Raw genomic sequence first — 135,030 nt, 5'->3', positions numbered from 1 at the left:
TTCTCAAACTTTTTTTCATTCTTCCATAGCTGTATGAGGGCTTGTTTTTTTTTTTTTTGGGGGGGGGGGGGATTTTTGGAGACGAGTTTTTTTCCTGTGTTTTTATTGTAGCGAGATGATGTTTTTATCGATAAATCGTTTTGTTCGCTTTTAATTGTATTTTTAGGGCGTTGAAGTCAACGAAAGACGGAAATTCTGGCGTTTTGATTTTTTTTTTTTTCGATGTAGGACATTTGCTGTCATTAATGTTTATATTTTGATCGAACTACTACGGATGTGGTGATACGAAATACGTTTAATTTATTTTCTTATTTTTTAATGGGGCGTGTGGGTGAGGAATACTAACTTTTGTTTTTCTATACACAGTCATGGGCGAACGTGTTGGCACCCCAGAAATTGTTCCAGAAAATGAAAATGATTGCAATTACACGTGTTTTGTTAGCCATGTTGATTTCTATTGGGAGTTGCCAGTGATAGCGCTGATTCCTGGTTAGGGGTTGGAGGAGAATTCTGTGACTGGAGTAGGAATGTGTTGAGTTGCTCTGGAGGTTGGTTTACATGTCTATCCTCATCCTCTCCTATTTGGTTTCTCCTGCCTATCCCTCCGCTCTAGTTTTCTGAGTATATTTGTCTGATTGTAGTTTCATCACTGTCTGTCAGTCTGGTTAGTGTTATTCTATACATTTCAGCCTCACACTTCCCTGGATGGGGGAGGGATCGAATAAGGTTAAAGATAGGAACTAAGCAAGTTACGTGACCCCAGGGTAATTTGGGGGTCAGGGATAGACTAGGGCGCCCCATAGTTTGACGGATCAGGTAGGTGTCCACAGTCCCTAGTCACTACGTGACCAGCTCTTTATTTCATTTCTTTGGCCCGTTGCCTCTCTGAGTTATATACTCTGGGTCCTACTGCTTGGAGTCCTGTCCCAGGACCTGCCTATGCCTTTCAGTCATTTCTTTGCTTGTCTCCACTAGGATCTCGCTATCCTCTGTCTTGGACACCTCTCACGTTAGGGACACCCGAGTCACGTGGCCAGACCTCAGGTCTGCTTTATATGCCCACTGGACCCTTTCTGAAGTCCTTATAGAAAACTGTCTCTGTCCCTTCACCTTAGCCCCTTCCACTCTGGGCAAGTCCCAAACTTTAAGGCCGGCGTCACACTAGTGAGTTTTACGGACGTATGAGCGCATAAAATACATCCGTAAAATACGCATTACACACGGCCCAATGATTCTCAATGGGGCAGGTCCTATCAGCCGTATTTTACTGATCAGTATTATACGGTCTTCTGCGGCCGTAGAAAATCGCAGCATGCTGCGTTTGTCACCATATTGTGCAAAAAAATCGCCAATGAAAGTCTATGGGAGCGACAAAAATACGGATTACACACGGACCAACAGTGTGACTTGCGAGAAATACGCAGCGGTGTTAGAGAGAAAAGCCGGCAATTCAGCGCCGTACAGTAAAATCACACTGACAGCTTACAGTAGAATAGGTAGAATAAATGTGTACACATAGAATAGGGGTATATATATATGTCAGTGAGACATATATATGTATATATATATTAATATTTAATACATCGCTAGATAGCAGAAAAGCGATAATTCAATTACCGGCTTTTCATTTCTCCTTCCTAAACCCGACATGATATGAGACCTGGTTTACATACAGTAAACCATCTCATATCCCCCTTTTTTTTGCATATTCCACACTACTAATGTTAGTAGTGTGTATATGCAAAATTTGGGCTGTCTAGCTATTAAATTAAAGGGTTAAATGGCGGAAAAAATTGGCGTTGGCTCCCGCGCAATTTTCTCCGCCAGAGTGGTAAAGCCAGTGACTGAGGGCAGATATTAATAGCCTGGAGAGCGTCCACGCTTATTGCCCTCCCCCCCCCCCCCCGGCTAAAAACATCTGCCCCCAGCCACCCCAGAAAAGGCACATCTGGAAGATGCGCCTATTCTGGCACTTGGCCACTCTCTTCCCATTCCCGTGTAGCGGTGGGATATGGGGTAATGAAGGGTTAATGTCACCTTGCTATTGTAAGGTGACACTAAGCCAGATTAATAATGGAGAGACGTCAATTATGACATCTATCCATTATTAATCCAATAGTAAGAAATGGTTAAAAAAAACACAATATTGCAAAGTATTTTAATGAAATAAACACACAGGTTGTTGTAATATTTTATTCCACTCTCAATCCACCTGAAGACCCTCGACCTGTAACAAAGTAAAAAAAATAAACCAACAATATCTCATACCTTCCGTCGATCTGTCCCACGTTGTAAATCCATCTGAAGGGGTTAAAACATTTTACAGCCAGGAGCTCTGCTATAATGCAGCTGTGCTCCTGCCTGTAAAACCCCAGCGAATGAATGGAATGTAGGTCAATGACCTGTAGTTACCTTGAGTTGCGGTGGTGCGCCCTCTGCTGGATGTCCTCATATGACCTCGAGTGTGGGAACTTTTCTGAATATTTTCCCAGGCTCGAGTTCATATGAGGACATCCAGCAGGGGATCTTCTAATAACTAAACTTTATTTTATTCAAGTTTGCAAATTATGACACTTTGCAAATCACTTTATTAGAGGATTTTTTCTTTATTCCGTAAATAAAATAAATGTAAGTGGCGTCCAGACCCCGGCTTTTCCCCAGTCTATTTGCCTGATTTCAGCTGCACTGATATCAGAACACACTAATTTGGAGCACAGATGATGGCAGTGACAGGGTCCCTTTAAGCATATTGTGCATTTCTTCGTGAACTGTATCCAACAAGTGTACTGTGCTCCAACTGTGGAAGAAAGTTATCATTTCTTATACCAGCACCATGTAATGTTATCCCTCCAGTGATCATGTATGGCACATGCATGATACCAGTTTGGCCAGTTAACCAGTCTGCACACAGTAGGTCCAGATAGCCGGCCATTCAGAGTAGAGACTTGTGCCAGTTATTAGTCCAGGCTTCCTTGGTCCGCGCTGAGGACATTGTGTTATTTGCCCATGACCAGACTTGTTATCTAACCCCGGTACTGGAGATCTCACGTGTTTACCAGCGCTGACCACTAGATTGTTTTGCCTGCCCTTCTGGGATCTGTAGTACTGTTAGACATTGACCTTTCCTCCTTCATTACTTGAAGGTTTTTCCACCAACATAGAAGAGGATTCTTTACTGTTAGGGCAGTGAGAATCTGGAATTAATACGATGAAACAAGAAAAGAAAACAGTGCGGCACTCACCCTATTTATGAAGCTATGAAATCGTGCTCTTTATTGGAGAAAAAAATCCATTAGGACATCAGGTCAGCGAGAGGGTGCGGAGGTGGAGTGTGGACGACGGCCGTTTCGCACGGTATGTGCTTCAACGGGTCCAGTTCACTGATTACTAAACGTCATTTCCTTATAAAGGGTTCCCGACGTGTGAATACAATAACAACAGTGCATATTCACCTACACATGAACTAAGTGAAATTGTGCAAATAATATACATTAATAAACAGTAATCAAATTGCAATATTGCAACACTAAAAGTTGTTTCAGACTTGCTTAATTATTATATAGTAATAACATTTCCATATGTAATTAAATATTATTAAATATTTTTTAAACGTTTTACTTTTTTCATTCAGAAGCATAAAAACCTCTTATACTAAAGAAATACCGACATGTCTAATTTGTCATTTAAGCCTATTGGCCCTTGCGCGTTAGTGTTCAGAATCCACCGGGCTTCTTTCTGCAATAGTAGTCTATTTTGATCTCCTCCCTGCGAAGGATATTTCACTATCTCTATACCAGCAAAAAGCAATAAATTAGGATTAGCGTTGTGCTTTTCTCTCATGTGTTGAATCAATCTCTGACAGCCTTTTCCTGAAGCAATTGAGTTATAGTGTTCAGTGAACCTTTTTATCAGCGGTCTTATAGTTTTCCCGATGTAGAAATACCGGCACGGGCAGAAGAGAACATACACGACAAATTTGCTCTTACAGGATATAAAATCCTGAATTTTATGTGTAATAGAGCCAATTTTAATGGGATTGTGTGTAACATGGAGATGACAAAACCTGCAGTTTCCGCATTTATGATTACCTATTGGCGCATTATTAGTTAACCAATTTTGTTTAGTGGCTAAGATTTTATTGTGTACTAATAAATCAGATAAATTATGTGCTCGTTTGTATACGAATTTTGGAGCATGACTAATAATAGACATCAGATCTTTATCTGTTTGTAAAACATGCCAATTTTTACGTATAGAGGCATGAATAGCTTGGTCCAAATTGGTATGTTTAAAACAAAAAGAAAAAGGAAAAGATGGGGGGAATTTTTCAGCACCAATTATTCCTTTTGATAAAGAATGTTTTACTCCACTCCTTTTACTCAGAAAATCTTTTTGGGAGAATTCTTTAATGCGTTTTTCTGCTTCTATTAATGTTTGTTTTGGATAACCTCTATCAATGAAACGAGATTTTAATTCATCAATCTGCTCCTCAAATATTTTGTTATTACTATTAATTTTACGCAATCTAACCATTTGGCTGTATGGCAATCCTCTTTTTGTATGGGCTGGATGATCACTATCAAAATGGAGCATATTATTTGTTGCGGTTTCTTTTCTGAACACTTTAGTTACTATTTCGCTGTCCACAATCTCTATTTTTACATCCAAGTATTCTAAACTGTCTGCTCCAAAACAAGAGGTAAACATCATATTTTCTGAATTAGAAACGTTAAGGTATTTTACAAAATCATTAAATACTGTTTTATCCCCGTCCCAAATTATCATAATATCATCCACAAATCTTACATAGAAGCGGATATATTTCAAAAAAGGGTTATTGATATTATTGATATAAGTATCTTCGAAGGCAGCCAAAAATAGATTTGCATAAGTGCATGAAGTGGGCGTACCCATGGCAGTCCCCATCAATTGTTTATACCATTTATCCATGAACTTAAACGAATTATGGGACAAAATGAAATCCAGGCTTTCCATAATAAAAGAAATTATATTAGAGTCTAAATTTCTATTTTGTAAGATTTTTTGAATCGCCTGTATACCTTTTTCTTTTGGGATACGGGTATAGAGATTTACTACATCAATAGATGTCAATGAAAAAGTAGGTTGCCAATCTATTTCCCTTAGGGCCAGCACTAGATCTCCTGAGTCTTTTATATATGAAGGAATGGATTGAAGTAATGGTTTTAACAACCAGTCAATATATTGTGATAGGGGTTCTGTAACAGAATTTATCCCTGAAATTATAGGGCGGCCTGGAGGTTCCTTCATGCACTTATGAACCTTCGGTATACTATACCAATAGGGAAATTGCGGATATTCAAGAGATTCAGAGATTGATTCAACACATGAGAGAAAAGCACAACGCTAATCCTAATTTATTGCTTTTTGCTGGTATAGAGATAGTGAAATATCCTTCGCAGGGAGGAGATCAAAATAGACTACTATTGCAGAAAGAAGCCCGGTGGATTCTGAACACTAACGCGCAAGGGCCAATAGGCTTAAATGACAAATTAGACATGTCGGTATTTCTTTAGTATAAGAGGTTTTTATGCTTCTGAATGAAAAAAGTAAAACGTTTAAAAAATATTTAATAATATTTAATTACATATGGAAATGTTATTACTATATAATAATTAAGCAAGTCTGAAACAACTTTTAGTGTTGCAATATTGCAATTTGATTACTGTTTATTAATGTATATTATTTGCACAATTTCACTTAGTTCATGTGTAGGTGAATATGCACTGTTGTTATTGTATTCACACGTCGGGAACCCTTTATAAGGAAATGACGTTTAGTAATCAGTGAACTGGACCCGTTGAAGCACATACCGTGCGAAACGGCCGTCGTCCACACTCCACCTCCGCACCCTCTCGCTGACCTGATGTCCTAATGGATTTTTTTCTCCAATAAAGAGCACGATTTCATAGCTTCATAAATAGGGTGAGTGCCGCACTGTTTTCTTTTCTTGTTTCATCGTATTTACTCTGGATTGCCTATCAGTGCTGAGCACCATATACCCAGAACATACGTGCCACCTGCATATTTCTCGGATGTTCTCTAAAGAGTATATTTCCATATTGATTTGTGCTTCTCTAGTGCCGTCCTTTGCTCATTCTGTGTGTTAGAATCTGGAATTGCTTGCCTGAGGAGGTGGTGATGGCGAACTCAGTCGAGGGGTTCAAGAGAGGCCTGGATGTCTTCCTGGAGCAGAACAATATTGTATCATACAATTATTAGGTTCTGTAGAAGGACGTAGATCTGGGGATTTATTATGATGGAATATAGGCTGAACTGGATGGACAAATGTCTTTTTTCGGCCTTACTAACTATGTTACTATGTTACTATGTTACTTGCTTTCTACCCGACTTCTGCATCTGATCGAGGGATGATGCCGTTTTATCTGTTTATACGGCAGGTCAGGCCAATAATTGGCTTCCACACCCACAGGGGAAGTCACAAAACGATTGAGAACCTTGTTGCCACTATCTAGACCTACTTCCATCACTTGATTTCCAAATACTGAGGACAGTGCCCTAAGCATATTTGGGGTCAATTTTTCTTTTTTTATACTTAAATGTATGTAATTGGGGATAAAATCATTTTTGCAATTTGGATTTCACTAAGAATTCTGCACAATTTGCCTTCTATAGCCTCATTGTTGCACTGTCTGTCAGTTGGCCCAACATGACTGTCCGAGGGTCAGTGCAGGAGGATATTAGAGAGAGGGGCAGTATGGGGAGGACATTACAGAGAGGGGCAGTGTGGGGAGGACATTACAGAGAGGGGCAGTGTGGGGAAGACATTACGGAGAGGGGCAGTGTGGGGAGGACATTACGGTGAGAGGCAGTGTGGGGAAGACATTACGGAGAGGGGCAGTGTGGGGAGGACATTACGGAGAGGGGCAGTGTGGGGAAGACATTACGGAGAGGGGCAGTGTGGGGAGGACATTACGGAGAGGGGCAGTGTGGGGAGGACATTACAGAGAGGGGCAGTGTGGGGAAGACATTACGGAGAGGGGCAGTGTGGGGAGGATATTAGAGAGAGGGGCAGTGTGGGGAGGATATTAGAGAGAGGGGTAGTGTGGGGAGGACATTACGGAGAGGGGCAGTGTGGGGAGGACATTACGGAGAGGGGCAGTGTGGGGAGGATATTAGAGAGAGGGGCAGTGTGGGGAGGACATTACGGAGAGGAGCAGTGTGGGGAGGATATTAGAAAGAGGGGCAGTGTGGGTAGGACATTACGGAGAGGGGCAGTGTGGGGAGGACATTACGGAGAGGGGCAGTGTGGGGAAGACATTACGGAGAGGGGTAGTGTGGGGAGGATATTAGAGAGAGGGGCAGTGTGGGGAGGATATTACGGAGAGGGGCAGTGTGGGGAGGATATTAGAGAGAGGGGTAGTGTGGGGAGGACATTACGGAGAGGGGCAGTGTGGGGAGGACATTACGGAGAGGGGAAGTGTGGGGAGGACATTACGGAGAGGGGCAGTGTGGGGAGGACATTACGGAGAGGGGAAGTGTGGGGAAGACATTACGGAGAGGGGCAGTGTGGGGAGGATATTAGAGAGAGGGGTAGTGTGGGGAGGACATTATGGAGAGGGGCAGTGTGGGGAGGACATTACGGAGAGGGGCAGTGTGGGGAAGACATTACGGAGAGGGGAAGTGTGGGGAAGACATTACGGAGAGGGGCAGTGTGGGGAGGACATTACGGAGAGGGGCAGTGTGGGGGGATATTTTATGCAGGATGTACAGTGATGGTCAATTATTTATTCAGGGGTGCAGCATGGAAGATAGTTGTATTTATGGGGCAGTATGATGATACTTTTATTTTTAAGGGCACCATGTCAGGATGTGCTACTGAAGACAGAGAAGAGGGTAGTCTGTAGAGATTAGATGTGGTCATAAAATCTTATTATGCTGTCTGTGCTACATGGAGACTAAAGGGATGGGAATGACTCCAAACAAAGAAGATGTCACCTATAAAATGTAAATGCTAATTTGTGAAACTAATATATGGAATGAAGTGGTAGTTCCAGCTCCTTAAAATTCAAAGTCTTTATTTTCCAAGTTAAAACTTCATAATCAACAAAGAATCCTCGTACATCATGGATGCATAGGCAGCGAAAAAGAAAGGTATAAGCAACGCGTTTCGATCAACTGTGTCCTGCACGCTACAAGTAGCCACCCCAAACACACCATGAAGTCGATACCAGTGGGGGAGTACACTAGACTAAAAAGAAATTGTAGCAGAGCAGATAATATGAATAAAGAATTTAAAGAACTGGAAATTAAATTAGGTGCAAGAAAAGATCCCAGATGGTCTTTAAAAAGAGCAGAAAATATAGTGGGTAAAAAACATAGAGAAAGCATGTTAGCACCTAGGAGACAGGATAGGAAAATAAAAGATAACAGAAAAAAGAAACCATTCATCTGTTTACAATATAGCTCACAATTCAATCAATTAAAACATATCATTAATAAACGCTTGCCAATTCTCTATGAGGACACTACACTATCCAATATATCGGGGGGGGGGCATTAATGTGGCAGCCAGGAGGGCACCTACAATAGGAAACTTAATCTCCCCAGACTATTTCTGACCAGAACCAAATCGAGAACATGGCTGGAAGTCAATGGCTTCTACAAGTGCGGATCCACATCGTGCAGCACATGTGAACACGTACTTACAAGTAAAACCTTCACTGACAAGAAAAAATCATCAATGTATAATATAAAGCAATTCATAAATTGTCTTACGACTAATGTGGTCTATAAAATAGATTGTGAGATCTGTAATCTAACATATGTTGGTTGCACCATAAGAAAATTAAAGACGCGCATATCCGAACATTTGAGCGACACACTAAAAGGAAATAATAATAATCGCAATATTTCCATGTTGGCAAAACACTTTATAACCCACCACGCCGTAAATATATCAGCAATGAAAGTCCAAGGTATAGAACAAATAAAAAAATCACCGCGCGGTGAGATCTAAAAAGACGCCTCCTAACCAGAGAGGCATTCTGGATTTATAATCTAGAAACAAGATATCCAAATGGCCTGAATAGGAGAAATGAATTCATGTTCCATTATTTGTAAATAGTTGTTGTATGTATTATGTCATTTATATGTATTATGACGTTCGTTTTAACGATTTGTAATTTTTCTGTGAAATTTTGATAGGCGCAGACTCTGCAATTAATACCAGGTGATCAAATCAGCTGTGTAAGAGTATATGGAACACCTTATAAGAACTAGAAGGTAGATGTAGGATTAAGCTGTGATAAAGATCTTAGTTGATCGAAACGCGTCGCTTATATCTTTCTTTTTCGCTGCCTATGCATCCATGATGTACGAGGATTCTTTGTTGATTATGAAGTTTTAACTTGGAAAATAAAGACTTTGAATTTTAAGGAGCCTCAAACTACCACTTCATTCCATATATTGTATCCCCTGCACGACGAGTTCCGCGCACCTGTGGTATCCGTGAGCTGGCAGAGGCTTAGACTCTTTTTCTTTTGTTTTAATTTGTGAAACTGCCTGCATCTCATCAATACATATATGCTAGCCACCTTAGGGAGAGACCCAAGTTGGGCTAAATGTAGCGGAACGAAAGAGACCGAAAAGCCCTCTACTTAAAGGAAATACATAGTGGATGCTTTCCTGAAACGGAAAGTACTTGCAAGCAGCATAATACAAAGAATAGCAGGTTTACCCAGAATCCTTTGCAGTAGGCGGAGCTATGCAAATCATCTCTTTCCACCCCTGTCTAATCCACAGCGCTTGGAACCGCCAAGCGTGCAATGCTGCGGATTAGTTTCTAAATTTACACAGCCAACCAATTCCTACCTGTGGACACGTGTTTCGGGCTTTAGGCCTTCATCAGCACAGGGCTGGAATTGGTTGGCTGTATGGAGTGGGGCTCGGTGAGCAAGCGATACATATATGCTAGCCACCTTAGGGAGAGACCCAAGTTGGGCTAAATGTAGCGGGACGAAATGATGCTTTCCGTTTCAGGAAAGCATCCACTATGTATTTCCTTTAAGTAGAGGGCTTTTCGGTCTCTTTCGTCCCGCTACATTTAGCCCAACTTGGGTCTCTCCCTAAGGTGGCTAGCATATATGTATCGCTTGCTCACCGAGCCCCACTCCATACAGCCAACCAATTCCAGCCCTGTGCTGATGAGGGCCTAAAGCCCGAAACACGTGTCCACAGGTAGGAATTGGTTGGCTGTGTAAATTTAGAAACTAATCCGCAGCATTGCACGCTTGGCGGTTCCAAGCGCTGTGGATTAGACAGGGGTGGAAAGAGATGATTTGCATAGCTCCGCCTACTGCAAAGGATTCTGGGTAAACCTGCTATTCTTTGTATTATGCTGCTTGCAAGTACTTTCCGTTTCAGGAAAGCATCCACTATGCATCTCATCAATACTGTTATTTCTGTATGATCCGCAGTCTGATGATGGCTGGTAGCAACAACTAACAGTATCTCCTTACCAGTGTTAGAAATTTACTGGGAATTGTAGATACATACAATACAATTACATGAGGGGCTGACCTGAGATTACATTTCATAGCTATACTAAGCTTAGTGCTGTATACATGTACTGATTTTGGTTCTGGCACTACATTCATGTACTGACAGTGTTTTTGGTTCTGCATTAATGTACTGATAGTGGTTCTGACACTGCATTAATATACATGATGGTGATTCTGGTGATGCAGTCAGGTACTGAGGGTGGTTCTGGTGCTGCTTTAGGTAATTTCACAGCTCTCCTCCTCCTCCTGTACAATAGCTGATAACACCTCTATATACAGTAGATATCACAGAATCCACCATTCACAATAGGTGATGTCACAGCTCACCTCCTCCTGTACAATGATTGATAACATCTCTATATACAGTAGATAATACAGGATCCACCATTCACAATAGGTGATGTCACAGCTCACCTCCTCCTCCTGTACAATGACTGATAACACCTCTATATACAGTAGATAACACAGGATCCACCATCCACAATAGGTGATGTCACAGCTCACCTCCTCCTCCTGTACAATGACTGATAACACCTCTATATACAGTAGATAACACAGGATCCACCATTCACAATAGATGATGTCACAGCTCACCTCCTCCTCCTGTACAATGACTGATAACACCTCTATATACAGCAGATAACACAGGATCCACCATTCACAATAGGTGATGTTACAGCTCACCTCCTCCTCCTGTACAATGACTGATAACACCTATATATACAGTAGATAACACAGGATCCACCATTCACAATAGGTGATGTTACAGCTCACCTCCTCCTCCTCTTGTACAATGACTGATAACACCTCTATATACAGCAGATAACACAGGATCAACCATTCACAATAGGTGATGTTACAGCTCACCTCCTCCTCCTGTACAATGACTGATAATACCTCTATATACAGTAGATAACACAGGATCCACCATTCACAATAGATGATGTCACAGCTCACCTCCTCCTCCTGTACAATGACTGATAACACCTCTATATACAGCAGATAACACAGGATCCACTATTCACAATAGGTGATGTTACAGCTCACCTCCTCCTCCTGTACAATGACTGATAACACCTCTATATACAGTAGATAACACAGGATCCACCATTCACAATAGGTGATGTTACAGCTCACCTCCTCCTCCCCCTGTACAATGACTGAATACACCTCTATATACAGTAGATAACACAGGATCCACCATTCACAATAGATGATGTCACAGCTCACCTACTCCCCCCTCCCTTTACAACAAAATTTACCCCAATCAGACCATGCTCATTACTCTAGTAATTATGACTCTAGATTTCGGTCTAGTGGACAGTGTGAAAATTGAATTTTTTTTCTTTTAACACAGAGATCTTCATTTGAAAAAAAAAAAACAATCCAAAACAGATGGATTGAGAAAACCAGTTCATAATGGTGTTATAGATTGCAGGAATGCAGGTTAACACTTCCAAGCAATACATACGTTGGATCTATAGGTTGGAGGCGCGAGGCGCTGGTGCTCACCTCCAAGTGCCGCTGTGTGGAGCTCTTTTCTATCATACACTGCTGGCACAAGCATTTTTACATGTCTCCAATAACACGATGCAAATAACAAATGTGCGGTAAACTCCAGCCACCAATGGCAGCCACAATGCTCCGTCCCCAGCCTCGCGCCTCACACATTTGCTTTTTTGCAATTGAGGACTTTTTCATGAAAACTTTCCATCTTCTGAATATGTCATCACTCCGGCTTTAATCATCGCCTTCCAGAAAGTCAGTGCTTAAAAATAAGTGTCCTGTGCGCCCAGAACTGGGCTTAATGGAAGACAATTAGGAAGAAGTGATTAGAATCCGAGACCACTAATGAGGCAGCGGCGGAAGTTGAAGAAATCCTGGAATTGCTACATAAAGCACATTGAAAAGGATCTGTCGCTAGAAATGAGCGAATCACCTCGGGGTGCTTCAAATTTGCCTTGAATTAGGGGGAAAAAAAAAAATCTTAATTTTTGGTGATTCTTAGAAAAATCGCCAACATCATGTTGGATTACATGGAGCCAGGAAGGGGTTAAAAAATGGTATCCTCACATCTGCTCGGCCGTCCACGTACCTGTCCCGCCTGTCCTCGGATCGGCTCTTCTGTCTTCCGTTCACTAGACCCCACGCTCCACGTTACATCATGTCGCCTAGTAAACCAAAGACCCGGCCAGAAATGGCCAGTGGTCCGAAAAGAAGATCCGATCAGAGGACCAGAGACAGCTGAAAAAAATGGGGGATTAAAAGAGTCTTTGTTCTTTTTTCTAATCCCATCTAGATTTCACAGTATAAACTGCATACATTACATAGATCTCCCAGACCTGATGAGGCTGGTGTACTTTACAAATGCATATAATCATGTATAATCCTTTTTAAAGTTTCCCTCTCTGATATGATTTCTTAACTCGGAACATGTTCATATTAATATCAGGATTATACAGCTATTCTGACACGAAGTTTCATAGTAAGCAAACCAGCCTCATCAGGTATACGAGCTGTTTAGCTATGAAAGTAGTTCAGATTGCGAAGGCTGAAGACCACCTACAAATATTAATGCACAGTGAAAAATCCATTGCAAAATGTGTTTTTTTTTTTATTGGAATCGCAATGATTTGGTAAAGGAAGCGCAGGACAACATTTTATTAAGACACACAATTACCCGATAATCGTCTCACTGGTGATTCGGTTTTGCTGTTTCTAATCAGTTTACTCTTCCCATAATGGAAATTTCCCCTTCTTTGACTTTTTTTTTGGGGGGGGGGGTTACTAAGGTGCAAAAATGGACTTGTGCCTCTACAGTGCACAGGAGCCAATGTGAAGAAGCAGAGCTGCAGTGTTAAGTGGTGACAGAATATAGACGGAATATAATCAAAAAGACGAACCAAGTGGAACAAAGTCTGTGATCACAGCTGCGTCCTAAAAAGAAGGACTAAAAGAAGGATGTTGTTCTGTACACAATTTGCTAGATAATAACGACTTTCTCTTTAATAATTCTACAAAGAAAACATATTTCTATACTTTAAAATGTTTTTTTTTTTTTTTATGTTTTACTAAGACTTACAAAGGTACAAGATATCACCATTTAACTTAAAAATGTCCTCAAATCATAGGGGTTTTTCCCTGCTTGAAAGCCTGCCGGTCAGCTTTAATCTATGGGAACTGGAAGTATTTGTATTAGTGATTACTTTTAGTTAATAAAATTGCACTAGGTTTTATTCTGCAATCTTCATTCCTTCATTCACTTTCAGACTTTCAAATATCCAGTTTGCAGCCTAATCCAATTTTCTCTTGTGGGAGTGTCCCTACCAGTAATATAGGCTGGATGCCAGCTCTGTCTGTATCCAGGGTGCTGCTGTCTTCACTTGCTTTCATACATCAGCACAGCTTCTATCCTTCACTTATTTCCTCCTAGATGAAGCTTATTTTCTCTGCCATTCCTGATTACTGTCTCCCCTTTCTTATCTTGAGATCTGCATACAAACACTCACTGCTGCCATCTCTAACACTGAGGGAAGGGAGAGAGAGCATCTAGGAGCAGGAGCGCCGATGGACTCGTATCAGTTTTGCAAAGCACTCAGCTAGATTAACGACTTACCAAAACTCTGCAGCAGGAACATTTCAGATCATTTGTAAAGAAAATCATTTAGAAATTTGACAAAAATTTGCATTCAGGAAGAAAATTAATAATAATAAAAAAAATTCTGTAAGGTGGTATAAATTGCCTTTAATGCCTCCAGAACGAGAGCTACTCTCTTTACTTGCTTACCCCAATGCATGCAATTAGTGAATAATTCCTTAACAGATATCATTATATGTTTGTTTATTTTTTATCCAAATAAAAATTCTATTTTTTTATACCTTGTGTTGTAAATTGCCAAATCTAACGTGTGCAGGTTCCAAAATGGGTTGCCCAATAAGGTAAGGTCAACATTAGCTAATCATGTGGCTTTTTCTGTCCAAAGTCCAATAAACATAGAACGACCGTGATATAGACACAACGAAAAATATTGTTCCATAGTAACAGCTTCTCGTTAATAGTCCATAGATACACGAGACGATTGGGCAGAACCCCCGCACCGTTCAATCTATTGTCCTGCAGATAAAACCTGAAAACCCTAAAGTGCGGGATCCATGATCAGATCCTCCATCATTTATATGTAGCAATGCAATCTGCTCCAGGTAACTTGTTATATCGGCCATCTACTTATTGATCCGCGGAGATCTGACGTCAGAGAATTAATTAAATCCCCATTAGAATGAAACACATGCTCAGCCTCCGCTCCATTCACTCCCCATGGGGCTGTTATACTCTGCGCCTGACTTTTTCTGATAGAGAATGAATGGCGCGGTTGTTAGGCATCCGACCCGCCACTCCATGTCCCATTCTGCCGAAGGAGCGACCCACCGATAAGCAAGTTATCACCTATCCTTTGAAGAAGTGATAACATTTTGTTCCACTGGACAACCCCTTTAAATTTTACAGATTGAATTTTGGCATAAATCACAGAGTGGCTACTGCATGGTATATTGTATGTATATTTTGCACCTGTTCACACTTGGTTCGGTGTCAGTCAGTTTTTGTTTCTATGTAGAATACCGGGGACTATAAAATATGACTGATCGGGAAGTCACTTGCATATAAAGATTAATGGTGAAGAACAGGAGGATTTTCTCAATTCTGCTCTCCTGTCTAACCAGTCCCGAACCAAGGATTCCCTTCTTCTCCAGTGAGTAAAGTAACAGAACCAACACAATACCGACTGCACAAAGTTCTATTCTGCAATCTTCATTCCTTCATTCGTTTGCAGCCTGATCCAAGTCTTAGATTTTTCTCTTGTGGGAGTGTCCCTCCCAGTAATATAGGCTGGATGTGAGCTCTCTCTATATCTAGGGTGCTGCTGTCTTCACTTGCTTTCATTTTTATATTTGGCCAAAATATGCAACCATGAGTCAAAATATTAACCAATACCTCGTGTATTTTATACAATACTTTTCATCTTTTTACTGCACTTTTTTTTCCCATTTTTATGCAGAATGCAGCCATGCCCTTTAGTGTTGGTTGGTTTAATTGGGGTGGCTGCCCCTATGGGGTGCACTTATATAGTGCTGGGCAGCCCGCCTGATCTAATAGTATGGGCGCACGTCATCAATAGACTGTAAGCCAGACACGTACCTGTGTGACTGGCGCCCCATGTAAGCCTTGTCTGTGTGCATTTTTAATACTAGGAGACCACCCCTAGCCTAGGATTAAGCGCCTCTATCATGGGGGTCTACTGCATCCTGCTAGTGCATTGGTAATCTGACCTGATGTTGGTAAGCCTCTTTCTTTTTCTGAGATGTTTTTAGATTTCCAGGAGGAATGACAGAGGAACGACACAATGCAGACTTCTCTCTCTCTGGCATCTCCCATTATACATGGATTTCAATTCAGAGAATGATCTGAGTGTAACAGATTGAAAAAAAAAAATGTTTTTTTTTTTTTTTATGACAAAGTCTGTGTGACATTCTCCATAGGATACGGAGGGCAACTTAAAGTTCCAGAACCCGATGCAACATCTGTTTATCTGTGTTAATGTTTGTTCTGCAAATAAGTAAAACGTCACAATGTGACAAATGCGAGAATTCACTTTATTATTCAATGTAACAAAGGAGATTTCCAGAATATTAAGCCCGAACTTTGAGATCTTGTAAAGCCGCTAAAGCTGCATTTCTTCCGGATGCCCCCATAACACCTCCACCTGAAACAGAGCGAATCATGTATTAGTGTCAATCACTGTGATGGGAGATCGTCATCATTTACTCCTCAGTTCCCACCATATGCCGTCGCTATCTGTTTCCAGTCATTGGAAATTAAAAGGGAGTGAATGTCGGCTGCATTTATATATAAATATATATTATAAATTTGTAACATACTGTAAAGCCATATAATGCCAAAAATGTATTTTATAAGATCTGACAATAAAACACAGAATGTTGGGGGAACGGTATGAGTATGGTTGGTGGCAAGTTCCCTTTAAGGGAGTGGTTGGTACTGTCACCTTATAGGACTGGGATCCGTGACCTGCTCTTAAATCAAGTAGTCCTCAAACAGCTTTTAGGCCTTCAAAGCATCGGGGCCGAGTACAAGACAAAGATTGGGTTTTACTATTTTTGTTGATACAAAAAGGGAAAGTTATTGTATTGTTAGAGGCTCTATAACTGTTGGGCACAAAGAGGGCATTATTACTTTGGGGGGCAGAAAGTAACAATTTTTCTCTAAAGGAAATACCCTTAGCCCATAGAAATATCACTTTTGCACAGTAACAATACCACAAAATTCTGCGCCCGCACATAGTAATAATGCTTTTTTGTGCCTTCCCCCCCCCCCCATAGTAATCATGACCTCTTTATGCCCCACAATAATAGTGCCTCAACTCATAAAAACATTATAGGCATTCGGTGTATCAGTAGGATCCAAAGCTTCTTTTTTGAGAGTCATGGTGCAGTTTCATAGGTGCCATTTCGACATACCAATATGTAAGCCAAGCTTTTGTTAGGAGTTAAATATAAAAAAAAAAACTATTTCACCTTTTTTACGCCATTTACCAATTACTACAATTGATGTGCGCGCTGTTTTGTACAAGCTGTTGCAATTACATGGATGCCAAATATGTCCGTGGTATTTACTGATTTATTATAGAATGTTAGAGTTGGTTAGCGTTGGCGATCTAATAACCATGTATAAGTATATAAGGGGACAATACAAATATCTCGCTGAGGATCTGTTTATACCAAGGAAGGTGACGGGCACAAGGGGGCATTCTTTGCGTCTGGAGGAGAGAAGGTTTTTCCACCAACATAGAAGAGGATTCTTTACTGTTAGGGCGGTGAGAATCTGGAATTGCTTGCCTGAGGAGGTGGTGATGGCGAACTCAGTCGAGGGGTTCAAGAGAGGCCTGGATGTCTTCCTGGAGCAGAACAATATTGTATCATACAATTATTAGGTTCTGTAGAAGGACGTAGATCTGGGGATTTATTATGATGGAATATAGGCTGAACTGGATGGACAAATGTCTTTTTTCGGCCTTACTAACTATGTTACTATGTTACTATGTTAGAGTTGGAAGGGACCTCCAGGGTCATCATGTCCAAACCCCTGCTCAATGCATTGGAGGATTAACAGGATTTGTGACACTGATTTGTTTAAAAAAAAGTATTTTCCAATATTTTAATTATTTTTGCCATTATTTTTTTTTTTACTTTGTGGGAAAAGTAAAAAAATTATAATTTACTTTTTAGTTTTTTTTTTTAAGCCATAATGTACTAGTCTGTAGACATACATCTGTATATAACTACTTTATGGCTGTATAAAACAAGAATGCCATTTAGATACTTAGGCAGAGAAAATTCTCTCATGTACAGCAGTGCAACCCTGTGGCTCACTGTTATTGTTTCTGCAACTGTACCCATCACGTACTAATTTCTAGAAATACCTCTGTATATCATTACATTATGCATCTAGAGAATAAGAATACTATTTAGATCTTTAGACACAGAAAATTCTCTTATACACAGCAGTGCAGCCTGTGGCTTACTTTTATTGTTTCTGCCTTTTTACCCATAATATACCAGTTTATAGAGATACATCTGTGTATCAGAACATTATGCCTGTAAGGAGGAAGAATACCATTTAGATCTTGGTCAGAGAAAATTCTCTCTTATATAGTAAAGCAACCTTTGACTCACTGTTATTGTTTCTGCCCTTTTATCTATAATGTACTAGTATATAGAGATACATCTGTACAGTATATCAGTACATTATGCCTTTAGAGTGGAAAAATACCATTTAGATACTTAGGCAGAGAATCCACTCTCATTCGCAGCCTGTGGCTCACTATTATTTCCATACTTAAAATCCTGATTTTAAGTTTTGTGAAAGCAGATAATGAATTCAATATATAAAATGATGCACTCAGAACAGTCATCCTGCCAGGAGGGCTCTTCACCCTGTGTTGTCAGACGATAGAACAGGCGATATATAAGCAGTAGACACAACAGAAGTAGCTGTTCAGACATAACTGGCACGGCCACTCCTTCTGCGGCCGTGCCTGCTGCCGGGACCACTGCTGCTCCCCCTGTCATGCTTACCCGCTGCGGCACGCTCCTCCTCTCCTTCATTCTTCTCCGCTCCCTGGTTCTCGTCGGGTGCACGTGCCCACCGCCCACTCCAGCACTTCCTCTTTCTGATTTACAGGCGCTCTGTATCTCCTCTCTGTGATCCTGGAGGACCGTGACCCGGCAGTCCTTCAGCACTCCATGTATTTAAGGCGATTCCTTCCTCTGCTCCTTGCCTGTCTGTCATTTGTGCTTCTGTGACTCAGGTCCATCTTTGTCTTTGCACTGTCTGTTCTGAGTCTCTGCTCTGTCCAGCCAGTTCAGCTTCTCTGCCTTTCCCAGGCTTCCTAGTCTCCTCGTCCAGTCCAGCCTTCCCAGTGTCCGCTCCGTACTCTGTTAGTCTGGTGTCCTGTCCTGCTTCCTTTGTCTCTTCCCCTTTCCAGTGCTCCTTTGGTCTCGCCTGTACTCAGCTCTTACCAAACTGTACTTCATCTTACCCCGCTCTGTCCGTCCTATGCCCAGCTTCTCTATTTTGTACCTCCTGCTACCTGTCTCCGGGTTCCAGCTTCTGTGGCAATAGTCTCCTGTTATGGACCTGGTGGTTAGGAGCACCTGGAACGACCTGATGGTTAAACTAACACAGAACAAGCTCTGGGAAGTGGGAGCTCTGCTGACCACAACCCCTAATCCCATCACACACACTAGAAATAGCCGTGGAGCGTACCTAGCTTGGCCTAGACGCCTCTTCACAGCCTAAGAGCTAACTAGCCCTAGAGACAGAAAATAAAGCCTACCTTGCCTCAGAGAAATTCCCCAAAGGAAAAGGAAGCCCCCCACATATATTGACTGTGAGTTAAGATGAAAGTCACAAACACAGGAATGAAACAAGTTTCAGCAAAGGGAGGCCAGACTTACTAAACAGACTGAGGATAGGAAAGGTATCTTTGCGGTCAGCACAAAAAACTACAAAAGATCACGCAGAGTGTGCAAAAAGACCTCCGCACTGACTCACGGTGTGGAGGTGCCACTCTGCATCCCAGAGCTTCCAGCTAGCAAGGCAAAATCATGATAGCAAGCTGGACAAGAAAACAAAGAACAAATGATAAACTAGCAGGGACTTAGCTTCTGCTGGAGTAGACAGGTCACCCGAAAGATCCAAGAGCGAACTGAACCAGTACAAGAACATTGACAGCTGGCATGGAGTAACGATCTGAGTGGAGTTAAATAGAGCAGCCAGCCAAAGAATAAACTACGTCACCTGTGGAAGGAACCTCAGAAGCAGCATCTCCACTCACAGCCACCAGAGGGAGTCCATGGACAGAACTCGCCGAAGTACCATTCATGACCACAGGAGGGAGTTCGATAACAGAATTCACAACAGTCTCCCTTGGGTCTGCCCCTTACGCTCCCTGTATAGGAGGTGGTCTACCTGGTCAGCTCACCCTTGGGAGGTTTGTTGTCGTGGATCTGCGGGGTCTACCTGGTCAGCTCACCCTTGGGAGGTCCATTGTTGTGGATCTGGGGGTCCACTCCAGGTGTTCCAAAAGATCTCACAGTAACTTTTCAGATGTAAATCAATACATATAAAAACATTTCCGAGTAAACATTTTTCTGGCTGGTACAACGGCAATAAAATGTTATCATAGCGACCATAAAAACAAATAGTGTCATGTCTGTCATCACTTCCATTCTAGATAATATTTTGCAGTCAGGTCTCATTGTGAGAATGATTTAAAGTGACACATCATAAAGTAATATCATATTGTTAAATCCGCTCTCGTCTGGGCTTTATGAGGGTGGTCATCTGAGAAATGCACAAGCACCTAAAAAATGACACATAAAAGTTATACGGCCGAGAATGGAACTTGTCAATGTTTAGCATCTCCGCGTCAGGTATTACAAGGGTTCTGCTCTAACATAAGGTTCACAGAGAAACAAAGAGACTGAGAAATCAGTAACAGCAATGCACAGAATCCTTTTTGTTTCCTCACTGTAAGCTGCAGAAAATACATTTTATAACTTCTTCCCTGAAAGTAAACATCCACTATTTGGCTTATTGTTTTTAGCCTTTGTGCTGAATTTATTTCTTCATGTATTTTGATAATTTCTCTTTCAAAGTTCCATATCACCTGCAGAAATATGACTTGATAACATTCTGTCTGCTTTCAGCTACCACTAGGGGGCGCTTACTGCAAACTGTTAATACATTGAGATTAACCCCTTTCTGACATCGGACGTACTATCCCGTCGAGGTGGGGTGGGCCCCTATGACCATGGACGGGATAGTACGTCCAGCGCGATCGGCGGCGCTCACGGGGGGAGCGCCGCCGATCGCGGCCGGGTGTCAGCTGCCTATCGCAGCTGACATTCGGCACTATGTGCCAGGAGCGGTCACGGACCGCCCCCGGCACATTAACCCCCGGCACACCGCGATCAAAGATGATCGCGATGTGCCGGCGGTGCAGGGAAGCATCGCGCAGGGAGGGGGCTCCCTGCGGGCTTCCCTGAGCCCCCCGCAGCAACGCGATGTGATCGCGTTGCTGCGAGGGTCTTACCTCCCTCCCTGCCTGCTCGAGCCCCAGATCCAAGATGGCCGCGGATCTGGGTCCTGCAGGGAGGGAGGTGGCTTCACAGAGCCTGCTCAGAGCAGGCACTGTGAAGCAGCCTGCACTGCTCTCAGAGTGCTGTGCAAACTGCCAGATCACCGATCTGTGATGTCCCCCCCTGGGACAAAGTAAAAAAGTAAAAAAAATTTTTTTCAAATGTGTAAAAAAAAATAAAAAAAAATATTCCAAAATCATGAATAAAAATATATATATTATTCCCATAAATACATTTCTTTATCTAAAAAAAAAAATAAAAAATAAAAAATAAAAGTACATATATTTAGTATCGCCGCGTCTGTAACGGCCCGACCTATAAAACTGGCCCACTAGTTAAACCCTTCAGTAAACACCGTAAGAAAAAATAAAAAAAAACGAGGCAAAAAACAACGCTTTATTATCATACCGCCGAACAAAAAGTGGAATAACACGCGATCAAAAAGACAGATATAAATAACCATGGTACCGCTGAAAACATCATCTTGTCCCGCAAAAAACGAGCCGCCATACAGCATCACCAGCAAAAAAATAAAAAAGTTATAGTCCTGAGAATAAAGCGATGCAAAAATAATTATTTTTTCTATAAAATAGTTTTTATCGTATAAAAGCACCAAAACATAAAAAAATGATATACAGTTAGGTCCATATATATTTGGACAGAGACAACATTTTTCTAATTTTGGTTATAGACATTACCACAATGAATTTTAAACAAAACAATTCCGATGCAGTTGAAGTTCAGACTTTCAGCTTTCATTTGAGTGTATCCTCATTAAAATTGGATGAAGGGTTTAGGAGTTTCAGCTCCTTCACATGTGCCACCCCGTTTTTAAAGGGACCAAAATTAATTGAACAGATTCAATAATTTTACATGAAATGTTCATTTTTAGTACTTGGTTGAAAACCCTTTGTTGGCAATGACTGCCTGAAGTCTTGAACTCATGGACATCACCAGACGCTGTGTTTCCTCCTTTTTGATGCTCTGCCAGGCCTTCACTGCGGTGGTTTTCAGTTGCTGTTTGTTTGTGGGCCTTTCTGCCTGAAGTGTAGTCTTTAACAAGTGAAATGCTGCTCAATTGGTTTGAGATCAGGTGACTGACTTGACCATTCAAGAATATTCCACTTCTTTGCTTTAATAAACTCCTAGGTTGCTTTGGCTTTATGTTTTCGGTCATTGTCCATCTGTAGTATGAAACGACGACCAATCAGTTTGGCTGCATTTCGCTGGATCTGAGCACACAGTATGGCGGCTCTGAATACCTCAGAATTCATTCGGCTACTTCTGTCCTGTGTCACATCATCAATAATCACTAGTGACCCAGTGCCACTGGCAGCCATGCATGCCCAAGCCATTGCACTGCCTCCGCCGGGTGTTACCGATGATGTGGTATGCGTTGGATCATGAGCTGTACCACGCCTTCGCCATACTTTTCTCTTTCCATCATTCTGGTAGAGGTTGATCTTGGTTTCATCTGTCCAAAGAATGTTCTTCCAGAACGGTGCTGGCTTTTTTAGATGTTTTTAGCCTTTTTATTCTTGATGCTTATGAGTGGCTGCACCGTGCAGTGAACCCTCTGTATTTACTTTCATGCCGTCTTCTCTTTATGGTAGATTTGGATATTGATACGCCGACCTCCTGGAGAGTGTTGTTCACTTGGTTGGCTGTTGTGAAGGGGTTTCTCTTCACCATGGAGATTATTCTGCGATCATCCACCACTGTTGTGTTCCGTGGGCGCCCAGGTCTTTTTGCATTGATGAGTTCACCAGTGCTTTCTTTCTTTCTCAGGATGTACCAAACTGTAGATTTTGCCACTCCTAATATTGTAGCAATTTCTCGGATGGGTTTTTTCTGTTTTCGCAGCTTTAGGATGGCTTGTTTCACCTGGATGGAGAGCTCCTTTGACCGCATGTTTACCTCACAGCAAAACCTTCCAAATGCAGCACCGCACCTCAAATCAACTCCAGGCCTTTTATCTGCTTAATTGAGAATGACATAACGAAGGGATTGCTCACACCTGTCCATGAAATAGCCTTGGAGTCAATTGTACAATTACTTTCGGTCCCTTTAAAAACAGGGTGGCACATGTTAAGGAGCTGAAACTCCTAAACCCTTCATCCAATTTTCATGTGGATACCCTCAAATGAAGGATGAAAGTCTGAACTTCAACTGCATCTGAATTCTTTTGTTTAAAATTCATTGTGGTAATGTCTATAACCAAAATTAGAAAAATGTTGTCTCTGTCCAAATATATATGGACCTAACTGTAAATGAGGTGTCGCTGTAATCGTACTGACCCGAAGAATAAAACTGCTTTATCAATTTTACCAAACGCAGAACGGTATAAACGCCTCCCCCAAAAGAAATTCATGAATAGCTGTTTTTTGGTCATTCTGCCTCACAAAAATCGGAATAAAAAGCGATCAAAAAAGTCACGTGCCCGAAAATGTTACCAATAAAAACGTCAACTCGTCCCGCAAAAAACAAGACCTCACATGACTCTGTGGACCAAAATATGGGAAAATTATAGCTCTCAAAATGTGGTAACGCAAAAAATATTTTTTGCAATAAAAAGCGTCTTTCAGTGTGTGACGGCTGCCAATCATAAAAATCCGTTAAAAAACTCGCTATAAAAGTAACTCAAACCCCCCTTCATCACCCCCTTAGTTAGGGAAAAATTAAAAAATGTATTTATTTCCATTTTCCCATTAGGGTTAGGGCTAGGGTTAGGGCTAGGGTTAGGGCTAAGGCTAGGGTTAGGGCTAGGGTTAGGGCTAGGGTTAGGGCTAGGGTTAGGGCTAAGGCTAGGGTTAGGGCTAAGGTTAGGGCTAGGGTTAGGGCTAGGGTTAGGGCTAGGGTTAGGGCTAGGTTTAGGGCTAGGGTTAGGGCTAGGGTTAGGGCTACAGTTTGGGTTGGGGCTAAAGTTAGGGTTCGGGTTGGGGCTAAAGTTACAGTTAGGGTTTAGATTACATTTACAGTTGGGAATAGGGTTGGGATTAGGGTTAGGGGTGTGTCAGGGTTAGAGGTGTGGTTAGGGTTACTGTTGGGATTAGGGTTAGGGGTGTGTTTGGATTAGGGTTTCAGTTATAATTGGGGGGTTTCCACTGTTTAGACACATCAGGGGCTCTCCAAATGCGACATGGCGTCCGATCTCAATTCCAGCCAATTCTGCGTTGAAAAAGTAAAACAGTGCTCCTTCCCTTCCAAGCTCTCCCGTGTGCCCAAACAGGGGTTTACCCCAACATATGGGGTATCGGCGTACTCAGGACAAATAGGAAAACAACTTTTGGGGTCCAATTTCTCCTGTTACCCTTGGGAAAATACAAAACTGGGGGCTAAAAAATAATTTTTGTGGGAAAAAAAAGATTATTTATTTTCACGGCTCTGCGTTATAAACTGTAGTGAAACACTTGGGGGTTCAAAGTTCTCACAACACATCTAGATTAGTTCCCTGGGGGGTCTAGTTTCCAATATGGGGTCACTTGTGGGGGGTTTCTACTGTTTAGGTACATTAGGGGCTCTGCAAATGCAATGTGACACCTGCAGACCATTCCATCTAAGTCTGCATTCAAATGGCACTCCTTCCCTTCCGAGCCCTCCCATGTGCCCAAACAGTGGTTCCCCCCACATATGGTGTATCATCGCACTCAGGACAAATTGGGCAACAAATTTTGGGGTCCAATTTCTCCTGTTACCCTCGGGAAAATACAAAACTGGGGGCTAAAAAAATAATTTTTGTGGGAAAAAAATTTTGTTTTATTTTTACGGCTCTGCATTATAAACTTCTGTGAAGCACTTGGTGGGTCAAAGTGCTCACCACACCTCTAGATAAGTTCCTTAGGGGGTCTACTTTCCAAAATGGTGTCACTTGTGGGGGGTTTCAATGTTTAGGCACATCAGTGGCTCTTCAAACGCACCATGGCGTCCCATCTCAATTCCTGTCAATTTTGCATTGAAAAGTCAAACGGCGCTCCTTCCCTTCCGAGCTCTCCCATCCGCCCAAACAGTGGTTTACCCCCACATATGGGCTATCAGCGTACTCAGGACAAATTGTACAACAACTTTTGAGGTCCAATTTCTTCTCTTACCCTTGGGAAAATAAAAAATTGGGGGCGAAAAGATAATTTTTGTGAAAAAATATGATTTTTTATTTTTACGGTTCTACATTATAAACTTCTGTGAAGCACTTGGTGGGTCAAAGTGCTCACCACACCTCTAGATAAGTTCCTTAGGGGGTCTACTTTCCAAAATGGTGTCACTTGTGGGGGGTTTCAATGTTTAGGCACATCAGAGGCTCTCCAAACGAAATAAACGTCCCATCTCAATTCCAGTCAATTTTGCATTGAAAAGTCAAATGGCGCTCCTTCGCTTCCGAGCTCTGCCATTTCGCCCAAACAGTGGTTTACCCCCACATGTGGGGTATTGGCGTACTCAGGACAAATTGTACAACAATGTTTGGGGTCCATTTTCTCCTGTTACCCTTGGTAAAATAAAACAAATTGGAGCTGAATTAAATTTTTTGTGAAAAAAAGTTAAATGTTCATTTTTATTTAAACATTCAAAAAATTCCTGTGAAGCACCAGAAGGGTTAATAAACTTCTTGAATATGGTTTTGAGCACCTTGAGGGGTGTAGTTTTTAGAATGGTGTCACACTTGGTTATTTTCTATCACATAGACCCCTCAAAATGACTTCAAATGAGATGTGGTCCCTAAAAAAAATGGTGTTGTAAAAATGAGAAATTGCTGGTCAACTTTTAACCCTTATAACTCCCTAACAAAAAAAAAATTTGGTTCCAAAATTGTGCTGATGTTAAGTAGACATGTGGGAAATGTTACTTATTAAGTATTTTGTGTGACATATCTCTGTGATTTAATTGCATAAAAATTCAAAGTTGGAAAATTGCGAAATTTTCATAATTTTCGCCAAATTTCCTTTTTTTTTCACAAATAAACGCAGGTACTATCAAAGAATTTTTACCATTGTCATGAATTACAATATGTCACGAGAAAACAATGTCAGAATCACTGGGATCCGTTGAAGCGTTCCAGAGTTATAACCTCATAAAGGGACAGTGGTCAGAATTGTAAAAATTGGCCCGGTCATTAACGTGCACACCACCCTTGGGGGTAAAGGGGTTAATAATGACTATGTCTGCAGTAAGCTCCCCCTAGTGGTGACAACAGCTAATACTAATTTCATTAATTTCATCAAAGAATAGGGACATCAATTAAGTTATTTTTTTACTTTCATGCAAAAAAATATTTTTTTTGCAATTGAGTTTTATTGAAAATTTGGCATTGTTTGGCTTTCTAGGCTTTTTGGGACTGAGCTCATTCTGACAATAAGTTTGTAACTCTGATGTCTTTTTCTGAACTCCTCTGTGCAGATTTATGACCACAGACCACATCAAGGCTGAGCTGAACTAATTCTGCAGCCAAAAATATGCAAGGAAAAAAAAACTTGTAAAAGCCAAATGGTAAAATTTACCGAAAAAATTGTCCCAAAAGGTGAACATATCTTTTAAGGCTCCATGGGGCAACTGTATATAATGAAATTACTTACTTTATTCCACACTCACATCATAGTGATGCAAAGGTGTGAAAGCTGTACTGATGCTATTATCATGTGATCCCGGCATTAACTCGCTTTAACCTAGTTAATTCTCTTCAAATCCCTTTAAAGAATGGGGACAAAGTTCAACTGAACATTCATGTGGTCATAAATCAGCTGAGAGGAGCTCAGAAGTCGGACGATAAGACTTATAAACCGTCCCGTCAGAAAAAGTTCACTGATAGATTCTCAGTGAGCTCATTCTACAGCCAGCAAGACTGTACAACATAGAGGCTGTAGAAGCAACCAGTGCAACATTTTTAATGGAATAAGGTGTAAAAAGTCATTTTGACATGCATTTAGGTAAAAACAAAATTGCATCCGGAGGTGTACATTTCCTTTAAACTTCAACATTAAAAGATTTCTGAGATTTCCTCTCTTTTTTCCTACATATAAAGGTTTTTTTTTTCAAAAGGGAATAGCAATAAGAAGTCATGAATTGCAATGCTGAGGCAAAAAGACAGTCACAGCTAAATGCCCACCTTTGAGAGGTGGTTCACTTCAACTGGGCGCAATTTTAGGGGAGATCTTTTAAACACCTTATTAGGTAGTTTCAAGTAAATGTAAGGAAGTCACTAATTCAGGACCCAGGCAAGAGTTTCTCCAAAGACCATTACTCTCTCTTGGAGGGTACAGCATGTCCAAGCAGCACACAGAAAGCCCAATGATTTCTATAAGAACTGTGTAATGCTTCATTTGACCTGTGGTGGCGCTGCAGAGAAATGTAATACTTTATGCAGTGATGCTGCATAGTTACAGGTGGTTACAAGGGATCTAAGTAACAGGACTGCTTGTGTCAAGTTTATTAGAGATTGTTTAAATTAGGCTCCTCCTTTAAAGAAATGGTTGTCAGAGATGTCTACAACCGATTTATTTATTAGCGATATTTTTTTTTTCTTTGTAAAATTAACGTATCAAAATCAATCATAAAATTTGAAACAAAAGTGCAATTAATGGGGGTTCCAGCTAAACTATTTTATGAACTATTAACAGGCCATGTTATAAAGCATTGATTTGTAGGGGACTGCCATGGGCACCCACATTAGTCCAAATAATTTATTACCCTATTAAAATCAGTTGAAGACATGTAACTAATTGAAACTAATCACTGAAGTGTTTTAAGAACATCAGTAAAGTATGTCATGAAACATTGATTGGCCTGTGGAGTGGTGCATAGTGAACTACTATTACGGACACTGACACATTGATTGGTGGGAGATTGCCATGGGTGCTCACATAATGGACTTTGTCAAATTTAAATCAGTTATAAAACTTACCACAAATGTGCAATTAAATGGGAGATATACATTAAACTTTTTTATGAACTATTAATAAGCCGTGTTCTACAAGGCTGATTTATAGGGGACTGCAGATTCAAATAATAGGCAAGTATTGAAATCAGTCAAAGAGGTGCAATTAATGGGGGCTACTCACTTTAATGTTTTACAAAACATTAGTGGAATATATTATGAAAAACAGTAAATATTGAATGATGATAGACTGCTATCGGGACTCATACCGTTCCAAATAATGGGCTATTGCCCTATTGAAATCAGTTATCAAACTTGCCAAAAATATGCAGTTGATTGAGGTTACTCACAATAGTGTTTTATGAAATCAGTAGATCATGTTATAAACAGTGATTGGTGGGATATACTCACAATTAGTGTTGAGCATTCCGATACCGCAAGTATCGGGTATCGGCCGATATTTGCGGTATCGGAATTCCGATACTGAATTCCGATACTTCCCGCGTATCGGATACCGGAATCGGAAGTTCCCAGAATTCAAATTGAACGCAGCAGCCAATGAGGAATGAATGAAAGTGTGGGCACATCCTGTTTAGCATGGTGGGCATGTAAGTACTGGCAAGGCTGGGATTGGCTGCTGAAATGATGTCACTCTGCACTATAAAAAAGCGCTGCCGCCATTTTGCGCTCACTCTGCTGTGATTTCAGTTAGGGACAGGACGCTGTGTTCTAACTGAGGGCCAGTCGAGCTAGCTAATTGCTTTATTTTCCTTTCCAAAGGCTAATTTAGCAAAACGCTGTGTGTTCTTCACTGTTCACCTTGCTCTTGCCTTGCAGCGCTGTTTTAACAGCGTTCTGCAAGGTCTCTGTGTGTGTGTGTGTGTGTGTGCAGCTCACTCTGTAGTCTGTGTGCAGCCATATACCCGGTTGTATTCAGCTCAGGGGGGGTTCACACTGCCTCACACAGTTGTTCTTTTTTGCTCTTAGTGCAGCCTGCTGCACATTTTTTCTCAAATTTCCTATTAGTGTTTTTCCACCAGTCTCCAGCTCTATTGTGGAAAAACACTACATAGGATAACCTAGAGGGGGGTTTTTGGGCCTTGCAGCGCCGTTTACGGCTGTCTGCACGGTCTCCGTGTGAGCCCAGCTCGCCCTGTAGTCTGTGTGCAGCCATAGCCGGTTGGATTCAGCTCAGGGTTCGTTACTGGCTCATACCTTGAGAAAAATTTTCCTTTTTTTCAAATAGTGCAGCCTGTTTAAAATTTGAAAAAAAAAATTCCTATTAGTGTCTTTCCACTCGTATCCAGCTAAATAGTGGAAAAACACTATATAGGATAACCTAGAGGAGGGTTTTTTGGCCTTGCAGCGCCGTTTACGGCTGTCTGCACGGTCTCCGTGTGAGCCCAGCTCGCCCTGTAGTCTGTGTGCAGCCATAGCCGGTTGGATTCAGCTCAGGGTTCGTTACTGGCTCATACCTTGAGAAAAATTTCCCTTTTTTTCAAATAGTGCAGCCTGTTTAAAATCTGAAAAAAAAAATTCCTATTAGTGTCTTTCCACTCGTATCCAGCTAAATAGTGGAAAAACACTATATAGGATAACCGAGAGGAGGGTTTTTTGGCCTTGCAGCGCCGTTTACGGCTGTCTGCACGGTCTCCGTGTGAGCCCAGCTCGCCCTGTAGTCTGTGTGCAGCCATAGCCGGTTGGATTCAGCTCAGGGTTCGTTACTGGCTCATACCTTGAGAAAAATTTTCCTTTTTTTCAAATAGTGCAGCCTGTTTAAAATTTGAAAAAAAAAATTCCTATTAGTGTCTTTCCACTCGTATCCAGCTAAATAGTGGAAAAACACTATATAGGATAACCTAGAGGAGGGTTTTTTGGCCTTGCAGCGCCGTTTACGGCTGTCTGCACGGTCTCTGTGTGAGCGCAGCTCGCCCTGTAGTCTGTGTGCAGCCATAGCCGGTTGGATTCAGCTCAGGGTGCGTTACTGCCTCATACCTTGAAAAACAATTTCCTTTTTTTCAAATAGTGCAGCCAGTTTAAAATTTGAAAAAAAAAATTCCTATTAGTGTCTTTCCACTCGTATCCAGCTAAATAGTGGAAAAACACTATATAGGATAACCGAGAGGAGGGTTTCTTGGCCTTGCAGCGCCGTTTACGGCTGTCTGCACGGTCTCCGTGTGATTTAAACTAGCTCTGTAGCCCGATCTGCACCAAAAAAAAGGTTAAGTTCACCAAACACAACTTACACTTGTGTAGGCCACATTTGCAAAATAATAAAGTTTAGTCCACAATTTACAACATTAGTGTTTCTTACACCTGTTAGGAGGAGCATTACAGGAATAAGCACACTAAGGCCTTAGTACTTTTCTGCTTATCTTTATCTGTCAACCAAGATGAAGAGGGCAGGGAGTAAGGCACGTGGGCGTGGGCGCGGAGCAGGGAGAGGAGCAGGGAGAGGACGTGGTGATTCTGTGCCTGCTGCGGGCGCCGGTGACTCGTCGTCACTCAGTTTCAGCAGGGAACAGTCCTTCATGCGCAGCTTTGTCGGAGAGCGCCGTGCACCGCTGCTGCGTGAAGACCAAATTGAAGCCGTTGTCGGGTGGATGGCAGCTAACGCCTCGGCATCGACTTCAGTTAGTGCCACATCCTCTCAGGCACAGAGCACTGGAGAGCAGCCATCTGTCTCTTCACCACCTGCCAAATTGGCCAGGCAGTCAGAGAGCCCAGGACAGGAGCCGTCTCTACTTCTGTTCTCTGAATCTCTTGGCTTGGAAACAGGGGGCCAGCCAAGCAGCATTGGAGAAATGGAAGAAGAGGCAGTGTGCAGTGATGCCCAACACCTTTTTCTCTCTGACTCTGAAGAGGCAGGTGGGCCAGTGCCTCCGGTGACCACAGCGCAGTACGCATCTGATGATGAAACTCAGGTGCCGCTTTCTCGTGCGTACTGTGCTGCTGAGACTACCCAGGAGGAGCAGTTGGTGGCAGAGGGTAGTGGAGATGATGAGGTCCTTGACCCATCGTGGCGTGAGGAACAGGAAGGTGGTGGGAGCAGCTCAGAGGAAGAGCTTCCTCTTACGGGCCAAAGAGGGAGAGGGAGGGGGAAGACTGCGGAGCCTGTAGCCTCCACTTTGGCACCCGTTAGGAGCCTGTCTCTTTCCAAAGCCAAAAAGGGCGCTCCCAAGACTTGCAGTGCCTGGTCCTTTTTTGACACAGTTGCAGATGACATTTGTTTTGTCAAATGCAAGCTGTGTCATCATAAAGTAAAAAGAGGGAAAAATGTCAGCAACCTCAATACCACAAATATGTGGAAACATGTGCGGACCAGGCACGCGGTGGAGTTACAGAAACACACTGAAGATGTAGGCCAACCAACAGCGGCAGCTACCACCTCTTCAGCTCGTGTTGCCTCTTCCTCCAGCTCACGCACAGCTGGTTTGGCTTCCTCCCAGAGACCTTGTGTAATTCCACCCACAGCACCACCTTCCCAATCATCCTCACACTCCCAGTCTACTCTACAGCCATCGGTAGTACAGGCATGGGAGAAAAGGCGGGCATTCTCGGCCAACCACCCCCGAGCACAGGCTCTGAATGCAGGCATTGCCAAACTGTTGTCCCTGGAAATGCTCTCGTTCAGGCTGGTGGAGACTGACAGCTTCCGTGACTTGATGGCATTGGCAGTCCCACAGTACAAGGTGCCCAGCCGCTTTTACTTCAGCAGGCAGGCTGTCCCTGCCCTGCACAGGCATGTTGAGGCAAACATAAAACATGCGCTACTGAACGCCGTCAGTAGCAAGGTCCACCTCACCACCGATGCGTGGACCAGTCAGCATGGACAGGGGCGATATGTTTCCCTCACTGCCCATTGGGTTAATGTTGTTGAGCCAGGTACAGATCGTGCGAGTGGCGCAGGACGTGTCCTGCCCACTCCAAGGATTGCAGGAATCCAGTCTGTACGCATCGACTCCTCCTCTTACACCAGTTCCTCTGATTCCTCTCTGCAGGATCCGTCACAGTCCACCCCCACATGGACCCGTGAACGTTTACCTATGACCGACATGAGCACAGCCGTGGCCAAACGTCAGCAGGCCGTCTTGAAACTAGTTTCATTGGGGCATCGAAGCCACACAGCGCAGGAGCTCTGGAATGCTATAAAGCAGGAGAGCGATGTGTGGTTACTGCCAGCGAATCTCCAGCCAGGCATGGTAGTGTGTGACAATGGCCGAAATCTGGTGGCAGCTTTGGCCCTTGGCAACCTCACTCACATCCCATGTCTGGCACATGTGCTCAATTTGGTTGTGCAGAGTTTTCTGAGGGACTATCCGGATCTTGATGCCCTGCTGCACAAGGTCCGCCTAGAGTGTGCTCACTTGCGGCGTTCCAGCTTGGCCAGATCCCGCATTGCTGCTCTGCAGCGCCGATTCCGCCTTCCGGAACACCGCATCATATGTGACCTACCTACCCGGTGGAATTCCACGTTACATATGTTGGAGCGGTTGTGTGAGCAGCAGCAAGCAGTTATGGAGTACCAGCTGCATCAGGCGCAAAGAAGTCGCAGTCAGCGCCGATCAGACTTCACAACCACAGAGTGGGCCACTATGAAGGACGTCTGCCAGGTTTTGCGTCCTTTTGATTATTCCACGCGGATGGCAAGTGCAGATGATGCACTAGTCAGCATGACTGTCCCCCTTATCTGCCTGCTTCAGCAAACTTTGCAAGGGTTAAGGGATGATGTGGTGGAAGAGGTGGAGGATGAGGAGTCACCTTTTCCATCAGCTTCTGGAGAGTCAGCGCCACGTGGTTCCTCACAAAGGGGTACGCAGGGGCCAATTTGTGAGGAGGATGAGGAGGAGTCAATGGAGGAGGAAGAGCTCCGTCCAGAGGAGGGAGCGACACAATTGTCCAGTGGTCAGTGTGTACAGCGAGGGTGGGGTGATGACGAGCGGGCAGAGATCATGTCTCAAGCAGGGGACAGCGTTTCTGGGCCGGTTGGCACTCTGCAGCACATGGTGGATTTCATGCTGCAGTGCCTGAGAAACGACCGCCGCATCGACCACATTCTCAACATGCCTGATTATTGGGTGTTCACCCTCCTCGATCCTCGCTACCGGGACAACGTCCAAAACCTCATCCCTGCGTTGACCCGGGAGCGTAAATTGCGGGAGTACCACGACACACTGGTGAATTCCATCATCTTCTCCTGTCCAACTGAGAGGAGTGCTGCTAGTGCTTTACAAAGCAGCTCAGTGCGTCGAGGCAGTGGGGGAGGCTCTGCCCAAAGAGGGAGCAGAAGCAGTGCCTCTGCCCAAGGCAAGCCCAGTATGGCACAACTCTGGCACACTTTTGTGTGCCCGCCCCAAATGTCTACAAAATCACCGGCGGCTCCAGTCAGCAGGAGGCAACGGTTCCGTCAGATGGTGACAGACTACATGGCTTGCCCTCTTACTGTACTCCCAGACGGCTCTTCCCCGTTCAAGTTTTGGGTCTCTAAGCTGGATACATGGCCAGAGCTAAGCCAGTATGCATTGGAGGTGCTGGCTTGCCCTGCGGCTAGTGTCTTATCGGAACGTGTCTTTAGTGCCGCAGGTGGTGTACTAACAGACCGTCGCATGCGACTATCCTCCGATAACGTTGACCGGCTTACTTTCCTGAAAATGAACCAGGCCTGGATCTCGCAGGAATTTGCCACTCCTCTGCCTGATTAAGTAATTGGGTGTCATCCAGGTCTCCTGCTGTGTTCATCTTTCTACCACCTGAACTGCTATTCCTGGGCTCCAACACCGCCAGTTGCGGCTCAGAAGTGCAGGCTGCACAGTAAAAACATACGACCCAGTGTTATTGGGTTTCAGTAACGTCAGCTGATCCCCAGCTGTGTAGCCGGCAATGTGTCCTGCGACCGCCACGCTGGCACAACAACCTAAATGTAAGGGAACCTGTCCCCCCCCCCCCCCCGTCGTTTGTTACTGAAAGAGCCATCTTGTGCAGCAGTAATGCTGCACAAGGAAAAGGTAGCTCTTTTTTTTTAGCTCTTTGCACACGCAGAACTTAACACTTATAAAATGTGTTCACTGATACCGTTATACCGTCCCGGAGCTGGGACTTTCCTTCGTAATGTGACGCAGCACAGCCGTCATTCCTACCCCCTTGGTGCCATGCGCTGCCTCCTCAGCGTTGTTTTAAGCTGTCACGGAGCCTGCGCTGTTCTGTTATCCCTTGGGCATGCCCTATTTGCGCTGCCTGTCTTCTGACATAATTTGGTGTCAGGCTGGCTGGGCCTGTGCGGCCGCGGTGCCCGAGATCCCGCCTCGCAGTGTCTTCTGATTGAGTCACACTGCGGGCCTGGGATCCATGGGCATGCGCAGTGCATATCTTCCCCTCGGGCTCTCGCTCATTTCCCTCCGCCTTCTTTAGACTGTGCGCCGTCAGCTGATCCCTAGCATGCCACGGCCGTGACACCGCACAGTCTGAAGAAGAGGGAAGGAGGGGAGTGAGAGTCGAGGTTATGCACTGTGCATGCCCATGGTTCCAAGGCCCGCAGTGGGATTACGTTAGATGAGACTGCGAGGTGGGATCTGGAGCAGCGTGGACGCACAGGCACTGACAGCCTGACACCAAATTATGTCAGAAGACAGGCAGCGCTAATTGGGCATGGCCAAGGGCTAACAGAACAGCGCAGGCTCCGTGGCAGCTTAAAACAACGCTGAGGAGGCAGCGCACGGCATCAAGGGGATAGGAATGACAGCTGTGCTGTGTCCCATTACGAAGGAAATTCGCACCTCCGGAACGGTTTAACGGTATAAAGGGACACATTTTTAGTGTTTACTTCGGTGTTTGCAAGGAGCATAATTAAAAGAGCAACCTTTTCCTTTTGCATCCTTAGTGCTGCACAACATGGCTCTTTCAGCTACAAACGTCTTGGGGGGGGGGGTTAAAGGTTTCCTTTCAACTTGCTCCAATCAGGCTTCGGCCTACACTCTGTCCCTCTGCTCCTCCTGCTGTCCCTGGGCTCTAACACCGCCAGTTGGTGCCTGGAAGTGCTGTGTGCACAGTCAACAGTCGCTCCTCTGTTATTGGGGTTCAGTAACGTCAGCTGATCCCCAGCTGTGTGTGCGGCAATACCTCCAATCTGCTCCTCCTGCTGTCCCTGGGCTCTAACACCGCCAGTTGGTGCCTGGAAGTGCTGTGTGCACAGTCAACAGTCGCTCCTCTGTTATTGGGGTTCAGTAACGTCAGCTGATCCCCAGCTGTGTATCCGGCAACGTGTCATGCGACCGCCACGCTGGCACAACTAAAATGTAAGGGGACCTGTCCCCCCCCCCCCCTAGGCGTTTGTTACTGAAAGAGCCACCATGTGCAGCACTAATACTGCACAAGGGAAAGGTCGCTCTTGAAATTATGCTCCTTGCAAACGCTGAACTACACACTCATGTAATGTGTCCCCTCACACCGTCCAACCGTCCTGGAGGTGGGACTTTCCTTTGTAATGTGACGCAGCACAGCCGTCATTGCTACCCCCTTGGCACCGTGCGCTGCCTCCTTAGCGTTGTTTGATTCCGTCATGGACCCTGCGCTGTTATGTTATCCCTTGGCCATGCACAGTTTGCGCTGCCCGTCCTCTGACATCATTTGTTGTCGTCCTGGCTGCACCTGTGCGTCCACGCTGCCCGAAATCACACCTCGCAGTGTCGTCTAATGTGATCCCACAGTGGGCCTGGTATCCATGGCCATGCGCAGTGCATATACTAGCCTCTCACTCCCCTTCTTCACGCTTCTTCAGACTAGGCGGCGTCAGCTGATCCCTAATAGCATGCCACGGCCGTGACGCCGCACAGTCTGAAGAAGCAGGAAGGAGGTGAGTGAGAGGCGATGATATGCACTGCGCATGCCCATGGATCCCTGGCCCGCAGTGGGACTACATTAGATGACACTGCAAGGTTGGATCTCGGGCAGCTTGGACGCACAGGCACTGCCAGCCTGACACCTACATGATGTCAGAAGACGGGCACCGCTAACTGTGCATGGCCAAGGGATAACATTACAGTGCGGGCTCCGTGACAGAACCAAACAACGTTGAGGAGGTGGTGCCCGGCACCAAGGGGGTTGGAATGACGGCTGTGCTGTGTCACATTACAAAGGAAAGTCCCACTTCCGGGATGGTTTGACGGTGTGAGGGGACACATTATATGAGTGTGTACTTCAGCGTTTGCAAGGAGCATAATTTTCGGAGCCACCATTTTCCATGTGCAGTATTACTGCTGTACAAGATGGCTCTTTCAGCAACAAATGCCTGGGGGGGGGGGGTTAAAGGTTCCCTTTCAACTTGCTCCACTGCAGGCTTCGGCCTACACTCTGCTCCTCTTTGATTCCCTGGGTTTCAACACTGTCAGTTGCCACCTGGAAGTGTTGTCTACACAGAAAAAAACACTAGGTGATGTGTCAGTGGGGTTCAGCACCGCCAGCTGTTCCCCTGCTGTGTAGTCGGCAACGTGTCCAGCACAAGCCACGCTGGCACAACAGAACAAAAGCTGCCACCAGTGCAGGCTTCGGCCTACACTCTGCTCCTCTCCTCCTCCTGCTGACCCTGGGCTCAAACACCGCTAGTTTTTGCCCGGAAGTGCTAGCTGCACAGAGAAAAACACCAGCCAATGTGTTAGTGGGGTTCAGCAACGCCAGCTGTTCCCCTGCTGTGTAGCCGGCAACGTGACCTGCAAACGCCATGCAGGCACAGGAACTGAAATTAAAAGGGAACCTGGCCCCACCCCCCCAGGTGTTTCTATGTATAACAGCCACCTAGTACAGCAGTACTGCTGCATTTGTACAAGGTGGCTGACTTTTTCTCCTTGCCCACGTGGAACTCAACACGTACAAAATGTGTCTCATTGAGACCATTCCACTGTCCCTGAGGTGTGACTTTCCTTTGTAATGATACGCAGCACCCCCCTTGGTAGCGTTTCCCGTCTTTTGTCATCATGGTTAGCTGGCTGCGCCTGTGCATCCGCCCTGCTAGAAACAACGCCCCTCATTGTCATATTTATTTTGTCAGCGAGGGTGTGGTTTATGGGCACGAGCAGTGCATATGTTCGCCTGTCTTAACTCATCTCCTTCCGCCTTCTTCAGACTGTGCGGCCTCCTGGCCGTGGTAGGCGATAAGGGATCAGCTGAGGCCGCCCAGTCTGGAGCAGGTGTAAGGACATGTGTAAGCGGCAAACCTATTTACTGCACAAGGCCACGAATCCCAGCCACGCAGTGTGATTTTTGTGAAAACACACTGTGGGTCTGGGATTCATGTCCATCGCTAACCGCAACGGCCGACATGAAATGAGGTCAGAAGACAGGAAGCGCTCACAGCGCATGGCCAAGGGATCACAATAGCGCAGACTCCTGTACAGCAAATAACAACGCTCAGGAATCTGCGCCCAGTACCTAGGTGCAAATTTTGACACCTGTGCTGCGTCTCGTTAAAAAGACAAGTCACGCCTCCACAACTGTTTGACAGTATAATGGGCTAAATAGTGTACGTGTTTAATTCAGCGTGTGCAAGGAGCAAAATTAAATAGAGCAACCTTTGACTTGTGCATCATTAATGCTGCACAAGGTGTGGCTCTTGTACCTTGCAACACCTGAGGGGGGGGTTAAAGGTAACCTTTGAAATTGGTTCAACTAGGCTTCGGCCTACACTCTGCTCCTCTCCTCCTCCTGCTGACCCTGGGCTCAAACACCGCTAGTTTTTGCCCGGAAATGCTAGCTGCACAGAGAAAAACACCAGCCAATGTGTTAGTGGGGTTCAGCACCGCCAGCTGTTCCCCTGCTGTGTAGTCGGCAACGTGTCCAGCACAAGCCACGCTGGCACAACCGACCAAAAGCTGCCACCAGTGCAGGCTTCGGCCTACACTTTGCTCCTCTCCTCCTCCTGCTGACCCTGGGCTCAAACAACGCCAGTTTCTGCCCGGACATGCTAGCTGCACAGAGAAAAACACCAGCCAATGTGTTAGTGTGGTTCAGCACCGCCAGCTGTTCCCCCGCTGTGTAGCCGGCATCGTGTCCAGCACAAGCCACGCTGGCACAACCGACCAAAAGCTGCCACCAGTGCAGGCTTCGGCCTACACTTTGCTCCTCTCCTCCTCCTCCTGCTGACCCTGGGCTCTAACACCGCTAGTTTTTGCCCGGACATGCAATCTGCACAGAGAAAAACACCAGTCAATGTGTCAGTGGGGTTCAGCAACGCCAGCTGTTCCCCTGCTGTGTAGCTTGCAACGTGACCTGCAAACGCCACGCAGGCACATGAACTGAAATTGAAGGGAGCCTGCCCCCCACCCCCCCAGGTGTTTCTATGTATAACAGCCACCTTGTACAGCAGTACTGCTGCATTTGGACAAGGTGGCTGACTTTTTCTCCTTGCACACGTGGAACTCAACAAGTACAAAATGTGTCTCATTACAGACCATTACAATGTCCCTGAGGTGTGACTTTCCTTTTTAATGACACGCAGCACCCCCATTGTTAGCGCTGCCCGTCTCCTGACATCATTGGTTGGCTGGCTGTGCCTGTGCATCCCCCCTGCCCGACACAACGCCCCCCGTTGTCTCATATATTTTGACTGCGAGGGTGTGATTGATGGGCACGAGCAGTGCATATGTTCCCCTGTTTTCACTCCCCTCCTTCCGCCTTCTTCTGACTGTGCGGCCTCATGGCCGCGGCATGCGATAAGGGATCAGCTGAGGCCGCCCAGTCTGAAGCAGGTGTAAGGACATGTGTGAGCGGCGAACATATTTACTGCACAAGGCCACGAATCCCAGCACCGCAGTGTGACTTTAGGAAAAGCCACTGTGGGTCTGGGATTTATGGCCATCGTTAACCGCACCGGCCAACATGAAATGAGGTCATGAGACGGCCTGCACTAACAGGGTATTGCCAAGGGATAACACAAGAGCGCAGTTTCCTGTACTGGAAATAACAACGGTAAGGAATCTGCGCACAGCACCTAGGTGTAAATTTGTACACCTGTGCTGCGTCTCCTTAAAAAGACTAGTAGTCACGCCTCCACTACTGTTTGACAGTATAATGGGCTAAATAGTGTACGTGTTTAATTCAGCGTGTGCAAGGAGCAAAATTAAATAGAGCAACCTTTGACTTGTGCATCAATAATGCTGTTCAAGGTGTGGCTCTTGTACCTTGCAACACCTGAGGGGGGGGTTAAAGGTAACCTTTGAAATTGGTTCAACTAGGCTTTGGCCAACACTCTGCTCCTCTACTCCTCCTGCTGACCCTGGGCTCAAACACCGCTAGTTTTTGCCCGGAAATGCTAGCTGCACAGAGAAAAACACCAGCCAATGTGTTAGTGGGGTTCAGCACCGCCAGCTGTTCCCCTGCTGTGTAGTCGGCAACGTGTCCAGCACAAGCCACGCTGGCACAACAGAACAAAAGCTGCCACCAGTGCAGGCTTCGGCCTACACTTTGCTCCTCTCCTCCTCCTGCTGACCCTGGGCTCAAACAACGCCAGTTTCTGCCCGGACATGCTAGCTGCACAGAGAAAAACACCAGCCAATGTGTTAGTGGGGTTCAGCACCGCCAGCTGTTCCCCTGCTGTGCAGCTTGCAACGTGACCTGCAAACGCCACGCAGGCACATGAACTGAAATTGAAGGGAGCCTGCCCCCCACCCACAGGTGTTTCTATGTATATCAGCCACCTTGTACAGCAGTACTGCTGCATTTGTACGAGGTGGCTGACTTTTTCTCCTTGCCCACGTGGAACTCAACACGTAAAAAATGTGTCTCATTAGAGACCATTACAATGTCCCTGAGGTGTGACTTTCCTTTGTAATGACACGCAGCACCCCCATTGTTAGCGCTGCCCGTCTCCTGACATCATTGGTTGGCTGGCTGTGCCTGTGCGTCCCCCCTGCCCGACACAACGCCCCCCGTTGTCTCATATATTTTGACTGCGAGGGTGTGATTGATGGGCACGAGCAGTGCATATGTTCCCCTGTTTTCACTCCCCTCCTTCCGCCTTCTTCTGACTGTGCGGCCTCATGGCCGCGGCATGCGATAAGGGATCAGCTGAGGCCGCCCAGTCTGAAGCAGGTGTAAGGACATGTGTGAGCGGCGAACATATTTACTGCACAAGGCCACGAATCCCAGCACCGCAGTGTGACTTTAGGAAAAGCCACTGTGGGTCTGGGATTTATGGCCATCGTTAACCGCACCGGCCAACATGAAATGAGGTCATGAGACGGCCTGCACTAACAGGGTATTGCCAAGGGATAACACAAGAGCGCAGACTCCTGTACAGCAAATAACAACGCTCAGGAATCTGCGCCCAGTACCTAGGTGCAAATTTTGACACCTGTGCTGCGTCTCGTTAAAAAGACAAGTCACGCCTCCACAACTGTTTGACAGTATAATGGGCTAAATAGTGTACGTGTTTAATTCAGCGTGTGCAAGGAGCAAAATTAAATAGAGCAACCTTTGACTTGTGCATCATTAATGCTGTTCAAGGTGTGGCTCTTGTACCTTGCAACACCTGAGGGGGGGGTTAAAGGTAACCTTTGAAATTGGTTCAACTAGGCTTCGGCCTACACTCTGCTCCTCTACTCCTCCTGCTGACCCTGGGCTCAAACACCGCTAGTTTTTGCCCGGAAATGCTAGCTGCACAGAGAAAAACACCAGCCAATGTGTTAGTGGGGTTCAGCACCGCCAGCTGTTCCCCTGCTGTGTAGTCGGCAACGTGTCCAGCACAAGCCACGCTGGCACAACAGAACAAAAGCTGCCACCAGTGCAGGCTTCGGCCTACACTTTGCTCCTCTCCTCCTCCTGCTGACCCTGGGCTCAAACAACGCCAGTTTCTGCCCGGACATGCTAGCTGCACAGAGAAAAACACCAGCCAATGTGTTAGTGTGGTTCAGCACCGCCAGCTGTTCCCCCGCTGTGTAGCCGGCATCGTGTCCAGCACAAGCCACGCTGGCACAACCGACCAAAAGCTGCCACCAGTGCAGGCTTCGGCCTACACTTTGCTCCTCTCCTCCTCCTCCTGCTGACCCTGGGCTCTAACACCGCTAGTTTTTGCCCGGACATGCAATCTGCACAGAGAAAAACACCAGTCAATGTGTCAGTGGGGTTCAGCAACGCCAGCTGTTCCCCTGCTGTGTAGCTTGCAACGTGACCTGCAAACGCCACGCAGGAACATGAACTGAAATTGAAGGGAGCCTGCCCCCCACCCCCCCAGGTGTTTCTATGTATAACAGCCACCTTGTACAGCAGTACTGCTGCATTTGTACAAGGTGGCTGACGTTTTCTCCTTGCCCACGTGGAACTCAACACGTACAAAATGTGTCTCTTTGAGACCATTCCACTGTCCCTGAGGTGTGACTTTCCTTTCTAATGATACGCAGCACCCCCCTTGGTAGCGCTTCCCGTCTTCTGACATCATTGGTTGGCTACTTGCGCCTGTTCGTCCGCCCTGCCTGAATAAAATGCTCCTCGTTGTCTTAATTATTTTGACTGCGAGGGTGTGATTGATGGGCACGAGCAGTGCATATCTTCGCCTGTCTTAACTCATCTCCTTCCGCCTTCTTCAGACTGTGCAGCCTCATGGCCGCGGCATGCGAGAAGGGATCAGCAGAGGCCGCCCAGTCTGAAGCAGGTGTAAGGACGTGTGTGAGCGGCCAAAATATTTACTGCTCAAGGCCACGAATCCCAGCACCGCAGTGTGACTTTAGGAAAAGCCACTGTGGGTCTGGGATTTATGGCCATCGTTAACCGCACCGGCCAACATGAAATGAGGTCATAAGATGGGCAGCGCTAACAGGGCATTGCCAAGGGATAACACAAGAGCGCAGACTCCTGTACAGCAAATAACAACGCTCAGGAAGCTGCGCCAAGCACCAAGGCGTTATTTTGGACACCTGTGCTGCGTCTCATCAAAAAACCAAGTCACGCATCCACTACAGTTTTACTGTAGAATGGGGTAAATTGTGTATGTCTTTCATTCAGCGTGTGCAAGTAGAATGAAATAGAGCAACCTTTCACTTGTGCAGCATTAATACTGCACAAGGTGTGTCTCTTGTACTTTGTAACACCTGAGGGGGGGGTTAAAGGTTTCCTTTGAAATTGGTTCAACTAGGCTTCGGCCTACACTCTGCTCCTCTCCTCCTCCTCCTGCTTCAACACGGGCTCTAACATCGCAAGTTTTTGCCCGCAAGTGCTAGCTGCACAGATAAAAACACACGCCATTGTGTTAGTGGGGTTCAGCAACGCCAGCTGTTCCCCCAGTGTGTAGCCGGCAAAGTGTCCTGCAAACGCAACGCAGACACAAAGCTGCCTCCAGTGCAGGCTTCGGCCTACACTCATCTCCCCCTGCTTACCCTTTGCTCCAACACCGCTAGTTGGGGCTCTAGGAAGACAATCTTTAATAGGCAAGGCAACGCATCCGGGTTCCAGCACCGCCAGCTGGTTCTCGGCAGTGTTCTTGTCACAGGTACTCCCTCGTGCCAAGCCTGGTTTCAGCACCGTCAGCTGTTTCCGGGTTGTGTCAACTTCACTGAGACGCCTATGCTTGCCCCGTCGTGGGGCGGTCGAGTTAGCCAACTCCAGGGTGCCTCCAGTTTAGGAGCTTCCTATGTGGGCTGCGTGAACTGGTAGTCAAGGCTGGTTCTGTAGTGCCAGTAGGCCCAGCTCCCCCTGTAGGACTGTTGGGGTTCGGTAACTGCGGCTGCCTCGCGGCCTAGCTGTTCTCTCCTCTCCTGTGGGCCTTCGGGTCCACCACCTGGTTCCAGCACCGTCAGCTGGTTCCGGGCCGAGCCTTTGGCTAAGGTGCCTCCTCCTGGGTATCCGAGTTCCGCCAACGCCAGGCGGTCCTTGGTAGTGCTTTTAAGCGCGGGCACCTACAGCTTAGTAACCGGGTTCCAGCACCGTCAGCTGGTCCTCGGTCGTGCCATTGGCTCTTGCACACTGGGGCAACGCATCCGGGTTCCAGCACCGCCAGCTGGTTCTCGGCAGTGTTCTTGTCACAGGTACTCCCTCGTGCCAAGCCTGGTTTCAGCACCGTCAGCTGTTTCCGGGTTGTGTCAACTTCACTGAGACGCCTATGCTTGCCCCGTCGTGGGGCGGTCGAGTTAGCCAACTCCAGGGTGCCTCCAGTTTAGGAGCTTCCTATGTGGGCTGCGTGAACTGGTAGTCAAGGCTGGTTCTGTAGTGCCAGTAGGCCCAGCTCCCCCTGTAGGACTGTTGGGGTTCGGTAACTGCGGCTGCCTCGCGGCCTAGCTGTTCTCTCCTCTCCTGTGGGCCTTCGGGTCCACCACCTGGTTCCAGCACCGTCAGCTGGTTCCGGGCCGAGCCTTTGGCTAAGGTGCCTCCTCCTGGGTATCCGAGTTCCGCCAACGCCAGGCGGTCCTTGGTAGTGCTTTTAAGCGCGGGCACCTACAGCTTAGTAACCGGGTTCCAGCACCGTCAGCTGGTCCTCGGTCGTGCCATTGGCTCTTGCACACTGGGGCAACGCATCCGGGTTCCAGCACCGCCAGCTGGTTCTCGGCAGTGTTCTTGTCACAGGTACTCCCTCGTGCCAAGCCTGGTTTCAGCACCGTCAGCTGTTTCCGGGTTGTGTCAACTTCACTGAGACGCCTATGCTTGCCCCGTCGTGGGGCGGTCGAGTTAGCCAACTCCAGGGTGCCTCCAGTTTAGGAGCTTCCTATGTGGGCTGCGTGAACTGGTAGTCAAGGCTGGTTCTGTAGTGCCAGTAGGCCCAGCTCCCCCTGTAGGACTGTTGGGGTTCGGTAACTGCGGCTGCCTCGCGGCCTAGCTGTTCTCTCCTCTCCTGTGGGCCTTCGGGTCCACCACCTGGTTCCAGCACCGTCAGCTGGTTCTCGGCAGTGTCTTTTGCTCTTGTACCTTCTGCTCCCCATCCTGGTTCCAGTACCGTCAGCTGGTTCCGGGCAGAGCCTTTGGCTTAGGTGCCTCCTTCTGGGTATCCAAGTTCCACCAATGTCAGGTGGTCCTTGGTAGTGCTTTCAGGCACGGGTACCTCCTGCTTAGTAACCGGGTTCCAGTAACGTCAGCTGGTCCTTGGTAGTTCCATTGGCTCTTGGACATTCGGCTACCCATCCGGGTTCCAGTACCGTCAGCTGGTTCTCGGCAGTGTCTTTTGCTCTTGTACCTTCTGCTCCCCATCCTGGTTCCAGTAACGTCATCTGGTTCCGGGCAGAGCCTTTGGCTTAGGTGCCTCCTTCTGGGTTTCCGAGTTCCGCCAACGTCAGGCGGTCCTTGGTAGTGCTTTTTAGCACGGGTACCTCCTGCTTAGTAACCGGGTTCCAGTAACGTCAGCTGGTCCTCGGTAGTTCCATAGGCTCTTGAACCTTCGGGTAGCCATCCGAGTTCCAGTTCCATCAGCTGGTTCTTGGCATTTTCTCAGCCTTCTTGTACCTTCTGCTACATTTCCAAGTTGAAGACCCTAACGTCGACAACCCGGAAGACCACCCCGATGACGACGACCCGGAAGACCACCCCGATGACGACGACGACGACGACGGCGGAGACGACGACGGCTGAGACGACGACGGCGGAGATGACGACACTGGAGACGAAGACCCTGGAGACGACAACATGGAAGACCGAGAAGCAGAAGAACAAGAGGCTGCAGAACAAAGAGCAGAAGAACATTAAGCATAAGACTTAATATCAGAGCAAAAGATATTATCTAAATTATATGCAGAAGAAGACTAAGCAGTGTATGGGGGTGAGTCCGTTCCTCCTCGTGGTGCCCCTGGATAAAGCCTGATGCTGCAGGCCAAACTGAACGCGGACAAATGTAACTTTTGTGACTGGCAGAACGGAAGGTGTAATCTTCCAACTTTTATAGATAACAACTACGGGAATGCCTGTCACAAATGAGAATATGATGAAGAAGTAGAATAGGAAGAATAATAACAGTGGAATAAAAAGAATATGTAGAATAGGAAGAATAATAATAGTTGAAGAAAATGAATATGAAGAATGTAATAAAAAAAAAAATAGGTAGAAGATGAAGAAGAAGATGAATAAGGTGAAGAAGTTGATGTCAAGGATGCTGATGATGATGAAGATGAAAGTGTGGGAAAAGAAAAAAAAAAAAAAGAAAAAAAAGAAGGGGAAGGGCGTGGAATAGTGAAACATCAATATCTGACAAAATAAAAAAAATTTACATACTCAATATCTTTTTCAATCCGAACTTCTTTAACCCCTTTACCCCCAAGGGTGGTTTGCACGTTAATGACCAGGCCAATTTTTACAATTCTGACCACTGTCCCTTTATGAGGTTATAACTCCGAAACGCTTCAACGGATCCTGGTGATTCTGACATTGTTTTCTCGTGACATATTGTACTTCATGATAGTGGTAAAATTTCTTTGATAGTACCTGCGTTTATTTGTGAAAAAAACGGAAATTTGGCGAAAATTTTGAAAATTTCGCAATTTTCAAACTTTGAATTTTTATGCAATTAAATCACAGAGATATGTCACACAAAATACTTAATAAGTAACATTTCCCACATGTCTCCTTTACATCAGCATAATTTTGGAACCAATTTTTTTTTTTGTTAGGGAGTTATAAGGGTTAAAAGTTGACCAGCAATTTCTCATTTTTACAACACCATTTTTTTTTAGGGACCACGTCTCATTTGAAGTCATTTTGAGGGGTCTATATGATAGAAAATGCCCAAGTGTGACACCATTCTAAAAACTGCACCCCTCAAGGTGCTCAAAACCACATTCAAGAAGTTTATTAACCCTTCAGGTGTTTAATAGGAATTTTTGGAATGTTTAAATAAAAATGAACATTTAACTTTTTTACACAAAAAATTTACTTCAGCTCCAATTTGTTTTATTTTACCAAGGGTAACAGGAGAAATTGGACCCAAAAAGTTGTTGTCCAATTTGTCCTGAGTACGCTGATACCCCATATGTGGCAGTAAACCACTGTTTGGGCGCATGGGAGAGCTCGGAAGGGAAGGAGCGCTATTTGACTTTTCAATGCAAACTTGACAGGAATTGAGATGGGACGCCATGTTGCGTTTGGAGAGCCACTGATGTGCCTAAACATTGAAACCCCCCACAAGTGACACCATTTTGGAAAGTAGACCCCCTAAGGAACTTATCTGGATGTGTGGTGAGCACTTTGACCCACCAAGTGCTTCACAGAAGTTTATAATGCAGAACCGTAAAAATAAAAAATCATATTTTTTCACAAAAATTATATTTTTGCCCCCAATTTTTTATTTTTCCAAGGGTAAGAGAAGAAATTGGACCTCAAAAGTTGTTGTCCAATTTGTCCTGAGTACGCTGATACCCCATATGTGGCAGTAAACCACTGTTTGGGCGCATGGGAGAGCTCGGAAGGGAAGGAGCGCAGTTTGACTTTTCAATGCAAAATTGACAGAAATTGAGATGGGACGCCATGTTGCGTTTGGAGAGCCACTGATGTGCCTAAACATTGAAACCCCCCACAAGTGACACCATTTTGGAAAGTAGACCCCCTAAGGAACTTATCTAGAGGTGTGGTGAGCACTTTGACCCACCAAGTGCTTCACAGAAGTTTATAATGCAGAACCGTAAAAATAAAAAATCATATTTTTTCACAAAAATTATATTTTTGCCCCCAATTTTTTATTTTTCCAAGGGTAAGAGAAGAAATTGGACCTCAAAAGTTGTTGTCCAATTTGTCCCGAGTACGCTGATACCCCATATGTGGCAGTAAACCACTGTTTGGGCGCATGGGAGAGCTCGGAAGGGAAGGAGCGCCGTTTGACTTTTCAATGCAAAATTGACAGGAATTGAGATGGGACGCCATGTTGCGTTTGGAGAGCCACTGATGTGCCTAAACATTGAAACCCCCCACAAGTGACACCATTTTGGAAAGTAGACCCCCTAAGGAACTTATCTAGAGGTGTGGTGAGCACTTTGACCCACCAAGTGCTTCACAGAAGTTTATAATGCAGAACCGTAAAAATAAAAAATCATATTTTTTCACAAAAATTATATTTTTGCCCCCAATTTTTTATTTTTCCAAGGGTAAGAGAAGAAATTGGACCTCAAAAGTTGTTGTCCAATTTGTCCCGAGTACGCTGATACCCCATATGTGGCAGTAAACCACTGTTTGGGCGCATGGGAGAGCTCGGAAGGGAAGGAGCGCCGTTTGACTTTTCAATGCAAAATTGACAGGAATTGAGATGGGACGCCATGTTGCGTTTGGAGAGCCACTGATGTGCCTAAACATTGAAACCCCCCACAAGTGACACCATTTTGGAAAGTAGACCCCCTAAGGAACTTATCTGGATGTGTGGTGAGCACTTTGACCCACCAAGGGCTTCACAGAAGTTTATAATGCAGAGCCATAAAAATAAAACAAAATTTTTTTCCCACAAAAATTATTTTTTAGCCCCCAGTTTTGTATTTTCCCTAGGGTAAGAGGAGAAATTGGACCACAAAAGTTGTTGTCCAATTTGTCCTGAGTACGCTGATACCCGATATGTGGGGGGGAACCACCGTTTGGGCGCATGGGAGGGCTCGGAAGGGAAGGAGCATCATTTGGAATGCAGACTTAGATGGATTGGTCTGCAGGCGTCACATTGCGTTTGCAGAGCCCCTAATGTACCTAAACAGTAGAAACCCCCCACAAGTGACCCCATATTGGAAACTAGACCCCTCAATGAACTTATCTAGATGTGTTGTGAGAACTTTGAACCCCCAAGTGTTTCACTACAGTTTATAACGCAGAGCCGTGAAAATAAAAAATCTTTTTGTTTTCCCACAAAAATTATTTTTTAGCCCCCAGTTTTGTATTTTCCCAAGGGTAACAGGAGAAATTGGTCCACAAAAGTTGTTGTCCAATTTGTCCTGAGTACGCTGATACCCGATATGTGGGGGGGAACCACCGTTTGGGCGCATGGGAGGGCTCGGAAGGGAAGGAGCATCATTTGGAATGCAGACTTAGATGGATTGGTCTGCAGGCGTCACATTGCGTTTGCAGAGCCCCTAATGTACCTAAACAGTAGAAACCCCCCACAAGTGACCCCATATTGGAAACTAGACCCCTCAATGAACTTATCTAGATGTGTTGTGAGAACTTTGAACCCCCAAGTGTTTCACTACAGTTTATAACGCAGAGCCGTGAAAATAAAAAATCTTTTTGTTTTCCCACAAAAATTATTTTTTAGCCCCCAGTTTTGTATTTTCCCAAGGGTAACAGGAGAAATTGGTCCACAAAAGTTGTTGTCCAATTTGTCCTGAGTACGCTGATACCCCATATGTTGGGGTAAACCCCTGTTTGGGCACACAGGAGAGCTCGGAAGGGAAGGAGCACTGTTTTACTTTTTCAACGCAGAATTGGCTGGAATTGAGATCGGACGCCATGTCGTGTTTGGAGAGCCCCTGATGTGCCGAAACAGTGGAAACCCCCCAATTATAACTGAAACCCTAATCTAAACACACCCCTAACCCTAATTCCAACGGTAACCCTAACCACACCTCTAACCCTGACACACCCCTAACCCTAATCCCAACCCTATTCCCAACTGTAAATGTAATCTAAACCCTAACCCTAACTTTAGCCCCAACCCTAACTGTAGCCCCAACCCTAACCCTAACCCTAATCCTAGCCCTAACCCTAGCCCTAACCCTAACCCTAGCCCTAACCCTAGCCCTAACCCTAGCCCTAACCCTAGCCCTAACCCTAGCCCTAGCCCTAACCCTAGCCCTAACCCTAGCCCTAACCCTAGCCCTAACCCTAGCCCTAACCCTAACCCTAGCCCTAACCCTAGCCCTAACCCTAGCCCTAACCCTAGCCCTAGCCCTAACCCTAGCCCTAACCCTAGCCCTAATGGGAAAATGGAAATAAATACATTTTTTTTTATTTTTCCCTAACTAAGGGGGTGATGAAGGGGGGTTTGATTTACTTTTATAGCGAGTTTTTTAGCGGATTTTTATGATTGGCAGCCGTCACACACTGAAAGACGCTTTTTATTGCAAAAAATATTTTTTGCAATACCACATTTTGAGAGCTATAATTTTTCCATATTTTGGTCCACAGAGTCATGTGAGGTCTTGTTTTTTGCGGGACGAGTTGACGTTTTTATTGAAAACATTTTTGGGCACGTGACATTTTTTTATCGCTTTTTATTCCGATTTTTGTGAGGAAGAATGACCAAAAGCCAGCTATTCATGAATTTCTATTGGGGGAGGCGTTTATACCGTTCCGCGTTTGGTAAAATTGATAAATCAGTTTTATTCTTCGGGTCAGTACGATTACAGCGATACCTCATTTATATCATTTTTTTATGGTTTGGTGCTTTTATACGATAAAAACTATTTTACAGAAAAAATAATTATTTTTGCATCGCTTTATTCTCAGGACTATAACTTTTTTATTTTTTTGCTGATGATGCTGTATGGCGGCTCTTTTTTTGCGGGACAATATGACGCTTTCAGCGGTACCATGATTATTTATATCTGTCCTTTTGATCGCGTGTTATTCCACTTTTTGTTCGGCGGTATGATAATAAAGCGTTGTTTTTTGCCTCGTTTTTTTTTTTTTTTTCTTACGGTGTTTACTGAAGGGGTTAACTAGTGGGCCAGTTTTATAGGTCGGGCCGTTACGGACGCGGCGATACTAAATATGTGTACTTTTATTGGTTTTTTTTTTTTATTTAGATGAAGAAATGTATTTATGGGAATAATATTTTTTTTTTTTTTTCATTATTTTGGAATATTTTTTTTTATTTTTTTTACACATTTGGAAATTTTTTTTTTTACTTTTTTACTTTGTCCCAGGGGGGGACATCACAGATCAGTGATCTGACAGTTTGCACAGCACTCTGTCAGATCACTGATCTGATAGGAGTGCAGGCTGCTTCACAGTGCCTGCTCTGAGCAGGCTCTGTGAAGCCACCTCCCTCCCTGCAGGACCCGGATCCGCGGCCATCTTGGATCCGGGGCTCGAGCAGGGAGGGAGGTGAGGAGACCCTCGCAGCAACGCGATCACATCGCGTTGCTGCGGGGGGCTCAGGGAAGCCCGCAGGGAGCCCCCTCCCTGCGCGGTGCTTCCCTGTACCGCCGGCACATCGCGATCATCTTTGATCGCGGTGTGCCAGGGGTTAATGTGCCGGGGGCGGTCCGTGACCGCTCCTGGCACATAGTGCCGGATGTCAGCTGCGATAAGCAGCTGACACCCGGCCGCGATCGGCCGCGCTCCCCTCGTGAGCGCGGCCGATCGGCTATGACGTACTATCCCGTCCAGGGTCAGATAAGCCCAGGGCACCTCGACGGGATAGTACGTCTAAGGTCACAGAGGGGTTAAAAAAAAAAAAAAAACATGCTATTCTATTTGATTGGACTAATCCTCATTGCCTTTAATGTCTCCGCCACCTCCCCCATACATCCTACATTATTCTTAGTTGTTTTCCTTCAGGTAGAATGAACCTACAAGGAAAGAAAGGGTTTATTTTAATTCCGATATTTTGGTCCCATTGACTTGCATTGGGATCGGGTATCGGTATCGGCGATATCCGATATTTTTTGAATATCGGCCGATCCAAACCGATACCGATACTTTCCGATATCGGAAGGTATCGCTCAACACTACTCACAATAGTGTTTTATGAAATCAGTAGATCATGTTATAAACAGTGATTGGTGGGATACCGCCATGGGTATCTACACAAGTCCAAATAATTGGTTCATTTTAGCCCTGGAATGATTAAAACTTCCAGTAATATAATTTAGAAGTATTACATATTAATTGCACTCAACACTTCTAGCACTAAAGCCGATTAAAGGAAATTGTTGGGCTCATACATACAAGTGCCTAATAATATGTCCTAGGAAAAAATTATATAATACTATGGTGGGAACTGCAGGCTCCAGTTTTATATATTAGACATGAGTTTAATAAACTTGGCACTGTTAAGGCGGATGTAACCATGTAAACCCGATCTCTGTGCGCTCTAATGGTGCAAGGATGTGAATAAACAGCATAGTACCTGGATGCACTCCACTGCCACACATATAAAGACCATGTATTGGAGTTCTATAGTTTGCAAACCCTGGTATCGGTCGGGCAAAATACAACTGGTCCAGAGACATGCTCCCATGGAAAATGTTCTGCAAGAAAAAAAGTAGATCTTTTAGGAAAAAAAGGAGTGAAACAGCCTTTTTCAGTTAGTAGGTGATGGATAATTTTTTGGCCCTCATTTGCACCTTAGGTAATAAAGAGGTTTATGAGATACTGATATATTATTAGCCCCAGCACTGTGGCAGGGTTGTAACTATAAACAGTGCAAGGGTAGTAGTTGCACAAAAGTTTCCCTGTTAAATAAAATTGAATTTTTTAATTAATTTTTATAATGTTATTTTTTGTAATAAATTAATAATAATATACGGTATAATATTAAATGTATATATAAAATAAAATATATAATATATAAATAATAAATACAACAAAAATAAAGAAAAATAATAAATTTTTATAATTGTAATAATTTAATACATTTTATTAATGATATAGTAAATTGAGGTTGAGGGGGCTAATACAGATTTTGCAGATTTGCACATGAAACGAGCTATTCCATATAAGGGCACCGTATAAAAATATACATTTTTATAGGGACCAGAAACTTCAATTTGCACCTCTCGATTTCCAAGCGGGAAGCCATCTGCCAAATTTGAAATATTGCCTTGATCGGTGGGAAAAATGGACCCTATGTATCGGTTATTTTGAAGCGTTCTATAGAAAATCTCCCTTTAAACGGGTTCTGTAGGCAAGCCTCAAAATGCAAACTGCTTAAATATATTAAATATAAATTTTTAGACCTGATGAGGCTGGCGTACTTAATTCAAGAATCCATATCATAATGGCTGTATAACCCTTATACATCTACATTTTTTGATGAGTCCAAATATATTTGGTCTCCACCCACCCAGTCTGAGTGACAGCGGCAGCTTGTACTGAGCAGTGTGAGATATCAGCAGGGAGGAGGGACCCTGAGGAGTTGTTAGTCGGATTACATGGGCAGAGATTTAGCAGAAGCAGTGAGGACAAGCACTGGATAGCTGATAAACATGTTAGGTGGGTGGTGATTCACCAGCAAGGAGGAGGAACACTGAAAAGCTATTAATTAGGCTAGGTGAGTGAAGATTTAGCAGCAGCAGAAAGGAGGGACACTGAGGAGCTGTCATTAGAGATTTAGCAGAAGCAGGGAGGAGGGACACTGGACAGCTGTCAAACATGCACAGTGGGCAAAGATTCAGCAGCAAGGAGGAGGAGCACTGAGAAGCTATCAATCATGTTGGGAGAGTGAAGATTTAGCAGCAGCAGGGAGGAGGATCACTGAGGATCAGTCACTCACGCTTTCAGAGATGATTATACAGCCATTCTGACACAGATTTTCACTATAAGTACACCAGCCTTTTCAGATTGAAGAGATCTATTTAATAATTATCTAAAAATCTATTCGCATTGTGAAATCTGGTGACAGATTCTCTTTAGATGTTGTACGACAATATTTTGGCTATCGGCTATAAGGCGCTACTTAGGAAAAACATTAGTAATGTGTGAGTCTTTCTTATAATAGTTCATTGGTCATAATAATCTGAGCCTAATTATTACTTCCTTTTATTTGAGTCATCAACATTAAAAACCAATGACTGCGGATGGCGGTCCTATACGCATACTGCCGATGAGCCCATTTCAATGACCACAGCCATGACACTGGAAACATCACATAGATGGGTTCACATACATTATGTGGGAAATGTTGCATTTTATTTTTACAGTATCATTAGCTCAAGTAAGAAACAGAAGGTACATACTCCTCCGGAGAGACCGAATATCCTTTCCAGATCCGGTGGCGTGAGGACGTCTCTGCCTATCACCGACGCTTTGAAGCCGGGAGCATATTTCTCTATCCAGTCGAACACTAATAAGGAAAACATAGAACATTACATTGACAAGATGTTTTTTTTTGTGTGTTTTTTTTTAGATTTCATTTGTGGACCGAGTCGTGCAGATTATGATATTGTGAAGCCAGCATGCGGCGGTCCAGAGCGCCCATCTCCTACAATGAAGTGTTATTCCTCCGCTATAAAATTACAGATATAGATCAAGTATATTGCTGTGCAGCGAGGGAGGGCCGGGAAACTTTCCCAGTCTCTTTCCTCTCACTGCCCTTAGAAAACATTTGTTCTTCTAATTATATTTCCACTTACAACAGAACTGTTCTCTTTAAGAATCGTTAGCTTCTTACGTTAACCATTTATCTCTCGGAATGTAGACGTTTAAATCTTATTTCTGGGTGTGGATTCAATCAAGTCCATCTTTTCGAAGAAGGAAAGGCTTCTCCTACCTCCGTCGGAGCTTCAGGTAGGAAGGATAAACATTTTTGGTCCATTTAGACTAGCCGATTTCACCGACTGGTTGGATACAAGTTGATTGGCGCTTATTTACTGGATCGTTTACACAGACTGAAGAAAACCCGATAGGAACCGTTACATTTTGTCTCATCAGTGTCTGTTGTCAGGTGCTGCCATATTCATTCTGCGGGTGGCGCCGGTGATGGAGGCAACGTACAGTCATTGAGGCTAGTGTGGCTAGGACTTGTGATGTTGTCCAGTCTGGAATTATGGCTGTATGTGGTGTCTAGCTAGAGTAATCATCCCCCTGTTTTGGCCAACAGGACAGTACCACACCTTATTCAAACTCCCAGCTTATTAATAAAAGTTGCAAGTTATAGTTAATACAAGCTTTGGTTCACTTCAGTTGTTCAGCTTATGATTAGCCTGTTTTGACCTTGTCCCGTTATTTGCTGATTCTTTTGTCTTATTATTTTGTCTCTCGCCTTCCAACCTGGTTTTGACTCGGTGACCTGACCATTCTTGCCAGCTTGTTCCATCGGCTCCGAGGTCTCAACCCAGGGGCCCTATGACCACATGCCTTTACAGGGGTTACACGGTGAAGACCAGGGCTCTCCTAGGACCTAATAGTTAGAGTAGCCAACCCAAAAGCCATTCCATAGAAATTCTATTTAAAATGGCAATGTTCTGCTGATAATGATTTTCACGACAACATTTAGCATTTTACTTGTTCGTTATGTGATCACTGGCATGTTAACACAGGCTGGAAATTGAAATCGAGTGGTTCTACAAACACTCATTTGTCGATTATCGTCTAAACGTGCCATTTGTGGATCATAAAATGACAGCCTTTTTAAAGAAAAACATGGCTGACCAGAGTAGCCTATGTCAATCAGACAACTACTTCCTGTCAATACATGAAAGCTTTCTCACTTTGATATGGTTGGAAATTTTGTCGCAGAACTATGACCCCCCACTCACTATTGATCCATTTACACAGTGAGCTTTGAGATGCCAGTTCTTGAAATTGATGTGGTTACCTATTTGGAATTATTTCTGGACTGGACAAAATCTGCCCAAGAAATGAAAATAGAATAAGATAATAAGAGACCAAGTGCATCATTGAGGCCCACGGTTGACTGCCTGGATCACTAGTGGTAGATAACCTCACCCTTGAGTTTTGATGTAGAAAACTAATGTTTCACCTGATTTCTCTAGTTTTTACTTCTAGGCAGCCATAGATTAGATACTTCCATTAGAATGAGCTACAATGGAAGGGAAAGTGAGGAGCATGCAGGGACTATGCAAAAAGTGAGAAGCATGCAGGGACTATGCAGAAAGTGAGGAGCATGCATGGACTATGCAGAAAGTGAGGAACATGCAGGGACTATGCAGAAAGTGAGGAGCATGCAGGGACTATGCAGAAAGTGAGGAGCATGCAGGGACTATGCAGAAAGTGAGGAGCATGCAGGGACTATGCAGAAAGTGAGGAGCATGTCTCTACAGCTTGGGTGACTCTATGACAAAATGAGAGCTTCATAGTTGCTAAGCCTGGTTATCCTTACCAGATCATCTGGCTCCATAAAGTAATAATAGCCACAGAATTTTCTTGGAACTTTTCACAATTAGCACAATTTTCATTTTTTTGCTTTTCCGATCCACCAAAAAGCCACTATTTTTATTAGTTCTGCCAGTCTGCGGGGATGGCGGACCTTGGATAATCTACGTCATGTTTTGTTATTAGTTTTAACGCTTAGCGTAGATGTAAGAGGGGTGCAGTTATTTATGGTCACAATTTGGTTAGCATCTTATAGGGCTTAGATCATAAACCGATTATGCGAATGCCCGCCTCTTAGATTAACATTAAATATTCATCTGACGATTAGAAATCCTTTAGTGCGGCATTTTGCATTTCTCAGTCCCGTGTGACCAAGTAACAGAAAATAAAATGTAAAGCTTATGAAAATCGGACGGAGTGCACTCATCCGTGCCTGCTTTTGTAACTATACAGGACCGGCATCAGATTTATGAGAGTCCTTAGGCGACAGAGTCAGAGTCTTGGCTCTCAATTTGTCCTCCTCTTTGCCTCCCAAAAGCTAGATCTTTTTTGTTTCATAGAGTAGCACAAGGCTTATTTTTTTCATTATGAGTTGTAGTTTTTATTATCCATACGACTTTCTGATCATTTTTTTTTACTCAATTGTTGGGGGATGCAAGGTCACCATAAATTAGCAATTCCACCTTTTCAATTTTTTTTTTGTCGCTTTGGCTAGGATAATTATTATTATATTTCATTAGTTTGGAGTTATGCACACGACAATAGCAAATGGGTTACTTTGAAAATATATCTCTTTATAGATTGCAATAAAAGTTGAATTCTTTGAACTTTTATATATTTTTTTTTAACTATTTTTTTTTGTTTTTTTACAGTGTTCGACTCTGCAGTGACATTCTAAAATGTCACTGCAAAGATGCAGAAAAAAATGACAGCAGTATTTAAGGGGTTTAACTGCTGTGATCAGAGCTAGGTCCGAATACAGCGCTTAGATTTGTCTTTTTTACTCCCCCTCCACGGTTCCAGCGCTGAATCTCCACCGCTTGTTACCGATGTTTGTAACTGTGTTCATAGCTGATGTTACATTGAGAACGCTGCAGCCAGTCAGTGAGCTCAGAGCTGCAGACAATTACATAAACACACAAATTGCTGTCCAAAGTCAGTGTAGGGTAACAAATATAAATCACAGATTGCCAAAAGGCAAATAATTCCTAACTCAAGACCGTAAAATGTAACTTTTAATTAATACTACTAAAGGAAATATTAAAGCTTGCACTGGTCGGTCTGACATAAGGGACACTAAAGTTCTGCAACTGGCGAGTCCCCGCTGTGCGCAGTGCGTGCACTGGGGGGATCCATAATTCTGCGGTCACATACCGTCACACTTTGGATTTGGACCGGACCACCCCTTTAACCAAGTCTAAACCACTATGTCCTCTGCCAGTATAAAATTACCGATTTCCAGGAGGTCTCACATCCACAACCATAAATTATATGCAAGTTACCGAAAATGAGGAAGCGGAGCGGGGACATTGCACAATGTGTAAGTGCCGGCTCGTGTATTCATGGCGAGAGTGTTAGGAACACAAACTAGAAATATTCTCCGCAGTAAAGAGATTAAAGAATTTATTTATAAACCGGGGATAATCCTCAAACCATGTTATTATCAGCGCTTTATATGGACTGCAGCATGTTTATTGGATTGTGCTGCAATTTATGGCTGTAATACGTGCGCCCTACTAGTGTGCGCTAGCTCGTATCTGGCAGCACAATGAAGAACCCGTGATTTAATGGTGCAGCCCTCATAACACTACATACTGTACACTGGCGGAAGATCCTATGAAAAGCTATAATTATGTTTATTTAATTCCCAGTGGAACAATCATTACAGAGGCAGCCATCTATAGCGGACACGAAAAATACATAGGCAGTCTATTGTTTCTAGTGGAATGTTGTGCAATACTTCAGATGTCCTGCGGGGGCACTGCAGGGAAATGAAACACTTCTTGCCCTCTATTTCCCAGCACTCTGTTATTAGCTTGTTTTAAGCTTCTTTTATTCATTCTGAGTTACTAGAGGGGAAGTGTTTCCTTTTTCTGGAACCTCTTCTCTTGGCCAGATTGGGGAGCAATTATAAAGATTATCCCGAGCTATGGAAGACCTGCATTAAAAGGAATCTGATAAACATGTTTTTGCTGTGTAATCTGAGAGTAGCATGATGTAGGAGCAGAGAAACCTGATTCCAGCGATGTATCATTTACTAGGCTGAGTTTTGTTATTTCAATAAAATCAGTGTTTTATCAGCAGGAGATTATCACTACAGGACTAGGTGTCTTGTGCCTCCTGGTCCAACCACACGACCACTAATGATTAGCTGCGTTCTGTGAAAACACAGAAATCAGCCAATCGTTGGTGTGGGTGGGGTTATACACAACTCAGCATTCCGAGCTCTGCTAAATCTGCAGCAAAGAATACTGTGATTGTATCACAACTGCTGCACCCAGCAAACTAAGTGATAAATCGCCAGAATCAGGGTCTCTGTCCTTACATCATGCTGCAGAGTAATCGTGAGATTACATAGCAAAAAACTGCTGATAGATTCCATTTAAATAAACAGCTCATTGATTTGAATGGGTAATACTTGTTAGAAGAACTCTTATCAGATTTTACCAGTAAGACCAGCATGGAGGACACTTTTGAATCAGGGCATGATCAACGGCCCTCTTTAAGAAATAAATAGGAATTGTCTAATAAGGGCAATACTGTAGAAGGGCAGTACTTTTGGTGGTGGTCTTGAGGGGTAAACATTGATGCCTCATGAGTCAGGAGTTCGCCATTTTCAGTTCCTTTTTCTGTGGACATATATGTTTGCGGCACACAATTCTGGGTAAATTCCAGGAAGTTCATCTATATGAAATACTCTAGTTTTGGGCTTATTTTTACACTTGTAATTCAGCATGTGGACGTTGCATAGCCATGAATTACACAAGTGATATGAGTGCAATGCTTTCTATCCCCTGCGGAGGCGCTGCAGGGCATTTGAACACTTGCTGCTAGGCTCTCTCACAGATCACAGCTGATCACTGGGTATCCGAGTAGTTGTATCCTATGTAATCAGGTTCTTTGTGGTGAGTCGCTCTGACAATCGAGTTTTTAATATAGCCCATAGTGCAAGTTAAAGGAGTTTGTCAGGTTAGTCGAGTTATCATCTATCCTTCGCATCACTTGTGACTTGTTGCTTAGGTTGGAGGACTGCTGGAACCTGCAGCAATTGGCAGAATTGGGCACTTTTATCTCTGATAGAATTGAATAGCCATGCACATGCTCCACCGGCGCTCCATTATATCCCTAAGGCGTTGTGCTTGGCTTTTCCAGCAGTCCCATAGTGGATGAATGGAGCAGCGGTTGGGCATCTGACCTGCCACGCAATTTTGTAACAGAGATGAAAATTCCCCATTCTGCCTATTGGTTTCCTGTCGCAACGGTCAAGACACCCACCGATCAGCAAATTACCGCATTTTTTGGACTATAAGACGCACTTTTTCCCAACCAATTTGGGATGAAAATGGAGGTGAGTCTTATAGCCCAAATGTAGCTTACTGGGCGAGGTCACAGGAGGCAGGAACGGGGTTGCCGCTGCGGGAAGAGTGGGGTGATGTTGCGGGCCCTGGCTGGAAGAACTGGGCAATGCAGTGCAGGAGCACAATCCCCGCTGACCACATTGACCTCGTGGTGGGCTTCAGGAAAATGGCGTCGGCACATGCACAGATTTAGATCGCAGCTCAACGATGAGCAAAGAGATATCAATCTGTGCATGCGCCAACTTCGGTGCCATTTTACCGAGGTCCGCCGGGAGATCAATGTGGGCATCAGGGACTCTTTCATTGCCTCGCACCACTGGAACACCTCATCCTCCCAGCCCAGGGCTCACAGTACCGCCCCACTCCTGCTGTCATATGACATAAATGTGACCCTGCTTCTGCCTGCTGTGACCCCGCCCCACCACCAAGCTACATTTGGACCATAAGACGCACCGGTGACCCCTGACATGCCTCATCGTGATGACAGGTTAAACATTTTGTTTCCTATTTTCCTCCTCTAAACTTAGGATGCGTCTTATAGTCTGAGAAATACGATAACACCAACGCCGCATATATGGTGCATAATGGACAACCCCTTTAAGTATGTAGTAAGCGTCCATAAAAAAAAAGCAATATGAAAAAACATCTAGAAGGAAATACGTGAACTAGTTATGTAATGGATGTTGGCTCACGGACTAAATCTGAAAGTCGTGACTTTATCAGTGTCTGCTCTTTCCTGATGTACTAAATACAATTTAGCTATTATAGTAGCTCATAATGTAAAACTCATGTTTGTGATATTCTCTGACCGCAGGATTGCATTACGTAAATAATGAATAGCTGCAAGGATGAGCGGCGTTTGTCAACCTCTGCGAATGGGACGTCTTCTGCTTTGTACATGATCAGATGTAAGGGGAAAAGACAATAAAATATAACAAAGAAAAAATAAAAACTTTTTTTGATATATATAACAAGTTTTATAACAAAATTAGGATCTGCCTGTAAGGCTACGTTCACATTAGCGTTACGCTAATGTGCGTCGCTGTTGCGTCGGCGACGCAGCGGCGACGCAGCGGCCACGCGCCCCTATGTTTAACATAGGGGACGCGTGCGTTTTTTTGTTAGCGTTTTTCGACATGTGCGTCGTTTTCTACGCTAGCGTCGGACGCACGAAAATGCAACAAGTTGCATTTTTCGTGCGGCCGATTTTCGTCAAAAAACGACGCACGCGTCGCAAAACGCAGCGTTTTTGCGCGCGTTTTTGGTGCGTCGCGCGTTGCGTCGCCGTTGCGTCGCCGACGCACCGGCGCGCAACGCTAATGTGAACGTAGCCTAAGCTCCAGCAATGGGGGTCTGGTCAATGCGGCCTCAGCATAATGCAATAGATGATGGAGGAATAGGGCCAGTAATGGGAAGGAACCACAAAAAAAACACATTGGCCTATTTTCCATCTCTCAACTATCTGTGCTTACACTTCGCATACTGGCTCCTAACAACTGAGTCTCAAATTACAAGAGCATGCAGACCATAGAGTCAAACCATCCATGTGACTGCTACGGAGCCATTGGCTTGGAGAGAGGGGGTCCTGCCCTGGTTGACCCTCTCTCACTTTGCCTTGATACTGGGTGGTAAGAACCTGTGCAGGACTTCCCTCTGCAGAACAATTGCACTTTTAGCAGGAGTTTGAAAAATTGGTCCAAGGAGCATGGAGAGGGAAACAAGCACAGGACGTTTCTCTTTTGGGCGACGATGGGGTTTTTTCTTCCATGTTTGCCAATATTTTCTCAACCTGTAAAAATTAATAAAAGTTTCCCTTTTATGCAAATTTGCATAAAACACATCTCTTTGCTTCCCCATCATCAAAACAGTCCCAGAGGAATTGGACTCTTAGGAAATCTGCGTTGAGGCAAAGTTTGATACTTTTGAGTAACCATGAGGGTCCCATAAATGTCACAAGGTATTAATGGTATTACTGAAGCTGATGAGACCCTCACACCCAGGGGCGGATTATAATGAGGTCAATCTGGGCGGTAGCCCAGGGCCCAGTGGTGTGGGGGGGCCCTGGGCTACCACTCAGATTGACCGCCGCCATCAGGGCATTACTGCCCTGACTGGCATATTGGCCTGGTGGGCAGAAGGGGCCCGCATCGGACCCCGTCTCATCTGCTCACCGGGCCCCTACCGGCGCTGCGGCAGATTAAAGCTATTTACGTGCGTGCCCACACCCACACGTCAATAGTTAACAGCCACCAGCCAATCGAAGGCTGGCAGCTGACGTCAGCCGCAGCGTGCACGTCGCCGGCGTCTGATGTCATTGTCAGTTACCGGCGAGTGCGCGCTTCAGCTGCGAGGAGGGAGCTTTGCCGAAGGAGTGTGGTCAGGTGAGAAGAACTCGTTTTTTTTATTGTTTTTTTTTTTATTGAGAGCGGCAATCCGGGGGATCCGGGCCAGAATGCTGGAAACTGGGGGTAGAGATGCTGGACACTGGGGGCAGAGATGCTGGACACACTAGGGGCAGAGATGCTGGACACACTAGGGGCAGAGATGCTGGACACTGGGGGCAGAGATGCTTGACACACTGGGGGCAGAGATGCTGGACACACTGGGGCAGAGGTGCTGGACACACTGGGGGCAGAGATGCTGGACACACTAGGGGCAGAGATGCTGGACACTGGGGGCAGAGATGCTTGACACACTGGGGGCAGAGATGCTGGACACACTGGGGCAGAGATGCTGGACACACTGGGGCAGAGGTGCTGGACACACTAGGGGCAGGATGCTGGACACATTGGGGGCAGAGATGCTGGACACACTGGGGCAGAGGTGCTGGACACACTAGGGGCAGGATGCTGGACACATTGGGGGCAGAGATGCTGGACACACTAGGGGCAGAGATGCTGGACACACTGGGGCAGAGGTGCTGGACACACTAGGGGCAGGATGCTGGACACATTGGGGGCAGAGATGCTGGACACATTGGGGGCAGACATGCTGGACACATTGGGGGCAGAGATGCTGGACACATTGGGGGCAGAGATGCTGGACACACTGGGGGCAGAGATGCTGGACACACTGGGGGCAGAGATGCTGGACACTGGGGGCAAAGATGCTGGACATTAGGAGCAGAGATGCTGGACACACTGGAGGCAGGACATGAGACAGATGGGGCAGGATTGGAGACATGGGCAGAATGTAGATACGGGGCATGATTGGAGACACGGGGCAGAATGAAAGACATGGGGCAGGATTGGAGACAGATCATGCAGGATCATGGGGCAAGATGGATATGATGGAGACCAATGGGGCAGGATTGGGAGATCATATGGGGCAGGATGGATACTCATGAGGGCAGGATGCGAGAACATATGGCTAGAGCCAGGAATGAGATACACGGCGCCAGGATGGGGGATATTATTATTACCATAGGGGCTAATTAAGGGATATTATTACTGCAGTGATGTATTTATTTTATTTTTTAAGTATACCGTTTTAAATTGGGGGCGGTCCTGTTACTGTGCAGAGTGACACTATGTCGCCTTTTTTTCTTCATGTGGTGTAATGTAGAAATTGGGAAAAATTAAGTAATGTGTTCTGCAAGCGGAGCTCGAGATAACTGTGTTATTTCCTGCAGAGATGAGTCCTGGCTGGATGAAGTGATGGTGGTCTGTGCTGGATGAAAGATGAAGGACTTCACCGAGAGACGTCACTGGTGAGTCAGTGTTACCTATACACTGACACTATACACTGTATACTATATACAGAGCTCCTGTGTATAATACCACCAGTGATCTCTGTATTACCTCTACACAGACACTGCATACTAAGTACAGATCTCCTGTGAATACTGGCACTGATGGTGATAGTATTGTTTTTTTTTTATTACTGATCAGTATTGTAGTATTCAGTCACTATGTAGTGGTAATAAGTGGTTTGGACATGGTGTTATGGTATTTGTTCCTTGCATGTGCTATTTGGTCACTTTGTGGGGGTAATATGTGGTCAGGTCATGGTGCGGTGGTATTTGTTCCTTGTATGTAATATTATTTAATCACTGTGGCGGTAATATGTGATCTGGTCATGGTGTTGTATTTGTTCCTTGTATGTGATATTATAGGTCATTTTAAAAATTGAAAAATAAATAAAAATATACCTAAATTGTATTGCATATTTTAACAAATATTTAATAGGTTACAATAGAGTAGCGCCAGGCAAAAAGTGTCTACTGTGTTATGGTGGCGGCTTGAAAAATCTTTTTGGCCAAAACAAAAGCTGCCGGCTGTATGTGTGATCTGGAGATGGGAACTGTTAATGTGTGATAGGTGAGAAGTGGAGTTTCACTCAGCAACTATTTTTCTGGAATAATCTGGTTCAGGTATATGATGACCCCATCGCATGACCCCGTCACATGACCGGGGGGCCCACAGAGTCTGAACAGCCCGGGGCCCTGGCTACCCTTAGGGTATGTGTCCACTTTCAGGATGGCCGGCGGTATCGTCGGAGCGGCTTAGCAGCTCTGCGGTAAGCCCCGCCCCCTTTCTGGGACGCGATGATGCCGGATGTGTTCATAGCACACATCCGGGATCATCGCTCCCCACCATAGCGCCCTGTGCTAAATCTTGCGGCGACGCAGCGGCGACGCAAGATATACGGACATGCTGCGATCTGAAAAGACGCGCAGCATGTCCGGAGTCGCAGGGCCGCCGCGTGCGTGTTACCACGCATAGTGGAGACGGGATTTCATTCAATCCCTTCCACTATGCTGTAACATCTGGACGCTGCGTGTTTGACGCTGCGTCCCTATGCAGCGTCAAACACGCAGCGTTTACTGCACGTGGACACATACCCTTAATCCACCCCTGCTCACACCCTAGGACCCTGGTGTGACAACCTAACGACTTTGCATCTCACATAGATGCTACCAATCACAGTAGAAATAAAAAGTTTTGGAAAACTTTTTTTTTTTTTCTCTTTGAATCTTAAAGATTTTGTTTCTGTAGCTCCCAGCTGCCGGGCGGACTAATTCTTTCCTTATTACAGGTACCTTAGAAGAAGGCAATCAGCTGATATCGCTGGGGGAACCACAAAGCCAATGCTAATTTTCCCTGCTGTGCCAATCCTGGGGTATCGGAGCATTGAACGTCGCTGAATGCCAGCTGTTCCAGAGAGCAAAGAGCCGCCATGGAGAAGGCTCTGCTCGGACTATTAGGGGGCAATCGCTCACATTTGCAGCTGCTTATCTATATAAAAAAAAGGGAAGAGTTAATAAAATATTATTTACCACTATCTGCATATTTATTCCTTTCGTCTTCGTTCCACTGCCGCCCATCACTCAGGGTGTACGGGGTGTACTGCGAGAAGATGGAAATAACGTGACATCCAGGGGGAGCGAGGGTCGGGTCCAGCGATGACGGAATGCAGAGCTCAATCATTGGCCTGTGAAAAGTATGAGACCGTGAACACCATCACATGTCATGTCTTCACAAACTTAGTGTAATTTGCAAAACAATCTATCTGCCTGTCTGTCCCTATTCCATGGTGCCAGATTCTAATCATTCTCTCCCTGTCCCCAGCGCCAATTCTTCATGGAGGGGAGCAGAGACTGCCTGTCCTGATGCAAGAAATCTGTATAGGTGAAGCTGCTATGACATCTCGGTAGGTGCAGCACGTTCCTATGCAGAGGGCAGCAGACAAGATTAGTTTGTCACCTGTTGCTACGCTCTGCATAGGCAGCAACTAAGATGGCATAGCTGTCAGCATGATGAAGTGACCTCTCCCCTCACCTGCTGATGAAGTAGTTTGAAATGTAAAAAAAAATGTCCACTGGAAAAAAAAAAGTTTTTACGTACTTTTTCAAACCCTTACTAAGGTTGGGGTCAAAATTAGGGATAGGACTTGGGTTAAACGTAAGGTTAGGTCAAGGTTTAGGGTTAGTATCATGGTTATATATAGTGCTAGAGTTAGGTTTAGGGCTTGGGTAGTAAAATACATAAGAACACAAAAACGTAATAAAGAGAGAAAAATATATAAAAGAAATATTTAACATTATTTTTAACATTTTGGATTTCAGCAAAAAAAAAAAAGCAGAAAATAACTAGAAGGTCAGATGACAAACAAAAAGTGAAACTCATATATTCTATAGAGTCATTTCCTCTCCATCCACGGTTTCCAAAGTGTTTCTAAAGTTTTCATACTTTTCCTTTTTTCATAAATACCCTTGTCCATATTAATAACCATATCAGACTGTCTATAAAATTCCTGCAGAGGCGGCGGTACCTCACTCAACCGGTGCCGGGCAATTCGCTTTCGCGCAGCATACAATAATCTAGCTATGGCCACTTTATGATGATTTGGAATTCGGATCTCGTCCACATATCCCAAAATATATATCACAGGATCGCTTGCGATTGCACAGCCATACGATTTCCCAATTGCTTCTCCCACCTCTAACCAGTATGAATTCAATCCCATACATTGCCATGTGTAGAATCCCTGCCCCCTCGGACTGGCACCTAGGACACTCGGAGGTCTGTCTCAGCCCTGCCTTATATAGCCTATCCGGAGTTCTATATACTCTGTGAAGCACATATAACTGCGAAAGTCTACCCGGCTCACTTAATGATAATTGGGGAATATACTCCATGATATCCTCCTATTTATCCTCCTCTATCCTTCCCAGCTCTCCCTCCCATTTCTCTTTTGCCTTAATAGGGAATCGATTAAGAAAGGTATATAACAAATCCCTATAAATATCCGAGACTACCCCTTTCGTTCCTCCCGTTGCACAGACATAGTTCGCCAGAATATCTTTATAAATTCCCATATCCACCATTTTGCTCTGCACACGATAGTCATGTCTCAGCTGTCCATATTGAAACCTACAAGTCTCCTGCAACCCGTAACTCCTGCAGTGCTTCTACGGATAACAGCCCTTGTGCGTCCTGACACTGAGCCACATATTGAATATACAATGATGTCCAATTTTTGAATTCCCCCATTTTAATAAATTTAGGTAGTATTTCATTATGCCATATTGGGGAGAGATTTGTTAAAAGTCCCACTTCTCTTGTCTTTTTAATTGCCTCCGATACTTTTTGAACCAGTATCAAAGAAGGATAGGCCGTTCCAAATTTCCCAAATCCCCCTGCCTCCAATCCCTGAACCAATGGGTCCCTTCCCACCAACCAAACCAAAATCCGCTGAACCATTCACCTCTCATCTGCTGACCCTGCGCTGCCAAAAAGTAGATCCAGGGATTCGGAAGGGCCAAACCTCCCCCATCTATAGGCCTCTGAAGCAATTCCAGCCTAATTTTTGGCTGTTTCTTCCCCCAAAACAAGGTCGTGAAATATAGAGTTTCGGGCGAATTATGCAATATATACAATAATTGGGGCATAAGAATCATTTTAATTAAGTTTATCCTTCTCACCACTGAGAGATATAACTTGCACCACGCCCCATTTTCTTCCTAAACCCGTCCAACAATGGGGACAGATTCAGATCGACGTAGCTCGAGAGAGGAAATGACACTTGAACACCCAAATATTTTGAACTGAGAAGCCACGGTCAGCTTACTACCTTCCCCTGATATTGGGATGTCAGTGCCCCCTGTATCCACTATCAAGATATATAGGTCTCAGCCTTTGCTTTCCAAATACTTCGCCCATGGGAGACTTTACCGTTCAGACGGCCGCCCCTTACTGGCATCTTCATAGGCGTTATTAAGCAGCTGCATTTCCTCACTGTTCAGATGGATGGAGCAGCGGTGATGGGGCAGAGGTTTCCCATCCGATGTGTTGGGTATAGACAGGAAGTTTGGTAACCGATCAACAGCCACTAAAATAAACAGAAAACTTTTTATATCGGTTTCCTAGCTAAACAAATGTTATTCTTTACATAATGAAATGTTATGCTAATTTCTGAACTCCAAATCCATTGACACTCCCCAAATGCACTTCCAGGCTAATTTGCATGTGGCTTAGAAGCTTGATTTCTCAGCTCTGTTACATCGGATGATTACAAGATTGGTATCATATTTATTGTTGTACTAAGACCAATACGGACGGACCCCTGGTTTCAGTGGGCAAATATTCCCTTTAAATTGACCAATCTATAACTTATTGAACTGTTCTCTTTTGTTAGGTCATTAAAAAAAAAGAAAATCAGCTTTTTTTGTTTTAAAGCTGTGTAACAATACAAATGCTGCCATAGGAAGAAATTACCTATCTCAACGACCGGCCGAGAAATTCACCTCCTGATCCCAATTACCTACATAACTAGGCAGTTCAGAAGTATGGAATAGCTGGGTGACAACTCTTCTATTGTCTCTTGTGCCATTTTGTTGGGGTTTTGCAGAAATATTCAAGCTGGTCTAACCTAAGGATGGACCATCAATGTGCTTCAGAGGTATCTCCAAAGCTGGGACTCGTACAACCACAGGAGAGAGAAGACTTCAGTGGTCTTCATTAAAAGGAATGGGTCATCAGAAAATGATCTACTGTTTAAATCAGGTATTTATGTTTCAAGTAATTTTTCTTTAAATTATGATATTTTTTTCCTATCACCAACTGTATAAAAGAAAACATCTTGCAATGTTCCCAACAACCAATAGGACTCATACTTCCTGTTCTGTAATAATCTTATCGTCATTGTAGGAAGGATTACAATGAAATGTACCAACTCTATATACAGTAGATAACACAGGATCCACCATTCACAATAGGTGATGTCACAGCTCACCTCCTCCTCCTGTACAATGACTGATAACACCTCTATATACAGTAGATAACACCGAATCCACCATTCACAATAGATGATGTCACAGCTCACCTCCTCCTCCTGTACAATGACTGATAACACCTCTATATACAGTAGATAACACAGGATCCACCATTCACAATAGGTGATGTCACAGCTCACCTCCTCCTCCTGTACAATGACTGATAACACCTCTATATACAGTAGATAACACAGGATCCACCATTCACAATAGGTGATGGCACAGCTCACCTCCTTCTCCTGTGCAATGACTGATAACACCTCTATATACAGTAGATAACACAGGATCCACCATTCACAATAGGTGATGCCACAGCTCACCTCCTCCTCCTGTACAATGACTGATAACACCTCTATATACAGTAGATAACACAGGACCCACCATTCACAATAGGTGATGTCACAGCTCACCCCCTCCTCCTGTACAATGACTGATAACACCTCTATATACAGTAGATAACACAGGATCCACCATTCACAATAGGTGATATCACAGCTCACCTCCTCCCTTCCTATACAATGACCTTTTGCCCAGGTCATAGTTTGCTTAGAGAAATTGTCACAATCCATTTTTGGATGCGTGGCAGCTCTGGTTCCACTATGATTTAAATGTAGCTTTTTTCCTTTCAGGCCAGCAGGGGTTAATGTCAGCTTCCTTTGCTGGCTGTGTATTGCAATTGCAGAGTTGCTCGCTCAGTCAGCTGATGTGGGTGGTGACCACTCCCACCAACATTTAAATAGTCACCTGATGCATCAGCTGACTGTCGGGAATAGAGCAATCTATGCTGACCAAGCCTGGAGTAAGGAGATCGCTGGTTGCAGTGGTGAATCTGCTGGTTTTGTGGAGTTTGTGGTCTGGGTGCCTTTTTTCTGCTGTGCAGTGCTTTGCAGCAGAAAAGGCTATTAAGCTAAGTTTGGTGTTTTCACTCGTGTTTGTCACTGCTCCCTGTGTTGTATCATTTGTAGTGGTGAGGCTAGCGCCCCTCCTCCCCAATGCACAAGCCAGGGCAGTGCGAGGTGACAGCGAGGAACAAGGTTCCTGACGGCGGTGGGGGGAAGGACCCACTTAGGGCGTTAGGGGAGTGCAGGGACAGGCTTAGGTTTGAGCTCAGGAGGTGACCATCCCTCATTCCCTACCGGTAGGGCCTTCCTCTTCCTATTTCCATCTCATTGAGTGTGTGTTGTGCCGTCCGCTTTCCGACCCCAATATCATGACAGAAATATTCTCCTATGCAAGTTCAAAGAGTCAGAACCAATCTACTGCTGTCTATGTCCATATGGACTTGTGGTCAGTGTGAAAACTAAAAAAAAACAACAGTTTTTTCTTTTCATACTGGTAGTAATATGAAAATAGAAAAACACAGTGTCAACATTTAAAAAAAAATACAGATATATTTATTTAACATTAATATCTGGTATAATCAATAATTCCTGTACTGATTATATATTGCCGTAAATTACATGTGACTGGTAACGTGATCAGCCCTATGTCGGTGTCAGGCACATCCTGCCCATACCTAGGCCATGTATAAAAATTCTTGAAAGCCTACGGCGAGGCAATGCTGTTCACTAACATGAAATTATGTTTTATGGCATCATAGTTAATAATCTTTATTTTTGTATAGTTTCTTACAATATTTTATTTCAGTATAATTTGTATGTATTTAGTGCAGCATGCATGAATTTGTTGGAATCATTCCATTTACTGTAATAGGGCATATTTTTTTTTGGGGGGGGGGGGATCCCATTTTTACCAGCTCAAGGAGCCCCTTGAACTTAAATTGCACTTTTTGCTGAAGTGCTTCATGAGATGGAAACTATGTGAAGATCCTTCCCTGGAACAACGCCTAGACATTCCATGAATGTGGCAGGTGCCTCGTAAAGGATGTCTCGGGATGCAGAAAGAAATCGCTTCGTGCAGAATCCACAAGTACACGACGACGAGGAGGACTGAACGCTCCGTCTCTGCTGACACCGCCGCTTCCGCAGCTCATTCGCTCCCGAGATCTAAACAATGGCGTAATTACTTTTTAATAGCGTAAGAAAATACATTCAGATTGAGGAATTTCAGCAAATTTCACCAACGACTTCATTGCTCAGCATATTTATACAAGCAAAAATAACCCGGCAGAAGAAGTCATTACTGATTGTTCTATCCTGCCATTGTGGATATAATGTAGAGCAGGTGCCCGTACAGAAGAATAATGGTAACGGTGCGTGTGCACAGCATCGTGCCCATTCAGCCCCGTTCACTGAAATGCTGCAGTACCAGACACAACCTATAGACAAGAGTGGCGCTGTTTCTGGAATAAAAAGAAACGAAGGACCCAATTACATCACTTGCCTTATTTTATTATTTTTTTGCGACTTTTCTTTTTTTTTTATATTGTGTCATTTGTTGCCAGTTCTTCTACCGATATCTTGACACAAGAGTTGATGATTTTATTTATTTTATTTTTTTTGCAAAATCAAAAATTATCTTTTTTTTTTTGCTTTTAACCTTTTATGGCACCTTGTTTTTAGAGCAAAAAAGCCGCATCATCCTTTAAAATGTCGAAGCTTAGTCTTTAATTGCACAGAAATGTGATGAACTACGGTAGGTTACAATTTGTGCAAAAATGTAGCAAAAAATTGCACATTTTTGCAAATTTTGCAAAAAAGTTGCAAATCGTGAATTGGGCTAAAACATCTGTATAAGGAAAAAAAACATAAAAAAAGGTGCAAATTAGATAATAAATAAGGAGCAAATAAAGTCATTATGGCAACAATTTTTACTTAAGAAAAAAGGCGCAAAAGGCAATGATGAATTAGGGCTTCAGTTTTTTGGGGGGCGAGTTGTAATTTTCAATGGCACTATGTCATTTGCCGTATTGGGAAACTCATTCTTTGGGGAGAAATTAAGAATAACATCAAATGTGATTTTTTTTTTTTTTCGGGGGGAGGGATGAAGAGAGGGGTATCTTTACAGTATTGGGTCCATTGCTTTGATATTTGTGACCTACTAAATTAAATAGGAGTTGACCTAGTATTGATATTCTAATGAGATAAATGACCTTTTATGTTGATAGATCATCAATATCAAAGCGGCACCTTCTACAGGTCAGCGTGATGACGGTAATAGCAAATTTACATATTTTTTGTTTCTATACATAAGCTTTGTTATGTTTTATATTTCATTATACCTCACTTTTTATATCGTGTGGGGTAGAGATAGGCAAGAGTCCGCTCTATTGTGGGTTGCTGTATTATATGTCTTTGACTTTTTCATTGTTTTTAAGTATTTTTTGTGGTTCTTTTTGTACAAATAAAGCATGGTTCATTTTTTTTACTCTCATCCCTGTGTTACGGCATGTTTCTTGTTCTTTTAAATTTTGATTTATGACCCAAATCACAAATGACAAACCAAAAAAAAACAAGTCAACCGTCCATAAAGGGCCTGAAGTTCCTTGTGTCGTGACACCATAACTTGTGCATACAAATCCTATTGACTAATCGACTCTAAATGTAAGTATCAGCTCTTCAATCAGTAAGCTTCCGAGATCTGTTACAGAATTGCAGCTTTTCCTGGGTTCATAAACAAAAGCTGCCGCCGCTCATTATTCCATTATTACCCGGGCCGCACACATTATCCTTAGATGAGAAGATCATTAGCACGAGAGTAAATATATTTTCTTTCGTTAGCTAATTGCCGTAATTGAGGCTCGGTAAACCTACCATTTATTTTGGTAACTGGGGACTTGGCATCAAACTGTGAAATCTTTGTTATAAAATCTTCTGGCAATCGCTCCTTAAAAATAAGAAAGAGAAAACACAATTTGTAACAAGCTCCAGAACAGACACATGATCTTTCAGATTGTTACTGAGAGTGAGGGTAATGGTTTGTAGACTTTTGCAACCCATTTTATTGCTCAAATGTAGCTGTGATAAAAAAAAAATAAGGCAATTTTGCAAATTACCCAGCTTAATTTTTTTCTACCGTTTTTGTATATCCAGCTCCTATGCAGATTTATGTGTTTCCATAGTAACAGACTACAAACATACTCTGTGTAGCCTCATTCTGCAATGATATTCGTATCCATCTGTCAATCATTTGTCTTAATATCTCACAGTAGATGTGTCAGCTGAATGTTAGGGACGGATGGAGGAGTATGTTTGTGAATTATAGCCTTGATGACACAGGTCAACATAGGAGCTGTAAAACAAAAAAACGCAAGAGATTATAATCTGGATTATTTTAAAAGTTAAAGGTGGCCTATAATTTTATAAAATTCCACATGTCAGATGTTTCATTAAATATCAGGCGCAGAAACTCTCAGTTAACGTTATGCCCCTCTTTTATTTTTGGCTATGTTCACCTCCGAGCAGTGAACAGATTCACAGAAAGTCTATAGCACATAAATACAATTACTATTCAGCAGTCTGAGAATTCTCGCTGACAACCAATGTAGGGAATGTAATGGAGGAGTCCATATTGGGTGTCACTCAGCTTTCCTAAACACAGATATAACTATAGCATTTTAATGAAAGGAAGAACCCAATGGGTGCAAACAACATTAGCCAAAAACCATAGTGACCAGACTAGTCAGCATAAGAGAGCACTGGTCAGCATCACAGAGGCAGCACTAGTCAGCATCACAGAGACAGCACTAGTCAGCATCACAGAGACAGCACTAGTCAGCATCATAGAGACAGCACTAGTCAGCATCACAGAGACAGCACTAGTCAGCATCACAGAGTACAAGTCAGCATCACAGAGACAGCACCTGTCAGCATCACAGAGACAGCACTAGTCAGCATCACAGAGACAACACTAGTCATCATAAGAGACAGCACTAGTCAGCATCACAGAGACAGCACTAGTCAGCATCACAGAGACAGCACTAGTCAGCATCACAGAGACAGTACTAGTCAGCATCATAGAGACAGCACTAGTCAGCATCACAGAGACAGCACTAGTCAGCATCACAGAGACAGCACTAGTCAGCATCACAGAGACAGCACTAGTCAGCATCACAGAGACAGCACTAGTCAGCATCACAGAGACAGCACTAGTCAGCATCACAGAGACAGCACTAGTCAGCATCACAGAGTACAAGTCAGCATCACAGAGACAGCACCTGTCAGCATCACAGAGACAGCACTAGTCAGCATCACAGAGACAACACTAGTCATCATAAGAGACAGCACTAGTCAGCATCACAGAGACAGCACTAGTCAGCATCACAGAGACAGCACTAGTCAGCATCACAGAGACAGTACTAGTCAGCATCACAGAGACAGCACTAGTCAGCATCACAGAGACCGTACAAGTCAGCATCACAGAGACAGCACTAGACAGCATCACAGAGACAGTATGAGTCAGCATCACAGAGACAACACTAGTCATCATAAGAGACAGCACTAGTCAGCATCACATAGACAGCACTAGTCAGCATCACAGAGGCAGTACTAGTCATCATCATACAGACAGCACTTGTCAGTATCATACAGACAGCACTAGTCAGCATCACAGAGAGAGCACTAGTCAGCATCACAGAGACAGCACTAGTCAGCATCATAGAGACAGCACTAGTCATCATAAGAGAGACAGCACTAGTCAGTGGAGTGCCCCATCAGGGCAAGGGGGTACTCGGTACCGGGTCCTGCGGTTCACAGGGGGATGTCACGGTGGCTGTGACCCGGTCCGTGTCCCTGGGACATCCGTATAAAAGGGGAAGGTCTTTAAAGGGATAAAGTTTATGTTCGTGACGCCACCTGTGGTATTCGGTCAGGGTGACCGACGCTGCTTTAAGGGGTCCGCTGGTGTGATGTTATGGCAGCTAGATGATATACCTTCCCACAGGTGAAGTATATCCCCAGGGCTTCCCAGTGTGTAGATGGTAGAATGGTGAGAGGTGCAGTGAAGAACGAGGACACAAGGTTGCAGTCTCTTTACCTATACTGAAGACTTCAGCATCCACAGTCCAGAGCACCAGACCCCAGGGCAGGCAGAGTCCGACCGGTTTGGAGGCAAGTCCAGAGTCCCCTTGTCCAGGTGGAAATCAATAGCCTTCCCTTGCCCTGTAGTGGTGTAGTCATTTACTGCATAAGCTTCAAATAAGGTCCTCACAGATGTTGTGTCTCTCTCTCTCTCTGTGTCCCCCGTAGTCGGATAGGACAAAACCCGTATGACTGGTGGCTTGAGGCGGTTTATAGGGACTCTAGCATGCCCCGGCCTCTGAGGGGTGCCACCATGCCACCTGGGTGAAGGTGCGGACAGGTAACATGCAGTTAGCTGTCCTGCCGGTCTTTGAAGTAAGGCGTAGAGGTCCTTACTACCTCGGTGTTCCGGCTACCGGTTATCTGCGCCTCAGAAGGAAGCAGCCTACTCCTGGCTGGTCCCCTTCTGGTATCCTCTCCTGTGCTTTGCTTTCCTTCACGCTCGCTGCAATACAATTCTGCTTTCAAAATGTCTCTTTCTGGGAGCTGCAGCTCTTAGGGCATGCACAGCTCCGTGGACCCGCTCCTCTGTCCTCTGACAGGAACTCGCTCCCGCCAGGAACAGCTTCCCTGAAGGACTGACTAACTTTCCCTACAGGCTACCAGTTATATATGGGGAGTCACCTAGTAAATAGGATCAAAAGCTCCCCTGGTGGCCTAGAGTATGAATGTGTTGCATGTTTCTGATACCTGGATGCAGTTATCCTTCCTTGCCTCCGAACGTAACATCACTCTCCCCGGGAGGAAAGCAATACCACTGTGATGACAAGGACCCTGGGGCGCCACATCAGCATCACAGAGACAGCACTAGTCATCTGTATAGAGAAAGCACTAGTCAGCATCACAGAGACAGCACTAGTCAGCATCACAGAGACAGCACTAGTCAGCATCATAGAGGCAGCACTAGTCAGCATCACAGAAACAGCACTAGTCAGCATCCCAGAGACAGCACTAGTCAGCATCACAGAGACAGCACTAGTCAGCATCACAGAGACAGCACTAGTCAGCATCACAGAGACAGCACTTGACATCTGTATAGAGACAGCACTAGTCAGCATCATAGAGACAGCACTAGTCAGCATCACAGAGACAGCACTTGACATCTGTATAGAGACAGCACTAGTCAGCATCACAGAGACAGCACTAGTCATCATAAGAGAGACAGCACTAGTCAGCATCACAGAGACAACAGTAGTCAACATAAGAGAGCACTAGTAAGCATCACAGAGACAGTTCTAGTCAGCATCACAGAGACAACACTAGTCAGCATCATAGAGACAGTACTCATCAGCATCCGAGGCAGCACTAGTCAGCATCATACAGACAGCACTTGTCAGCATCACAGAGATGGCACTAGTCAGCATCACACAGACAGCACTAGCCAGCATCATACAGACAGCACTAGTCAGCATCACAGATGGCACTAGTCAGCATCATACAGACAGCACTAGTCAGCATCACAGAGACAGCACTAGTCATCATAAGAGACAGCACTAGTCAGCATCACACAGACAGCACTAGTCAGCATCACACAGACAGCACTAGTCAACATAAGAGAGCACTAGTAAGCATCACAGAGACAACACTAGTCAGCATCATAGAGACAGTACTAGTCAGCACTAGTCAGCATTATACAGGCAGCACTAGTCAGCATCACAGAGACAGCACTAGTCGGCATCACAGAGATAGTACCAGTCAGCATCACAGAGACAGCACTAGTCGGCATCTCAGAGACAGCACTAGTCAGCATCATAGAGACAGCACTAGTCAGCATCATAGAGACAGCACTAGTCAGCATCATAGAGATGGCACTAGTCAGCATCAGAGATAGCACTAGTCAGAATCATACAGGCATTACTAGTCAGCATCACAGAGACAGCACTAGTCAGCATCACAGAGACAGCACTAGTCAGCATCACAGAGACAGCACTAGTCGGCATCTCAGAGACAGCACTAGTCAGCATCATAGAGACAGCACTAGTCAGCATCATAGAGATGGCACTAGTCAGCACTAGAGACAGCACTAGTCAGCATCATACAGGCATTGCTAGTCAGCATCACAGAGACAGCACTAGTCAGCATCACAGAGACAACACTAGTCGGCATCACAGAGACAGCACTAGTCAGCATCATAGAGACAGCACTAGTCAACATAAGAGAGCACTAGTAAGCATCACAGAGACAGTTCTAGTCAGCATCACAGAGACAACACTAGTCAGCATCACAGAGACAACACTAGTCTGCATCATAGAGACAGTACTAGTCAGCATCCGAGGCAGCACTAGTCAGCATTATACAGACAGCACTTTTTGGCATCATACAGGCAGCACTAGTCAGCATCACACAGATGGCGCTAGTCAGCATCATACAGGCATCACTAGTCAGCTGTTATGAACAGGTGATTCAGAACCACAATGGACCTAGTGGTTAAGAGCACACAAAGTGACCTGATAGTTACTAACATAGGACGAGCTCTGAGACGTGGGAACTCTGCTGACCGCAATCCCTAATCCTATCATACCACACTAGAGGTAGCCGTGGATTGCGCCTAACGCTCCCTATGCAACTCGGCACAGCCTGAGAAACTAGCTAGCCCTGAAGACAGAAAAATAAGCCTACCTTGCCTCAGAGAAATTCCCCAAAGGAAAAGGCAGCCCCCCACATATAATGACTGTGAGTTAAGATGAAAATACAAACACAGAGATGAACTAGATTTTAGCAAAGTGAGGCCCGACTTACTGAATAGACCGAGGATAGGAAAGATAGCTTTGCGGTCAGCACAAAAACCTACAAACAACCACGCAGAGGGGGCAAAAAGACCCTCCGCACCGACTAACGGTACAGAGGTGCTCCCTCTGCGTCTCAGAGCTTCCAGCAAGCAAGAAAAACCAATATAGCAAGCTGGACAGAAAATATAGCAAACAAAAGTAACACAAGCAAAACTTAGCTTATGCAGGGCAGACAGGCCACAAGAACGATCCAAGAGAAAGCAAGACCAATACTGGAACATTGACTGGAGGCCAGGAACAAAGAACTAGGTGGAGTTAAATAGAGCAGCACCTAACGACTTAACCTCGTCACCTGAGGAAGGAAACTCAGAAGCCGCAGCCCCACTCACATCCACCAGAGGAAGCACATAGACAGAACCAGCCGAAGTACCACTCATGACCACAGGAGGGAGCTTGACCACAGAATTCACAACAGTACCCCCCCCCCCCTTGAGGAGGGGTCACCGAACCCTCACCAGAGCCCCCAGGCCGACCAGGATGAGCCAAATGAAAGGCACGAACCAGATCGGCAGCATGAACATCAGAGGCAAAGACCCAGGAATTATCTTCCTGACCATAACCCTTCCACTTAACCAGGTACTCAAAATGGCCCTCGGGCGTATTAAATGCTGTTTTCCATTCATCGCCCTGTTTAATACGCACAAGATTATACGCACCACGAAGATCTATCTTGGTGAACCAAATAGCCCCCTTAATCCGAGCAAACAAATCAGACAGCAGCGGCAAGGAGTACTGAAATTTGACCGTGATTTTATTTAGAAGGCGGTAATCAATACAAGGTCTCAGCGAACCATCCTTCTTGGCCACAAAAAAGAACCCTGCTCCCAATGGCGACGACGACGGGCGAATATGACCCTTCTCCAAGGATTCCTTTACGTAACTCCGCATGGCGGCGTGCTCAGGCACAGACAAATTAAACAGTCGACCCTTAGGAAACTTACTACCAGGAATCAAATCGATAGCACAATCACAATCCCTATGCGGAGGTAGGGCACTGGACTTGGGCTCATCAAATACATCCCGGTAATCTGACAAGAACTCTGGGACCTCAGAAGGGGTGGATGATGAAATAGACAGAAAAGGAACATCACCATGTACCCCCTGACAACCCCAGCTGGACACATACATTGATTTCCAATCCAATACTGGGTTATGGACTTGTAGCCATGGCAACCCCAACACGACCACATCATGCAGATTATGCAACACCAAAAAGCGAATATCCTCCTGATGCGCAGGAGCCATGCACATGGTCAGCTGGGTCCAGTACTGAGGCTTATTCTTGGCCAAAGGCGTAGCATCAATTCCTCTCAATGGAATAGGATACTGCAAGGGCTCCAAGAAAAACCCACAGCGCCTGGCAAACTCCAAGTCCATCAAATTCAGGGCAGCGCCTGAATCCACAAATGCCATGACAGAATAGAATGACAAAGAACAGATCAAAGTAATGGACAAAAGAAATTTCGACTGTACCGTACCAATGGTGGCAGACCTAGCGAACCGCTTAGTGCGCTTAGGACAATCGGAGATAGCATGAGTGGAATCACCACAGTAAAAACACAGCCCATTTTGACGTCTGTGTTCTTGCCATTCAGCTCTGGTCAAAGTCCTATCGCACTGCATAGGCTCAGGTCCATGCTCAGATAATACCGCCAAATGGTGCACAGTTTGACGCTCACGCAAGCGTCGACCGATCTGAATGGCCAAAGACATAGACTCATTCAGACCAGCAGGCATAGGAAATCCCACCATAACATCCTTAAGGTCTTCAGAGAGACCTTTTCTGAAAATTTCTGCCAGCGCACATTCATTCCATTGAGTGAGCACAGACCACTTCCTAAACTTCTGACAATATATCTCTACCTCATCCTGACCCTGAGACAGAGCCAGCAAACTTTTCTCTGCCTGATCCACTGAATTAGGTTCATCATACAGCAATCCGAGCGCCAGAAAAAACGCATCAATATTACATAATGCAGGATCTCCTGGCGCAAGGGAAAATGCCCAGTCTTGAGGGTCGCCACATAATAAAGAAATAATGATCTTAACTTGTTGAACTGGGTCACCAGAGGAGCGGGGTTTCAAAGCCAGAAACAGTTTACAATTATTCTTAAAACTCAGAAACTTAACTCTATCTCCAGAAAACAAATCAGGAATAGGAATTCTTGGCTCTAACATAGAATTCTGAACCACAAAGTCTTGAATATTTTGTACTCTTGCAGTGAGATGGTCCACACAAGAAGACAGATCTTTAATGTCCATCACTACACCTGTGTCCTGAACCACCCAAATGTCTAGGGGAAAAGAAAGACAAAACACAGTACAGAGAAAAAAAAATAATCTCAGAACTTCTCTTTTCCCTCTATTGAGAAGCATTAGTACTTTGGGCCTCCAGTACTGTTATGAACAGGTGATTCAGAACCACAATGGACCTAGTGGTTAAGAGCACACAAAGTGACCTGATAGTTACTAACATAGGACGAGCTCTGAGACGTGGGAACTCTGCAGATCGCAATCCCTAATCCTATCATACCACACTAGAGGTAGCCGTGGATTGCGCCTAACGCTCCCTATGCAACTCGGCACAGCCTGAGAAACTAGCTAGCCCTGAAGACAGAAAAATAAGCCTACCTTGCCTCAGAGAAATTCCCCAAAGGAAAAGGCAACCCCCCACATATAATGACTGTGAGTTAAGATGAAAATACAAACACAGAGATGAACTAGATTTTAGCAAAGTGAGGCCCGACTTACTGAATAGACCGAGGATAGGAAAGATAGCTTTGCGGTCAGCACAAAAACCTACAAACAACCACGCAGAGGGGGCAAAAAGACCCTCCGCACCGACTAACGGTACGGAGGTGCTCCCTCTGCGTCTCAGAGCTTCCAGCAAGCAAGAAAAACCAATATAGCAAGCTGGACAGAAAATATAGCAAACAAAAGTAACACAAGCAAAACTTAGCTTATGCAGGGCAGACAGGCCACAAGAACGATCCAAGAGAAAGCAAGACCAATACTGGAACATTGACTGGAGGCCAGGAACAAAGAACTAGGTGGAGTTAAATGGAGCAGCACCTAACGACTTAACCTCGTCACCTGAGGAAGGAAACTCAGAAGCCGCAGCCCCACTCACATCCACCAGAGGAAGCACATAGACAGAACCAGCCGAAGTACCACTCATGATCACAGGAGGGAGCTTGACCACAGAATTCACAACAGTCAGCATCACAGAAATGGCACTAGTCAGCATCATACAGACAGCACTAGTCAGACTAATAAAGACAGCACTAGTCAGCTGTATAGAGATGACACTGGTCTTTTTGCTGCCGTTCTTGAAGACTTGTCCTGCCATTTATCCCTGCGCTTGTGTGCAAGGAGACGTTTATGGCAGATGCCATCCTGATTGTTCATTAGATGAGGAATCTAACATCATTATCTCGCTGCTCGGAGCATTAGGAGCCGCTTGTGCCGATCCCAGGAGTCAGATCTGCTGGTGTAATTCTGTTCTGCCATAACTGCGATTAAATAAAATGCCGCTTACAATATAACTGCAATATCGCTACCACAGACACATATCAAAAACAGGAATCCAGTGCAAACGGACTAATAGACTCCTCAACCTACGTCTTACAGCCTGACTGGGCACAAAAGGGCATACGTCAAGGACAAGTCATCGATGTGGGGTCTGTAGGATCTGACATTTGGGACCCCTGTGAACACCGGGAATAAACGGGCAGAAGAGCCTAAACCATGGTTGAGTCACTGCAGTACATAAGTGGGAGATTGTGGAAGGTTCTAGAGAGGAATACCACCACCAGCTCTTGCGCCCTGGTTGGCACTATAATGGGGGCGAGACTGATCCGTGCTATGGGCCACCTCTGCCCCGCTGTGTATGGCATTGGACAATAGCATTGGATTTTAGCCCTTCATTGCATTTTTAGAAACATTATCAATCAGGCGTTAATGGGATTCTGGACGGCTGAACTGTAATTGAAATGTATATAAAATGTACTTGTAATGTAAGAAAACCTCCAGGCGACAATTAAAGATGGAAACGTAAAATCTGCTGCCGTCACATTTCCTACAAGATGAGTCCTGTACTTGGTTCTACTCTCACTTTTCTGTTTCTGGTCTTGTTCATTGGAATCTGTCAACTCTTTTCTGCCTTTAAACTAATATTAGTGCCAGGAAAGTGAGAATTCACAGTCACCCCAGATGTCCTGTGGGTGGTCTGGGGCCTGGCAAGTGCCTAAAGGGTTATTCCCATCTTCACAGATGGACATTGTTGGATAGTTCGTGTAAAAACGAGTACTTTTGCAATTTGCTGCTTATTAAAATTTGCAGCCATTCTTGAGATATTAACACTTTGCTTTTGTTTACAGCTTGTTACTTAGGAGTCCGACCACCGCTGCTGTCTAACTTGTAAGGACAGCGCTGAGGCTGGACAAATATTAGGAGGTAACAGCGCGCTCCAGCGATCCTGATAGCTTCAAAATAGAGTTTACAAGCTCAAAGGAAAAGAGCTTGTAAGCACTGCGCATGTTCTGTATATTTTTGTTTATTTTCTTTTACCTATGTTTATTATGCTCCGTGGTCTGGAAAGACATCAGATCATAATAATGCACATTCCCCATTGAATAAATTTGATGAGCGAATCTGTCAATCATGAACAATCGTGTGGTGCAGAGAAATTGCCAGGCTGGGGGACCTTCATCATTTTTCTGGCACTGTATTACGTGGACACTGTCATCGAGAGTCAGTGCAGCAGCAGAGCGCCATCAATCCTGCGATTAAACCCATGAGTGTCGTGACAAAGGCGTTGTTACTATAGAGGCTGACCATGTACAGTGACATGCAAAAGTTTGGGCACCCCCGGTTGAAATTACTGTTCTTGTGAACAGTTAAGCAAGTTCGAGATGAAATGATCTCTAAAAGGCCTAAAGTTAAAGATGACACATTCCCTTTGTATTTTAGGACAAAAACATATATACTGTCACAGCTTGTAAATGCTTTTTGCTGCCAACCAACAGTCTTTCAATTCTTCTTTAAGAAATTTTCATCCATTCTTCCTTGGAAGATTCTTCCAGTTCTGTGAGATTTCTGGGTCATCTTCCACGCACTGCTATTTTGAAGTCTAGCCACAGATTTTCAATGATGTTCAGATCAGGGGACTGTGAGGGCCATTGTAAAACCTTCAGCTTGACCCTTTGGAGGTCGTCTTTTGTGTATTTTGATGTGTGTTTAGGATCATTATCCATTTGTAGAAGCCATCCTCTTTTTCAACTTCAGCTTTTTTACAGATGGTGTTATGTTTGCACCAAGTTTGCACCAAGAATTTGTTGAAATTTAATTGAATCAATTCTTCCCTCTACCCGTGCCATTGGCTGCAGCACAACCCCAAAGCATGATTGATCCACTCCCCCATGATTCACGGTTGGTGAGACATTCTTTTCCTGAAATTCCATGCCCTATTTCCTCCACACATACCTTTGATCATTGTGGCCAAAGAGTTGCTTCCTTTTGATGCTGAGTTTTATGGTGAGGACGCAAGACGACTCTTCCAAGAAGGCCATATTTGTGCAGATGTCTCTGAACAGTAAACAATGTACAACAACACCTTGTCTGCTAAATTTTTCAAAGTTTTTTTGCAGTCAAGCAGGGGTTCTGATTTGCCTTTTTAGCAATCCTACCAATAGCTCTCACTGAAATTTTGCTTGGTCTTCCAGACCTTATCTTGACCTCCACTGTTCCTGGTAACTGCCATTTCTTAATTACATTTTGAACTGAGGAAAGGGCAACTTGAAAATGCTTTTCTATCTTCTTATAGCCTTCTCCTGCTCTGTGGGCACCCACCATTTTCAGACTGCTAGTCAGCTGCTTAGAAGAACCCATGGCTGCAGTTTTTTGGCACAAGGTTAGAGGAGGCTGGGTTTTTATAAATCTGGGAAATTTGCATCACCTGGCCTTTCCTAACAGTGATAGTGAACAAGCCATCACCCTAACAGGATAATTAAGGTCTGAAACCTTTGTCAAACTTATCTGAGCACACAAATCTCCAAGGGTGCCCAAACTTTTGCATTGGCCCATTTTCCTTTTTGTAATTTTTAAAATGTAAAATATGACAATATATATATATATATTTTTTTCTTTTGCCTAAAATACAAAGGAAATGTGTCATCTTTAACTTTAGCTCTTTTAGAGATCATTTCATCTGCAACTTATTTAGCTGTTCACAACGACAATAATTTTGACCAAGGGTGCCCTAACTTTTACATGCCACTGTAGTTACAAAGGAGCCTATTAGGCTACGTTCACATTTGCGGTGCGTCGGGCGCAACCGCGGCGACGCATGCGTCATGCGCCCCTTTATTTAACATGGGGGCGCATTGACATGCGTTGTCTTGCGTTTTGTGATGCATGCGTCTTTTTTGGCGCAAGCGTCAGGGCGCAGAGGACGCAGCAAGTTGCATTTTTTTTGCGTCCAAAATCGGCCAAAAATGGACGCATGCGTCACAAAACAATGCGTTTTTGCATGCGTTTTGCATGCGTTGTGCGTTGCTTCGCCAACACAACGCCCAACAACGCAAATGTGAATGTAGCCTTAGAAAGAAGGTGCCGCTCAGCAGTCCTTTCCCACTATGTGATGGGATATATTGTGAAATGGCCTCAAAACAATGCTCTAATTAGCCCTAATGGGATAAGGGAATTGCACTTGCTGGCCAGGAGGTCAATATCTTATAGATGGAATCAAAGAAGGTCTGCAATCTGTGGTTTCTCATCTGTAAGGCTTCTAGCAGGCGCTGGAGGTCACAAGCTATCAAGACCATATGGAAGTTCGATCTTTCTGATAGAAGTCAATAGTGGCGTATCTTCAAGCTTGTGGCCCTAATGTAAAATCTCCAACAAGGCCCCCGACTATTAAGGTTTTTTAATAGTGTTGGTCTTCTCATATGGGTCAAAAGGACCTTTTGGGTTCCTCTAGGGTCCAGGACCCTAGTGTGGCCAAAACTCCTGTACCCACCATAGTTACGCCCCCGGTAGACAACCCGCTGGTTGACGACGATTGATATAAAACCTCACTGAGCCCTTATATCCAGGTGATCTTACTTACCTTTGGCGTCATACTTAGAAATGTGAGGTGAGGTGTAGCATTGGAGAGGACCACCCTACTGTGTATTTCTGTTCCATCCTGTAGGACTACGCCAGCAGCCTTTCCTTTGTCGTCCACCAGGATCTGCTCCACTGCCTGTATTAAAAAAAGAAACATAATGCAGTAAAAGACTATTATATGGATGGCCCAGCCTTAAAGGGGTTGTCCTAGGCGTAGAATTGAATGACCTATCTACAGAATAGATAGTCAATAGCAGATTGGGGGAAGTCTGACACCCGTTGCTCCCACCAGTCCGCTGCTTTTTGCCTCGGCAGCTGTTTGAAGATGGCAGCAGATGTTCATGTTGACTGGAGCTTTCCTCAGCCGCTCCAAAAAGCCACTGATTGTCAAGGGGTCTGCGTGTCGGACATGCGCGGGTCTGCTATTGATGACCCATCATAGCTAATAAAATCCCTATGCCGGGCAGCCCCTTAAAGGTAAGTCATGAATATCCAATTATTGGGTATCTGCCACCAAAAATGTTCATGAGATGTTGTTCCGGCCCTTGCATGACATTGTTATGCCCCATAAGTACTGTAGCCAATCAGCGGCCGGTAATGGACTGCAGCGCTCACACCTCCCCCAGACACTCAGGTTTTGTCTGAGGTGAATGTGAATGCTGCAACTGTTGATTGGCTGCAGCGTTCTCGTGGCAAAACAATGTCATGCGAGCGCTGGAAGACCTTTTTTTTTTTTAAACGGGAATACAGCATTTAGGAAGAAGTTGTCTAAAAAGTGGATAACCCCCTTAACGATCAGTATACAGACGTACCTTTTCTGTGTAAATTTCAGCCCCTGATTCATCCGCAGCTTTGGCGATGGCATTGGAGAGCGTGCCCATTCCTCCTTCCACGTAGCCCCACGATCCTTTCTTCCCTTCCAATTCTCCCATGACGTGATGGAGTAAAACATACCTATAAAAGCACGACAACAGAAAGGCGTAACATCAATTTAGGGCAGAGTAGTTCTTGTCGCTTCATACATTTTTTTGGATTCTTTAGCCTAAGATCACACCCTTCTGCGATGGCAATCGGTGCAAAAATTATGGCACAAATTGGGTGCACAGTGTCGCAACTCACACCCTACTCCAAAGTCACAACACATTTTTGATAGCCATACTTCTCAATGAGCAAATCAGAAAAAGTGTCATAAATGCATAATAAATGTGGTGCGAGGTACGTCAGGTTTTTGGGGAAAATTAACTAAGAATTGTGGCATATTTACTGTAGCTTGGTTTCTCATTGACAGTATATGCCCACCTATAGGACTTATATACAGAATGTATAAATCTAAACTTAGGGACTTTTTGCAGTTATTCAGGACCACTTTGCTTTGCTTTGAGGGCTACAAGCAAAACTCTCCTTGTTAAACAATGGAATGAAAGTGTTTTTTACAGACGCAGACGAGGGTTTATAAGAGCGGTCATTCCCTATCATCAGAACTGGAAGGAGCAAGACGCTCATTCTGATGATTTAATGGCCGACATGCACGAACTAATCGGTAGCAAACTGGCTCGGGTAAACAGAGGATGTGCTGCATACACCCTGTGTGGGGTCAGAATGATCGTATTAATCATTGTTCACTCCCTATACAGAACCATGGACACACGGTGTAACGGGGTCTACTGTGCTGTAGTACCTCTTTCAGCACCCCCCGTGTTTCAGGAGGTCCACTCTGCTTTTGCTGGATTCTGAATGAAGGACGCTGGCTGGAATTCCTTGATTACATGAGAGCATATAAAAGCTGACTGCTACTCCTCGTATTTCCAGTCTAAAAGAACTCACTTTATTCACAGCACACAGAATATATAACACAGATACACAGGGCAGGCCAATAGAAAAAGCAGGCCAGACATACATTACAATAGCCGCAGGGGGCCGGAGCCTGCTGATATTTACTGTGGGAATTACAAAGGTGGGGGAGGACAGAAGGGGGATATCGTGTCCTCTCTGCCCAGGGGCGCAGCCTGTGGACTGATGCATTTCACATGGAACCTATTATACATAATATATACTGCATAACATATTCTTGGTGCTGGGGGTTCTGTAACACACGGTGTTATGATGGCAATCCAGTGACACAGTGTGCCAGCAATCAGAGCACATACAGTGATCTGACAATAACCCAAAAACAATAGAACGAGCTCTGAGACGTGGAATCTCTGTAGACCGCAATACCTGAACCTATCCTAAACACAACTAAAGGCAGCTGTGGATTGCGCCTGACACTACCTATGCAACTCGGCACAGCCTGAGGAACTGACTAGCCTGAAGATAGAAATACAAGCCTGGCTTGCCTCAGAGAAATACCCCAAAGGAAAAGGCAGCCCCCCACATATAATGACTGTTAGCAAGAGGAAAAGACAAAACGTAGGGATGAAATAGATTCAGCAAAGTGAGGCCCGATATTCTAGATAGAGCGAGGATAGCAAAGAGAACTTTGCAGTCTACAAAAAAACCCTAAAACAAAAAACCACGCAAAGGGGGCAAAAAGTCCCACCGTGCCGAACTAACGGCACGGCGGTACACCCTTTGCGTCTCAGAGCTTCCAGCAAAACGAAAAGACAAGCTGGACAGACAAAATAGCAACAAAAGCAAAGAAGCACTTATCTAAGCAGAGCAGCAGGCCACAGGAAAGATCCAAAGCTCAGATCCAACACTGGAACATTGACAAAGAGCAAGGAAGACAGAATCAGGTGGAGTTAAATAACAAAGCAGCCAATGAGCTCACCAGAGCACCTGAGGGAGGAAGCCCAGAAGCTGCAGTACCACTTGTGACCACAGGAGTGAATTCAGCCACAGAATTCACAACAGTACCCCCCCCTTGAGGAGGGGTCACCGAACCCTCACCAGAGCCCCCAGGCCGACCAGGATGAGCCACATGAAAGGCACGAACAAGATCTGGAGCATGGACATCAGAGGCAAAAACCCAGGAATTATCTTCCTGAGCATAACCCTTCCATTTAACCAGATACTGGAGTTTCCATCTAGAGACACGATAATGCAAAATTTTCTCCACAATATACTCCAATTCCCCCTCCACCAAAACCGGGGCAGGAGGCTCAACAGATGGAACCATAGGTGCCACGTATCTCCGCAACAACGACCTATGGAATACATTATGTATGGAAAAGGAGTCCGGGAGGGTCAGACGAAAGGACACAGGATTGAGAATCTCAGAAATCCTATACGGACCAATTAAACGAGGTTTAAATTTAGGAGAGGAAACCTTCATAGGAATATGACGAGAAGATAACCAAACCAGATCCCCAACACGAAGTCGGGGACCCACACGGCGTCTGCGATTAGCGAAAAGTTGAGCCTTCTCCTGGGACAAGGTCAAATTGTCCACTACCTGAGTCCAGATCTGCTGCAACCTGTCCACCACAGAATCCACACCAGGACAGTCTGAAGACTCAACCTGTCCTGAAGAGAAACGAGGATGGAACCCAGAATTGCAGAAAAATGGAGAGACCAAGGTAGCCGAGCTGACCCGATTATTAAGGGCGAACTCAGCCAACGGCAAAAAGGACACCCAATCATCCTGGTCTGCAGAAACAAAACATCTCAGATATGTTTCCAAGGTCTGATTGGTTCGTTCGGTCTGGCCATTAGTCTGAGGATGGAAAGCCGAGGAAAAAGATAGGTCAATGCCCATCCTACCACAAAAGGCTCGCCAGAACCTTGAAACAAACTGGGAACCTCTGTCAGAAACAATATTCTCAGGAATGCCATGCAAACGAACCACATGCTGGAAGAACAAAGGCACCAAATCAGAGGAGGAAGGCAATTTAACCAAGGGCACCAGATGGACCATTTTAGAAAAGCGATCACAGACCACCCAAATGACTGACATCTTTTGAGAAACGGGAAGGTCAGAAATGAAATCCATCGAAATATGTGTCCAAGGCCTCTTCGGGACCGGCAAGGGCAAAAGCAACCCACTGGCACGTGAACAGCAGGGCTTAGCCCTAGCACAAATCCCACAGGACTGCACAAAAGTACGTACATCCCGCGACAGAGATGGCCACCAGAAGGATCTAGCCACTAACTCTCTGGTACCAAAGATTCCAGGATGACCAGCCAACACCGAACAATGAAGTTCAGAGATAACTTTACTAGTCCACCTATCAGGGACGAACAGTTTCTCCGCCGGACAACGATCAGGTTTATTCGCCTGAAATTTTTGCAACACTCGCCGCAAATCAGGGGAGATGGCAGACACAATGACTCCTTCCTTGAGGATACTCGCCGGCTCAGATAAACCCGGAGAGTCGGGCACAAAACTCCTAGACAGAGCATCCGCCTTCACATTTTTAGAGCCCGGAAGGTACGAAATCACAAAATCGAAGCGAGCAAAAAATAACGACCAACGGGCCTGTCTGGGATTCAAGCGCTTGGCAGACTCGAGATAAGTAAGGTTCTTATGATCAGTCAATACCACCACGCGATGCTTAGCTCCTTCAAGCCAATGACGCCACTCCTCGAATGCCCACTTCATGGCCAGCAACTCTCGGTTGCCCACATCATAATTACGCTCAGCAGCAGAAAACTTCCTGGAAAAGAAAGCACATGGTTTCAACACTGAGCAACCAGAACCTCTCTGTGACAAAACCGCCCCTGCTCCAATCTCAGAAGCATCAACCTCGACCTGGAACGGAAGAGAAACATCTGGTTGACACAACACAGGGGCAGAACAAAAACGACGCTTCAACTCCTGAAAAGCTTCCACGGCAGCAGAAGACCAATTAACCAAATCAGCACCCTTCTTGGTCAAATCGGTCAATGGTTTGGCAATGCTAGAAAAATTACAGATGAAGCGACGATAAAAATTAGCAAAGCCCAGAAACTTTTGCAGACTTTTCAGAGATGTTGGCTGAGTCCAATCCTGGATGGCTTGGACCTTAACCGGATCCATCTCGATAGTAGAAGGGGAAAAGATGAACCCCAAAAATGAAACTTTCTGCACACCGAAGAGACACTTTGATCCCTTCACGAACAAAGAATTAGCACGCAGGACCTGGAAAACCATTCTGACCTGCTTCACATGAGACTCCCAATCATCTGAGAAGATCAAAATGTCATCCAAGTAAACAATCAGGAATTTATCCAGATACTCACGGAAGATGTCATGTATAAAAGACTGAAACACAGATGGAGCATTGGCAAGTCCGAATGGCATCACTAGATACTCATAATGACCCTCGGGCGTATTAAATGCAGTTTTCCATTCATCTCCTTGCCTGATTCTCACCAGATTATACGCACCACGAAGATCTATCTTAGTGAACCAACTAGCCCCCTTAATCCGAGCAAACAAGTCAGATAACAATGGCAAGGGATACTGAAATTTAACAGTGATCTTATTAAGAAGGCGGTAATCAATACACGGTCTCAGCGAACCATCCTTCTTGGCTACAAAAAAGAACCCTGCTCCTAATGGCGACGATGACGGGCGAATATGTCCCTTCTCCAGGAATTCCTTCACATAACTGCGCATAGCGGCGTGTTCAGGGACGGATAAATTAAATAAACGACCTTTAGGGAATTTACTACCAGGAATCAAATTGATAGCACAATCACAATCCCTATGCGGAGGTAGGGCATCGGACTTGGACTCTTCAAATACATCCTGATAATCAGACAAGAACTCTGGGACCTCAGAAGGAGTGGATGACGAAATAGACAAAAATGGAACATCACCATGTACCCCCTGACAACCCCAGCTGGACACCGACATAGAGTTCCAATCCAATACTGGATTATGGGTTTGTAGCCATGGCAACCCCAACACGACCACATCATGCAGATTATGTAGCACCAGAAAGCGAATAACTTCCTGATGTGCAGGAGCCATGCAGATGGTCAGCTGGGTCCAGTACTGAGGTTTATTCTTGGCCAAAGGCGTAGCATCAATTCCTCTCAACGGAATAGGACACCGCAAAGGCTCCAAGAAAAACCCACAACGTTTAGCATAATCCAAATCCATCAGATTCAGGGCAGCGCCTGAATCCACAAACGCCATGACAGAATACGATGACAAAGAGCATATCAAGGTAATGGACAGAAGGAATTTGGACTGTACAGTACCAATGACGGCAGACCTATCGAACCGCTTAGTGCGCTTAGGACAATCAGAAATAGCATGAGTGGAATCACCACAGTAGAAACACAGCCCATTCAGACGTCTGTGTTCTTGCCGTTCAACTCTGGTCATAGTCCTATCGCACTGCATAGGCTCAGGTTTAATCTCAGACAATACCGCCAGATGGTGCACAGATTTACGCTCGTGCAAGCAACGACCAATCTGAATGGCCAAAGACATAGACTCATTCAAACCAGCAGGCATAGGAAAACCCACCATGACATCCTTAAGAGCCTCAGAGAGACCCTTTCTGAACAAAGCTGCCAGCGCAGATTCATTCCACAGAGTGAGTACTGACAACTTCCTAAATTTCTGACAATATACTTCTATATCATCCTGACCCTGGCACAAAGCCAGCAAATTTTTCTCAGCCTGATCCACTGAATTAGGCTCATCGTACAGTAATCCGAGCGCCAGGAAAAACGCATCGACACTACTCAATGCAGGGTCTCCTGGCGCAAGAGAAAATGCCCAGTCCTGAGGGTCGCCGCGCAAAAAAGAAATAATAATCAAAACCTGTTGAACTGAATTACCAGAAGAATGAGGTTTCAAGGCCAGAAATAGCTTACAATTATTTTTGAAGCTCAGAAACTTAGTTCTATCACCAAAAAACAAATCAGGAATAGGAATTCTTGGTTCTAGCATAGATTTCTGATCAATAATATCTTGAATCTTTTGTACATTTATAACGAGATTATCCATTGAAGAGCACAGACCCTGAATATCCATGTCCACAGCTGTGTCCTGAAGCACCCAAATGTCTAGGGGAAAAAAAAAGACTGAACACAGAGCTGAGAAAAAAAAATGATGTCAGAACTTCTTTTTTCCCTCTATTGAGAATCATTAGGTTGGCTCCTTGTACTGTTATGTAGGCAATCCAGTGACACAGTGTGCCAGCAATCAGAGCACATACAGTGATCTGACAATAACCCAAAAACAATAGAACGAGCTCTGAGACGTGGAATCTCTGTAGACCGCAATACCTGAACCTATCCTAAACACAACTAAAGGCAGCTGTGGATTGCGCCTGACACTACCTATGCAACTCGGCACAGCCTGAGGAACTGACTAGCCTGAAGATAGAAATACAAGCCTGGCTTGCCTCAGAGAAATACCCCAAAGGAAAAGGCAGCCCCCCACATATAATGACTGTTAGCAAGTTGAAAAGACAAAACGTAGGGATGAAATAGATTCAGCAAAGTGAGGCCCGATATTCTAGATAGAGCGAGGATAGCAAAGAGAACTTTGCAGTCTACAAAAAACCCTAAAACAAAAAACCACGCAAAGGGGGCAAAAAGACCCACCGTGCCGAACTAACGGCACGGCGGTACACCCTTTGCGTCTCAGAGCTTCCAGCAAAACGAAAAGACAAGCTGGACAGACAAAATAGCAACAAAAGCAAAGAAGCACTTATCTAAGCAGAGCAGCAGGCCACAGGAAAGATCCAAAGCTCAGATCCAACACTGGAACATTGACAAGGAGCAAGGAAGACAGAATCAGGTGGAGTTAAATAACAAAGCAGCCAACGAGCTCACCAGAACACCTGAGGGAGGAAGCCCAGAAGCTGCAGTACCACTTGTGACCACAGGAGTGAATTCAGCCACAGAATTCACAACAACACGGCCATTAATGAGCACAGACAGACTTGTAGTCAACCGGCTCTTGTTCAAAGGTAACGACTGGCCCCATTTAAATAGGCCAATAGAAATGTATAGAAATATTGGACGTGATCTAAGGAATATATATTACCTGGTGTAAATTCTGCTTTTCTCTTGAATCCGGCATAGTTTTTATTTTGTTCCTGCCCTTCTCCGTTCCCGCGTTATGGCCTTCTCTTTCCTGTATATACCGGTAAATCTAGCCTTGTTAGTCAAGTGGGTGTTGTCTTCAACTCTTCTCAGTGGGCGTCTTCTTGAAGACCAACCCCACTTGGCTAACAAGACTATATATAAATATATATATATATATATATATATATATATATATAAACAGGGGAGAGAGAGAGAGCCATATCCCAGGAATGGAGAAGGGACAGGAACAAAAGAAAGACATCCCCGAATTCAGGAGAACAGAGGCATTTACCCCAAGTACAATAATTACAAATTTAGTGATAGGTCCCCTTTTTCCTGGTTAAGAACCAACAATTTTAATTAATTAAAATAAAAATAGTAAAACATTTCTGTAATAAGGTTACGTGCAGTTCTGCCTCTTGTTACTTAGCATTATGGCTTCAACCACTTTTTTGGCAAGCGATCGAAGGTGGGCAGTGAGACCATAAAATGTATCACACATACCCACTACCAGGCGTGGATGGACAGGACATCGCTCCAATCACCGCATCGGTGGCTAAGGTACACTTCAAAGGTTCAGACTCAAACCATTCATCCAAAATCTATCAAAAGAAGAAAGCAACCATGCTACTACTTTGTTTTATGAAGGCAGAGAAAGTTCCAAAGTCCGATGCAAAGTTACAGTTTCAACCAATCAAATATCAGTTCTCATTTTTAAATGGGTATTTGAAGATGAAAGAAGTGATGTGATTGATGACTGTGGCAGTGGGTACAGCTTGGATACATTTTTAGGATCATTGTCATGAGCGATGGCGGCATCTTCTCTTTCACATTAGAACAGTACATCTGTAAATCCATGATGCCATCAATGACATGTAGCCCACGATACCAGCAGCTCATGCAAGCCCCACATAAGGACACCACCACCACCATGTCTAACTGTAGGTACCAGGCATTTTTCTAAATTAATTTTTCTAAATGCACGGTGCCTACAGTGAGACATGGTGGTGGCATTGTCCTTTTTTGGGGCTGTATGAGCTGCTGGTGTTAGGGAGCTACATGTCATTGATGGCATCATGAATTCACAGATGTGCTGCTCTATAGCGTGAGAGAAGATGCCGCCATTACTCCATGACATTGGCAGACAAGCACTTTTCCAACACGACAATCATCCAAAACTCACATCTGTTGCATTTCTGAAAAAAAAAACCAGTGTGAAAGTGATTCAGTGACCCAATGTCTCCTGATCTGAACCCAACCAAACACCTAAGGGGAATGTTGAAGATACAAGTTGTTATCACTTTACATGTAGAATCCAGGCTCTAAAAGAGCTCGTTCCTGGATAATGACAAAAGATAGATGTTGCAATGTGTCACCAACTTTCTCATTCAAGGCCTAGAAGAATTGGTGCTGTCCTTTAAACTCATGGAGGTCACATAAAATACTGGATATAGTAGTTTTGATGTGGGGTGTACTCATTTTTGCATCAACTAATTTGAGCGAAACTGAAGAATTTGTAATGAAAGTTATATCATTAACCTTAATTTCATGTTATGGGTTAAAAACATATTCTATGAAACTCAGAGTGGTCAAAATGTTGGAAATTGTTCTTGTGCCCAGTGAGATATTGAATAAAAACTTATTTTTCAAAAAGGTGTACTCATTTATGCTGAGTAGTAAATATATATGTGTGTATCTATACATATAATATATTCTACATGTAATATATTATATGTAATATATTTTACATATCTATATAGATATAGATATATGAGCCCTCTAAATAACTCACCACACAGGCATTATCTAAACCGCTGGCAACAAAAGTTTAGACCATAAGTGAAAATGCTCAAATTGTGGCCAATTAGCCATTTGTCCTCCTCGGTGTCATGAAGGTCTCAGGATGTGTCACACGCACCCATAGACTTGTACGGGTGCGCGTTATCTGAATTCCGGAGCCACTCGCAGAATGCTGCAATTTTTTTTTCTCAAAATAAAAAAATATTATCAGGATCAGGGGCACAGGCGCAGTCACAGAATGCCGTATCTCCCAACTTTTAAAGACAAGGGGGGATTTATATTGTCATTTTTCAGCTATTTAATTCCCTTAGTGTTCTCATCCACAAACTGTACAGCAAAGGCTGCATCAAAAAGATGTGAACGGTGTACTCACTTCTGTAAGATACTGTTCGTATATTATGTCACTCAGTATATACATTTCAGTTTGCTTACCTTGGATATTGGAGCTGTAAGGACTTCGTAATATTTCGGAAGTTGGCTCCCCAGTGTAATTCCTACCGTAGGGGAGTAGAATAAGTAATAGTTACCAGGTAATCTATGTATATATCACCTCTGTGATTGTCATTTACCAATGCTGTACAACTACTGCTAACCTGAAAATCAATAGCTAATATTAAATTATGGAATTGTCTGCCATATACAAGATAAAGGGACTAATACCCATGCGGAAGCCAATGCTACACATACCCATTGCTAATATTAGCCAATCTCATTTGAAGCTGAGATTTTTTTACCTTAAGTCCCATTTATTTATATAGGGCTCGCACCCCACCTCTTACTGCATTTAAATCGTAACCAGTGTGTATGACCCCCTCATCATGTCCATAAATGAATATTGACCCCTGAACCAACCCTCAGACCTATGCAGAACCAAGACTAGACCCTTTAAACTAATATAAACCCCAGACCAGACGCTCTAAACTAATAAAGACCCCTAGGTCAAGCAATCTGAACTAATACAGTCCCAGACCAGACCCTCTAAACCCCACACCAGCCTGTAAACAAATTCAAAACCCTAAATCAGATCCTCCAAACTAATAGTCTCCCCAAAACCTAAACCCTCTAATCTAATAAGGACCCAAGACAAGACCCTCTTAACTAATACATACCCCAGACCAGACCCTGTAAACTAACACATACCCCAGACCAGACCCTGTAAACTAATACATACCCCAGACCAGACCCTGTAAACTAATACATACCCCAGACCAGACCCTGTAAACTAATACATACCCCAGACCAGACCTTGCAAACTAATACATACCACAGACCAGACCCTCTAAACTAATACATACCCCAGACCAGACCCTGTAAACTAATACATACCCCAGACCAGACCCTTTAAACTAATACATACCCCAGACCAGACCCTGTAAACTAATACATACCCCAGACCAGACCCTGTAAACTAATACATACCCCAGACCAGACCCTCTAAACTAATACATACCTCAGACCAGACCCTGTAAACTAATACATACCCCAGACCAGACCCTGTAAACTAATACATACCACAGACCAGACCCTCTAAACTTATACATACCCCAGACCAGACCCTGTAAACTAATACATACCCCAGACCAGACCCTCTAAACTAATACATACCCCAGACCAGACCCTGTAAACTAATACATACCCCAGACCAGACCCTGTAAACTAATACATACCCCAGACCAGACCCTCTAAACTAATACATACCCCAGACCAGACCCTGTAAACTAATACATACCACAGACCAGACCCTGTAAACTAATACATACCCCAGACCAGACCTTGTAAACTAATACATACCTCAGACCAGACCCTGTAAACTAATACATACCCCAGACCAGACCCTGTAAACTAATACATACCACAGACCAGACCCTCTAAACTAATACATACCACAGACCAGACCCTGTAAACTAATACATACCACAGACCAGACCCTCTAAACTAATACATACCCCAGACCAGACCTTGTAAACTAATACATACCTCAGACCAGACCCTGTAAACTAATACATACCCCAGACCGGACCCTGTAAACTAATACATACCCCAGACCAGACCCTGTAAACTAATACATACCTCAGACCAGACCCTGTAAACTAATACATACCCCAGACCAGACCCTGTAAACTAATACATACCTCAGACCAGACCCTGTAAACTAATACATACCTCAGACCAGACCCTGTAAACTAATACATACCCCAGACCAGACCCTGTAAACTAATACATACCCCAGACCAGACCCTGTAAACTAATACATACCCCAGACCAGACCCTGTAAACTAATACATACCCCAGACCAGACCCTGTAAACTAATACATACCCCAGACCAGACCCTGTAAACTAATACATACCCCAGACCAGACCCTGTAAACTAATACACACCCCAGACCAGACCCTGTAAACTAATACATACCCCAGACCAGACCCTGTAAACTAATACATACCCCAGACCAGACCCTGTAAACTAATACATACCCCAGACCAGACCCTCTAAACTAATACATACCCCAGACCAGACCCTCTAAACTAATACATACCCCAGACCAGACCCTCTAAACTAATACATACCCCAGACCAGACCCTCTAAACTAATACATACCCCAGACCAGACCCTGTAAACTAATACATACCCCAGACCAGACCCTGTAAACTAATACATACCCCAGACCAGACCCTGTAAACTAATACATACCCCAGACCAGACCCTGTAAACTAATACATACCCCAGACCAGACCCTCTAAACTAATACATACCCCAGACCAGACCCTGTAAACTTATACATACCCCAGACCAGACCTTGTAAACTAATACATACCACAGACCAGACCCTGTAAACTAATACATACCACAGACCAGACCCTGTAAACTAATACATACCCCAGACCAGACCCTCTAAACTAATACATACCCCAGACCAGACCCTCTAAACTAATACATACCCCAGACCAGACCCTGTAAACTAATACATACCCCAGACCAGACCTTGTAAACTAATACATACCTCAGACCAGACCCTGTAAACTAATACATACCCCAGACCAGACCCTGTAAACTAATACATACCCCAGACCAGACCCTCTAAACTAATACATACCCCAGACCAGACCCTCTAAACTAATACATACCCCAGACCAGACCCTGTAAACTTATACATACCCCAGACCAGACCTTGTAAACTAATACATACCCCAGACCAGACCCTGTAAACTAATACATACCACAGACCAGACCCTCTAAACTAATACATACCACAGACCAGACCCTGTAAACTAATACATACCACAGACCAGACCCTCTAAACTAATACATACCCCAGACCAGACCTTGTAAACTAATACATACCTCAGACCAGACCCTGTAAACTAATACATACCCCAGACCGGACCCTGTAAACTAATACATACCCCAGACCAGACCCTGTAAACTTATACATACCCCAGACCAGACCTTGTAAACTAATACATACCACAGACCAGACCCTGTAAACTAATACATACCCCAGACCAGACCCTGTAAACTAATACATACCCCAGACCAGACCCTGTAAACTAATACATACCCCAGACCAGGCCCTCTAAACTAATACATACCTCAGACCAGACCCTGTAAACTAATACATACCCCAGACCAGACCCTGTAAACTAATACATACCCCAGACCAGGCCCTCTAAACTAATACATACCTCAGACCAGACCCTGTAAACTAATACATACCCAAGACCAGACCCTGTAAACTAATACATACCCCAGACCAGACCCTGTAAACTAATACATACCCCAGACCAGACCCTGTAAACTAATACATACCCCAGAACAGACCCTGTAAACTAATACATACCCCAGACCGGACCCTCTAAACTAATACATACCTCAGACCAGACCCTGTAAACTAATACATACCTCAGACCAGACCCTGTAAACTAATACATACCCCAGACCAGACCCTCTAAACTAATACATACCTCAGACCAGACCCTGTAAACTAATACATACCACAGACCAGACCCTCTAAACTAATACATACCCCAGACCAGACCCTGTAAACTAATACATACCCCAGACCAGACCCTGTAAACTTATACATACCCCAGACCAGACCTTGTAAACTAATACATACCACAGACCAGACCCTCTAAACTAATACATACCCCAGACCAGACCCTGTAAACTAATACATACCCCAGACCAGACCCTCTAAACTAATACATACCCCAGACCAGACCCTGTAAACTAATACATACCACAGACCAGACCCTCTAAACTAATACATACCCCAGACCAGACCCTGTAAACTAATACATACCCCAGACCAGACCCTGTAAACTTATACATACCCCAGACCAGACCTTGTAAACTAATACATACCACAGACCAGACCCTGTAAACTAATACATACCCCAGACCAGACCCTGTAAACTAATACATACCCCAGACCAGACCCTGTAAACTAATACATACCCCAGACCAGGCCCTCTAAACTAATACATACCTCAGACCAGACCCTGTAAACTAATACATACCCCAGACCAGACCCTGTAAACTAATACATACCCCAGACCAGACCCTGTAAACTAATACATACCCCAGACCAAACCCTGTAAACTAATACATACCCCAGACCAGACCCTGTAAACTAATACATACCCCAGACCAGACCCTGTAAACTAATACATACCCCAGACCAGACCCTGTAAACTAATACATACCCCAGACCAGACCCTGTAAACTAATACATACCCCAGACCAGACCCTCTAAACTAATACATACCCCAGACCAGACCCTGTAAACTAATACATACCCCAGACCAGACCCTGTAAACTAATACATACCCCAGACCAGACCCTCTAAACTAATACATACCCCAGACCAGACCCTGTAAACTAATACATACCTCAGACCAGACCCTGTAAACTAATACATACCCCAGACCAGACCCTCTAAACTAATACATACCTCAGACCAGACCCTGTAAACTAATACATACCCCAGACCAGACCCTGTAAACTAATACACACCCCAGACCAGACCCTGTAAACTAATACACACCCCAGACCAGACCCTGTAAACTAATACATACCCCAGACCGGACCCTGTAAACTAATACATACCCCAGACCAGACCCTGTAAACTAATACATACCCCAGACTAGACCCTGTAAACTAATACATACCCCAGACCAGACCTTGTAAACTAATACATACCACAGACCAGACCCTCTAAACTAATACATACCCCAGACCAGACCCTGTAAACTAATACATACCCCAGACCAGACCCTCTAAACTAATACATACCCCAGACCAGACCCTGTAAACTAATAGATACCCCAGACCGGACCCTGTAAACTAATACATACCCCAGACCAGACCCTCTAAACTAATACATACCCCAGACCAGACCCTGTAAACTAATACATACCCCAGATCAGACCCTGTAAACTAATACATACCCCAGACCAGACCCTGTAAACTAATACATACCCCAGACCAGACCCTCTAAACTAATACATACCCCAGACCAGACCCTGTAAACTAATACATACCCCAGACCAGACCCTGTAAACTAATACATACCCCAGACCAGACCCTGTAAACTAATACATACCCCAGACCAGACCCTGTAAACTAATACATACCCCAGACCAGGCCCTGTAAACTAATACATACCCCAGGCCAGACCCTGTAAACTAATACATACCCCAGACCAGACCCTGTAAACTAATACATACCACAGACCAGACCCTGTAAACTAATACATACCTCAGACCAGACCCTGTAAACTAATACATACCCCAGACCAGGCCCTGTAAACTAATACATACCCCAGACCAGACCCTGTAAACTAATACATACCCCAGACCAGACCCTGTAAACTAATACATACCACAGACCAGACCCTCTAAACTAATACATACCCCAGACCAGGCCCTGTAAACTGATCCAGAGCTCCAAACTAGACCTTGTAAACTAATAAAGACTCATAGACCAAACCTGCAAACCAATACAAACCTTTACTAGTACAGACCCCAGAACAGACCCTTTAATCCACATGTGTCAAACGCTGGCCCATGGGACAAATTTGTCCCTCAGGGTGATTATATGGCCCGTCCATATGGAAGACTAAGTGGGGCCCATTATACTGTATGGAGGTCTATGTGGAGCCCATTATACTGTATGGAGGACTATGTGGAGCCCATTATACTGTACTAGATTGTGGCCCGATTCTAACGCATCGGGTATTCTAGAATATGCATGTCCACGAAGTATATGGACAATGATGATTCCAGAATTCGCGGCAGACTGTGCCCGTCGCTGATTGGTCGAGGTAACCTTCATGACATCATCATCGCCATGGCAACCATTATGACATCTACGTCGATACTGTGCCCGTCGCTGAATCAGAAACGTGGGATTTCTACGTCCTTTATGACATCATCGTCGCTGTGCCCGTTGCTGATTGGTCGAGGCCGCCAGGCGATGGTGTCATAATAGGTTGCCATGGCGATGATGATGTCATAATGGTTGCCATGGCGATGATGATGTCATAGTTGTTGCCATGGCGATGATGATGTAAAAGTTGTTGCCATGGCGATGATGTCATAATAGTTGCCATCTTGACGGTTGCAATGGTAGCGGTTATGTTATAAAGGTTGCCATGGCGATGAACATGTCATAATAGGTTGCCATGGTGATGATGATGTCATAATGGTTGCCATGGTGATGATGATGTCATAATGGTTGCCATGGCGATGATGATGTCATAATGGTTGCCAAGGCGTTGATGATGTCATAATAGGTTGCAATGGTGACAGTTATGTCATAAGTAGATTGTGGCCCGATTCTAACGCATCGGGTATTCTAGAATATGCATGTCCCCGTAGTGTATGGACAATGATGATTCCAGAATTCGCGGCAGACTGTGCCCGTCGCTGATTGGTCGAGGCAACCTTTATGACATCATCGTCGCCATGGCAGCCATTATGACATCTACGTCGATACTGTGCCCGTCGCTGAATCAGCTTAGTATACATTTTTTGCAAAAAACGTATCAACCAAATACCCTGTTTTTTACATCTTTTACTAGCACTTGCGGATTACTGCAACATTTTTTCAAACTGAGTGTTTTTGGTTTTACTATTCTCTTTTGTGTCTTCAGGTTTCTTGGTGGTGTGTGAACATGATCATACAGACTTGTTCACTGTGCAAGTAGCCCATGTGTTCCTGTTTCCAGAAACGTGAGATGTCTACGTCCTTTATGACATCATCGTCGCTGTGCCCGTTGCTGATTGGTCGAGGCCTGGCGGCCTCGACCAATCAGAGACGCGGGATGTCTACGTCCTTTATGACATTATCGTCGCTGTGCCCGTTGCTGATTGGTCGAGGCCTGGCGGCCTCGACCAATCAGAGACGCGGGATTTCTACGTCGATGCTGTGCCGGTCTCTGATTGGTCGAGGCCTTGCGGCCTCGACCAATCAGAGACGCGGGATTTCCAGGACAGACAGACAGACAGAAAGACAGACAGACAGAAAGACAGACAGACGGAAAAACCCTTAGACAATTATATATATAGATGGAGGACTATGTGGGGCCCATTATACTATATGGAGGACTATGTGGGGCCCATTATACTGTATGGAGGACTATGTGGGGCCCATTATACTGTATGGAGGACTATGTGGAGCACCATTATACTGTATGGAGGACTATGTGGGGACCATTATATTGTGTGGAGGGCTGTATGTGGATCACAGTTGGGGGATAATACTGTGTTACAGTCACCATACTTTGCTATGAGAGCTGATGTGGGGGAGTACAGTAGGGTCATAATTCCATGCATGTGGAGTGTACTGTGGAGGAGTTCACTCTGGGCGAATCATACTGTGTTTGGGGGCACTTTTATTGGCATCATACTTTATTGGGGCAATGAAAGGGCAAACTAGGGGTTTCAATAGGAGGAAAATTACTTTGTAAGGGCTGTAAAGTTGTGAGACATCCTCTTCTGTGACCCAACCAAATATTAAGGTGTTTTTTTTTTTTAAATGGGGTGGGACCCAAATATAACTTCTGCTATGGGACCCCAGGATTTCTTTGTACGCCCCTGCCAGCGAGGAAATACCCAAAACTCCGGTCATATGATCTGTCTCTTAAGATTTATTAATTAAAAAGTTCTTTGTTTGTGGAATGACCCCATTATGTTTGTATCCATATTAGATGATATGGAAAAACTTACTCAATTGTACACATTTAGCTTTTATAAATATTGAAAGTTGTCCCGTGACTTTGTCCAAGTTTTTCATTTTGGCCATGGGTCTGTGTATTTGAGTTTGACATCCCTGCTCTTAGGTAACAGACCCCCCTGAAGTAATCCAGTACCCGGACCAAACTTTTAAAGGAATAGGCCATTTATATAAATAAACAGACCCCAGACCAAATAATCTATAGTAATAGAGGCCACAGACTATAACCCTAAAAGACTACAAATCCCTGACTCCCTAATGTAACTGATACCAGTCCAGACCCCTATTAACAAATAGAAACCCTAAAATACAAGACCCCTCAAAAAAACCAACCCCAGACCAGTGCATATGGTCCCCTGACCAGGCTTAAAAATTAATACAACACCCAAACAAAACTCAGGAACAGCCCCAAGTCCAAACGTCGGTAGTAAACAGAAAGCCTAAAATAGATAACAGCTAGAAATACCGACCCCAGATCAGAACCCATTCCCTAAACAAATAGATACACGTAAAATAATATAATCCCCAGATGAAACCACCTAAATAAATTCGGACCCCAGAGTAGCTTTTGTTTTACCCCAGGAGTTTATACAGGAATGATGAGAGGCGAGTAAATTTTAAACAGGGCACATTGCAGATTTCTCCCATAGTCAATGTTGCTACACACCTGCTTTTACTAATGGACGGAGGGTCTTAATGGACTTCAGTCTTGTGGTCAGAGACCCCTGAGCTAAAGCTGCAGTGTCTACAGGGGGTGCATCAAGAAGGGGGTCTATTGCTGCCACGAGACGATTCATGAAATCCTCATATTTTGGATAAGCCTGAATAAAAAGATAAAATAGATTATTTACCTGTCAGGATCCCCATTGATATATATTCCCTATAGGTGAATGAAAAAAGCAAACAACAACTTTCCTTAATCATAATTAACCGACTTATGATAACACATCTTACAGAGTTGGGTAGGTGCTTTTTACCCCAATAAAAATGACACCTTTTTTGTAACGATCTGACGCTGGGACTGCTGTATATACATCAGAGGAGATGCTGGGACTGCTGTATATACATCACAGGAGATGCTGGGACTGCTGTATATACATCACAGGAGATGCTGGGACTGCTGTATATACATCACAGGAGATGCTGGGACTGCTGTATATACATCACAGGAGATGCTGGGACTGCTGTATATACATCACAGAAGATGCTGGGACTGCTGTATATACATCACAGGAGATGCTGGGACTGCTGTATATACATCACAGGAGATGCTGGGACTGCTGTATATACATCACAGGAGATGCTGGGACTGCTGTATATACATCACAGGAGATGCTGGGACTGCTGTATATACATCACAGGAGATGCTGGGACAGATGTATATACATCACATAGGAGACATCGAGACTGCTTTATACATCATATAGGAGACACTAGGACTGCTGTATATACATCACATCAGAGACGCTGGGACTGCTGCATATATCTTACATATGGGATACTGGGACTGTTGTATGTACATCACATAGGAGACACTGGGATTTCTGTATACAGTGGCATTTAAAAGTTTGGGCACCCCTAGTCTAAATTACGGTTAACTGTGAACAGTTAAGCAAGTTGAGGGGTGGGAGCACATACATTACTGGGGATCGTGGGGCTGCCACTGCTCTCTTCTGTGGGACGGGAGTGCATTGCGCACTAACTCCGCCCACAAAGTACAGCCTGACGCTAGTACTGCCAATGTGAGGACATAATCCTTCAATGCATGTGCACGCAGCGTTTAGTAGTGAATGCTGCGTGTGCATGCTGGCAGTGCAAGTGGGGGATTAAAGGGTGGAAAAGTTCTAAGAGCCGGAGGTTCCCAACCCCTAGTTTACACCAATATCAGCCTCTCACAATACTGATATGATAGAACGTGATGCATGAAACCAATGTATAAAATTCATGTAGTTAGTCAATTTCTCACTATTTTAAAGAGCTCTGCTTGCTGTCAGTTTTTTCTTTTTAACACTCATAGGCTGAAAACAAATGCTCAGCGTAAGTAGGGCAAGATTTGTACGAGTGAGGCCGGGATCACACGAGCATGTATTCTCTTATGGCGCCTCAGGGTCCTGGTTGTCACAGTGGTATTGCTTTCCTCCAGGGGAGAGTGATGCTATGTTTGGAGGCAAGGAAGGATAACTGCATCCAGGTATCACAAACATGCAACACATTCATACTCCAGGCCACCAAGTGAAACTTTGATCCTATTTTCTAGGTGACTCCCCATATATACCTGGTAGTCTCTAGGGAAAGGCAGTCAGTCGTTCAGGGAAGCTGTTCTTGGCAGGAGCGAATTCCTGTCAGAGGACAGAGGAGAGGGTCCACAAAGCTGTGCATGCCCTAAGAGCTGCAGCTCCCGGAAAGAGACCTTTTTGAAGGCAGAAATGTATTGCAGCGAGCGTGAAGGAAAGCAAAGCACAGGAGAGGATACCAGAAGGGGACCAGCCCCGAACAGGCTTCCTCCTTCTGAGGCGCAGAACACCAGTAGCCAGAACACCGAGGTAGTAAGGACCTCTATGCCTTACTTCAGAGACCGGCAGGACAGCTAATTGCAGGTTACCTGCAATTACGTCCCAGGGCCACAGACCGGGTCAGCCACCGTGACGTCCCCCTGTGAACGGCAGGACCCGGTACTGAGTAGCCCCTTGCCCTGATGGGGCGCTCCACTCTCATCAAAGAAAATTGGTCCAATTATGCTAATCACACTCTGATCAGAGCGGGATCCAATTTTCTCAGGAAAAAAATAAAGTTTGTTTACCTTCTCTATAATGTAAATCCGTGAAAATTGAACTACACTCCAAATGCGGGCCAATTGTTTCCACTGACCCATAGAATTCAATGGGCGAGCGTTATCCGATTCTCATGTGTGTAGCCCCATAGAATAATATAAGGATGTGCTATCCATCGTAACGACGGACAGCTCTCGCCTGAGTAATGTGGTCGTCTGCATAAACCCCAGAAGTGGCCGATTTGTGCAGTGCAGCAGTTTTAAAAGTATGAAGTCAGTAATGTAGTTTAACCTCCTTCCTGATGGGCTATTTTCCATTGTTTTTGTTTTTGTGTTTTTCTCCCTTTCTTCCAAGAGCCATAACTTTTTTTCTTCTGTCCAAATACCCATATGAAGGCTTATTTTTGTGGGATAAAAAATTCCAAGTATGGTGAAATTGCAAAATAAGTTCAATTCCACAATTATTTTATTTTTTTTATTTACCATGTTCACTATATCCCTTCATGACCTTGGGATTTTCCATTTTTGCAATTTTGTTTTTGCTCCCCTTCTTCCCAAAGACATAACTTTTTTATTTTTCCATCAATATGGCCATGTGAGGACTTGTTTTTGGGGGACGAGTTGTACTTTTGAATTACACCATTGAATTTACCATGTCGTGTACTAGAAAACAGGAAAAAAAATCCAAGTGCGGTGAAATTGCAAAAAAGTGCAATTCCACAATTGATTTTTATTTTTTATTTACCATTTTCACTATTTGGTAAAACTCACCTGCCATTATGATTCTCCAGGTCATTACGAGTTTACAAATACTAAACATTTATAGGTATTTTTTTAATTTAATTGATGAAAAAAACACAAAATTTGTAAGGAAAAAAAATGTTGCCATTTTCCAGACCCATAGCGTCTCCATTTTTCGGGATCTGGGGCTGGTTGAGGGCTTGTTTCTTGCTCGCCGAGATGATGTTTTTATTGATACCATTTGGGGGTAGCTACGATGTTCTAATTGCCTGCTATTGCATTTTATTGTAATGTTACGGTGACCCAAAAAACATAATTCTGGCATTTAGATTTTTTTTTCTTGTTACGCAGTTTACCGATGGGATTAATTGTTTTTTATATTTTGATAGATCGGACACTTCTGAATTTGACAATGCCAAATTTGTTTTTTTTTATTGTTTATTATAAATGGGGCTAAGGGGCGTGATTTGAACTTTTTTTATATATATTTTTTAATATTTTTTAAAACATTTTTTTCTACTTCACTTGCTTCAATATTCTCCATAGGAGACATGAAGCTGCGATACTCCGATCGCTTATGCTACATGTCGCAGGGCTTCAGTGGTTGGCATTCATAGGCGATCTGCAATGACAAGCAATTGGGTCTTGCAGACCACTGGTCATCATGCCAATCCATCCATGTCCTGCGATCATGTGATGGGGTGCTGATGGCCAGCGTTTGTGACATGCTTCTGGTTTGCACAAGTTAAATGCCGCTGTCAGAGATTGACAGCGGCATGTAACATGTTAATAGCCATGGGTTGGATCGTCATTCCACCCGCGGTTGTTAGAGGCACATGACAGCTGCTCAAATCAACAATCATGTGCCGGGAAAGATGCGGGCTCCGGCAAAGGGAGGGACACGACCTATGACATATATATAAGTCATAAGTCATGAAGCGGATATGATAAAACTGACCTGGCAATATGATTCCCCAGGTCAGTACGAGTACGCAGATACTAAACATGTATAGTTTTTTTATTATTATTATTTCAGTTGTAAAAAAAAATTGGAAAATTTGTAAAAAAAATTTTTTGCTTTTGTCCCCATTTTCAGAGACCCATTAAGTTTTCATTTTTCAGGATGTGGTGCTGTGTGAGGACTTATTTTTTGTGCCCTGAGCTGAAATTTTTACTGTTACCATTTTGGGGTAGATAAGATGTTTTGATCGCCGCTCATAGCATTTAAAATTATTTTATTTTTAATGGGGTGAATTGGGGGGTGAAGGAACCAACTGGGGTCTGATGGGCCTCATTGACTTGTTGCCCCAATAAACTATGCGGTCGGTCTGAGAGCCATTGAGACTTCTTCCATTATTTCAATGGCAAGAAAAGCGCTACATACTGGGATATTCTTGCCATGAAATATGACAGAATTGTCAACGGTGGAATCAAAACCCTTGAGGTTGATTTTTTTTGTTCTGAGGACGTACTATGGTGACCCACTAATTGTGAATGTGACCTACCTTTGCATCTTTCTCGGAGAATTGAGCAATCTGCCTTTGGTTCTCAGCCATATCTGCCCCAAGAAGAAGAGACCTCGGAGGACGTCTGTTCACATTTTCTAATAGTGGAGTGAATGAATGGGGGTCTCGAAAATAAATTTTCAGCCCATGTCTCTAGAATACAGAAAGAACAGGAAATAAAGATGGAAAATGTGATATTAATGGAAACCCTACTAAATATCTAATCATCAGAGCTTGAAAACAACTAAAAATCTGAAACCTCATCTTTCTCACAGAGGAGGGTTGGCTACGAAAGTATCAGGTCTCACTAATCCTCCTAGAGCGAAACCCACCGCAGTGTAACTAGCTCTCCTCCCCTGACTGTGCTACATGTATGGCTGCAGGCGACATAAATCAGCCAAAAGTCCACATTGTCCAGATTCTAGAAGACAAAGACTGCGTGCAACTGTAGCAAACTGTGAAAAGTGGAAAGCACTTGGGCTGTATGGTTTTTGAAGATTGTGAATGTAAAGGAGGATTCACCTGGCAGAGAACAAAGACGAAATATTGAAGACAGCGAGAAATTAATGTACAGAATATTGAGAATTTGTAGAATTTCATTTTTCAATGATCACTCGGTATTTACATAACAGAACACTCCGGAGGTCATTGAGACGTTCCTAGATTTAATCTACATAAAAGCATTATTAATATTATTAGTATTCTTGACTTATATATATATATACCAATATATATTCTGTGGTCAATACTGTAATAAAATGAGGAAACATAAGACACATAAGCTGTAACCTGCACACTCAGTGATACTTACTGCACCCAATTTAAACTCATTCCCTTTCACTTATTAACGCACAGGATCAATGGACTGTGACATCACTGTGTGCATTATTCCTGTACTGTGATATCCAGTGGCAGATTATAATGAGGTCAATCTGGGCGGTAGCTCAGGGCCCAGTGGTGTGGTAGGGCCCTGGGCAACCGCTCAGATTGACCGCTGCCATCAGGGCATTACTGCCCGGACTGGCGTATGGGCCCTGTGGGCAGAGGGGGCCCGCATCGGGCCCCATCTCATCTGCTCACCGGGCCCCTACCGGCGCTGCGGCAGTTTAACGCTATTGACTTGCGGGCGCGCGCCTGCACGTCAATAGTTTACAGCTGCCAGCCAATTGGAGGCTGGCAGGTCAAATCAGCCACAGCGCGCACGTCGCCGGCGTCTGATGTCATTGTCAGTCGCCGGCGAGTGAGCGCTGCTGGAGGGAGCATGGCCGAAGGAGTGCGGACAGGTGAGGAGAACTCTGGGGGGCCCGGGCCAGAATGCTGGACACTGGGGGCAGAGATGCTCGACACACTGGGGTCAGGATGCTGGACACACTGGGGGCAATATGCTGGACACACTGGGGCAGAGATGCTGGACACACTGGGGGCAATATGCTGGACACACTGGGGGCAATATGCTGGACACACTGGGGGCAGAATGCTGGACACACTGGGGGCAGAATGCTGGACACACTGGGGGCAGAATGCTGGACACACTGGGGGCAATATGCTGGACATACTGGGGCAGAATGCTGGACACACTGGGGGCAATATGCTGGGCAGATTGCTGGACACACTGGGGGCAGTATGCTGGACACAATGGGGGCAATATGCTGGACACACTGGGGGCAGAGATGCTGGACACACTGGGGGCAGGATGCTGGACACACTGGGGGCAGAGATGCTGGACATTGGGGGCAGAGATGCTGGACACACTGGGGGCAGAGATGCTGGACACACTGGGGGCAGGATGCTGGACACTGGGGGCAGAGATGCTGGACACTGGGGGCAGAGATGCTGGACACTGGGGGCAGAGATGCTAGACACTGGGGGCAGAGATGCTGGACACTGGGGGCAGAGATGCTGGACACTGGGGGCAGAGATGCTGGACACTGGGGGCAGAGATGCTGGACACTGGGGGCAGAGATGCTGGACACTGGGGGCAGAGATGCTGGACACACTGGGAGCAGGACTGGAGACATGGGCAAAATGTAGATACGGGGCATGATTGGAGACACGGGGCAGAATGAAAGACATGGGGCAGGATTGGAGACAGATCATGCAGGATCATGGGGCAAGATGGATACGATGGAGACTGATGGGGCAGGACGGGGAGATCATATGGGGCAGAATGGATTCTCATGAGGGCAGGATGGGAGAACATATGGCTGGATCCAGGAATGAGATACACGGGGCCAGGATGGGGATATTATTATTACCATAGGGGCTAATTAAGGGATATTTTTACTGTAGTGATGTATTTATTTTATTTTTTACTGTTTTAAATGGGGGGCTGTCCTGTTACTGTGTAGAGTGACACTATGTCGCCTCTTTTTCTTCATGTGGTGTAATGTAGAAGTTGGGAAAAATTAAGTAATGTGTTCTGCAAGCGGAGCTCGAGATAACTGTGTTATTTCCTGCAGAGACGAGTCCTGGCTGGAAGAAGTGATGGCGGTCTGTGCTGGATGAAAGTTGAAAGATGAAGGACTTCACCTAGAGACGTCACTGGTGAGTCTGTGTTACCTATACACTGACACTATACACTGTATACTATATACAGAGCTCCTGTGTATAATGTCACCGGTGATCACTGTATTACCTCTACACAGACACTGCATACCAAGTACAGATCTCCTGTGAATACTGGCACTTATGGTGATAGTATTGTGTTTTTTTTTTCTTCCTAACTGAAGGGTAAATTGACTAGATCAATGTATGTTTGACAGGTTATAGTTTCACACAGCAACTATTTTTCTGGAATAATCTGGTTCAGGTATATGATGACCCCATCGCATGACCCTGTCACATGACCGGGGGACCCACAGTGTCTGAACAGCCCGGGGCCCTGGCTACCCTTAATCCACCCCTGGTGATATCACTGTGTTTTTATATTCCTGTCCTGTTACATTACTGTGCTTATTAGTGTTAATTAGCCTTGTATTGAGACATCATTGTTTTTATATTATTGTCATGTGACATCACTGTGTTTATCCATCTACTATGACATCACTGTGTTTATTATCCCTGTACTGTGACATCACTGTTTATTATCCCTGTACTGTGACATCACTGTTTATTATCCCTGTACTGTGACATCACTGTGCATATTATCCCTGTGCTGTGACATCACTGTGTGTATTATTCCTGTACTGTGACATCACTGTGTGAATTATCCCTGTACTGTGACATCACTGTATATTATCCTATGTTGTGACATCACAGTGTGTATTATTCTTGTCCTGTGAGATCACTGTATTTATTATCCCTGAACTGTGACATCACTGTGTGTATTATCCCTGTACTGTGACCTCACTGTGTTTATCCGTCTACTATGACATCAGTTTGTATTATCCCTGTCCTGTGACATCACTGTGTTTATTATCCCTGAACTGTGACATCACTGTGTGTATTATCCCTGTACTGTGACATCACTGTGTGTATTATCTCTGTCCTGCGACATCACTGTGTTTATTATCCCTGTACTGTGACATCGCTGTGTGTATTATCCCTGTACTGTGACATGATTGTGTATGTTATGCCTGTGCTGTGACATCACTGTGTATATTATCCCTGTACTGTGACATCACTGTGTGTATTATCCCTGTACTGTGACATCACTGTGTTTATTATCCCTTTCCTGTGACATCACTGTGTTTATTATCCCTGTACTTTGACATCGCTGTGTGTATTATCCCTGTACTGTGACATGATTGTGTATGTTATGCCTGTGCTGTGACATCACTGTGCATATTATCCCTGTACTGTGACATCACTGTGTGTATTATCCCTGTACTGTGACATCACTGTGTGTATTATCCCTGTACTGTGACATCACTGTATTTATTATCCCTGTACTGTGACATCACTGTGTGTATTATCCCTGTACTGCGACATCACTGTGTTTATTATCCCTGCACTGTCACATCACTGTATTTATTATCCCTGTACTGTGACATCACTGTATTATCCCTGTACTGTGACATCACTATATGTATTATCCCTGTACTGTGACATCACTGTGTATTATCCCTGTACTGTGACATCACTGTGTGTATTATCCCTGTACTGCGACATCACTGTGTATTATCCCTGTACTGTGACATCACTGTGTGTATTATCCCTGTACTGCGACATCACTGTGTATATTATCCCTGTACTGTGACATCACTGTGTATATTATCCCTGTACTGTGACATCACTGTGTGTATTATCCCTGTACTGTGACATCACTGTGTTTATTATCCCTGTACTGTGACATCACTGTGTTTATTATCCCTGTACTGTGACATCACTGTGTGTATTATCCCTGTACTGTGACATCACTGTGTATATTATCCCTGTACTGTGACATCACTGTGTGTATTATCCCTGTACTGTGACATCACTGTGTGTATTATCGCTGTGCTGTGACATCACTGTGTTTATTATCCCTGCATGGTGACATCACTGTGTGTATTATCCCTGTACTGTGACATCACTGTGTCTATTATCCCTGCACTGTGACATCACTGTGTGTATTATCCCTGTACTGTGACATCACTGTGTGTATTATCCCTGTACTGTGACATCACTGTGTGTATTATCCCTGTACTGTGACATCACTGTGTCTATTATCCCTGCACTGTGACATCACTGTGTGTATTATCTCTGTACTGTGACATCACTGTGTGTATTATCCCTGTACTGTGACATCTGTTGTGAATTCTGTTGTTGAACTCCCTCCTGTGGTTGTGAATGGTACTTCGGCGAGTTCTGTCCATGGACTCCCTCTGGTGGCTGTGAGTGAAGCTACTGCTTCTGAGGTTCCTTACACAGGTGACGTGGTTTATCCTTTGGTTGGCTGCTCTATTTAACTCCACTCTGATCGTTACTCCATGCCAGCTGTCAATGTTCCTGTGCTGGTTCAGTTCGCTCTTGGATCTTTCTGGAGACCTGTCTCATCCTGCAAGAAGCTAAGTCCCCGTTTGTTATTTTCTGTTCATGGTTTTCTAGTCCAGCTTGCTTTCATGATTTTGTCTTGCTAGCTGGAAGCTCTGGGATGCAGGGTGGCGCCTCCGCACCGTGAGTCGGTGCGGGGGTCTTTTTGCACACTCTACGTGGTCTTTTGTAGTTTTTGTGCTGACCGCAAAGATACCTTTCTTATCCTCAGTCTGTTTAGTTAGTCTGGCCTCCCTTTGCTAAAACCTGTTTCATTTCTGTGTTTGTGACTTTCATCTTAACTCACAGTTAATATTTGTGGGGGGCTGCCTTTTCCTTTGGGGAAATTTCTCTGAGGCAAGGTAGGCTTTATTTTCTATCTCTAGGGCTAGCTAATTCTTAGGCTGTGACGAGGCGTCTAGGCCTGTTAGGTACGCTCCACGGCTATTTCTAGTGTGTGTGATAGGATTAGGGGTTGCGGTCAGCAAAGTTCCCACTTCCCAGAGCTTGTCCTGTGAGTTTAACCATCAGGTCATTCCTGGTGCCCCTAACCACCAGGTCATAACAGACATCACTGTGTGTATTATCCCTGTACTGTGACATCACTGTGTGTATTATCCCTGTACTGTGACATCACTGTGTGTATTATCCCTGTACTGTGACATCACTGTGTGTATTATCCCTGTACTGGGACATCACTGTGTGTATTATCCCTGTACCGTGTCCTCACTGTGTGTATTATCCCTGTGCTGTGACCTTATATACTCCCTGAACTGTGGTATCACTGTGATTATTGTCCCTGTACTGTGACATCAGTGTGCCAATTATTTGCAGTGTGGTAGGGACATTATCCTGTTAAAAGAATGCACTACTACTAGAGAACACCGCTACCAAGAATGGTTTGATGTGGTCTGTACAATTTTATGTACTGTAGGTGGCCACATCCATATTAAAGTCAGAAGTCGCGGTTCTTCAGCAGAACATTGCACCATCACACTGCAGCCTTGTCTTATTCCCATAGTGCATCCTGGTGCAATCACTCATCATTCACCCGGTCATAAATATTCCGAAAAATAACCTATCACACAAGGCCATCTTCTTCCATTGCTGCTATTGCTTAGATCCTCATATATTTCTCATTTCTAATCACTTGTTGCCTAATATATCCGCACCCTCTGAGAAGGGCCATTTCACCTACCAGTACTGCAAAGCAAAAATGCGAAAATCACCTTTAGTTCCAGGTCCTTGTAAATCTGTGGTCTCAGGAGACTGAGGAGGTAGGACGCGCGTGAGAACTTAAAACCTATTTAAAACAAAAATGTTATAGAAATCAATATTTTCTATTTAACCACAGTTATATAGAGAGACCGACGTTATTGACATAAATGACTACTACACAGAAGTCATGTAATTCTCCAGGGGTTTTCATTTGAGTACGGTATAAAACTAATATTTGGTCACCATGTAGCAGTATACAGTAATTCGAGCATTGCATAGCAGTACAATTTTGATGCTATTGCTAGTGTTGGTGCTTAACCCTGTGTATATATGTACAGTATATATATATATATATATATATACTGTATGTATATATATATATATATACAGTGGGGCAAAAAAGTATTTAGTCAGTCAGCAATAGTGCAAGTTCCACCACTTAAAAAGATGAGAGGCGTCTGTAATTTACATCATAGGTAGACCTCAACTATGGGAGACAAACTGAGAAAAAAAAAAGCCAGAAAATCACATTGTCTGTTTTTTTAACAATTTATTTGCATATTATGGTGGAAAATAAGTATTTGGTCAGAAACAAAATTTCATCTCAATACTTTGTAATATATCCTTTGTTGGCAATGACAGAGGTCAAACGTTTTCTGTAAGTCTTCACAAGGTTGCCACACACTGTTGTTGGTATGTTGGCCCATTCCTCCATGCAGATCTCCTCTAGAGCAGTGATGTTTTTGGCTTTTCGCTTGGCAACACGGACTTTCAACTCCCTCCAAAGGTTTTCTATAGGGTTGAGATCTGGAGACTGGCTAGGCCACTCCAGGACCTTGAAATGCTTCTTACGAAGCCACTCCTTCGTTGCCCTGGCGGTGTGCTTTCGATCATTGTCATGTTGAAAGACCCAGCCACGTTTCATCTTCAATGCCCTTGCTGATGGAAGGAGGTTTGCACTCAAAATCTCACGATACATGGCCCCATTCATTCTTTCATGTACCCGGATCAGTCGTCCTGGCCCCTTTGCAGAGAAACAGCCCCAAAGCATGATGTTTCCACCACCATGCTTTACAGTAGGTATGGTGTTTGATGGATGCAACTCAGTATTCTTTTTCCTCCAAACACGACAAGTTGTGTTTCTACCAAACAGTTCCAGTTTGGTTTCATCAGACCATAGGACATTCTACCAAAACTCCTCTGGATCATCCAAATGCTCTCTAGCAAACTTCAGACGGGCCCGGACATGTACTGGCTTAAGCAGTGGGACACGTCTGGCACTGCAGGATCTGAGTCCATGGTGGCGTAGTGTGTTACTTATGGTAGGCCTTGTTACATTGGTCCCAGCTCTCTGCAGTTCATTCACTAGGTCCCCCCGCGTGGTTCTGGGATTTTTGCTCACCGTTCTTGTGATCATTCTGACCCCACAGGGTGGAATTTTGCGTGGAGCCCCAGATCGAGGGAGATTATCAGTGGTCTTGTATGTCTTCCATTTTCTAATTATTGCTCCCACTGTTGATTTCTTCACTCCAAGCTGGTTGGCTATTGCAGATTCAGTCTTCCCAGCCTGGTGCAGGGCTACAATTTTGTTTCTGGTGTCCTTTGACAGCTCTTTGGTCTTCACCATAGTGGAGTTTGGAGTCAGACTGTTTGAGGGTGTGCACAGGTGTCTTTTTATACTGATAACAAGTTTAAACAGGTGCCATTACTACAGGTAATGAGTGGAGGAAAGAGGAGCCTCTTAAAGAAGAAGTTACAGGTCTGTGAGAGCCAGAAATCTTGATTGTTTGTTTCTGACCAAATACTTATTTTCCACCATAATATGCAAAAAAAATGATAAAAAAACAGACAATGTGATTTTCTGGATTTTTTTTTCTCAGTTTGTCTCCCATAGTTGAGGTCTACCTATCATGTAAATTACAGACGCCTCTCATCTTTTTAAGTGGTGGAACTTGCACTATTGCTGACTGACTAAATACTTTTTTGCCCCACTGTATATATATTATATATATATATACACAGTATATATATATATAATATATATATATATATATATATATATATATATATATATATATATACACAAGATGGTGGTCCGATTCTAACGCATCGGGTATTCTAGAATATGCATGTCCACATAGTAGTATATTGCCCAGTCACGTAGTATATTGCCCAGCCACGTAGTATATTGCCCAGCCACGTAGTATATTGCCCAGCCACGTAGTATATTGCCCAGCCAAGTAGTATATTGCCCAGCCACGTAGTATATTGCCCAGTGACGTAGTATATTGCCCAGTCACGTAGTATATTGCCCAGCCACGTAGTATATTGCCCAGCCACGTAGTATATTGCCCAGCCACGTAGTATATTGCCCAGTGACGTAGTATATTGCCCAGCCACGTAGTATATTGCCCAGCGACGTAGTATATTGCCCAGTCACGTAGTATATTGCCCAGTCACGTAGTATATTGCCCAGTCACGTAGTATATTGCCCAGTCACGTAGAATATTGCCCAGTCACGTAGTATATTGCCCAGTGACGTAGTATATTGCCCAGTGACGTAGTATATTGCCCAGTCACGTAGTATATTGCCCAGCCACGTAGTATATTGCCCAGCCACGTAGTATATTGCCCAGTGACGTAGTATACTGCCCAGCCACGTAGTATATTGCCCAGCCACGTAGTATATTGCCCAGTGACGTAGTATATTGCACAGCCCATGTAGTATATTGCCCAGCCACGTAGTGTATTGCCCAGCCACGTAGTATATTGCCCAGCCACGTAGCATATTGCCCAGTCACGTAGTATATTGCCCAGTCACGTAGTATATTGCCCAGCTACGTAGTATATTGCCCAGCCACGTAGTATATTGCCTAGTCACGTAGTATATTGCCCAGCCACGTAGTATATTGCACAGCCCATGTAGTATATTGCCCAGCCACGTAGTGTATTGCCCAGCCACGTAGTATATTGCCCAGCCACGTAGTATATTGCCCAGTCACGTAGTATATTGCCCAGTCACGTAGTATATTGCCCAGCTACGTAGTATATTGCCCAGCTACGTAGTATATTGCCCAGCCACGTAGTATATTGCCTAGTCACGTAGTATATTGCCCAGCCACGTAGTATATTGCCCAGCGACGTAGTATATTGCCCAGCCACGTAGTATATTGCCCAGCGACGTAGTATATTGCCCAGCCACGTAGTATATTGCCCAGTCACGTAGTATATTGCCCAGTCACGTAGTATATTGCCCAGCTACGTAGTATATTGCCCAGCCACGTAGTATATTGCCTAGTCACGTAGTATATTGCCCAGCCACGTAGTATATTGCCCAGCGACGTAGTATATTGCCCAGCCACGTAGTATATTGCCCAGCGACGTAGTATATTGCCCAGCCACGTAGTATATTGCCCAGCCAAGTAGTATATTGCCCAGCCACGTAGTATATTGCCCAGTGACGTAGTATATTGTCCAGTCACGTAGTATATTGCCCAGCCACGTAGTATATTGCCCAGCCACGTAGTATATTGCCCAGTGACGTAGTATATTGCCCAGCCACGTAGTATATTGCCCAGCCACGTAGTGTATTGCCCAGCCACGTAGTATATTGCCCAGTCACGTAGTATATTGCCCAGTCACGTAGTATATTGCCCAGTCACGTAGTATATTGCCCAGCCAAGTAGTATATTGCCCAGCCACGTAGTGTATTGCCTAGCCACGTAGTATATTCCCCAGTCAAGTAGTATATTGCCCAGTCACGTAGTATATTGCCCAGTCACGTAGTATATTGCCCAGACACGTAGTATATTGCCCAGTGACATAGTATATTGCCCAGACACGTAGTATATTGCCCAGTCACGTAGTATATTGCCCAGACACGTAGTATATTGCCCAGTGACGTAGTATATTGCCAGGCCACGTAGTATATTGCCCAGTCACGTAGTATATTGCCCAGTCATGTAGTATATTGCCCAGACACGTAGTATATTGCCCAGTGACGTAGTATATTGCCCAGTGACGTAGTATATTGCCCAGCCACGTAGTATATTGCCCAGTGACGTAGTATATTGCCAGGCCACGTAGTATATTGCCCAGTCACGTAGTATATTGCCCAGTCACGTAGTATATTGCCCAGACACGTAGTATATTGCCCAGTGACGTAGTATATTGCCCAGTGACGTAGTATACAGCACAGAGCCATGTAGTATATTGCTCAGCCATGTAGTATATTGCACAGCGACGTAGTATATTGCCCAGTGACGTAGTATATTGCACAGCTACGTAGTATATTGCCCAGCTATGTAGTGTATTGCCCAGCCACGTATGTCACAGGTTAAAAAATAAAAAATAAACATACTCACCTTCGAATCCGAGGGCCCCTTGTAGCGCGCGGCTGCCACCATCTTCCGTTCCCAGGATGCATTGCGAAATTACCCAGATGACTTAGCAGTCTCGCGAGGGCACTAAGTCTTCTGGGTAATTTTGCAATGCTTCGCCGGAAACAGAAGATGGCGGCCGGCTCTGCGGACAACGGAGGGTGAGTATAGCAGGTTTTTTGTTTTTTTAATTATTTTTAACATTACATTTTTTACTATTGATGCCGCATAGGCAGCATCAATAGTAAAAAGTTGGGGACACACAGGGTTAATAGCGGCGGTAACGGAGTGTGTTACCCACGGCATAACGCGGTCCGTTACCGCCGGCATTAACCCTGTGTGAGCGGTGACTGGAGGGGAGTATGCGGGCGCCGAGCAGTGACTGCGGGGAGTAAGGAGCGGCCATTTTCTTCCGGACTGTGCCCGTCGCTGATTGGTCGTGGCTGTTCTGCCGCGACCAATCAGTGACTTAGATTTCCTTGACAGACAGAGGCCGCGACCAATTAATATCCGTGACAGAAAGAAGGAAAGACAGAAAGACGTAAGTGACCCTTAGACAATTATATAGTAGATATACACACACAAGGTGTAAAGCACCAAGTAGCATCTAAATTGTCCCGCTATGCAATGCTCAAATTACTGTATACTGCAACATGGTGACCAAATATTAGTTCTGTACCATACCCAAAAAAAACCCCCTGGAGCTCTTTGAGGCTTTACAACTTCACCTTTTTGCTGTAGACTGTTTTTTTTTTTTCTAAACTATTTTCTTATTCCATGTCTACTATTTTATTTTGATTGTTTTTTTTAGATTTTCAGTACATTGTATAGAAAAATGAATGGGTTCGTTCAAAACCACGACTCGCCTGCAAACAAGACCCCATATGGAGATGCTAATGTTAAATATTTGGCTCTTGGAGTAAGGAAAGAACAAAACAAACATGCAAAAAAAAAAAAAAAATTGACTGCTCATGAATAGATTAAATAATCGGCTCAGTGTAAAAGCAGTTGAATATAGACTCTACCTGGGATAATCTCCTCCGTTACCGCTGCTCCACCAATCACATGGCGTTTTTCAAGAACTACGCAGTTCAGCCCAGATTTCTGCAGATACGCTGCCTGCAGAGCAAGAGAATGTTCAGTGATAGAAGATCGCCTACAGATAAATCCATACAATCCACTTACATTGGTCTCTGTCCTTACGTCAGCTTCTTATCCAATTTAACCACCTAAGGTTTTTTACTTCTTACGCGGCTATGAATTCTCCTATTTGCTATTTTATATTGAAGGCCTCAGTCATTGTATGGAACGCCTATATCCATGAAGTACATAAATATATGAACACTCTGGGAAGCCCCTGGAGAGTGTTGGCAATCACAAACCTGTGCACTTCTTTTGTCCTCACTGGTTGCAAACTGCATCCCAGAAACTTCTTAGTTTTACTCCTATACAAAATGTCAACCTAGAAAACATTGGTTGAGTATGAAACCGCTAAGTATTATCTTTGTGAAGACTCTCAGCTGGTATAGGGGGTCTTGTAGTCCGGCAACTTTCACTGGGAAAAGGTCGTGCAAAGTATCTCTCCTCCAGAGAGGACAAAAAAAAAACCTGTAGACATCCTATAACTTAGTGTCCAACTGCATTGCATTTTGACTATGTATGTTATCCACAACAAGGTCTTTATAAAAAGAAAAGACAACCAACTGTAGAGAACTGTTTCAGAGTTATTGCCCCTCATCAGCACACAGCGGGTTACTGGTTGGCTGCTTGAGAAGCATTGATGCTACAGGTTTGGATAATACTGTTGCTTAGTCATGTTGCAGAGCTCGGTAAAAGGTCGAACATTGACTTATAGAGAAGCAAGTCAGCACTAGAAAGACGGTCTTTTCTTCTGGAGGAGAGCTCACTTATATACCAAAATGGACATTTCTTCCTTTTGAGCCATGATGCAAGGCAAAATAAAGGGCTGTGCATTGACTTATGGAGTAGTTGCTTCCAATAGGTGGTACTAATGAGATAGTTTCCCTCCTCCAGTCTAAGCATGGAGATACAGTATCCGCCGAGACCACTGTTAAAGGCCTCTCACCCAGCCAACCTGTATCCTGTTCTATACTAATGAGAGGCAAAAACCCCGAAACAGTTGCCTATAGACAAATTGCTTTATCCTTTTGAAAGAGATTCGGTGATGATGCAAGGCTCCTTACAGGGCTATTCCCAACAAATCAAGTAATCGTTTATACGTTGCTGATCGATGGGGGTCTGACTGATGGGGTTCCCAGCGATACGGGATATGGAGCCCTGGATGGAGGACAGGTCAAGGATGCACACCTCCGCTTCATTCAAGCCCTGATCTTTGGATCACTGGGGGTCTCAGCAGTCAACAAGTTTTTGTTTTCCCATCCAATGGATACATTTATTTTGTAGAGAATAACAATTAAACACTTGACTTAGACTTATTCAGGAGCCGCCTTTAGTAGGGGGCACTAGTGAGATAATCTGCAGACAAGTAGGATAACACTCCAAGGAGCCAGGGCAAGTAACCATCTGCCATCACACATCAGATTTATTACTTGGCAACATTTTATACTTCTAACATCAAATGACCTTTTTACTACGCGAAATCCTTGAAAACGTGAAGACAAATTCTCTATACACGCAGAATTATTGATATTTAAGAAAAATGCGGAATCAGTCTTTTTTAAGGATAAGGCAAAGGGCACAGTTAATAAATTACCCCAGCTGTAATGTACAGTGTAGATGTAAGCATCTTTACATCGGGGGTTTCCATGCAGGTCAGCACTTCTTTACCAACACTATGGAATCAGTTTGTCACAAGTAGGGGTCACATGACCCACGTAACAAAAAATGGCACAAAACTTACCGTGACCAGACCGTTATGTCCTGTGAAGCAGAAAACAAAATACATAATTACACACAGAACATTAAGACGCATCTCATACATTTACAGAATAAAGGTGCATAGAAATAAAAATATTGCATAATACAAACTTTTGCAACTTTGCTTCAAACTTTCTGTTTACTGCCTCACTTTTTTTTGAATATTTCTGCTTGCTATCAGCGAATGAGATCTGTTTTTAGCCATTACCTGTAACTTGCTTGATATGTATGATATTTGGGATTTAAACACATTCACATTTGATCACCATTTTACTATAGATTTTGGTAATTTTAATGCATTGCATCACTTTTTTTGCTACAACACCTGAGAGCAGAGACCCTGAGGCCGACTATGTGTCACTTACTGGGCTGCAATTTTAATAAAATCCCTTTTTAATGTTCTGCAGATCTCCGAAGTCTATGAATCTTGAAATGTATATTAACTCGCCCATGACACTGATTGCTAGCTTTCTGTGTACACTGTGTATAGGCAGAAAGCTACCAATCAGTGGCGAGGCAGGGTTATACAAAGCTGATGAATGTGGAGAACTACATGGCCACATGTTTACTAGTTTTCTAGTGTTAATATCCAGGATCAGTAATGTAATGTATGTACACAGTGACTGCACCAGCAGAATAGTGAGGGCAGCTCTTCTCACTGTAGTGATTGAAGATGCAGTTGTTACTGATCCTGCTGTGTGCTCCCGAGGTCCAGAGAAACACCACCTCTCCACCTGGGGACCTGCTTTCTTTCCTACCCAGGGAGCGTGTGGGTTTCCTGGGATGAAGGAGCCAAGTCCCAGGCTTCTGTTCCCCGGACCAAGCCGGCGGGGGATGGCGAAACCTGCAACCGGCCTGCACATCAGAGGACTCAGGAGTGAGACGCTCCACCAGGAGTCGCAGCAATGCAGATCCTACTCCCTCCGGGTCTGCGGAGACCCAGAGAAGCAGCAAGGTTTCCAACATGGAGGAGAAGCCTGCTAGCCTGCAAGATGGTGGTCCTTCCGGAGGAAAGCTGAGTGTTTACGGTGATGAGGCCGACATCACTGAGGAAGGTTGGGGACTGAAGAGACCCAGGAGTCTGTGTCCACCTATGGCTCCCGGGTCATGAGCCACCTCCATGTGTATGAAGATGCAAGTTAGACCATCAGGAGGCTCCGGGAGGAGCTGTGCTGCCCAAACGCCAAAGCTGCAGGTTCCTCCAAACCAAAGAAGACACAACTCCAGGCACAGGTAAAGAGGCTACGTAAAGAGGTTTAAATTTGACATTAATGAGTTGGAAGTCAGAAAAGCGTTTATCAGAGAGAAAAGTGGACCATTTAAAGAAAAACTGCTGAATGAAGACCGATTCAGAGAAATGGCTGATAACAGAGCAAAGGCAGATGGGGCTGCAGCCTGAGAGCCAGGTGGATGATGATGAGGATGATGACCAGCAGAAAGCCCCACCTGTGCGGCCTGCAGTCACCCGCAGGAAGGTGACATTAACATCTGGTCTCAGTACTGCTGGCTCTGGGGAAGACAGTAACAACAGTGACCAGAGAGGGGCGCTAATGGCGGAGATAAAGCTTGTGGAGTCCCCAGTGAGCTTACAGAATTTCCATCTTGGTGACGATTTACAAGAGGAGGCACCTGGGGGACAGAAGACTAAGGTAAAGAAGACCACCAAGCCAAAGCGCCAGGAAGCAATAAGCTACGTGTATGCCCCCCTGTACCCTCTGAGTCGGCTGCAGGGTCAGCTCGCTTTATAAGCCCCATTGCCTAGCCCAGCTCAGGTTCTGCTGTGTATCCGTTGCAAAGGCACAAGAAGATTACAAATAAAAGTAATGAGGTGCAGAGCTCCGTCTCTGCTTGTAGTAGCGGGGACTTAGCAGGAGGTGCATCAGCCGAGAGGCTGGACAGTGAGGGGAGCCTGATGATGGGCGTACAGTCAGGCCACGATACTGTGGTGCACTCCTCAGTGGGAGGGGGAAGCGGCCCAGTTTCAGGGGCAGCTCCGGTAGCCTCGGCGCCCCAGAATGCTGTTGCTGCTGAGCACTTAGTTGAGAAGCGACAGCAGTGAAAGTGGGTTGCCGGGGCTGGGAGTTCCGGTCCTCCCAAAGTGCTATTTTGTGTTGGCATCGCTGGTCAGCAAGATCCTGATACTGAGGATCATCAGTGCCCCACAGCGGCTAAGGATCAACGGCGCCTGGTAGCAACCATGAAGCAGCGGAAATTACCAACTGATGATGCGGAGGGCACATGTAAGACCAGGGGTGAGATGGTCACTTCCAGTTCTGTGGAGATGACTGAGCTCCTTGTGCCTGATGATGCAGAGGTCAAAACATCAACCCCTGTTGTCACTGGTCCAGCAGGAGTGAATGTGGTGGAGGGTGTGAATGAGGAAAATCCTTTGTCTAGTGGTGTAGTTGCTGGTTTGGTGGAAGGTGATCAATAGTGATACTGTTGGAACTGATGTGGTCACTGGTCCGGTTGCCCCCCCGGTAGTCGCAGCGCCTGTTAGGAGTTATGCCGCTGTCACCTCCAGGGGAAATAGAGCGTCTCCCTCGTCTCTGGGCTCTGGGGACGGCATGTTGCAGCAGTGTCTCCTGGAGGCTCTAAAAAAGAGGGAGAGATCACTGATGATTGAGGGTCGAGAGGTTAATCTATCCTTCTGCATAGAGTGGCATGGCCTCGGGGCCTTCCGAGAGCAAAAATGGGGGATACAGTGTGGTCCCTCCCAACAGCTGGGCTGGGTAGTGTGCATAGAAATGTGGTCTGTTTTCAGTGGAAGGGGCAGTCATGCATGTCCACCAAGGTCTAAGGTTGTGGAGCTCATGCTGAGGATGGGCTTCAAGGCGATTGACATCTACACCTTGATACATCCCTATGCCATGCCTGAGTTTGATGTCAGCTTTGTTAGGGCCATAGGGGCTTGAGCTCTTCTGGTTGAATTATGAATTGACAAAAAATTAGCCCGGCTGGCAAGACATTTCCATTCAGGCAGTGTCTCGCCAAAACCAAGTCAAGAAAGTGACTGTGATGACTTGTAATGAGTCGATTTCTTGTTATGACATCATGATGTGGCTTGGCAGATTTGTAGAGGTGGTGGAGATGCCAAAGAAAAAGCATGACGAGTTTGGTATCTGGTCAGGGACGTGGATGTTTCTGGTAAAACGTAAGCATTCAGGTGGTACGCTTGCCCACAATGCATCATCTGCCTTTCTGGGTAGGGATCGTATCCTGGTCAGGGGCAACCGAAGCTCTGTCACAGAACCCACACACAGGGGTCTGTGTGCGGCGACCCCACACACAGAAATGTGCATTGTGTGGGGATATCGGCCATCTTGCTGCATCTTGTGTGGAAAATAGGTGCGTTAGGTCACCCATTCAGCTGTTGTCCTCGCTCTTTGCTAATGCAGTTGTGACCCCAGTGGGAGAAAACTGTGAGGGAGCTGAGAGGCCAGGGAGGAAAAGCAGTAAATTACTGCCCAGCTGAGGCATCTAGACAGGAGAGGGTGCTGGGCAAGCATCGGACTACTCGGGCGGCCCCTGTTCTGAATGCCAGTCTAAATGATGAGGGCCCGATGGATGATGAGTTGGATGAGGAGGTCAGGAGGATCTACAAGGAGGAATATGCCACTTCCTCGGAGTCCTCCCAATACGAAAGTATGGATGAAGATAAGAAGAAGTGGCTAGAGGACACGCGTAAGCTCGACACCAAGAAGAGAAAGAAGGGAGATAAAACATCTTCTCACTCTCTGACCAAGGTACCTAAGGAATGAAAAACTGACTCCCCTCTGGTTGGTCTTTCTAACCGGTTCCAAGCTCTTGAGTACATCTCTTCCTCTGAGGAGGAAGCTGAGGGTGAGGTTCTGGCTTCGGTGGGGCTTACAGGTGGTGCCGAGTCTCCTTCTTCTGGGGATGTAACGTCCTTGGAGGGGGTGACTTGTTCGGGGTCCAGAGACGAGTACGATAAATAGAAAAAACACATGGTAATGGACACCTCTGTGTCATTAAAGAGGGGAAAGGATTCTTCCTCTGATGCAGAGGATAAAGGGAGTGGTAAGAAGAAAGCCATCTAACTCTATCACCAATGATGGCGGTACCCACTCCGTTGATGCTGGTGTCCATTAATGTCACCAACATAAAGTCAAATACTGCCAGATTTGCTGCCTTTGATTTTCTCAGCTGGGTTGAAGCTGACATTTTCCTTTTGCAAGAGACCAGGCTGCCCAACATGGCAGACGTGTTTAAAGCTAAGAGGGAGTGGAGACTCGGGCCCTCCTACTGGTCTCCTGCAGCTGAGCCATATAGCGGAGTGGCAGTCCTTTTTACTGCACCGGTGGAATGCCGACAGGTTATTGAGCTAGAAATGGGGAGGTGTCTGATCTTAGATGTCCTCATAAAGGGACAAGAGCTCCAGCTCATTAACATCTATGGTCCCCAATCTAAGTGAGACTGGAAATATCTCTTTATGAGGATCAAGCCCTAGATTCTTACAATTCTGCAAGTTGTCTTTTGGAGGGGATTTCAACACTGTCACGAGACTTCGAGATAGAGCTAGGCTCGCCTGGTGGATGTCCACATTCAGCACACCCCAGGCCACAAGGGGTTCACCTATTATAGAGGTAGATGTAGGTCCATAATGGATAGGTTTTATTTAAAGGAGGAAGCTGTCTCTTCAGCAGTGTCTGTTGTTGAGGTGGAGTTCTCTGACCACTGTTTAATTTTGCTTTCTCTGAATGTTACAGAGACCCTATGGATGGGAAGAGGCTTTTGGAGGCTCAATTCATCTCTCTTGGAAGAAGTGGAGATAAGACAGTCCTTTGAGGATTTTCTTCCGTGCCAGGTACTCTTACTGGATCTTTGTTGTAGTAAGTCAGAGTGGTGGGAGATGTTCAAGGAAAGAGTGGCGAGATTCTTCCGCCAGCTCTTGAGCCTCAGGAGTCTGAGCAGGTACTGCCTGTATCAGTGTCTGAGGAGGATAGCCGCAAGGAGATCTCCAGAGTGAAATCTTTGCTTATGAGGTGTCAGTACGAAAGACATGCATCTTTGATTTTTCAGAGGGATTACGGGAAGTACCGCTCACCTGACCCTTACAGAAACTGTAAGATGTCAGTGAATAGTAGTTACAGGACTGTTCGACACTACGGGGTCCCGGAGGCGATCCTGGAGGTTGTCAGATCCTTCTACTCGCACCTCTTGGGGAAGAGGGATCTTGATTGGGATGAGATGTCGGCTTTCCTGGCTGAAGTCATCCCTGAACCAGAGGTAGACCCCTCTCTTGATGTTTTGACAGAGATGATCAGTGAAGAGGAAGTTAAGTTGGTGATTGAAGGGCTTAAGTGTGAGAGTCTCTGGCTGGGAGAATGAAATCATGGTTTTGATCTCCTGGACACCCTTCCAGAACCCAAAGTCTCTGCAAAAGTCCTTGGCATCGAATTTGGCCAGGGGAATTACCGAAACAAAATTAGGAAAGCAGGCTGGAGATTGTCACTCAAGAGGTGAACCAATGGAAGGGTTGGTCTTTGACCCTAACGGAAAGGGTAAACCTGATCAAAACTTACCTGTTCCCTTCCCAGATTTATCTGGGCAGTGTGTGCATCTTGCTGGAGCCTCTCTGGATTCTGGTCTACAGTTTGGTCTTCTAACTGTTATGGGGGAATAGACTGAACCTGGTCAAGAGGGAGGTTACTTATCATACAAGGAGATTAGGAGGTTTGGGTATGGTCATCCCTGTGGTATTCCTTGTGGATACCTTCATTAAGATCAACATTGCAAACCTCTAGAAAGAGAGGGCTCCTCTGTGGGTATTCTCCTGTAGGTAATGGTTTCAGTCTTTTTTCCAGGAATGGGAGACAAGAGGGCAAGAGAAGGATCTTCGCACACCACATGGACATCTTCCGACTTATGCTACCTTGGTTCTGAAGGTAATTCGCCGGTGAGGTCTGGGAATGTGGGGGAGTAGAACTCTGCCAAGGAAACTCCTTGACAATAGGGCATTAGTGACCCATTTCCAGAGGCCTCTGTCGCTCAGGGATTGCCCAAGTTGTGATCTTATGGTGCGTTTGCATCTTCTCAATTCTATCAGGATCCCCTTGAAGTTTTGGGATTTGGCTTGGCGCGGCTTTAATGGGAAACTGTGTGTGAGGGACAATCTGAAGCACTTCCTGCTTCATTGTACCTTTAACACAGAGGTGTACAGCAGGATGGGCGCCTCCATTGGCTGGTCTCGGCTGATCGGTCTTTGATGCGGAATGGGCCTATGTACCATTCGGAGACCTTGGTGGTCGGGTCTGCTGCATCTTATTTCTAGTTAGCACAGTAGTTAGGTACCACATCTGGAACGCACTCTGCTCAGTATCGACGCAACAGAAAATCCTCCCAGTGGACGATGTGTTTAGGACCATACTCGGTGACCTGGTGAAGGTGCACTGTCTGGAGTATGAGAGACTGGGCACACGTAAGGCTGCTCTCTTCTGGAGGGGCTTTCCATTTAGTGTGCCCTAATCTGGTCATCTTCTTCCCTGGTGGTGGGCTGCTGCTGACACTGTAGATTTTTGTTTTGTTTGATCAGTATACAGTGATGTAGGGCTGCAGGAGCCAAACTTGGGCATTGCGATATGTGGTTATTGTGGTGTTTGTTTTTTTATATATTGTATATAGGGTTATAGATATCGGTGTAGGTGTTCGGTTGGGTGATGGGAAAAGGGGGAAGGTAGGTTCATCTTGTGGGACTGTGGGACACTGGGGTGTTTGGAGGAAAATTGGCACTGCCTAATGTGACATTGGACCTGGACTGAGGCATGAGACGCAGGACCAGCTCTCAGGTCAGGGCGGGGCTTGAGAATGGTGGGCTTGAGTGTGGGGTGGTGGTTAGTTTAGTCTTGTATACGTCTTTAATGTTTCTGTTTATTTTAAATATATATAAAAGAAAAAAAAAGTTTATGTATATATTTATGTCAGGTTTTGTTTATTTTATTTATTGTTTGTTGGTTATTATTTTGTTTGGTGACCAGACCATAAGGAAAAAGTAGTTATTAATTATTCTGCATATATGTATAATATGTGTTTGAGGAGAGAATGAGCAGCTGGACTAGTGTTCATTATAGTGATTATTTTCTGGCTAATATCTTTGTTATGTTTCTGTTATTAATGTAATGTTTTTCATTTTTGTAAAAGATCTACAGGATCTAACTCAGGATCAGTACAAGATACGCAATGTAATGTGTATACACAGTGACTGCACCAGCAGAATAGTGAGTGCAGCTCTGGAGTATAATACAGGATGTAACTCAGGATAAGTAATGTAATGTGTGTACACAGTGACTGCACCAGCAGAATAGTGAGTGCAGCTCTGGAGTATAATACAGGATGTAACTCAGGATCAGTAATGTAATGTGTGTACACAGTGACTGCACCAGCAGAATAGTGAGTGCAGCTCTGGAGTATAATACAGGATGTAACTCAGGATCAGTAATGTAATGTATGTAGACAGTGACTGCACCAGCAGAATAGTGAGTGCAGCTCTGGAGTATAATACAGGATGTAACCCAGGATCAGTAATGTAATGTACACAGTGACTGCACCAGCAGAATAGTGAGCGCAGCTCTGGAGTATAATACAGGATATAACTCAGGATCAGTAATGTAATGTACACAGTGACTGCACCAGCAGAATAGTGAGCACAGCTCTGGAGTATAATACAGGATATAACTCAGGATCAGTAATGTAATGTACACAGTGACTGCACCAGCAGAATAGTGAGTGCAGCTCTGGAGTATAATACAGGATGTAATTCAGGATCAGTAATGTAATGTATGTACACAGTGACTGCACCAGCAGAATAGTGAGTGCAGCTCTGGGGTATAATACAGGATGTAACTCCGGATCAGTAATGTAATGTATGTACACAGTGACTGCACCAGCAGAATAGTGAGTGCAGCTCTGGAGTATAATACAGGATGTAACTCAGGATCAGTAATGTAATGTGTGTACACAGTGACTGCACCAGCAGAATAGTGAGTGCAGCTCTGGAGTATAATACAGGATGTAACTCAGGATCAGTAATGTAATGTGTGTACACAGTGACTGCACCAGCAGAATAGTGAGTGCAGCTCTGGAGTATAATACAGGATGTAACTCAGGATCAGTAATGTAATGTATGTAGACAGTGACTGCACCAGCAGAATAGTGAGTGCAGCTCTGGAGTATAATACAGGATGTAACCCAGGATCAGTAATGTAATGTACACAGTGACTGCACCAGCAGAATAGTGAGCGCAGCTCTGGAGTATAATACAGGATATAACTCAGGATCAGTAATGTAATGTACACAGTGACTGCACCAGCAGAATAGTGAGCACAGCTCTGGAGTATAATACAGGATATAACTCAGGATCAGTAATGTAATGTACACAGTGACTGCACCAGCAGAATAGTGAGTGCAGCTCTGGAGTATAATACAGGATGTAATTCAGGATCAGTAATGTAATGTATGTACACAGTGACTGCACCAGCAGAATAGTGAGTGCAGCTCTGGGATATAATACGGGATGTAACTCAGGATCAGTAATGTAATGTATGTACACAGTGACTGCACCAGCAGAATAGTGAACACAAAGTTACTGCATTCTCTAGGTAAAATAGTATTTACAAGTGTTTTATTCCACTATACAGTGGGACTCAAATGCAGTCCTGCCTCATCCTTAGGCCTCTTTCACACTTCTGTCTGCTGGCGGGCGTCGTAATGCGTTGTTGTGACGTATCGACGGACGTCGTGAAAATAGTGAAAAACGTGTGTAACGCATCCAGTGTTAGAGAGACTTTTCCCCAGGTTGGAATATGCTTCCAGGCATGCTCAGAAGTAATAACTGCATCCGTCACAGATTCCTGCGTTTTTTTTCCAGGATCCTGTTTTCTCAAAAAACGACGTATCTCGACGGGACTACAAAGACGGAAGTGTGAAAGAGGCCTAACACCAGTATAATAAGTGTCACGTGGTAGATGGGGGAATCTGTTGCAGATTTTGCTGTGGGGCCCCAGAGTTTCAGATTACATTATACTTCTGCAGTCAAATATTCATAGTGTTTATAGACTAATATTTGATTCCCGTTCGCCATCACATTTATTTGTGAGTAATTTAGGGAACCATGGTAACACCTACTACATTTTAATTATCCTCAGTTTTTCTGGCAGTTCTGTACATTCAATTCCTGGAAAGTTCAAAATATCCCTCATTCCTGGAGGGCAACAAAATTATTCACAGACTTGAGCAGTTACGGCCCGTAATGCAGCCCAGTGTATTCTCAGCATTGCAATGAAGCCTTCGGTGTAAAGCTGCACCACTGCTTGTTTTAGAGACATAAAGAGAGAGAAAGATATAGAGATAATAGATTCTACCATGTATCCATCCATCTTATATAATCTCTCCAGAATCTGCTCTGTCAGATATCCATCCATCTAATCAATGTAATCTAACATTTATCTACATATTGTAAGTAATTGAACATCTGCTTATCTTATCTATTTTATCTATGAAATCTAACATCTACTTCATATTTCTCTGTCTTTATTATAAATATACAGTGGGGCAAAAAAGTATTTAGTCAGTCAGCAATAATGCAAGTTCCACCACTTAAAAAGATGAGAGGCGTCTGTAATTTACATCATAGGTAGACCTCAACTATGGGAGACAAACTGAGAAAAAAAATCCAGAAAATCACATTGTCTGTTTTTTTTATCATTTTTTTTGCATATTATGGTGGAAAATAAGTATTTGGTCAGAAACAAACAATCAAGATTTCTGGCTCTCACAGACCTGTAACTTCTTTTTTAAGAGTCTCCTCTTTCCTCCACTCATTACCTGTAGTAATGGCACCTGTTTAAACTTGTTATCAGTATAAAAAGACACCTGTGCACACCCTCAAACAGTCTGACTCCAAACTCCACTATGGTGAAGACCAAAGAGCTGTCAAAGGACACCAGAAACAAAATTGTAGCCCTGCTCCAGGCTGGGAAGACTGAATCTGCAATAGCCAACCAGCTTGGAGTGAAGAAATCAACAGTGGGAGCAATAATTAGAAAATGGAAGACATACAAGACCACTGATAATCTCCCTCGATCTGGGGCTCCACGCAAAATCCCACCCCATGGGGTCAGAATGATCACAAGAACGGTGAGCAAAAATCCCAGAACCACGCGGGGGGACCTAGTGAATGAACTGCAGAGAGCTGGGACCAATGTAACAAGGCCTACCATAAGTAACACACTACGCCACCATGGACTCAGATCCTGCAGTGCCAGACGTGTCCCACTGCTTAAGCCAGTACATGTCCGGGCCCGTCTGAAGTTTGCTAGAGAGCATTTGGATGATCCAGAGGAGTTTTGGGAGAATGTCCTATGGTCTGATGAAACCAAACTGGAACTGTTTGGTAGAAACACAACTTGTCGTGTTTGGAGGAAAAAGAATACTGAGTTGCATCCATCAAACACCATACCTACTGTAAAGCATGGTGGTGGAAACATCATGCTTTGGGGCTGTTTCTCTGCAAAGGGGCCAGGACGACTGATCCAGGTACATGAAAGAATGAATGGGGCCATGTATCGTGAGATTTTGAGTGCAAACCTCCTTCCATCAGCAAGGGCACTGAAGATGAAAAGTGGCTAGGTCTTTCAACATGACAATGATCCAAAGCACACCGCCAGGGCAACGAAGGAGTGGCTTCGTAAGAAGCAGTTCAAGGTCCTGGAGTGGCCTAGCCAGTCTCCAGATCTCAACCCTATAGAAAACCTTTGGAGGGAGTTGAAAGTCCGTGTTGCCAAGCGAAAAGCCAAAAACATCACTGCTCTAGAGCAGATCTGCATGGAGGAATGGGCCAACATACCAACAACAGTGTGTGGCAACCTTGTGAAGACTTACAGAAAACGTTTGACCTCTGTCATTGCCAACAAAGGATATATTACAAAGTATTGAGATGAAATTTTGTTTCTGACCAAATACTTATTTTCCACCATAATATGCAAATAAAATGATAAAAAAAACAGACAATGTGATTTTCTGGATTTTTTTTTCTCAGTTTGTCTCCCATAGTTGAGGTCTACCTATGATGTAAATTACAGACGCCTCTCATCTTTTTAAGTGGTGGAACTTGCACTATTGCTGACTGACTAAATACTTTTTTGCCCCACTGTATCTATTCATCCATCCATCCTATCTATCTACAAGCAAAAAATACAGCCACCTCTGTAAGCGCCAAGATGTGTAAACATTGAATATATGAAATGTACCACTAGATAGAATATACTTAGAAACTAAAGGTACTTAGCGGACAAATTTACTAATTCATGAGAGCCCACCAGCCATGACAAGGCAACCTTTCTTTGGAAGGACCCTAAACCCAATATTTATAACACGTGCCTCTCTACACATTTACAGGACAGGTAGGATTCAGCACTATTTAGAGCTCATACGGCTGTTTTCAGTCTGAATGCTCACCATGTAAAAAACAGACAGCACATAGACCAACGTTTTGTGGATGAATGATTTATTTCACTGTCCGAATCTGCGTGTGAAAAGAGTTTGCAGCATACGTGATTCTTCCGTAGATCAGATGAGACTCGCCCATCCAAATCTTTAAGTGTGTAAAGAAAATGAATGCCATAGGGAGCCACAATATTGCATCAAATTTTTACGGACACATTGCAATTCTGTGACATAGGGAAACGTAAAGATGAATTTAGAACTAAAACATGTGATGATCATACATCCGCGAATGTGAACACAAATGCTGACGTGATCCCCGACTACAACTAACTGGAGGACATGACAATGCAAACAACTCTAATCCTACAGAGATGGGAAACCATTTCAAGTGTTTTTTTGTGCTTTATTTTTGGATGATTTAAGCTTCCTCTCTTCGTTAGAAAAACAATTGTTGGAAAATGCTTCTAAAAACATTGTTCTAAAAACAAATCACCAGCCTGCCACGTACCGATCTAGAGAACTACAAATACCAGAACTGCCAAATAAAATCATCCCCACACTGAACACTGGCACTAAGCAGCCTGGTATTGTACTATAAAAGAAAGAGCATCATGAAGACCAAGGAACACAACAGGCAGGTCCGTGATACTGTTGTGGAGAAGTTTAAAGCCGGATTTGGATACAAAATGATTTCCAAAACTTTAAACATCCCAAGGAGCACTGTGCAAGCGATCATATTGAAATGGAAGGAGTATCATACCACTGCAAATCTACCAAGACCCGGCCGTCCCTCTAAACTTTCATCTCAAACAAGAAGACTGATCAGAGATGCAGCCAAGAGGCCCATGATCACTCTGGATGAACTGCAGAGATCTACAGCTGAGGTGGGACAGTCTGTCCATAGGACAACAATCAGTCGTACACTGCACAACTCTGGCCTTTATGGAAGAGTGGCAAGAAGAAAGCCATTTCTCAAAGATATCCATAAAAAGTGTCGTTTAAAGTTTACAACAAGCCACCGGGGAGACACCAAACATGTGGAAGAAGGTGCTCTGGTCAGATGAAACGAAAATTGAACTTTTTGGCAACAATGCCAAACGATATGTTTGGTGTAAAGGCAACACAGCTCATCACCCTGAACACACCATCCCCACTGTCAAACATGGTGGTGGCAGCATCATGGTTTGGGCCTGCTTTTCTTCAGCAGGGACAGGGAAGATGGTAAAAATTGATGGGAAGATGGATGAAGCCAAATACAGGACCATTCTTGAAGAAACCCTGTTGGAGTCTGCAAAAGACCTGAGACTGGGACGGAGATTTGTCTTCCAACAAGACAATGATCCCAAACATAAAGCAAAATCTACAATGGAATGGTTCACAAATAAACGTATCCAGGTGTTAGAATGGCCAAGTCAGAGTCCAGACCTCAATCCAATCGAGAATCTGTGGAAAGAGCTGAAAACTGCTGTTCACAAACGATCTCCATCAACCTCACTGAGCTCGAGCTGTTTGCCAAGGAAGAATGGGCAAGAATTTCAGTCTTTCGATGTACAAAACTGATAGAGACATACCCCAAGCGACTTGTAATCGCAGCAAAAGGGGCGCAACAAAGTATTAAGGTAAAGGGGCCGAATAATATTGCACGCCCCACTTTTCAGTTTTGCATTTTCCACAAAAATTTTAAATACCAATAAATTTCGTTCAACTTCACTATTGTGTTCCACTTGTTGATTCTTCACCAAAAATTTACATTTGGTATCTTTATGTTTGAAGCAGGATACGTGGGAAAAGGTTGAAAAGTTCCAGGGGGCCGAATACTATCGCAAGGCACTGTATATATTCAGTAATGGCTGCAGGCAGTGCATTTTTATAATTCAACTCTTTGTTTGCAGGTTTTTCACTCCAAATGGGGAGAAGTTGGAGCAAAAGGGGCCGATAGTCAGGAAAATAATTTCTAACGAGTAGGTTCCAAAAGTTGCTCTTCTTTGGAGTGTCAGACGACTTCACGGGACCTCCGCTGCATGTAATCACCAGACTCTTGTATTCGCACCTAGATCTACTTCATTTTACATCCGCAGCATTGGCTGAAATCCACCGCACAGCAGCGATCCCAACAATGACATAGCTGTGACGGTGCTCAGTACGACCACTGACGGCACAACTATGCACATATATGTATTTTATTATACAAGTAGTGCATGATAAATTCACCTAGATGACCTGGGTGGGCCTAATGTGATCTATGAGAATCAAGAGTATTGCAGATTCCGCTATCCCAGTAATCCCCTTCTAATATTGAATAGTCTTTCCCACAATTATAGCTTTATGTTCATCCCATAGCGTCGCTTGGAACCTAATTTTTATAAATTAGTCACTTTTTTTTTTTTTTTTACAGCAGCAAGTGGAAGTTGCTATTGAAACTAGGCCGCTGGGCAGGTAACAGTGTCAGGCGCCAGTGCACCGATTCTCTATTCCGGAACACAGCAGAACTTTTATACTATTCCTGGACAACCCCTTTTACCTCCTAGATCAATTTGCACCCTTAAATAACTTAGTATACAGTATATTTAACGCAGGGATAAACTAATCTTAAATATCAATTCTTATTTATGCTTTTTTTTTTTTTTTATAAACAAATATTGATCTTTTAAAAACAGATTTAAGCAAAATATCTCTATTCCTTACTGTAAATATATACGGACCGTTAATCGTGACATCCCATCTACAATGGATCCTTTCATAAGAACCCCGGGATGCAAAGGGTTAAGCCTGCGCTGTTCCTGCAGATTACAGCGCACGGTTAACATTAATAACAGCAGTGCCAACTTTACCTCCGCCGATGATCACAGCGTCATATTTCAGCTTCGGCGTTCCTGAGGTTTTGGAATAAGCTCTTACGCCCGGGCATCGGATTAATTTCAGCCATTTTGAGCCCAAAGCTGACATCTTCAAGCATCAAAAAGAAGAAATATGGCTTTAAAGCTGTTCCCGTTGTATTGACTGAAGGGTGGACTTTGAGGCTCGCTTTGCAATTAACCTGAAATTTACAGTTACAATTTTTTTTTCTCCTTTCTCCAGCAGCAGAATCCTCTGTACAGAAAGTACAACCCAGCATGTAATCCTGATGTAGGCAGGTCTCAGAAGAGAAGGCAGGACTGGAAAGTGAAGCCAAAGTGTTTCTACTATGTTCTTCTAAGATTCTTAAAAAGCCGTGCATTGAAAAGGGAAATCTCAAACGGGAAAAAATTAAGCATGTGACATAAGAACCTCAATGGCCGAGTAATTATGGCTAAGAGGCTATGAGATGCCTGGGAAGAAACAGGTTGTTTGTTACCTTTCTTCTTGGTCAACAAATGCCAAGATGGATGGGCAAGAGATGACCAGATTTAAGAAAAAAAAAAGTTGATTTTTAGATATTCTATCAGAAGTTTGCACTGCATGTGCCGGTATGTCGCCACCTAAAGGTTGTGATGCAAATTACAGCCTGTTGGGGTTTAGCATGCTGCAATAATGTATTGAATTTACATGAGAAATTGTAATGGGGTCACAGTACTGAAAAGCAAAGCAGGAAAGTCACCATCGCTCTGCTGACACCATAACTCGAGAGTCCAGACCTCCTCTGGTATTAACATTAGCACAATCACTGTGCCTCCGCCAAGAGCAGCTGCATGCAGCCGTACATCACCAAGCACAATGCCGAGCGTCGGATGTAGTGGTGTAAAGCCGCCATCACTGGACTCTGGAGGAGACGTGTTCTGGAGGAGACGTGTTCTGTGCAGTGACGGATCTCACTATCTGG

At 44.4% G+C, this 135,030-nt stretch overlaps 1 protein-coding gene across 1 annotated transcript; it reads right to left on the bottom strand.

Annotated features, from left to right (window-relative positions):
- Window positions 1–16,193: 16,193 nt before the first annotated feature.
- On the bottom strand, window positions 16,194–134,305 carry PYROXD2 (pyridine nucleotide-disulphide oxidoreductase domain 2). Its single transcript, XM_069754005.1, has 16 exons — window positions 134,063–134,305; window positions 119,752–119,771; window positions 117,896–117,989; window positions 112,503–112,576; window positions 106,321–106,473; window positions 101,972–102,125; window positions 93,500–93,561; window positions 91,772–91,869; window positions 84,106–84,247; window positions 83,295–83,429; window positions 71,133–71,205; window positions 66,320–66,476; window positions 63,922–64,076; window positions 52,968–53,074; window positions 51,140–51,260; window positions 16,194–16,321 (listed from the first exon to the last, which is right to left on the bottom strand). The coding sequence occupies exons 1-16, from the start codon at window positions 134,175–134,177 to the stop codon at window positions 16,248–16,250; spliced, it is 1,734 nt and encodes a 577-aa protein (XP_069610106.1). The 5' UTR covers window positions 134,178–134,305; the 3' UTR covers window positions 16,194–16,247.
- Between the last annotated feature and the right edge of the window lie 725 nt (window positions 134,306–135,030).

This window comes from Ranitomeya imitator, chromosome 2 (assembly GCF_032444005.1).
Source record: "Ranitomeya imitator isolate aRanImi1 chromosome 2, aRanImi1.pri, whole genome shotgun sequence".
Classification (NCBI taxonomy): domain Eukaryota; kingdom Metazoa; phylum Chordata; class Amphibia; order Anura; family Dendrobatidae; genus Ranitomeya; species Ranitomeya imitator.
This window is presented reverse-complemented; position numbering and strand designations above follow the sequence as displayed.

What these genes read in the sequence shown, in the direction of transcription:
- PYROXD2 (XM_069754005.1), bottom strand. Translation starts at nt 134,177, where the DNA reads ATGTCAGCTTTGGGCTCAAAATGGCTGAAATTAATCCGATGCCCGGGC. An exon ending in TCTCCGAGAAAGATGCAAAG is followed by an intron (nt 102,126 to 106,320) that starts GTAGGTCACATT and finishes CTTTTTATTCAG; the next exon opens with GCTTATCCAAAATATGAGGA. An exon ending in AAGGGGCGGCCGTCTGAACG is followed by an intron (nt 64,077 to 66,319) that starts GTAAAGTCTCCC and finishes TACTTTTCACAG; the next exon opens with GCCAATGATTGAGCTCTGCA.